The sequence below is a fragment of the Crinia signifera genome, chromosome 4 (genome assembly GCF_055691185.1).
Source record: "Crinia signifera chromosome 4, ASM5569118v1, whole genome shotgun sequence".
NCBI lineage: Eukaryota > Metazoa > Chordata > Amphibia > Anura > Myobatrachidae > Crinia > Crinia signifera.
Window position 1 is genome coordinate 243,344,189 of NC_139220.1, and position 144,179 is coordinate 243,488,367.

Sequence of the window (144,179 nt, forward strand, 5' to 3'; positions counted from 1 at the left end):
GTGGGGGCACTGGTCTGAAATTGATCACACCTTTGATTAAACAATTTGGTGTGGGTGGAGTGTTAGAGGGTGGGGATCACTAGGATCTGTACTCAGGGCCGGATTAACAATGGGCCTGATGGAGCTATAGCTCCAGGCCCACTCTCCAAATAGGCCCATTTTGTAGCTAAGGGCCAGGGCTTTCCAATGAGCCCCGCCTCGCTAGCCCCCCCGGGAACAGGAGCTACAGCCAGGCAAAGCTGGAAAGTTTTCCCCTTAGGATAACATGGGATCCGCTAATTCCGACCCCCACCCAGTTCCAACAGCTGCCAGTCCCCTCTCCGGCATCACAGAAGCTGGACGTTGATCTCAGTAGAACCCAAATCACTGGGCCTTCAATCTGATACCAGGTTGGTCCGTATGGGTTCATTGGTTTTAGAGATATTAGGGGTAAACCACATTTTTTCATTTCTGAAATGTAATTTCATGGCTGTTCATGTTGTTTGAGGGCAGATTTCTCTGAAACCAAATGGCCCAGTTTCACGGGACCAAAATCTTTCAAAGCTCAGATGTAAATGGGTCAGTTGGTTCCGAAGATATAGCTGTTTGTTTAAGGGGGGGTTCTCTCCCCCTCACACCAGAAAATGCAGGGACTAGGCTGGTGTAAATGGTGTGAATGTCCCTGCATGATCCTGGGACCATATTCCTGGGTAAGTCCCTGCATTTTCTGGTGTGAAAGGGGTATTATTTTACATAGCTGGAACCTGCAGTGCTCTGAATAATACAGCCCATTGGCAGCCCCCTGCGTTCTGCCTGGCTGTCAATGGCTGTCATTTCTGACCCGCGGTGGCTGTCCCCCAGTTACCCCCTTGGCAATGAGCATGTAATCCCAAATGGCAATGAGCATGGTACCCCTGGCAATGAGCATGTAGGTAAGCAGCACTTATAGAGCATAATTTTTAATAGGCATTATGATTTTTGGCAGAATACGTAATGGACATTATGGTGTAAATTTCTGTGCATTATTGCTCAATCTGTCCGGTATGGGATGCGGTCATCTATTAGAATGAACTTAGGTCTACAGTCATTAGGTCGACCCCACTAGGTCGACTGGCAGGAAGGTCGACCTGACTTAAGGTCGACATGGGCCAAGGTCGACATGACTTAAGGTCGAATTTGCATAAAGGTCGACATGAGGAAGGTCGACTGGTCATAAGGTCGACATGGGTTTTTCACTGTTCTTTGAGCCGACATGTGCCGACAGGCGGTATTTCATGCCCTACCATCCACTAGGGCGTGGTGGGAGAATAAAATAGTGTGCCGAGCGTAGCGAGGCACCATGCCCGAAGCATCGCGAGCGAAGCGAGGGTCCGATTCTCATTGCCAACTGTGTCCATGTCGACTGTGTCGACATTCGGATCAAAAAACAGTGAAAAACCCATGTCGACCTTATGACCAGTCGACCTTCCTCATGTCGACCTTTATGCAAATTCGACCTTAAGTCATGTCGACCTTGGCCCATGTCGACCTTAAGTCAGGTCGACCTTCCTGCCAGTCGACCTAGTGGGGTCGACCTAATGACTGTAGACCTAAATGCAGTCTGACGAATGATCCCATTCCGTTTGGTATAGTGTATATTTTGGCTCAATACGTGTGGCAAAATGTGAATTTAGGTGACCACATAAAAGGTGCTGAAATGTTGTCTACCAAGTTTCGCTTTCAGTATTCTATTTAAGACTGGAGTGCCGCCTCACCCCTCAAGTATCTTAGGACATCGGCATCCTGCGGGTGCACCTTTGGAGGGCACTCGCCAATATATCTCCCTGCATTTTTCCTATTCCCGCCCCCTGCCTGTTCCAGGCATATATAATTAGTTAGAAAGTATTTACACAAATAGAGACACACCCATGAGCAGACCACCCAACCCGAACACTGGTCACGCCTCCCACATTATTAGGTGCGGGCCACAACCCCTATTATTGCGCATAATAGGCCCTTGATAATTTTCAGCTCCAGGCCCATTTAGACCTTAATCTGGCACTGTCTGTACTGCTACGTAAGCAATATATTTTAGGCTGTGAATCCTTCTTGCTGTGTAGTCTTATAGCTGTGAAGTATTATAGTGTAAAGTATGCAAACTGTATTTATATAACATCGGAGATATACAGGAGATGAATAAGAGGGAAACAGGAGGACAGAGACGACTTCATCCTCCACTGAAACTCCAGCAACCAACATACTGCAGTGAGTTGCCTGGCCCAGCATCCCCTACAGTCTGCACAACCTGGACAATGTACTCTATGCTGAACTAAATGCTGTCACGCACTGCTTCTGTCTCCCTTATACACTAACTATACTTCCTGTAGGCTCTCAAAGCTTCCAGTACATCACCTTCTTGCTGCTCATTCTAGGCCACACCAATTCCATTCTATATCTCTACTTTGAACAACTTTTATACTGAATTATGGCTCCTCAATCTGGTCCCATACCAGTCCTTACTGTCAGGTCTCACCCCTCTCAACTTCCACACCTCTCATACACACCCACAACCCACACAGCCTAATTCCTATCTCACCTGTCCCCTCCCTTCCTTTCTCCTGTGCTCTCTGGAATGCTAGATCAATCTGCAACAAGCTCCCAACTATCCACAACCTCTTTATCTCCCACTTTTTTAACCTTCTTGCCATCACTGAAACCTGGCTCTCTGCCTCTGACACTACCTCCCCTGCTGCCCTCTCTTATGGAGGCCTCTCCTTCACACACTCGTTCAGACCTGATAGCCGCCAGGGTGGAGGAGTGGGCATCCTCCTCTCCCCCAACTGCACCTTCTGCGTCATTCCACCTGAGCCCTCGCTCACATTCTCCACCTTTGAGGTACACACTATCCGCCTCTTCTACCCCATTCACCTCCTTGTGGCTGTAATCTACCGCCCCCCTGGCCCCTGCTCCTCTTTTCTTGATAACTTTGCTGCGTGGCTTCCACACTTTCTTGCCTCTGACCTCCCCTCTATCATCCTTGGTGACATTAACATTCCTATTGACATCAATAATGCTGCCTCCTCCAATCTTCTTTTTTTTTTAATTTAAACTTTATTTATTCAATATTGTACTTAATTTTCTCAAAAATAGGAAAAAAGGGAAAAAAAAAAAAAAAAAACAGTTGCAGGAAGATACAATACATACATTACCAGGGAATGGGCAATGTTACCAGGGATACAGAAAAAAGAAAGTGGAGATGGGGCACATATGGGACATTCATTACTTTTTTCATATAACAAAGTACATAACATGATGAAGAAGAAAAAATTCCGCCGTATATTTCAAGTAAGAAAAAAAATTAGCCGTCTACCCCACTTTATGTACAATTATAATAAAATACACTAGGACCAAATCGCTAAGCGGGGTACAAGAATCTCAAAATAGTTATAGTTATTATTATAAGACCTTCAAAAGGAAATACTACAACATGTGAAATAAGTATAAAAAAAAACAAAAAAACACGTGACCATTACCATAAACGTGAAAAGGGGCATCCGTAAAGACACTTTAGAAACAGCTTTCAGTGATTAAGTCCCCCTTTATCCGTCCCCCTCCCTCCCCCCCCCACCCCGGGATCCGTTAGATTCGTAATCAAGATAAAACAGAAATACATTAAATTGGACAGTGTTTCTATTTATATTACCCGCCAGCTATGCCAAATTTTTTCAAAAGTGCCTATCGATCCCCTAGATAGATAAACAAATTTTTCATGAGATTTGGTAGATCTGACCAGGGCCTTCCACTCTACTAACGTAGGTCCTTCAATGGCAAACCATTTCCTAGCTATACAAACTTTGGCTAAGGTGAATAAAATAATCAATAGTCTTCTCTGAGATTTACCTGGCACTACTCTTTTATCAAAAATAGACAAAATAGCAGAGTTTGCCTGGCACACTTCCCTCTGAAAGCCCTGTTTCTGAACTACTCAATCCAATCTTCTTGACCATTCCACCTCCTTTGGACTTTCTCAATGGACCTCCACCCCCACTCATATCTCGGACACACCCTTGACCTAGTCTTCACCCACCATTGTAATCTCTCTGATCTCTCTAATTCTTCCTTCCCACTCTCTGACCACAATCTGCTCTCTTTCACCCTCTCATCCTCCCCTCTCCCCTCATTGCCCAGACCCACAGTCACCAAACGCAACCTTGGGTCTCTTGATCCTACTGTCCTGTCTTCCCTGGAGACTTTCCTCTCTCCTCTTTCCACCATGACCTGCCCCAACCAGGCTGCCTCTTTCTATTACTCATATCTCACCTCTGCTCTCGACTCTGTAGCCCCCCTCCACATTCCCCCTCTGATGCTGTAAACCTGGCACAACAAACTAACATGATTCTTGCAAAAATTAGCACTCTCTGCTGAACACCTCTCTAGGGAGGAAATCTCACTCTCTGGCAGACTTCCTCCATTTCTTATTTATTCTCTCCTCCTACAGCGCTGCTCTCTCCTCTGACAAACAATCTTTTTTCAAATCTCTCATCTCTTCTCATTCCTCCAATCCCCGCTGTCTCTTTAAAACTTTCAGCACTCTACTTCGCCCTGCACTACCCCTCCTCCCTTCATCCCTCACTGCCACTGACTTTGCCTCCTTCCTAAAATTGAGATAATCCAACATGATATCTCCTGCCATACCCCCTCTGCTGCCCAACCACCCCAATCATCCTCCCCCCCCAACTACCCAACTCTGTCATCCTTCTCCCTTACTATAGTTGAGGAAGTCCGCTCCCTCATCTCATCCTCTCCCCCCTCTACCTGTCCCTTGGACCCACTCCCCTCCCGTCTTCTCAGTTCCCTCTCCCCCACTGGCTGCTCCCACCTTGCTCACCTCTTTAACCTATCCCTTTCACTGGCATCTTTCCCTCACCCTTCAAACATGCTCTGGTCTCACCTATTCTTAAAAAACAAACCTGGACCCTTTATCACCAACAAGCTACAGCCCTATCTCTCTTCTCCCATTTGCCTCTAAAATACTTGAATGGCTGGTTTACAGGCATCTCACCAGCTACCTGTCTGACCACTCCATCCTTGATCTCCTTCAATCTGGCTTTCACCCACTTCACTCCACTGAGACTGCCCTAGTGAAAGTCACCAATGACCTGCTGTCAGCCAAATCCAGGGGTTACTTCTCCCTGCTTATCCTTTTGGACCTCTCTGCTGCCTTTGACACTGTGGATCACCCTCTCCTCCTCCACACACTCCAAAACATTGGCCTCTCTGGCATGGTCTTCAACTGGTTTTCCTCTTACCTCTCCAACCGTTCCTTCTTAGTCTCTGCCTCTGGCTCCACCTCACCACCTTCCATCCTTCCTGTCGGGGTCCCTCAGGGTTCCATCCTTGGTCCCCTTCTGTTCTCCCTGTACACCTCTTCTCTGGGTGCACTCATTAACTCCTTTGGCTTCCAATATCACCTCTATGCTGATGACACCAAATCTACCTCTCCTCTCCTGATCTTTCCCCCAGTGTTCTCTCTCAGGTTTCCAACTGTCTCTCTGCCATCTCCTCCTGGATGTCTGAGTGATTTCTGAAGCTAATATGGACAAAACCGAACTTATTATCTTTCCCCCACCCAGAGCTATGCCCCCTACTAATATCTCTATCACTGTTAACAACACAATCATCTCCCCAGTTCCCCAACTCCGCTGCCTGGGTGTCATTCTCGACTCCTCCCTCTCCTTTGCACCCCATATCAAAGCCCTGGCCCATTCTTGCCAGTTCCAGTTACACAACTTTGCTCACATCCGGCCTTTTCTCTCACAGAGTGCAACTAAGCTTATCATCCACTCACTGGTGATCTTACGGCTCGACTACTGCAATGCTCTCCTCACCTGCCTCGCTCGATCCCAACTGGCTCCTCTCCAATCTGTCCTCAACTCTGCAGCCAGGCTTATCTTCCTCTCCTGCCGCTCTAATTCTGACACTCCCCTTCAAAAAAATCTGCACTGGCTCCCATTCCCCTACAGAATCCTCTTTAAACACCTCACACTCACATACAGGGCCATCTCTAATTCCATTGCTCCATATACCTCTAACCTCGTCTCCATTCATATACCCTCCCGGCCTCTACGGTCGGCCGACGACTGTCATCTCTCCTCCACCCTGATCACTGCTTCCAATGCTAGAGTACAGGACTTTGCCCATGCTGCACCCCTTCAGTGGAACACACTTCCTTTGCTCCATAAGACTCTCCTCAACCTTGCAAAGCTTCAAACGGGCACTCAAAACTCACCTATTCATCAAAGTGTACCCTTCCACTGCATTAACTAGTCCTGTATAAACTAGCTGGTTCTCCGACCCCTTGCCTGTTTACATCCTGCTATCTAGCCACCACCCACTTGCATGCACCTCTTGTAATCTGTCTGTCTCCCCTTCCTACTAGATTGTAAGCTCCTCTGAGGAGGGCCCTCTTCCCTCCTGTTGTCAATGCCCTCTTCTCTTCACATTTCACTCACAGCTCTCCTATACTCAAATACTCTGTGACCTTCTTTGTCCGCATACTCATCTCCATCATTGGCCTCAAGCCTCTAGTTGTATGTTAATTGAGTCCTCACTACTTATATTTAAGCTGTAATGTATATTGAACTGTGGCGCTCTTAATTTGTACTCTATTTTTGTTATTTATTCAATGTAATGCCAAGTTTTGTCTCCCTTTACTGTACCTTTGTACGGCGCTGCGAAACACTTGTGGCGCCTTATAAATAAAATTATAATAATAATAATAATGGGGACATACCAGATGACTTACTGACCAAAGTTTAATAGCTCGAGGTCTGTAACCCAGGAACGAGTATACTGTAAAATATATGCTGGAGAAAGCTTTTGTAGTAAATACACTTCTACTTTCCATCTATTAAAAGCAATTTCTCTCTTCCCAAAAAATATTTTTGGGTATACACATCTAACTAATGGACTAACTGGAACTTGGCCGCACATTCTACCAAACACTGTTATGCCAACTCCCCTTGCACTTGATAAAGCACTTGTTCATTGGAAGAGGGATATCCCTAACTTGCATGGTGAGATGGCTGAGGTGATAGTCTTTAGCCAGTCATAGAGACCACTTGGTATAAGTACATGGCTTCATAGAATTTACTATGCAGTAACATAAATGGAGCAATATTTACAGATATATCATTGTGGTTAATGCCTAATACAAATTGTGTGAAAGTTTATGGTTTTTCGTTTACGAATGATGGATTCCCAGGATAATGTCTCCAGAGAACTGTTTGTTAGGGGTTCTCGCATACGGAATTGGCCTAAATATGAAATAATTCTCATCCAACGTTTGTAGGTTTATGCCAGAAAGAACATCTTGTTACCTAGGGTGTCCCGATATAGCTGTCTGAAAACACTTCTTAATAATTTCTTAATATTCTAGATCAGTGGTTCCCAACCCTGGTCCTCAAGTACCCCCAACAGTGCACGTTTTCCAGGTCACCCAGCAGGAGCACTCATTATTCAGACACATTTTGAAAGAGCTACAGGTGGAGCTAATTATGTCACCTGTGATTCTGTGTGGAGACCTAGAAAAAGTGCACTATTGGGGGTACTTGAGGACCAGAGTTGGGAACCACTGTTCTAGATGTAACTATATTATCACATAATGCAATATAACATGTGAGATTTTTTTCTGTTTATAGATCGTTTGACAGTATTCATTCTCTTCAATACATGCGTGTTGAAACCACTTGTGTGATTTCTTTAAAGCAAGTTAAGACAATACAAGACGCCAGGTAGAACAGTGATGCTACATGAAACCTATGTCTATCAATTGCAGGAGCACGTACATCATGCCTGTCTAAGCACTTCTACATTCAGGTAAATTTCATCCACTCTCCCCAGCAGGCCTGATTGACTGATTTAAAAGAAGGGAAGTAGAAAGAGGTATTAAGACACATACATATCAAGCTCAGTCTACTGTCCAGATTTTTATGTTATCATGTGTCAAGAATGCTTGACAAGTGCAGTTTGACATTTCTTCTCATTGTAACAATCTGTCTTCTCTGAGATACTTTGTGTAGACATCCGATTTGGGAGCTGCCTGCGAAACAGCCCTGTTACTTTGAAATGATTATGTAGGATATGACTCTAATGCTAACGGATAATCACAAAGGACTTTTAATCCCTAACGTCCAATAGATCAGTTGCTAATCCAGCAAGCCATGAACAGTGTTGATCTGTTTAACCACCCACTATTGTATTTGATGGTTAAATGGCCAAATAAATGACCCCTGGGTCACAAGGGATACATGTACCATTTAACCTTTGTGACCTTGCATCGATCTGAAGTCAAGTATCAGATGTACAAAATCCATCAGCTCTCTATGGGGTTGTGTCACATGTGGTTAGCTCTTTATGTTCTATCACTGTCAGTTAATGTAGAAGCTTAATAGTCCCACAGTGTTTATAGAGTTAATTTTAAATTGAGGAAGTACACTAGATTATCTTTACGTACACAGCCTGTAATGTGTACAGTATTATATGTTACTTTGTATTTTCTCGTATTTGTAACTAAATACATATAATTTGGCTTTGCTTACCATGACTTTAAGAACTTTGCTTACAGCCTTTGCGAAATCACAAACTTCCGCTTGTAAAATTCATTATTTTAAAATGATTGGAATTGCCGCAGTAATCTCTCCTTAGATGTGTGATTCTATTGTAAGCTATATTTACATCTAAAATAGATTCAGGAATAATTATCAGAGATGCTGTCTGAGTGCTTTCAGAAAAATAAAAAAAAACATGATTAGAGTAAAAAATATTATGTTATTTTGCTTTTATTGTCACGAAACTCATTCACCGTGATTTATTTAACACCATGCTATAATATGATCAAATATTTTATTTCTGTATAATTAAAAATTAGCTTTATTCAGATAACTTTACAACAATGGTAAAATTAATGAGCCATTAACATCACTAGAATAGATGAAGCCCAATCTGCCCCAAGGCACTGGGCGCTTATTTATTTTAATTTTGTATTGATACACCTATTTTTAAGTACCTCTACAAATATCTAACTCACTGGAACCTGTATCCCTATTTAAAAAAATAAATAAAATAAATTTATTATCAATAAAACTTTAATGTGGGGGGCAAAGGTACAGTATATCCAATATGGGGAGGCAAAACTCATATGGCACAGAGTGGGGCTCTACTAGTATCAATGATGCCTTCCAGTTTGTTATAACAACAGGGAGGTTATATTTATCTTCATTTTTTCAATAGATTTTCTTATAGAATGTTTTCAATATTCATAACAAATCTAAGGGGCAAATTTGATAGAGTCCGAGTTGCCGGACAGCTCGACAGCCATGACCTGGTCTCATTCTGGGCCGGCTCGACTGCAGCTCGGCAGGTGGGATTTAATGTCCTGCATGCCAAGTGCTGAAAAGGGGGCATGGCCACGAGATATGACCATAAATCGTTGAGCTGCTGACGGGAGCTTGACAATTCCTGGGCCGTTCTATGGCCTCCAGCAGAAAATAGACCTCCAGCAACTTGGACGCTATTACATTTACCCCCAAGTCTTTCCTCTTGACTGAAATTCTTCAAATGGTCCCTGAGAACTCACTTTGCCAAGAAAGCTTATTAAGTCCCCAAATTACCCTCCTAACCTCCGTACCCTCAGCTATTCAATTCCTGTCATTCTACACAAAACTAATGTGTTCTATACTATATCAAATACATTTCTGCCTGAAGACCAGCATTGTCATGTGACGGAAACAAATTTTGATCTTTAAATCGACTGAACCAATATGCCAGGGGTTCCCAAACTTTTTTGAATCACGGCGCCCTAGAGCATCAAAATGTTTTCAAGGCACCCCTAGGCCAAATGTTTCTTATTGAGAAATTCAGTAATAAATATAAAAGTAAGTATATTGTGTTTATATGTTACAGTTATGTGGTGAGGGGCAGGATTTGCTCCTGTTTGTCCACATACAGTATGTTATGATTGGCAGCCACTAGCACTGCTTTTGCCTGTTACATTGCACATAACTAATATGAATTGATCCTGGTCCACCAACCCAAGGCACCCCTGCAAGTGTCCTGAGGGAGCCTAGGCACACAGTCTGGGAACCACTGCAATATGCAATATGTGACATTAACCTCTGCACCACTATTCTATTGCATGATGGATATGCAGAATACTATTACCTCTATGTTATTACCCAATCTTGTTTTACTACAGTGTTGGTACCAAGTTGTAAAACACAACTGTATTAATGTAAGCTCTCACGAGCAGGGACCTCTTACCTCATGTGTTTATCCTTTCTCACTTCAGCAGTCTTCCACTGCACCAAAGCACGCTGTTTGCTGCCACTTGGATACTTACTTTGCAGTAATTGGCTTATATACCTATAATCATTTACCCTGTATTTGTCCTGTATTGTCTTCAACTGTAAGTTACTGTTTTATTTTTTTTATTTTTTTTTTCCTGTTTGCAACTGGGCGCTGCAGAACCCTTGTGGCGCCATATAAAAAAAGGATAATAATAATAAGTGTTAAAAAAATCAACTCATACAATTGTAAATTGTTGGTTTTTCTGTTATCATCTGCAAAAAGTGTGGATGTGCAAAATTACTTTATGTGCACTAGAACATCTACTTGTTTGTCTAGTGCAACTAAAGGCACTCACTCACTACATAGACTTTGGAGCTATTTAATAAGGTATTATGGATTATCATGTTCTAAATACAGTGTACATGTCTCCCCTGACTATTCCAGCTAGATGTCTGAAGATATCCAACTGGTAGATATACGCTGGTGGATCTGTGTTAGAACTGCTGGCCCCAGTGATGAGGTTATGGGTTACTTTGGGGTGTTTCAGCCACATAACCTATTCTATACATATAGATTAGATCTACAGATGACACATTGTTATTTCCAGACAAAACTAAATAATAAACTACTAATAAACAGTTTTTGTTACTACACATTGGATGTTTTCTCTGTTTTCTTTGCATTTACTCCATCGTTGAAATTCAATCAGTGACTTAACAAATGCAAGAAGGATCAATGGATTGTAAAGAAACCATTATATGAAGTTACATCACCATCCCTGTGTGAGTTTTTGGTACGCCTACTAGTGTGGATTTGTGTAAACCTGTTATACCTTCATTCAATCTGGAGGACCGGAAAAGACCAGGATTCATAAAGAAACCTTTATATGAATGTACAACAATTACTTCTTGTGAGTTGGGGTACGGCCAGCTTTACACATTGGCAACAGCTTTTCTTCTTAATTTCACATAATCCAGAGCACTTTCCATACATACCATGGACACCCTTTTATTCACCAGAAAGAATACTAAAGAAGACATCGAAAGAAACCTTCAAACACCATATAAAGGGACGTTGAAAGAAACCTTTACACGTTTGAAATCGTTGGGTATGCCCATCATACCCACTTCACTTTGATACATGATTTTTTTGTAATATTTGTACCGTATTTGGTTTTTTTGTGTTTTATTTATAAATACATCATCCACAGGATATTCCATTTATAGAAAAGTCTTTCATTAATACGAAATGTTTGTATGAACTAATACATTTAGGAATTTATATATGCACCCCCTGAACTGTCACTTCCAACCACCTTTTTTTTTTCTTCTAAAACCACCACTTGGATGTGGTGATAGGAATAAGAAGACCATTGGCATGCCTTGGCATAAGGCCAAAAATCTGCCTCTTTTCATGTAGAATATTTTTTGCCCAAATCCTGACCACATTTGTGTAGGCATCTATACTATTTATGAGACCAAAGCAAGTAGAGGGAGGCACATTAACCATCTAGGCACCTACACCCTGTTCATCATTTGAAGCAAGTTTATGAAAATTATTTCTCAAAATATGAAAAATCATGAAAAAAATATAACAAACAATACAGCATAGATAGATCCTTTCACATGAAACTCCACCATCAACATCGTTATCATTAGGAAGGCCAATCCCGGGATCAACGGGATCCTGGGATTTTGGCCTAAAGCTTCACATCCCGGGATTCGGGAATTAGTACCCCCATGCCTAAATTAACTTTTTGTTTAAAGCCAGGCAGCACTAAGCACTTTAGAATATGGCTCAGACGCTGCTGACGGACTGCTACTTACCCCCGGCACCTCTGTGTCGGAGGGGGGACAGTGTGCTGTACTGACAGGCCCAGCCAGGCTGTGCAATGTGACCCCTGACAATACGTCACGCTGCGCAGCCTGGTCGCCGCTATGTCTGTCAGCACAGCACGCTGTCACGTAAGCAGACAGCTGCCCGCTATGCCGCCCCCAGCCGCCCGCCAGAGATAGGCAGCAGGACGTGAAAGGGCAGGTTAGGGCAGGTTAGGTCAGAGGGGTTGGGGAGGATTGGCAGAGGGGTAGGTTTAGAAATCCTTTGGGGGAGGGGCCATTTTTTTTAATTAGGGAGGTCAATCCCGGGATCCCGGGATTGAGCATTTTTCCATCCCGAATCCCGGGATTGAAAAAATGCCCCGGGATTGGCATCCCTAGTTCTCATGAATATCCTCATTATAGGCTTGCACAGCACATTTTATTAGGGGGTGCACCGTCAACGGGGTGTGTCTAGCACCACTTATTGGGTGTGTCTAACACCTCCCATTGGCTGTGTCTAACACTGCCAATCAAGCGTGTCTGCCATCATCTATTGGCACTCACTACAATATAAAACATCTCTCAGCCAGACCATAGTCTCCTGCCTATTTCAGTTTTAATATTCTAATTACTCTGTGTAACCAATGTTCCCTCTAATTTTACAAAGGCTGTGTGCGGCTAAAGATTTTGGCTGTGCAACTTTGGAAGGAAATTTTAATTTTTGTGCGTCACTTATATATAACTAGGAAACGACGTTCAGCATTTGTGTTAACTTTACTTTAAAATGATATAAAAAATTTAAACATTCAAAACACAACACACAATGTAGTTAATGGGCGAAATACACCTGAATTGAGTCCACAACTGCAAAAAGGGACCACTGCTGCTTTGTGCGCTCTGTTGAAATGTCTGTGCGCACGCTCGTCGAGGTGTGTGCGCGCGCACAGCTTAGAGGGAACACTGTGTGTAACACTAACAGTACATGCTAATAAAGTCCTAAACGTGCACAGGTGATGCAGGTATGTAGTGATATGACAATGGTCTAGTACAAATAATAATTGTACACACAATTGATTGATGGGTGCTTCTTTTAATGGATTACAGTTCTAAAAAGAAAAAAGTCTTTGGTAAAAGGTATTGCTAGCGGCAGGGAGGTGTTCATAAGGGTATGCACAGCATAAGGGTGTGCCTGTGCATACCTAACACCCAATGTGCACAAGCGCATGATCATAATTAATGATCCAAGGCAGTCCGACTGCATCCCGTTTGCAAAGGCTGACATTTCTCATATCCAGGCTTCCCCCAGAAAAATCCTTGCCTGCTAGGCCTGCTGATGCTGAGGATTCATCTTCACCTCAGAAGGGGACTAAGAAAACCCATATTGAAATGCAGGGAAGGTTTCTAGTTGCCAGAAAACCTCCCTTCCTCTCAGAATGTGGCTCAAACTATGACAATGGCATATAAATCATATACCAGAGTTGCCTTTACGTCATGCAGTGTAAGGTAGAGACAGGAGCTGCTGCACATGACAAGTGGTAGCAGTGGGTGCCGGATGACTTACTAACAGTCAGGATTCTGAAGGTCATTTTGCTGACATTGCAATCCCAACTGTCAGGAGCCCGACAGTCGGAATCCTGACTTGTGGGGATCCACGACCCCCATAGCCTGAGAATAAAATAGGTGGTGAGCTGCAAACCCGTAGTGTTGCACTTGTCCACCTGTCGGGCTCCTGATAGTCGGGATTCCAATGTCGGAGAAGTGGCCACCAGAATTCCGACCCCCAGAAAATTATACCATACCCGTAGCAGCTGTGTCTACCAAGTTTGCTGTGTGTGAGGAGCTGAGTCCTCAATCAGTGCACTGCACCAGAGAGTACGTGACAGAAAGAAGAGAAAGGACCTTACCTTGAATCAGCTTAAAAAGTGCAGTACTGGTTCTATTCAGGGCCATCTTAACAGCAGTGTGGGCCCCTGGGCAAAGCATTGCACTGGGGCCCTTACCCATTCTCCCCTCCTAGGGGTGGGGCATGCTATCAGCAGCAGCTTTGATGTCCCACGGGTGGCAGGGGGTGCTCTATCTTCCACTCAACATGTAGGACCTGGAGCAGTAACTTCTGCTAATTACTCCTTTACTGCGCAGGTGGTAGGAGGGAGAACACTACCGTGTGGAAGGGGGCACTGAGCTGAATGAAGGGTCCCTTGTAAATGACTTCCAGGGAGGTAGGGGGTGTTTTATACACAGGGGAGGGTTGGATAATGGAGTGGGCTTAATATTCGTCATTTTCTGGTGGAAGGGCAGCTTGTTTGACTGCAGATATCGCCATTATCTGGAAACAGATTTCTTAGCCTTCAATAGTATAAAAACCTAGAGTCCCAACTTTCAGGAGGTGCTGGGGACTTGGGGATCAGAGATCAGGAGCCAGAGCAATCCATTGACAAAAATATAAAACTGTACACCAGATGTTTGGAGCTGGAGCAGGGACTGGCTGCTGGAAGGCTGATATCTCTGGTTCTAGGCATGATAGAGACAAGCCGCTAGTGTCGATAGAAAGGGGAGAGTCTCAACTTTTGGAATATACTCTCAGGAAAACTCTAAGTCTGAGAGAACCTGAGAAATATGACTGGAAATTGCAATTAACAGGCCGGATGTGAACTGCTGCTTTGAAGTTGCATATCTCCAGTTCCACAGGGCTGATTTTCAAATTTCTGGTATCCCTGGAAAAAGGGGATCCTCAGCTATCAGCATAGGGCCCTTATACACCTGGGGCCCCTGAGCAAGTGCCCATTAAGCCCATACGAAAAGACGGCCCTGGTTCTATTATATACTTAGTATGAGTGGCGCCACCTGTGCATAAATAATAATTAAAAGAGTAGTATTCCCTTACTCGTGAAGGGTGTCAGCCAATCTTTAAGAAAAAGTAATGGTATGTTACTTGGAAAATGTAAACAGGTGTATAAAGAGAACGGCGACTATTTACTGTGCGTTTAAGAAATTAAATTAATTACAAAGAATACATTTATATAGATGACAATTAAAAGGTATGAATGGACATATAATAAAAAGCACATATAATAAAAAAAGAGGATATATAAGTAAAAAAAATAAAAAAAGAAAACACGTTGCAAAAAAGTTCAACAAAGTGCTTATCTTATGTGATGGAAGGAGGTTAGGTCACCCAAGTGGGCCAGGCGGAAGTAATTCTATTAGTGCGCCAGTAGGTTGTGCCACACATGGAGGTGGTCCGGAGTGATGATGAAGGGTTACCGCAAACCGCTGCCTAGCTAAAGAGGAAGATGGGCTCTGTTGGTCTCATCACAGAGGCATGTTGAGCAGTGAGACTGCGGTGCGGGCAGCGGGAGTGACTGGAGCAGGTTGCCGCTGGGAGGAGCACACTGAGCGGAGAGGGGGGTTACAGTGAAGGAGTTGGCCATGTGTAGTGCGCCAGGAGGGGTAGTGCACCATGGTTAACTCCTCCCTGCGTGACCGCCTTCTCCTTCTTTTACAATCCATACCTGAAGCCAGGGTGACTGGACTCTGCGGCCCCCTCACTGCCCTCAGGCAGGTTGATTGGGTCATATTGGTTGGGTATATATATAGATAGATAGATAGATACAGGGCACAGCATTGATCCTCAATGGGGCACAGAATTCTTAAATATATTTCAATTAAAAGGTTACACAAAATGTTTAAATATAAATATGGGAGAAGTGGGAAGGAGTATTTAGGGTGGTGCTTTGTGCTTTGATTTATTTTCCTGATTAATTCCTCCACACATGCTAATATACTGTATATACAGTATATTGTGCTGCTTTAGGCCCTCATTCAGATGTAGTTGGAGGTGCAGCGTCCATTGTAAAGTACTGATTATTGTTACTTTGCAAATGTGCAAGACCCATTCCACACATACAGGGATGGGTCCTACAATGACTGACGCAGATCAGCATCAGACTATCAGTGATTGATAGTGTGATGGGGGCAAGTATAGGCTGCAATAGCCTCCATGTTTCTAAACTGCATTGTTGCATGCTGCAGTAGGCTATGAAAATCGGGGGGGGGGGGGGGACGGGGGGGGGGGGACAGGACTTTGAAGACTTTGCTATGGGGCCCTCAAAGTTCTAGTTACGCCCCTGGTTCTTCTAACACTCGCCCAGACTCCTGCAGTTGCTCCAATGTTTTGTAGGGTAAGAGATTGTGAACTTTGGAACTTTGGAATAAATATATTACTGATTTCAATTATGATTAGTTTTATACAATTTACATTGAAACCCCAATATTTTAAAATATTCTGCTGACCTTGAAGATGGACAATCGGACAATCACTGTAAAATCAAAAGCCAGTACCCTAATTTCATCTTCCCCGGTTTAATGAGCACAACCCCTAATTCTCTATGGAAGAATTGTAATTACTGATATAGTATGCCATGACATTGTTGGCACTATAATGTAGGTGCCAACATTTATAACAGCAAATCAAATATTTAGCTAATTTACAAAAACAGAAACAATCTTTGCTCTTACTTCTATGCACTAGGGTTACTAGATACATCCGTCAATGATCGTCCTGAAATCTCACTTGAAGACCTCTGTGTCTTTATTTAAAAAAAATGATAAAATGTCCTTTTAATGTAGTCTTTCCATATTTCATGACTCAATGATTCAATGACTCATAAAATTGGAATCACAGAACTGTGATGTATGTGGCTTTCCCAGTATGCGTTTGTTAAAAAGAGCAATGTAAGACGATAGGTGTCTTCGATCAGATTTAAATGACAATATGTAGATGAAGTGCGTAACACGGTCTCATGCTATATAAAGGAAGAAGGACAGACCATTCTTTATCCCCTTTTTTTCTCTTCTTTAATCAAAGGACAAATCTGTGTAGTACTGTGGCGTCGTGATCTGTCATCTTTCAAGGCGGTATGTAACAATGGTCATCTGAAACAAGAGGTGTTACCACATTATAAACAGCATCTGCCTGCATGTAGGTTTTACCTCCTGCAGTGTTTTATGCTGATTTGTTAGGAAGCGATATTGCTGCGCATACAGATTAAAGAGCCCGTCAGACAAAATTCTGAGTTGTTGTCTGGATCCCGCACAATGAATGGTCTCTTCCCAAACTTTATGAGAAAGGGGGCTGCAGTTTTATTGTGTCTGAGAGTCACACGATAAAAAAAACCCACACAAGTCGAAGTAATATCAGGGCTGGGTCCCCTTCCCGTTCTCATTGGCCTCATCCAAGTGCTGAATAGCCCGTTGTGAGAGAGAACATGGGATCAGCTGTCCGAGGTTCTTTTAATTTTCACTAAATAAAGCCACACATGTAAATTAATTGAATATCAGAATGTCAGTTATTGGGGTTAAATTTGAATAGAAATGTTTCCTTTTAAACAATAAGAGAATGTGAATAAATGAATATATTCTGCATCATGGGATTAATGGATTAGATATATGAATGACTGCACATTGTTATGGACATCACTTATTACTACTACATAGCCTCCTCATTTTCTCTTATCATCATGCATGTGGTCTGTCAATTATAAGCACACATTCAAGATGCTGACTGCGACACCCATAGCTCTGTTTTGAATTAGCAAAATCATATATATTATTTCTAGAAGGTGCTTTTTGGTGGTGTTCCCTTTTTCTCCCTTACTTAACCAAAATTGGGAAATGAGGTACCATTTTAAAAATTAAGTTCTCCGCTTCTGACAAATGTAATTTACAATTGCACATTGTATTGTTTGTTTAAAAATCAAAGTTAAAAATTTACTTTTGGCCCAAGAGTTCTTTCCCTGGATGTGTCAAGCGGCTAAGAGAGTGTTTTTCAACCTCTGTGCCGAGGCACGCTAGTGTGCCTTGAGCTGTTCTCAAGTGTGCCCCCAGATCTAGAGATGCCCAAACTAGTTTACAGCCACCACCAGTTCAACTGTTATTTACTGGTCTCTTCTTTTCATGTAAAGGGCCAATGTATTTTATTTGTGTTACCTGTGGGGACCAGTGTGATTGTTTTTGATATGGGGGCCAATAGGTTTGTTTTTTTCCTGTGGGGGCCAATGTGTTTTGCCCTGTGAGGATCTCATGGTGTGCCTTGGCAATTTTAAAATCTTATTTAGTGTGCCGCAAAGTAAAAAGGTTGAAAATCACTGGGTTAAGAGGATCAGTTTTGGTCGGCTACTCAAAATGGCTGCAAACAAACTGATTTTTATTTCCTCCTACAACAAACCACCAAACTTGCTATAAAATTAATTGTATTTTATTCAAATGCAAAATTTTCACACAGGGCCCCTAGTAATACTTTATTGTGGTAGGATTTTTTTTTCTTTATAAAAAAAAAGGTACTTGTTTCCTATCTGGGCGCCCGCTAAGTTAATTGCACACCATGCTATTCTCCGTAGAGAAATCTGATCGCATCGCATCGTACACATACACGATATTGAACGATGCGATGCGATGCGATCCGATTCGATTTCCAATAGGAAACAATGTGAAATGGCTCAATTTAGCCAAATTATCATAGGAACAATAGTAAATGGGCCAAAAACACCCCTGAACATTGAAATGTCCCCCCAAAAGTAGTTGACGCCGACCCGCCATCAACGTGAACCCGAAGCGTGGCGAGCGCAGCGAGCCCGCGAGGGGCGGCGGTACGCGTCCTCCGACCTTTTCATGCCCTACTATCCACTAGGGCGTGGAGTGAGAATAGAATAGTGTGGCGAGCGCAGCGAGCCACCGAGCCCGAAGCGTGGCGAGCGCAGCGAGCCCCGCGGATACCTTCACAGGTAAACGCGTCCCTTCGCGGGCTTCCCAGGTGTCCGCGTCGCCATGGACACCTGGGAAGCCCGCGAGGGGACGCGTATAACTGTGAAGGTATCCGCGTGCGCTCGCCTCGCTTCGGGCTCGGTGGCTCGCTGCGCTCGCCACACTATTCTATTCTCACTCCACGCCCTAGTGGATAGTAGGGCATGAAAAGGTCGGAGACATTTAACTTAAGTTTTGGTTAAGCGTTAGCTTACATCACCACTTCGGTGTGACATCTCAGCAACTTGGTAGTTGGTTGGTGACAACACATGTCATATGGAAAATGAATGGTTGTATAATACAAAGATAGTGATTATTCCCCAGTGGGCGAAGGTGTGATATCATTCTGTGTCTGGGAGGGGCCAGATCCTTGTTGGTGTGTAGAATATTGGTTATTATGTGATATAAGGAAGTAAGGAGTGATCCCATGCTCCTCGAACAGTCAGTGTTAATAAAGTTTTGGGCCATCACAACTTTCATGTACTGCACAATGCAGCTTGGTGTAGTTTCTGAAATTGTCTAAATGGATGCAATGTATCATCAGCCCACCACAAGAAATGTACTTAGTTAACGTTCTGTTGATAGATGTTTAAAGTTTTATCTCAGTAACACCCAGGGACGGCATTTTGAGCACACAGGCTAACTTGTAGGAGGTGGGACCCTTGCGTGGCGAAAAGGGGACATGGCCTCATGGAAAGAAGGTGTGACATCAGAAAAAGGAGGCGTTACCCATTACACATTATGGAACACACCATTATGCCCATTACAGAATATGACACAATCCATTATGCCCATTACACATCATGGCATTTGCACACACCATAATGCCCATTACATATTATGGAACACACCATACTGCCCATTACAGAATATTACGCAATCACACAATCCATTCTGCCCAATACACATTATGGAACACACCTAATAATAGCCATGAAAGTGAGTGCTTTATACCTAGCAAATGCAGCAGCCCAGTCACAGGACACTATGCAAGGTGTGCTGTTACAGTATCTTACTCATACACATGAATATGTAAAGTGACCTGGTGCATGGTGCACTAGAACAGCATGGCAGCATCAGTGATTGCTATAGCAGCAGCGGCTCAATTCTTCTATCCTCAATGTGACAACATAGCTTTATAAGGGGGCATGGAGCAATTCCGAACTGCTCACTGTCAGGAGCTAACACTCACCTGTCCCGGTAGCCGCACGTCACCTGGTCTCTGGGAATGTCAGAACAAGCGTGCTGAGCCGCACCACTACCTCCTGCAGTCCCGGCTAGATGCCGCACCGACCGCACATGCACCTGCTGGTCATGAGGCCGGGCCCTGTCTATCCACACCATGTCCTACATCGTGATGTCGGGCTGGACACGTCCTGCGTCGTGACGTGGACATGCTGCTTAGAATGGAGGGGGGTGATCAGATGTGCGGCGGTCGTGTCATGAGGGCAATATGCAAATGACACGGCCGCCCGGCGCAATGCACAAGATCGGCCCACAAGGCCCTATGCCCTTCTGGAATTTGCGAGAAGGGCCAGATGGCCAGTCCGGTCCCGGTAACACCTAGGTTGAGATCTGATGTACAACATGGTTATGGCTGAGTAACCATTCTTTCCTAAGAGGAAGTATTGCCACTATAAATGAGGCAAAATGGTCCAGCATACCACAGGACATGATATTTACTTATTTCTTTTGTAATCTTGGGATGTTCCATCTCATTTATAGAAATGCTTCACTATAAGGCAAAGATTATCACATTGACTTTAAACTTGCCTTCCAAGTAATGAATGGACCTACAGTATATCATTGCAAGTACTATAACTATACCTTGTCATGTTTTCACAGGAGCCTTTCTATATCAAGCACAGTCACTAGAGCCTGTATTTGCACCATACTGTACATGTACCTTGTTTATTTGATGAATTTATTCCTCTGCTTACTTATACTAGTATTTGTGTTATCAAAAATCCAAAAAAGATCTGCCCACATTTATGGGGAGTCCTTCTTTGAAGTTTTCAATATCTAAATAACTAAAATTTTAAGGAACAGTCCCCTGTAATCTGATGTTTGTCTTTTTTGTACTGCTTTTCCTGAATAAGTGAGTTTCATACCCTCCAACTGTACCTTCTTGTCCGGTACATTACAGTTTTTATGGCCTCTACCAGCCAAAAGTGCTTTGTGCCGGTTGTGTCTCCAATTCTTCATTGAAAATATAGGGAAGGGGGTGGGTCCACACCCCCTTTACCCGTGACCATGCCCCATTTGCGAATTTATAACAGTTTCTGCCCTTCAGTTGTTGGAGTGTCTGGAGTTTTAAGTATCATAAATGGTTTGTGTCTTAGGATCAGTCTCTACTCTAAACTTCTCAACAACAATATTTATCAATATTTTCAGTTACTGCTGAATAAAGATTTTGGAAGAGTTTTCAAATTTTTTGGGGATACGGTCGAATTGTCGACCCCAACAAGGTCGACAGTCATTAGGTCGACACCGTTGGGTCGACATACAGCAAGGTCGACAGGGGTCTAAGTCGACATGGGTCAAGGTTGACAGGGCTCTAGGTTGACACGGAACTAGGTCGACATGTTTTTTGAGCCGACATGTGCCGACAGGTGGTATTTAATTCCCTATCATCAACTAGGGCGTGGTGGGAGAATAAAATATTGTGCCCGATGCGAGGGGATGCGGTGAACATTAAATAGTGTCCATGTCGACTGTGTCCACATTCGGGGGAAAAAACAGTGAAAAAACCCATGTCAACCTTTTGACTGTTGACCTAACCTGTGTTGACCTAACGCATGTGTCGAACTAGACCCCTATCGACCTTGACCCATGTCGACCTAGACCCCTGTCGACCTTGATGTATGTCGACCCAACGGTGTTGTCCTAATGACTGTTGACCTAGTTGGGGTCGACTTAATGATCCCAACCCATTTTTTTAAACTGGGAATAACCAGGTTGATTTTGCCTGTAAGTGATTGCTGCTATAAAAAAATGTGAATAATCTCCCAAAATCTCTCACTTTCTGATTCTCGCACCCTATTACATTTGGGCGCTTTTCTTTATTTCATATATGGACCACTATACTTTCTTATAGTTGCAGTGGCATAGATATATAAAAGTGTCCTCCTGTGCCACGTACCCTACATTACAGGTTAGCATCACAGGTAACATGTATCACAAATTGTCCCAGCACTCGATATATTAAAATGGGATTTCAGCTGCAGGTGACTTTTTACCTTATTAACCTGTAGTGTAGACAAACCTTCTACAACAGTAATTGAATAGAGCTATCTGTGTTTTTAGTCATGCATTTATATAATTCACAGAGTTATATATAATTGCAGCTATGGGATATTTAATTAATAACTGTGTTCATGGAAGGAACTTTGATTTGTATGCAAACACAACAAAAATAAAACCATTGGAAAACACAGAGGGAGGCCAGAATAATTAAGCAATTTATTCAGTACAAGTTGTAGTAGATCTTGTACAAATGGGTGGACCTTCGTTTAGATGACTCGCAAAGCAGCGAATGGTTTACAAACCAACCTGAATGACCCCCTTTGATTCATCTAATCATCACACTTTGGCCCTTATTCTAGTCCATTTACATGGACCAGAATCATCGCAAGGGCATTGATGGTTGCGTATGTGCATGCACAAGGTCATTTCTGCACATGTGCATATGCCGGGCACGTTCGGGCCAGCTCATTTGCATATGGGAACGCCCAGCGTTTCATGGGTGTTCCCATGGTAATGGGCTGATGACGCAGGTACGGGGGGTGGGCAGCTAACATCTCTGGATGTAATCTTCCCGCCCCTTCCTCCCGAGAATTCACGCATATATAAGTGACTTGAGAGTCACTGTTATATGCGTGCGCCTTCGCCATCATTCAATGGTCGCCAACCATCAAATGATGTGGGAGGATCCCCCAAGGTTGCTATGTAACATCCATTTGCAGGCCCTGTGAGCGAATCACCCTTGCGAATGGGTGGTGGCCGGGCCACCATTCAAAAGACAGGGTTTGGTGGATTCGCAAGGCTGCAAATTCACAGCCTTGCAAATCAAGCAGAATATCCCCCTTTGTACTGACTAGCATTGAAATAGTCTCAGTTTTGCCAACACTGTTTGCATTAGCGATTTCCAGATTCTCATTTGTATGCTACTATAAAATACCTGTTCCTTGAACGCATGTTCACATAATTGCCTTCGTACCGGCACAAATGAAGGAGCAATAATATCCATATAATATATAGAATTGCAAATATAATACTACATTTTATCCTTTCAATGTTGAATAACTCCTCTCCTATTGGGCGTATTTATAATTATATCTACAAATTCTGACATTGTAGCTTCAGAGAGTGTTTATACCTAGTTGTCATGTCTGAATGTATTGAGGCAGATTCAAATAAATGTAACAACCGACTGTTTGTCTTGTTGCTGTTGTTTACTGGACTAGAAAGTGACATGACAAGTTAATAGAAGGACAGCAGTTACAGAGTGGGAAGATCCCAGCCCTCTTTAAATGTCACGTAAGAGACTGTGATCATTATAAGACATGAAGGGAAATTGAAGAGTACAAGCCACGAGTGGATATAGCACAATAGGAGATGAGAACATAAATAGGAAGAGTGGTTTATTTAGTCAATTACCGCCTACAGAAGTCTGTTATTATTAGGATCTAATCATCTTTAACTAACTGCACAGAATAGGGTCTCATCGACGTTTCCCCCACATGCTATAGCTACAAGCTACCTGAGTATGTAGTCTGGATTCATACCATGGTTGGTGAATCTGTGACACGGTATTGTAGATGATCGCTTAATAGACATTGATTATTTTGCAATCCTCTATGTTATTTGATTAGGTTTATTTAATAAAACCGTTACAAACAAAACAAACAGGGCACCCGTGCAGTTGATTGCTTTAATTAGTATTGCTGATTGATTATTGGTTGCTGTTTGGCTACAGCAGTTGGCATGTGGACATTACTTAGAGATGACTGCACTTTGACTCATCCCGGTACGCTGCCTCCCACATAATCACCTTCTTACAGATATAAAGCAGTTCAATATTTTCCTAGGCAGTGGGAAATTACAGTACTGCACTCTGGAGTGCCATCATGCTAAGGACACAATTATTACACAGATCTACATTATACTCTCTCAGCTCGGCTGCGGAATAATGTGAGTTCAACGGTCATTGCTATTGCCTTCCTCATTTCGGCATCTCTGTACCCTCTTTCAACAATGGGGCTGTTTCAGACTTGTTTGAACGGGTCGGAATAGTTGCTCATGCCCATGTGCAATCCCCCCGAGCGAACACCTTCAATGAGTTTTTTACTAGCGGGGGCATTCGCAAAATGATTGGCAGCCAGGGGTGGCCCCTTGGTTCCACCCAGCGTTTCATGGACATGCCCACAAAAATGGTGTGCGTATCCATAGAAACGCTGGGAGTACCTCTGTGAATGTAGGCGTGCCCATGCCTGCTCCGGACGGGCCGCTGACGTCACATGATTCAGCGCCCACCCCCAATTCAGTCATCAGCGTGCAGTATAAAAGTAAGTCCACGCTTTCTTTTATCTGCAAAGGGAGGAAAAATCATTCAATGTTGAGTCATAATCAAATGATTTTTCCTCTGTGTGGGCGCATGCGAGCGGATGTGTAAGAATCATGTCACAGGGATTCAGTCGGGAGGGGGGGAATTGCATTTGGTGGCGTGGCGTTTACTTGCTTGCTAGGCAGATAATATACACAAACTGGGGATGACCACAAGAGTTCCCAAGCAGCGCGATTGGTGGAAGCCTTCTCTACAACCAGAAGAGAAAGGAAGTTCCGTTCACAGGTATACGTGTCCCCTCGCGGGGCACGCTGCGCTCGCCACGTTTCGGGCTCGGTGGCTCGCTGCGCTCGCCACACTATATAAGATCAACTCCACGCCGACGTGGATAGTGGGGGTATGAAAAGGTCGTAGGACGCGTACTGCCGCCGCTCGCCACGCTTCGGGTTCACGTTTATAGTAGGGGGTGGCGTGGGGGTGCATTTTACATTGTAAGCACCCATTAGGGTTCTTAAAACCACCCATTAGGGTGCTTGTACAATTTTTAATCGAATAGTGGTGTAAAATCGCGTTGCATCGCATCGCATGCCATCGGGTGTATGGCATGCGATGCGATAAAAACATTGCACGACCAACATCGGGGGCGCTGCTATAATACACAAGTACCCATTTACATAACATTTATCTGGCATTCAGGCTTTTTCCTGGTAAGTGCACTATTGCTAATGTTGCAATCTGTCCATTCTACTACAAGTACTGTCAGGGCCACCACTAGGAATCGTAGGGCCTGGGATTGAACTTCAGTCCCCCCCCCCCCCCCCAGTACCATTATGGCCACCACCCCTTACCTAGCTGCGGTGGTGCATTTCCTCGGCAGCGCATCTCCTCGGGAGTATTGTGAGTGCCTGGCTGGGGGGCCGCCGGGCGGGGGAGTCAGTGTGCAGCCACGGGGGTGGGGGTGGTGGAGCAGGGGGTGACACCGTGCCACTGTCGCTGTGGGCAGCTGCCCGGGCCCCTCCAGAGGCCAGGGCCCGGGACAGCTGTACTTACAGCACCCCCCTGTCGGCGGCCCTGAGTACTGTACCCATCTATTGGAAAAATATTTTATTACAGAAATACTAGAAATGTTATAAATATTGCTAATAATAAATATAGAATCAGGCAAAATATATTTATTTTGCAATACCGATACTAAAACATCTGTAATCATCATTAGTAATTGGGAAAGCAGACGTGTATACCACATATCTGTAGATTCTTTCCAAATACAATGAGACCTTTCGATGCCGACTTTTCGTTTCATGCAATCCCACGCTGTTTCCACATGGTGTGCAGGGAAACTGAGTGTATTGAAGACTAAACTTGTGCTGATACCCAGCTAGTGCAGTCATGGGGAAAGTAGGGAATCCAGCTGTATTCGGCCAGATCCTGGCAAAATAATAAATTATTACACATATACAGATACACTTGAAATTGGTGTGATATCGGCGGGAAACATTGTATGTACAATTTAACAATAGAATAGAAAGTCATCCTTTAAAGCGCAGGGTTATTTCAGAGAGGGATGCAGTGAACGGACCATTCCATCTTGTGCTTGCTGAAAATCTACATTCTAGAGCTCCTTAAGGAATTAGACATCTGACAATATATTTGCATAATCTCAAAGAAAATTGACCTACTGCAAAGCAATAAAACAAAGTCACAATTCCTTTAAGGAGGTTAATAAATCAAGCTGAATAATTGAAAATCTTTAGAGGAGAGAAACATTATGGCGGGGCCTTCCTCTTTCTCACAGCGTGAGAATAGATGAGCTTCTCCGTCATTTCAAAGAAGCACCTGCAGTCAATGGCCAGCAGTATGCAGCTCGCTGATAGTCAATGCCAACAAGAAGAAGCTGAGAGATTCAAGCAGGACTTTAGCCTGTTATGTGTCAATCGGACATGGAAAATAAAAAAATCCTTGCCAAAACAAGATGTCTGCTGTGAATGTATAGATCCCTTCACGCCCCAGCACTGTGCCAAACTAAAGCCCTGCGTGCAATCTGTAGCTTTAATACCTTGCTTTGCAACATGACAATCCTGTCACAACCATGAAAGAGAGGCTTTCTACTTGTCTGCAACCGATTCATCACTTGAGGCTGCAAATGGCCTCTTCTTTCTAACGCCTGTCGACAGCAAGAAGAAAGCAACGTACTCTGCTAATAAAATCACGCTTAATCTCTTATTCTTTGCCAATCGAACTGAATTGGGAGAGGACTGGAAGATATTCACAGGGGAACTCCCAAGTATCTTTGTGTTTTCCCTAGCAGTACGCAATATGCTCATCATTAGACGCACGTTATCCCTATTTAATAACACATTTTTGTATTGTTTTTATTCATTCTGAAATATGCTTTTACTATTTATGTTGGTTTGGCAGAATGTCAGGATTTAATTATTATATCAAGATGAACAAAATGTTCCTGCATATGAAAGAAAGAATCTCTGCCAAAAACAATAAAGTAACAAAAAAGACCCTATGGAACAGGACCGCAATAGTCTTCCTAAATGAAGTTTGCGCGTCCGTTTAATTTTGACCTTGACAATGGGGGAAATGCTTATTTTACTCAGAAATTCAAATGCAAAACAACAGGGCCTGTTATGTGACATGGAAAATCACCTTTATTGTTATTATACTGCAGTTAAGGGGGAATTCAATTACCCGTGAAAAAAGGAGCTAGCCAACACTTTATATTCAATTGCAGTCCGTTTTTCACCTAAAAGCCTTATTAACACCCATTAAGTAATGTGTTAACATGCATTGACACAGGTTAAAAAGGTTAATGGATTAGCGTGTTTGAAACAGAGATCCAGCTAAACTAGTATATACACTCAAAATCAATTAAAAGACAAAAAGTTAGTTGAATTATGAGCGAATTTGTTCTGGTGTGTACATAGCTTTATTTTATGATTGGATACAGTTACCAAGAACAAGTGATGCAAGTTATGCCAGACCAAGCAGCCAATGGTTTCAGGCTAAGTATGCATCCTAGTGGAACTGCGTATTTGTTCCAATGGTTATCACACAAAGATACAGATTGAAATTGCATGCATGTGGGTACTTCTGGATGGTAACTGGGGAGGTAGTTAGCCATACATGGGCGTGTCATGGTCATATTATGGCAATGCTCATGGCTGCAACTGCATCCACATCTGAATTAAGCATATTTTAAATCATCAAGTTTTGTTTGTTGTATGTTTGATCAATGTATTATGAAAATAATTATCTTAGAGCCACGTCTTCTTGGACATAAATATGTATAATGTGATTTTAGCAAGGACATTCGGTGAGGTAAATGGATAGGGAGGCATTGGTTAGTAAAACAGAGACAGATTTACACACAATGGGGCAGATGTATTAAGCTTTAACAAGAGATAAATGCAAGAGTGATAAGGAGCCAATCACCTGCTAACTGCCATGTTACAGGCTGTGTTTGAAAAAAGTCAGGAAGGAGCTGATTGGCTGGACGTTTATCTCTCTTTATCACCCTTGCATTTATCTCTTGTTAAGGCTTAATACATCTGCCCCAATATTTGAGCCTATGGAATCAACTGATTATTATACACAGGTGCAGCTGTATATACTGGTAAAAATGTGGCGCAATTTGATCAGAGATGTGCGGAAAAGATAGATAGGTGAGGCCCTCAATCACCTATATCACTTTTTACTCCGGAGTTTTGACTAAAAAAAGATTATCCCAATGCAAAGAAGATATTTATAATATTCTAGTAAGCCTGCTTGAAGCAAATGCTTCGAAAGCTAGTAGATGTAGTTTCACTTGCTACCAACAGATGGCAGTGTTTCAGAGTCTCACGGACACTATACACATATATAGTCGATTCTTTGTATATATATATATATTTTTTATGTAGTCAAAATTCTGGCTTATACTGGAGTATGACAGGAAATGCTCTTCTTCACAGCATGTCACTGGATCTTAAGTACCTTCTCAGTAAAATACTATGACTTGGAAATATTTTTAAATATAGCTAAAAGTCTGACAACTGAAGACCACAAGATGTAGTGTGTGTCAGTGACGTGTTTAGAATTACGCAGCCCATTTCAACAAGTTTTTCTGATTTAAATGCATTGCATAGAATAAATGGTGCCCCAGCCAATCAGCACCCAACTGTCATTTTTCAAGCACATCAAATCTAAAAGCTAATTGGGTGGAGTGTCACTTATCATACGCAATATATTTTAAATAGTTAAAACTCATTGATAAATAGGCCCTTATATTTTCATGAATAATTTCAGTCTTAAAGTCGTAACCTCTAGTACTACGGCTGGCATGTAGTAGCTCAGACAAGTCCTTTATTGTCCAATAAATTACACATTTTACAAGATTTTAATGTGATTTAAGGATCTTTATTGCCCTCTACTGGTTTAATCAGTTCATGTCATTATTAGGTACTCAACTGCATACTCGAGGAACTTCTTATAATGATCATAAATGTTAATTAGTTATTTTAATAAAGTATTTAAACATTAGAAAGCATATGCTGAACTTTCTGTAAAGCTTTTTTCTTTTTAAATTGTAGGCAAACGAAACTGTAACAGATAAGTATTATAAAAAGTAAAGAAATAAAGGTTTCTGCAGTATTTTCTCCAATATCTGTACTAAACATGACATCATTCTCTAAACCCTCATGGAGTAAGAGGGAACAAAAGTACTTTTAATTACATGAATTCAGAAAATTTGGATTAATGTTTACAAAAATTGTAAAATGTTTAAGACAAACTTCTGATTTAAATGCTATGTATCTCACAACAGTCCTCGTTTCAACTAAAGTTCCTGACTCATACTTTCATGATAAAACGCTTTGAATACGTGTTGGGATATGTAGGACTGGATTTAATTAGATTTAATTAGGTTTTATGATGCTGGGAAAATGCTATCTTGGCCTGTCACTCACTCTAGAAAACATATGCTCTTGCCTCAATCAATTGCAGCAGTACATAGTATTTTAATCCTGTGGTCTTTTTTGTTCTTCTGAAATAAAGGGCTGTCTACTACATTTTCTCTTCCCTCCTGTCACTAGACCTCTCCCCTGCCCTCTGTGACCTCTGATGGTACAACTGGTGGGTTTGCAATGTAAAGAATTTCAAAGCAGACTGAGATGCACAAAGCATGTAAGAGGTATTCCCTGCCCACACGCCATATTGTAGGCTAGGGATGATTTCCTCTCCCCCTAAACTCAGTGGCATCAAAATGAAAAGAGAAAGTAGTAGAAAGCAGTGGAAATAAACCAAAATAATACAAAACATCAACAAAGTAAAAACTTCATTAAGTAAATGTTTTGCAAACTCACTATCGCCTAAAAAAGAGCTATATATTAAAAAAATATATTATTATTTTATTGTTATTATTATTATTATTATTATTATTAGAAGTAGAATGAGTAATAGTAGCATCGTTCTGAATATTATGAACTAAAGATTACAAAAGAAAGCCTATTTCTTACAATTCAGAACAGGGTTTAGTACTGCAAGTAGGACTTTCAAAAATTGGGTTTCGATTTAAAATTATTAAAAACAACTCAGTATTTTTATTTCATCTTTTTGAAATGTAAGGTCCAATCAAAACTTCTGAATAAAGGACACTAAAAAATTTTCATTGCATATCCGCCAATAGATTTTCATCACAATTGCCGTGCAAATCATCAATATCCTCATCATCATCATTGTCATCATCATCATTTCTTTCTTTCTTTCTTTCTTTCTTTCTTTCTTTCTTTCTTTATTTATTTATTAAGTGACTCAAAGTCTGCAGTGCTGCACAACTGATAAAACATTAATGCAGTCAATAATATATGAATAGAATTAGCATAATAATATCATTATTATTATTATTAATATTAATAATACGAATACAAGAAGGTATAAGAACAAAAGCAGGAACACAATATTATAGATGTGTGGAACAGAAGTAAGATGGACAGTCAGTAACGCACTCACATGTCAGTTCAGGGCAAGATATACTGTAATAGGAGCTTAAGAGGTAAGCAGGCAGACATGAGACATAAAGTAATGAGGAACTGACTCTTGTGAACAAAAATTTTACAGGAGGGGGAAGTGAGAGGCAGTGGGAGCAGATGGGGACAAATGACCTTGGAGGGTGAAAAAAGGAGTGAGTGAATTTGAATGTTTAGTAGGGGGAAGGGTATGTAATTATGAATGATCTGTTTTGCCAAAGTCATCTGAAGGATTTTAAACGGAATTCACAAAAAATAAAAGGAAAAAACACAGCAGTGAGCCCCCTGATAATTACGCCATCCTGAGATAGCGTCATCACAGAGCTCAATTTGACATTCCTTACCCTGGTGTATGCAGGAACCCAGCTATGTGTGTCCGATGGTAACAAAATTTGATCATTAGGAAAAGAATAAAACAAATTAAAACAAAATATACTCACCTACTCACAGGGACTGATAGGACTCCAGTGAAGGCTACTGGTCAGTGGGTCCTCTTGCAGTACTGGGGGTCACGTAGCAGACATCAGTCCCTGGCTTTATGTGAGAATAATCGGTGGTGGAATGGATTGTGGTGTGGAGGGTAGTTGCATTAGGGAGGGGGTTGGCCGGCAGCGGCAGTATTGGCGCAGATGTCGGTGGAGGTGGCACATGTATGTGCAGCACATTCTTGGGCTATTTTTCAACCTCCAACCAGGTCCTTTCTGTTTCTCTAGCAAGACCCCTTCTGTCTCTCCAGCCAGACCCCTTATTTCTATCTAGTCTACTTCTATTTCTTCAGCCAATGCCCCTTCTGTTTTATCAACTAGCCCCCTTTTTTCTATCCATCCAGCACCCCCTTCCTTTCTCACCACCCTTCATCTAAATAACCAGCCAGCCCACTTTCTATCTACAACACCTCTTTCTTACTTTCCAGCCAATCCCCCATTCTGTTTCTCCAGCTAGGTTATTTCTGTCTCTCCAGCCAGCCATTCAGCGGTCTCTGCAGCCAATCTACATTCTGCCTCCCTAGCCAGTTTTCCCTTCAGTCTCTCCTGCAAGCATCTTTCTATCTTTCTAGTCTCTTTCTGGCTCACCATGCAGCCCTTCTTTCTGTCTGTCCAGGCAGCATCTCTACTGTCTCTCCAGCCAGCACCATTTTCCATCTCTCCAGCCTCTCTGCTGTCTCCTGGCTGGCTCGCCCCCATTCTGTCTCTCCAGCCCCCATAGCCCACTTACCTTTTCCTGTGTGCTCTGTCTGCATCTGTTCCTTTTGGGCTGTGGCTAGCTCTGCAGTGTGTCTATTGTCAAGATGTCCCATAAGCCTTGTCACCACTGAAAGAAACCCTCCAAAGCTTTAATCACTGGTCGCTGGTCGCTTTGGGCAACTACTCATCTTTACTAGCCTCCGAGGCTGGCTGTCATGCAATCGGCTTTGAGTCCCTGTTAAGGCAGAAGGTGCTGTTGTGTCATTAGTTGGCATGCTCCTGCTGGTCAAAAGCAGAAAGGATGAACATGCTGTGTTAATCTAGTATCTGTGTTGGCATTTCAATTGAAGTCAGAAATGCATAACTGCCACCATGTTGGATTGATCAACTTTAGGTTTGTCCAATTGACAAGGAGATGATTCCCATATGACTCGAGCCACCATTGTCTGATCAGAGTTCCATATTTAAACCCCTCATTGGCACCTGCTCAATGTCAGTACAAATTGGACTTTACCTATTCCTGTCTCACTTGCTATGCACATTCCGTTGTGCACAGAGATCTCTGGTTCCCATTGATGTGTTCCAGCTTCTAGTTGCTGATTGCATTCTGCACTGTGTTCATTGCTATTCCTTCCAGCACCTGCACTTATTACTACTCAGCATGCAGAGTGTATTTCCAATACCAGCATGCAGTTTCAATTACAACCTGCGGAGTCCACATACATTCTAATGTGAACTAATATTCCCACCACATCATCTATAGCAGGGATATAAGGAACCTTTGGCCCTCCAGCTGCTGTTGAACTACACATTCCAGCATGCCTTGCTACAGTTTTGCTATTTGCCCATGCTAAAACTGTTGCAGGGTATGCTGGGATGTGTAGTTCAACAACATTAGAGGGCCAAAGGTTCCCCGTCCCTGGTCTACATTGAGAACTTTTTCTTATAGCTCTGTTCAAGACATAAGCTAGTTTTGGCTACCATTGCCCAGTAGCATTTCAGTCAATTAACCTAGTAACTTATTTTATCACTTCTCCCTCCTGCTCAGTAACTATCCAGGTAGCACTGAATGAGAAATGAATTACAAGGCCTAACTTCATTCATTCCAGTTCAACTTCTAAGTTCTAACCAGTCCTCTTCAGTGGTCCCAATCAAGAGCCCGTATCAAACTCCAAATATAACACTTGATACATCTTTCCAATTATGAGAGAGCTTTAGAAAGAGCAAAAGAAACCTTGAATGACACAGTGTTGAACACTGTGGGAAGTATGACAGACCTTTGCAGCGAGCTCAGCAGTGGGAGCGATCAGCTGGTGAAGAAAGATAGATACTGACGGAAGCAGCAAAGAGAATTTTACAAACTCCCCTTTAGATCCAAGTGTGCTACTAGTATGAGTATTGGAGATACAGTACTTGCGATAAGTAGCCTGATTAGCAGTCACATACTGCGCTATATTTTCTGATGGACTGAGATTTGCTATTTAGGTTGAAGAACTAGGTAGAGAGGTGGAATAGTCCTGCACATTTGTATGAGTGCACTTAAATACATTGCGACTGAATATTTTGCCACTAGGGTGAAGGATTTCAGGTTTAATTTGGTGAGTTTAGGTCAGGTGGGGTTTACACAATTACACTTTAATAATACATTGTAAGCAACTGGCTAATGGAAGACTTCAAGTCAAAGGTTGCCATGCTAACTTGGATGATTCTAGGAGCAGAGTTGAGACTGTGGGGGCCCCTATGCTGAAAATGTGCGGTGGCTATCGAGATCGGTTCCAACAAGCATTATCTGGTTGCATAACTAGGACTTAAATAGGCCAATTCATTACGCATTGGGAATATATGGGCCCATGCTTCCATACTCTACTTAATGTCCCTCTGTTTAACTTATGGTAGTGCCTCCACCTGAATGTGTACAGCACGCAGAGGTAATAGGCAGACCTTCCGTGTGCCACCACAACTATCCTTTTGTACTGAACCAGTATAAACAAATGCAAATATTGTCACACTACACAATTACTTGAAATCATAAGTAAACAATAGAAACAAAGGTACAGTACTGTAAGATTATATCAGCAATAAATATTACATAGAAGAGAAAGAAAATGAAAAACCGGTAATGATTGATGTAGAGAAATTTGCGAACCAATATCAAATGATGGTTATCAGTAATAAGTTCAAAACAAACATAATTTATTTCATAAATCTTCACAATATAACATTCATGTCAAGCATAGGATCTTGAGCAATAACAATAATATATGAGGTCAAAGATAGGATAGAAGAGAATAAGATAAAGAATCCAAATAAAAAAAAATAGCACCCATGGGAGGGTATCCTATTACCCACATTAAAACATTGGGAGCAGAATTTTTTTTCACAACTTTTCACAGATTTCTTTTATTGGATTATACTTTAGGATTGCCCTATAAAAAGTGCCGCTTCACACAAAATCACATAGGTTCAGTGAAACTTGTATGTTGTCACCCAGCCACAGCCACATTTTCCATGAAAATGGGTCTGCTTTCGGGGATTATGGTTCAGCTGCTTGAGGCAAGCAAAAAAAAATCCATGATAAATCACGGCTCATGATGGATTATCAGGACTAGTTAGTTAGCGATCACATACAACAGGAATTCGAAATAACCCTGGAAATACTGTAATCAATACACAATTCACTTTAATCATTCCTTTGACCAGTACTATTTTTCTGGAAAAATAGGTTCAGGAACTCCAGGTCTGGGGGTGGATCAATTAAATAATAAAAAAAAAAAACATATATAATAGAGAGAGGGAGGGAGACATAGATGTATATATTGTATTTAGAAACAAAGGCACTCACAGGTGACTTTAAAATAAAACTTATTTTATGAAAAGTAAATTTTCAGGTCCTGATGATGTCATATTTAATTAGAGGTTCAGAAACTGAGTTCCTGCTGGTTCCTGCTGAAAAATAGCACTGCCTTTGATGCAATATGATCCATATGGAACTAGAAATATAGTAATGAAACCTCTAGTAACTCTTTTTCACTTTTCCCCAATACATTTTCTTATATTCAAAATGTCTCTGCTGAACAATAATCACAGCCACACACATTATTTAATTGTAAAATATGCAGCATAGGTTAACAAAACACAATCATGTTGTTGTCAGCTTGATCTGTTGGCAGATACCGTAGGGTCTGGCGCACATGCAATGTCAATATACAGTTGTAGATATTACAAACAATAAGTGTGATGCAGAGTTGGATGCAGTCCTGAAATCTACTATGGTGAATGGATTTTCCTGATTGTATGCATCAATTGCGTACAGGATCACTGGGATTAGGAATAGAGAGGTAAAATAATGGGCATACCTGAGCGGGGGCCTTAACATGGTGGCCTGAACATAAAAAAAGTCTTACGGTCATGTTCATTTGAAGCGGCTGCATTCTCAGATGCAGTACTAAAGCCGTAGCTAAGAAGGAGACATTGGTCCTGCCATATCCTATACTTAAGCAAGTGTCAGTGGTGAGAGCATCGATGCTGGATTATTTACAACCACCAGTGGATTTGCACAATCCATGGCCATTGAAGGAGGGCATCTCAGGGCTTCCACATTCCATAGTACACAATTACATAAGGTGAAGACAAACTAGCATGTGCATATTACGGAAGGGGGAGGGTTTGGGGGTGATCGCACAAGACACAGATATAAGGAGGACCCCAATGTAGCAATAATGGATACGTATTTTTAGGGGTGTGCTACCTCAGGACAAGATTTATAGACATGTAAGGAAAGAGAAGAATGTCCTTTTGTTAGGTGCACCTCAAAGAATAAGACTCTAAAATATAACTTTTAATAGTTTTATTAGTAAAAGGCTGCGAAAATTTAAAACCATATGACAGACAGGGGTGGGTACATACACATATAAAAAATGGGGTGGCAGGCAGGTGTTAGCTGACAGTACACGTTAGTTAGTATTCTGTGAGATAGCAGTGTTTAAGGCTAACATGATAAGACCAGTATAACCCTGTTAGGCGGAAACAAGTGTTAATCCGCTGACAGGGTCTGGGTAGGTGCCTTTCTCATAGGTGACTCACTCTACTTTATACATATTACGGTGTGCTTCATGTAATATAGACCTGCTGCATATGCTGTGTTTATACTGATCACAGACAATGCTGCAGCTATAATAACAAAGATTCATCCAGTGTGCCTACTCCGTACAAAATGCCGGAGAGACCTCAACACCGGTGAAACAATGTAAATCAGCAGGTATTACAGAAGATGGTATCACTAGGGTTAATTATACACCCAGTATGTGCTGTAGGGGCATGTAAGCCTCCAAACAGATACCACTCTATATAGAGAAATAGAGACCCAATAGTGGGCGTCTCTACTAATAGCACATCAGTGGGTAGGAGCCCTAATAAGGGCTATAGAGTCACCACACCGCTATGACATCAATCAAAATACATTAATATGAAAAATAATAAATCAGCTAAACAGGACTGCCTGCGCACCGCTAGCCGGCACGCGCTTCGCAGTTAAGCTAGCGGTGTGGTGCCTCTATAGCCCTTATTAGGGCTCCTACCCACTGATGTGCTATTAGTAGAGACGCCCACTATTGGGTCTCTATTTCTCTATATAGAGTGGTATCTGTTTGGAGGCTTACATGCCCCTACAGCACATACTGGGTGTATAATGAAACCCTAGTGATACCATCTTCTGTAATACCTGCTGATTTACATTGTTTCACCGGTGTTGAGGTCTCTCCGGCATTTATACGGAGTAGGCACACTGGATGAATCTATGTTATTATAGCTGCAGCATTGTCTGTGATCAGTATAAACACAGCATATGCAGCAGGTCTATATTACATGAAGCACACCGTAATATGTATAAAGTAGAGTGAGTCACCTATGAGAAAGGCACTTACCCAGACCCTGTCAGCGGATTAACACTTGTTTCCGCCTAACAGGGTTATACTGGTCTTATCATGTTAGCCTTAAACACTGCTATCTCACAGAACACTAACTAACGTGTACTGTCAGCTAACACCTGCCTGCCACCCCATTTTTTATATGTGTATGTACCCACCCCTGTCTGTCATATGGTTTTAAATTTTCGCAGCCTTTTACTAATAAAACTATTAAAAGTTATATTTTAGAGTCTTATTCTTTGAGGTGCACCTAACAAAAGGACATTCTTCTCTTTCCTTACACATGTGCATATTACAGCTGTAGTGAAAAGTTTCAATAGTGGATGCAACTGCGCCCACCTCTGAATCAGGCACAGTGTCTATTATAACTGTTTGCACTTTGGGCCAAATGCACTTAGCTTTAAAAGTGATAACATGGAGAGTGATAAACAGCCAGCCAATCAGCTCCTGCCTGACATTTTTCAAACACAGTCTGTGACGTGGCAGGTAGGAGCTGATTGGCTGACTGTTTATCACTCTCCATTTTATCACTTTGAAGCTTAGTACATCTGGCCCATTATCTGATAATCAACTGATCTGCACTGAGTAATATTATACCGAAGCATGTCTGACTCTTCGGGAATGTAGGGTCAATAATCTCTTGCATTAATGGTCACAGCTACCAATGATGACTATCAGTGGATATAGTCACTTATCTGTAGAGGAATTACATATACTGTAGTCAGTCACTGCTTTCTTGCTTGAATAAAACTCTCTGCAACATTTACATAGAACCAACGTCTCCCTGTCAGTCCAGGGACTAACTTCAAATGGCCAGACCTACTGTCTGCAGCTTTTTCAAGGTGTCAATATCAGCTTCACATTACTCTCTACAATTCCAAATTGTGTTCTGTCATCAACTACAGCCATGCATCACTGGTACTAGTGATGGGGTATGGTATACCGCAAAGGGGTATGGCTTCACATGCACCCCCAAGGAGATGGGAATGGTTTAGTTGGGAATGGGCATGGCTCCAGAGTAGCTCCCCATTCAATCTTTGAGACGTGGTCACTGCCCAGTATTCCTGAAGATGCTGAGTCCCCCAAGAGATGGGGCTTTCTGTAGTGCCGGCTCTTCCTTTGTGACAGAAGACAGGTGCTGCAGGAGAATATCACACTGCAGCACCCAGCTCTTGTCACTACTAAGGATAGGACATTTTGTTGTCACCTGTGCTGGGGTTCTGAGTCCTGTGCCAGCTTCAGAGTTTCTGCAGTGCTTATGTACTGTATACTGCACTACAACATCCATGGCTACAGCAATGTGCAATGGTTTAGTACCCTATGCTACCTGCCCAGGACTGAGGGCTCAAACTTCCTAATTCCGCAACCATGGCATCTTCTGCTTGCAGTTGAAATAAAAAACAAATGCCTTAAATTACTCCACAAACAGCGCTTGTGTGTTGTCTTCTTTGGTGCACTGACCCTGACAGGAAGATATCATCTATATAACGTAACAAAACAAACAACATAAAAAAAAGTAGACAAACTACAGCACATGTCTAATAATATTTTTAACATTTTATTAATAACTTAAATAAAATCCAGTGGCATATTTATAATGGGTGCAGTGTACATGGTGCAAATGGGCCCCTGAGCCCCAGGGGGGCCCACACCGCGCACGCTGCACCCATATTTTTAGAAATTTAATCCTTGGGAGTCCAGCGATGGAGGCAATTGTCGACAGAAAAATGGCGCTGCACCATTTTTCTGGTGATCTGTGCATGAGCAATGAAGCCTGAGAGCTCTAGTGCTCAGACTCCAAACTGCTGCTGGTGTGGAAATTTTCAGAAAAATTGCCCTACGCCATTTTCCCAGAGATCTGCGCATGCGTAGTAGGGTCTGAGCGCTCTAGTGCTCAATCCCTGCTACTTCCGGCAGAGAGGAGGGGACCCAGCCGGAGGAGGCTGCACACGGGCCTCCTCCTGTCTTAAAACGCCCCTGATGAAATCATTAAAGTGGATCCAGCTCAGCAACATTTACTCTGAAACAAGACAACTTTTTGACTATCGTTTGCACAATTCAGTTAGCTATGCATTTTTATGGAGTGAAGCTGTTAAATTTAGGAGAACAGAGAGGAGTTATCCCTTGATGGTTACCCAACTCCTACAGTGCATTCTCTTTTCAAAGTGATAAAAGAGTTAATTAAACCAATGTTTTGTATTGTTTTCTATTGATCTATTGGTTTAAGGTCCCACATTATCACATGAATGGGGACAGAGCTGTACTACTGAGCTCGTCAAACTGTCCACTAAAGCATACAATTTGGCTAGCAAATTGACATTATTGGGAGGAACAGAAAGCTGACTTCCCATCTCCCCTTCCCCTACATGTCCAATTTGTCTACTAAGGTTTCTATCCAACCCCTGCTAAGTTTTAGACCGTTTGTGAACTTCAATGCCTGGTACTGATTGGAAACCCTATGTCCTTTGCAAAGGCTGTGATTGATTGGCTTCCTTAATCTGATTAGAATGTACAGAGGCTGGTTCAAAAGGAGCCTTCAAGCATACAAACGTACACACATACACACACACATGCTAACTTTGCTTGCACTCAAAGCGTAAAAATTCTTGTTTTAACTAAAGAGCAAGTGATCTGAGTAGGCCTTCTCAGTATAGGTTGCTGGTCAATTGGCCTTTCAATAGATGGAGTATGATCTAATCCCACCTGTATTATTATTATTATTAATACGGGTAAGGTGATGCAGCGTGCGGGCAATTCTCCACGGGGGGGGGGGGGTTGGAGCTGCACTCACCTCCATTCAGCACACCCGATGACGGTCCCCCTCGCTGCCCCGACCCCCCCTAATTCTGCCCATCTCCCTGAAGCGGAGATGGGCAGGGACCCGCTGCGCCGCCGTTGAGAGACATGTGCAGCCCAGTCAGATGGAGCGCATCTCTGGCGGCGATCGCCAGCGGGGACATTCTGGCGATCCCCGGCACTGAAAGAGAGGCGATCAATCTGTATGCAAAGAATTTTATATTATATTCCATTCCCACTGTAAGAGAAATTTCTTCAGCTGCAGGCAGTGTTAGATGCATTCTGCTATAGATCATAACTAACCAATAAAAAAAAAAAGTTGGACAGTGCTTTAATTTAATAAATGTATCTTTTTTGAACAGTTAGTGGAAAAAATGGTCCCCAAAATTGTAATTATCATTTACAGTTTTATTTTTCAGATGTAACAGTGTTCAGTCAGCCACATGTACACTTGAAATTAGAAATCCGCTAACATTGTAAGAGTTCAAATTTACAAATCACATGTTTCACAATTTGGATTAGTCAAATACATGTATTAATTGGCAATTGATCTTTACATTAAACAAACAAACAAACAAACAAACAAACCCTCACTTCCTCGTCCAGATATAATAGCCTCCAATTTCGGCAGCTCATGCAGTATGCTGGCTAAACTCTGAGGTTATTTTAAAGGGGCAATCATTTATAAGGCATGGTTTTGGCTTTTAAATGATTGCCCCTTTAAAAAAAAAAACCTCAGATTTTGTTTGGCATCCCGCCCAGCCCCCAAACTCTGAGACTATTACATTTGGCCGCAGATCTACCATAGTGACTGGCAAGAGGACATAGGAAGCCGGTGGCTGTTTTAAGACATTGGTAGTCGTTGTAACCTAAAAAGGCCATTTATGTGTATTATATATGGAAAAGGAGGGTGTTGATTTTTTGATCTAATGTAACTTTGCCACAGAAATATAATACAAACAATTTCTGTATGTCATGACAAATCTATATGTGGCTGGTAAAACATGTGAAATTCAATTTGTTAAGTTAATCCTTTATTACTTTACAGAGCAGTATAGTTTCCCCTAATAATTATTGTAATGCACACTGATTAGGAATCTAGAGTCTGTGAAATAACAATTATTTGTTTATGTCAATTGAGGAGTTTACTGGTGATCATTAGAAAAATAATAAGCAGCACATAGGTTTCATGAACGTTAGTAGGTTTCTGTCTTGTACAGATAAAACTTTTCCATAATGAGTTTTAGACTACCATTGTGAGGAAGGGGAACAAAGCGAAAGAGACAAAATTAATAGAGATTTTGGGTTCTATGTATTAAGCCTTGGAGACAGACAAAGAGGACGAAGATAAAGTACCAACCAATCAGCTCTCAACTGCCATTCTTCAAACACAGCCTGTAACATGAAAGTTAGGAGTATTTTGGCTGCTACTTTATCTCCATCCATTTTTTTTATCTCTCCAAGGATTAGTACATCTGTTTTAAAGTACCAACCAATCAGCTTCTGACTGTCACTTTACAGGAGCTGATTTGTTAATTCATTCTCTCTCTGATGCAAGCTGATCACTACCACTATGGGGCTTTGTGCTACATATTGCTGATTCCCATTTCTCCAACTACTTTAAGCTCCTTGATAAAGGTCCATACTTTAAGGACCGAAACATCGGGGCAATGGTTGGAAATAACCGAGTTCTCTGGAATGACCCATATGTTAATGTTGGAAATAAAAATGAATATCTGATTTTACAACACTTGTGGACTAATGTTGTAAAGGCGAGTGCCTCACATCGCTCACCGCAAGGTCAGGAACAGACCATATTCGGGTATATTTTACCTTTAGTCAGGCACCCCACTGTTGTGGATAAAAGTGAGAGTGCGGTCTACCCACTGGAATATATATATATATATATATATATATATATATATATATACACACACATATACATATATATATATTCACATACTGACTGGCAGCACTAAAAAAAGTTGTATTCCACATGTAGAAAAGGGGGTATTTACCAAGTAAATGAACCGGGCGCTGATGTGAGGTGTTTTTTATTTATCAATGTAAAAGAAAGCAGCTGCCAGTTAGTGGTTAATAGTGAACCACTGAAATGGAATGCACAACAACAAGAACAGATGGCAGCACTAAATGTAATTAAACATATGGGATTGCCTGTATTTTCATATTTTTTAATAATAATAAAAGGTAATAGTTACACATTTTATGCACAATAAATATACTTAAAATAAATTGCAATGTACTCTCCCCTATGGCTGGTGTGTTTGTTTGGGGCAGTCCTCCTTGGATGAAAAAAACAATGAGGGCAATGTCAATTTATGAGAATGAGTGAATTGGATCTCACCACTTGGAATGTGGGATTTTTCCGGGCTTGGGTCCGTGGTCCTCACTATTTTTGCGGAACTTGTAAATGGATGGATATTGTAGCCGCTGGAGGATGGTCAAGTATCTTGCGGAGATTTCCCAGTTCGTGTTTAATTGTTTAATTACATTTAGTGCTGCCATTTGTTCTTGTTGTTGTGTATCCTACATGTGCCTATATAGTTATTTGTATATATGTATGTTGAGAATGTGCCTATAGATATCAGATTACTGGGCTCCAAGTTTTCTGTTGCCAATTCCTTGGAACCACTGTGCAGTTCTAGTGGTGACAAGGTCCCACATAGTAAGATGATGGCTCCATACTTGTAACTCTTCAGTGCTGGTGTCACTCCCATCATCGTGGACAGTTCCTGACCTCCATGAGATGTTCAGTATGAGTGTGGTTGCCGCACTTGCGTCCTAAGAAACAGAGGCTGCAGCATAGCACTGTGAAGCAGACTGGCAACCTGAAGGATTGGCAGGTGGTGCCCTGCTTCAATCAGTGCCCTGGTTACAGCCCTGCCAATATGCTATGCAAATATAAATATTATGTACCCATTATATAATACATTTTTACTGTACCTCTCATCTCTCAAAAGATCTTTGCTACTGCACTACTGTTTTGTGGACTTTACAAAGATGCACATTAGTTACATTTCATGTATTGTATTTCACATAACTAATACAGTTGATCCATTGTTTATGGAAGACAATACATATTTTAAAGGTAACACAATAATAAAAAAAACATTGCCAATTACAGTAAAATGACGATGCACTCGTGAGCCACACTTCTCATATTCAATGACCTAGTCTTTGTGACATTATATATTCTTATCCGTTTCCTTCATTTGTTCAGGTATATGTGCGACGTACTGTTTGCCAACCTCCACACCGACTGGATCTTCTTCTGGAACCTAAAGATGAACAGAGAGGGATCAATCCCCAGATACTATAATGAATCATGTCTCTTCCGTATTGATGAAGAATAGAGGACCTTACATAAACAAGGATTTAAGGAGCTCATCATAAGAGAAATACACTTATGTTACTCGTTAGTGAGCGCGTTATATGGGCGCAATCTGAATGGATGCACTGTAGTCTAAAGCTGGGTGCACACCTAAACAATGTTTAGCAATGTGACAATGCGATATACATATTTCATGTAATATCACAGAGTTCTCCGTGGAATTTTTCCCATTGGCTGTTCAGGACATCCAATGGGATGATGCAATAAATGATGGGTTAAAATGATTAATTGGTTGGCCACACTATACAATAATCAAGCAGATTGGTTGAAAGTACCAAAATTGCACAATGTATTGTATAGTGTGTAACCTACAGTACTTAAGGCTACATCTATAATTTTGCATGGAGAAGGACTGTGGCAATGTTATATAGTCACTATTATTTTCCCTGGCTCTGTGTGCATGCATAAAAAAAAGCATCAGAGCAGACATAGCCTAAAGATTACAAGAATGAGCTCATGGTCAAGCATGGTAGCGGTTAACTCAGTGACTTCTACATATTGTTAAATCAGAAGCACGTGTGACTTCATGCCGTAATTGCTGATTACTCTTTGAGAAGGACAAATTGAAAAAACTGGGCCAAGCACAACAGGATACCATTAAATTAAATGTAGAGACTATGGGGGTTATTCAGACCTGAACACACAGCTGTGAATTTACAGGCCGAGCGATAATCGAACAACTGCAAATGCATACGGCTCATTGTACACATGTGTGAGGCCACCCTGAAATAAAATCCTGCAACTTTTTTTTATCGTTGGCCTATGCAAGTTGATTGGGAAGAAGCTGGGGTTTGTGGGTGGTACCTGGATGCACTGGGAAATCATTATATGGCGGGTGAGTTGCGAATGGATGTGCATCTAACCAACATCATTTTTGCAAGCCTGCTAAGTGATTCGCAGGCTTACACAGGGCAGGATTTATTTCTGGCTGGGCCATGATTACCTGATCGCAGAGCTCTGCAAATTATAGTACTGTCATTGTTCTTTTATATGGAAACATTTAAATTGGCCATTTTAAAAAAATGTATTGGAATTTTTTTGTTTGTTTGTTAGGTGATTTGAGACGTCTTTCAAATAAGTTTGAAAATGGGCTGTTACATGTGTCTATCTTCTACCCTGTAATACAATATGACAGTGGCTAGTACAAGTATTTCCTTCATACTTTTTAGATTGGGTTAGGATCATTTGGTCTACAACAACTAGGTCGACAAGCATTGGGTCGACACCACTAGGTTGACATGCAGCAAGGTCGACATGGGTCAAGGTCGACATAGAACTAGGTCTACATGGGTCTAGGTCGACATGACATTAGGTCGACACAAGCATTAGGTCGACATGGGCTAGGTTGACAGTCAAAAGGTCGACATGGAGGTTTTCACTGTTTTTTTTTTACCCGAATGTCGACACAGTCAACATGGACACAGTTTAAAGTGCACCGCATCCCCTCGCATCTCTCGCTTCGCTCGCAATGCTTCGGGCACACTATTTTATTCATCCACCATGCCCTAGTGGATGGTAGGGCATGAAATACCGCCCGCCAGCACATGTCGGCTCCAAAAACAGTGAAAAACCCCATGTAGACCGTAAAACATGTCTACCGTGCTGCATGTCGACCTAGTGGTGTCGACCCAATGCTTGTCATCCTAATTGTTGTAGACCTAATGACTGTATCCCTTTAGATTGTAAGCTCCTCAGAGCAGGGCCCTCTTGTTGTCAAAGCCCTCTTCTCTTCATATTTCACTCACAGCCAGGGCTGCCACTAGATATTGTGGGGCCCGGGACGGCCCAGATAGACCGGGCCCCTCCCCTTCCCTGGGGGAAGCGGCAGGGGGGTGCTGCGGGCCCTCCCCTCCTGTCAGAGCGGCCGGGCCCAGGACACTTGTCGCCATAGACCCCCCTGTTGGCGGCCCTGCTCACACCACTCCTATACTCAAACACTCAGGGAGCATCTTCATCCACATACCAGCCCCTAGTAGCACATCATTTAAGCTGTAGTGTGTATTGAATTGTGGAGCTTTTTACCTGTACTGTATATATGTTATTAATTTACTGTAATGCTAAGTTTTGTCTCCCTGTACTGTTCCTTTGTACGGTGCTGTGAAACACTTGTGGCACATATATAAGATATAATAATAATAATAATAATAATAATAATAATAATAATAATAATAATAATAATACTTTGTTGCTATTGTCTGCCCAACAACCATTGTTGCTACAGAGTAAATGATGATTCAGATTTAACATAGAACTAAATAACAATGTGCACAAAGCATCATAATAAATGTTACAAAAGAATAAAAAAGATCTAGGGGAATATTTGTTATGAAAACGACAAGAGTTTTAGCAGCCAGTCACAGTGCTAGTAGCATCTACCCATACTCACAGTAACGCTCTGCTATCATGAGGAATATTTTACTATTCAAGGGAACAACTTTGACCCTCTACATATTGGCATAGCACAATTGTCCAAATGAGTGACTGGTGTAATAAGCATTACATTTTGGCAGATCAGTATGACCTCTGGCTTGTATATTCCTGCTAGAAGCAATTATTTATATCTATCTAATGCTACATCCAAGAAAATACCTATTTCCTTTGCATCAATTCAAAATCTAAATGGTTTGGAATGTGCTTCCATGCCTCCATGGTACATCACTATAACCAAATGAATAGTTTATTCTGTCTAATGGGGTGTACACACATTGAGATTTTGGCAGGAAATGTTGACTAGATAGTCAATATCTCCTAGAAGGTTAGCCAAAATCTCCCAGTTATTATCCTGCTTAGTCAACATTGTCTAGCATAGATAGCTTAGCATAGATTGGCTATGCAGACAAGGACATTTTGACTAGAGCATAGACTATCATTACTTAGACAAAATCAGTTAGTTAAAATCTCCAGTGCATCTAGTCAAAATTGCTTAGTAAAAATTGCTTAATCAAAATGACTATTGTAAAGCGCAACGGAATCTGCTGCGCTATATAAGAAACTGTAAATAAATAAATAATTGTCCATTAGCCAATATCTCACCATGTGTACAGCATTTAAGAGCCTGATTAATTGATAGCAATATTCATTGTATGTTTTATGCTTTATTGCCCTCTAGTGGTGAAAATTAAAACTTACATTTTTGATCGCAAAGGGAAATACGTAAATGCGTAAATACATTCCTATTTTAATTGAACATAGTAAAACAATAATATTAAAAACAAAGCCAGCAAAAAAAGTCAGACCAAAATGTTCTGTAACCAAGCCTGCTATATCTGCTGTAGTAGGACAAAGCATATGTAATCCTTGTATCTTAATTTTGAGCTGAAAGCAGGTCAGTTTTAGCTGCTTTCAGCTCAAAAGCCGCTTAGTGTGTATGGCCCAGCAGTAAGTGCTGATGCGTGCTCCCGCAGCATCGCTGGCTGCCGCCGCTCATCTGCTGGTATTACCAACAGATAAACCATGGTTGACTACTTTCTGGCTGCCCTGTCTGGGAGAAGGCAGTCAGTTCAGTGAGGAAGGGGGGCGGGGCCACTGATGGGGCAGGACGGGGCGGCCAATGGGTTATCAGATGGTGGGGCGTGCCAGTGCAATCACATCCTCATGGCCACACCCCCAGCTGTGCAATGCTGGAATTTCAGGCATTGCACAATGGGTGGCAGGGCTACTATGATGTAATTTGCGCAATTTGCTCCCATGGACCCCCCCTTGCTGGAGACTGCCTGCATTACGGGAGGCTTGCCCCCCTTTTCTGGGGGGCTGGGAGGGGGACCCGATTTCCGGAACTTTCCCGGCCATTCTGGGAGAGGCATCCCTGAGATGAGCGATGAGTGTCCTGTTATGGAAAGTCGTTCACCCTCTGTAAAAATCTCTGGCAAGGGGGGAAATTGTTCAGTGTGTATTTACAGCCATTATGAAGACATTAAACCTTGGGATGTTGAACACTGATGGTGCAATGTGCACACAGACAGACTGCACAAACATTTAGAATTTTGGGGGTTATGCAGTAAGGATTTCAAAAGCAAATTCTTTCTCTTATGGGCAATACCATGCTGCACTGCATGGAGCAATGTAACATGTGCAGAGCGACAAGGCGTGTACACCTTGGATTTGGGTCAGATGTATCTAAATTGCAGTGTAAAAAAATAAGCAGCCAGTATCATTGTACCAAGATTTGGACCTGAAGTTCCTTTGAAAATAAATGTGATGTTACAGGTTAACATGACAAATGCTATTTTTTTTTAAAAATAATGCAAACTAAGATACTGTCAATTAAATGAATCTCACCTCCCAATACACTTCATCTTCAAAGCAGTTTTCATCTGATGGATCGCCCCAAAATGGCAGTTTTAGAAAAAATCCTTAGATAGCAGAAAAAGTAAATAGTTGTGTGAGATCAACCACAGTCCATATGTTTTCATCCACTCTTACATTACATTACATTAGCTGTGGTGCACTGCTCTTCCCAACACTGCCCTTCCCAGATCTATACATGATCAACCTGTGGTTTTCCATCTGTTCTAAAACTCCACATCCCAGCATGCAATGCCACAGTTTTAGCATTCTCTAATAGCTAAACTGTGACGTGGAATGTTAAGACTTGTACTTTAACAGGGGAGCCACAGGTTGGCCTGGCCTGCTGTAAGCAATAGGCGGACATTAGGCCTGATTATAGTTTACATGAAATGGCACAGTGTCAGGAAGGCAGTTGCACAATTCTGTCTAAATAAGATTTTAATGCAGCAGGAGGTATCTGTAAGCGATGCCTCCTGTTCACACTATCAAGGATTCAAGAGCTGCATCTGAGGATACAGTAGGGTGACCAACTCATCCCTTTAATCCGGGACACATATCAATTACACAGGTTCTGTGGCAGTTTAAAACCAGGTGAAATGGAGTCTTGAGGTGTGGCAGTTTAAAACCAGGTGAAAGCCAGCCACAGAACCTGTGTGATTAATATGTGTCCCGGATTAAAGGGATGAGTTGGTCACCCTAGGATACAGCCTTGGATCATCATTGAGATCCAAGGCTATATCCTTGGATCTCAAATATAAGATTGCAAATATAAAATTTTATTGTGGCACACACTTTTCATTATTAAATTCCAATACAGTAGGTTCATTTTTTTTGTTTAAAAAATGAAACAATAAGAACATTATTTAAAGGTACACCTAATAAAAACAATGGCTCAGATGTATTAACCAGCATTAAGTGCATTTCTGCACTTAACGCTGGTTAAGTGCGGGGTTAAGTTTTAATGTAACATAAAGTTTTAATGCACCTAACATTTGCTAGGGACAGCCTGCCGAGTAACGGACATGCTGTCCGTTACTCGGCAGGCTGTCCCTAGCAAATGTTAGGTGCATTAAAACTTGGCTGTCCCCTTTAATCCCCCTTAGTATTTAACGCCCAGGCGATGTATTAACAGCCGCCTAGGCGTTAAATTGCCCTGGCCACAAGGCCAGCTCAGGGGCAGCGTTGTCCTATCCCTATGGGCATAACGGCTCTCCTTTTCGGCTCGGGGAAAATTAATACATTTGGCCGCCACGGGTGCCCGCTCATCCACATTATGCAGGAGAAGCGGGCCCTGCTATTTTATAAGCGTTAAGGGGAGGGTTAATACATCTGCCCAGGTGGCGGTTTTCCAGTCCAGCCAGAACAAACCAGGATGAATAGCCTATGATGCTGAAAGGTGTTCCATGGCACAGTAAAATAAAACGGTGAGGCCAACACAGAGGTGAATCTATCTCTAGATTCAAATATTGGCAGTTCTAGACAGATAAAACTGGATAAAACATGAGGCGCGCATCCAAAATTTCGGTTTAATTAGCATGGGAGCACTTTACAGTACATGGAATTCTCAGAGGCTTATAGTTTCCTTACCTACTGCAGTACCTCCTACTAAGGCAAAAGCCAGGGACACGAATATACCAGCAGCTTGGTATCCTCCTTGTTGGCTGGTAGTTCTGTTTGCATATTCACCAGTGAATCCGAATGCAGCGATTAATCTGGGGTAAGGGAGAGATACCTGATCATTACAGGTAAACTATACATAAAGCATCCGTAATCAAACCAGTAGGACATAAGAACTTCGAAGACATTATGGGTGACATTTAATGGGATGAGAGTTTTAGTCACTTTCCAAAATCGCCCATTATCGCACTTTTCTAAATCGCATTTTTTGCCGTAAATTTGCATATTTAATGAGCTGCGTGTTCCGGGCAAAAAAGTGTGATAAAGTGCGATAATGTGCGATTTTTAGTCATGAAAATGTGCGTTTTTAGTCATGAAAATGTGCGAATTTGAGGAAATGTGTGAATTTGTGTAAAAAAAAGAAAAAAATGGCGTGAGGTCCCCCCTCCTGAGCATAACCAGCCCCGGGCTCATTGAGCTGGTTCCAAAAATACAGGGGACAAAAAGCGCAGGTAGCCCCCGGACGCCCTTTTTTTTTTTTTTAATTAACTTTTACACATTTTTTTAAGACATCTAAATGATCTGTGCATGGTTTTGGCAAAATCGCCTGTCAGAACCTGGGCTGCATATGTGGTGATTTTTAGTAACATTTTCCCATTTTCGCATCTCATACTTTATAATGGAAAAACATCTGGATGCGAGTTCCGGCGTTACTAAAAATCGCACCTTCAGAATGTGCGATTTTGCGGCAAAATCCACATTTTTTTGGTGTCTTTCGCATCTCATTAAATATGCGATTTCGGAAAACCGTGCGATTTCGGACGTTTTTGGTGAAAATATATCGCACAAATCACATTTTCGCATCTCATTAAATGTCACTCATTATGTCTTGCCATAAAATAGTTTTTTTATGCATGAAAATCTACTTTCAAATCTCAGAATGTTATTTCCTGAACAAATAGGCAAATTTCGTTTTTTCTTACCGTATATCATTTTTTATGTTGTTAAAACACTGCAGTAGATGCATTAATATTGAAATTAAATGTCAATGTACATTTTTCAATTTTTACAGGCATTTTCTCAAGGGTCCTGATTTGAGTAATTTTTTTTCCAGTTTTCCTGACATTTGTTTTTGTGGTAGCGCATGAGGTAGCTGTTTTCTGGTTCATAAGAAGGGGACATGGACACGTTATTGGGGCATGGTCAAGTGCCACAGGGGCATGCTTGGCACTTTCAAAGTGTGCTCCCAATGTCTTGAACAGTGAGTGGACTTACTGATCAGGGCATGTAGTCCTAATCAAGAAGCTGAGAAAGAGCTAACAAATCAGTAGTGCCTTGGTGTGTATGTGTATGTGTGTATGTGTGTGTGTGTGTGTGTGTTATCACCATTTTTTTTATTTTAACCATTTGCAATCATTTTATACTTAGGGGAGTATCCTATTTCCCGCATAAAAATTATCACACAGCAAATATTGGCTTTTAACATGATTTTAGCCTGATAGTCGTCATCAGGCTATCCAATTAGAGAAACAGCGGACCTGCTGTATGTGTTTTGGTGGCAGTGATCGCAGCTTTGAAGAACGCTTATATGGGATTTGTCTTCGCCTGCATGAGCCAGGCTGAATTAAACCCCTGGTAAGTGCTGGCAGTTGGAGCTAATAGGATAGCCCTGGGCGAGTTAATTAGCTATGTTAAATTACCACAGCTAATAGATAGCACCCTAAAACTTCATAAGAGATATAAGTAATTTTACAGTTTTAATGCATTAAGTGTAAATGTACTACTGCAATGGCGTGTGAATCATTCCTGTATCATACAGTTTATTTTACATCCCCATAGGTGATTTCAAGTCTAGTGTCCGTGAGTCTCTGAAACACTGCCATCTGGTGGCAGAGAGTGAAACTACACCTCTTTCTCACACATGCACAAACACAGAAGGTAGCAGACTAGCTTTCAAAGCTTTTGCTTAGAGCGGGCCTACTAGTGAATAATGTTAGGTATGTACAGGAGAAGAGCATTTACCAGAATATGCTATTTTACTTTGCATGCAATTTAATGACCCCCTATAGACCCATACACATGGGGCGATACATCGCTTAGAAATTAAGCATTAATTGTTCCGAGTGTATGCCCCCCGAGTGACGGCGATGCACTGTAATGTGCGTCACCATCACCTAACTAGATTTTGACTGTATGCAGTCAAAATCTAGTCAGATCGTCCGTGTTCTCACCGGAGAACACTGGTCAGCACAGACTGCTCAGCACACATTGTTGGTGCATAGCATGTGTGTTAGAGATGTGTGCCGAACGATCTTTGCTAAACTACAACGCTCAGCACACGGCTGAAGTTGCGCTGTGTGTATGGGCCTTTAGTCTTGTTAAATAATAAAGCAATAATTATATGTGGCCATTTTCTGAGTGTTTTATTTTCTAATTCTATCAAACTAGAAAGAACTGCAAGAAATAATCCTGAATGTACAATACAGTAGCTTGCAATCTTCCAGTTACCCAGTAGGTGATGCTGATACACTACAGTTTTCTTTGTCAGAACAAATAATAATGACAGCACTTTCTTACTAATATAATCAGATCAAAAAAGGGCTGCATTTACGCAATGAATTACACTTATAACAATGGCCGCCAGCTACATTGAACATTTAGAGAATCAAAAACTGAAAATAAATCTGATCATTTATGTTTAACCCCTAATACAAACACTGGACTTAGTATGGTTTATTAGTTTCCCTTTCATATATCTTACCCCTCATCTGTGTAAACACCAGCAGTGGCCGCTGCTGCGGTTACTGCTCCGACAATCCCTCCAATTATACCTGGCATTCCATGGAGATTGTTGATCCCACAGGTATCAAGGAGGTTTAGTTTGTTGGTCAAAATAGGCTGCAATGTATGATTACAAAAGCTATATTATACCAGGAATAGGAATAGTACAATAATAAATGAAAATGAAAAATGAATTACAGAAATGCTTGAGTAAACAGGAAAGTCTTGAGTCTGTTTTTAAAGGATTCTAGAGCGGGGGTCTCTCGAACTGTGTGGGGAAGTGAGTTCCATAGAGTCGGAGCCGCATGGCTAAAAGCTCGATCTAGAGACTGTTGAGATGTCTGCTCACTGAAATGAATTTGTCAGGAATCTAATGATGTTAAACCTGCTGATATATTAGCAGGGGCGTAGGGAGGGTGGAGCTGGCAGAGCACAAGCTCTGGGCGCTGAAGGATCCCAGGGCGCCGGAGCCATGCACCGCAAACTGTGCCGCCGACTCCCCCACCTTGCTTGCTTGCTCCCCTGTCTGTTCACTCCCACACCCGCTCCCCACTGTGCCTGGCTGTTAAATAGGTGGTGCTGCTGCTGTACATCATCTATTGTCTCTGACAGCAGTGCAGAACCACCTCTGCTGTGCAGGGTTGACAGTCTGCTGTCAGTTGGAAATCAGCTGATGCAGCAGTTTTGTGTGGGGAGCCAGCTGTAATGTCTCCCTCCCCAAATTTCTGGAGACAGCACTAACAGTGCTTCTGAGAGGAGCAGGGGCACTGCAGGGAACAGGGCTGGTCTGGCGTACCAGAAACGGGATTGGACATTTTATTTACATCATTCCCAGCAGCCGGCAACATCATCAGCAGGGTGCAGAACTTTCATTTGTATTAGACTGTCAGTGCCTGTGTGCCGGGCTGGCTGCTGGATTAGTCACACATGGGCGGCTGCTTCATCCCTGCTCATCTCTTAGGAGAAGGTGCTCAACTGAATGAACTATGCATTGGCAGAATGCGGTGCCGCCCTCCAGTGGCCGATGCCCCTAGGCAAATGCCTAAAGTTGCCTAGTGGCGCGGCCCTGGCTGGACCGCTAGCCAATAGGTGCTTGCAGTCCAGCAGCCGATCAGAAGCAGCATTGGTGGCTGCTGGACTGCGAGCTCCTATTGGCTAGCAATGAGCATCTAGCTATGTGGCACTTATGTGTCAAATGTTTAATGGGCATTACGGTTTGTTATATAGTATGTAATGGGCATCATATATTGGCATTACGGCATGTGGCTTTATGTGTAATGGGTATTACAAAGTTCGCTGAAATGTGCAATGGGCATTACGGTGTGTGGTATAATGTTAGGCAGTGCCCCCTTTTTGCCGCGCAAGAGTCTACAAATTGGAGGGGGGAGGCGCGAAACATGCCCTTGCTCCGGGCACCATGGCAACTAGCTACACCACTGTATATTAGGGATGATTTGTTCAGTCCAAGTATAACCACAGCATTGTGAGGAGGGGACCATCTATTAAACAGTGTACTGTAAAAGAAAAACACTACACTGCATGCTATACAGAACCTGCCGCACTTCTGATACAGATCCCACAGTGAATGGCAACAAGTATCAACATATCAGTATACAAAGTATCAGTTTCATACTAATCATCTCTAGTCTGTATGCCAAAAAGTACTGCATTAAACTCCAGACACACACACATACAAGAATAAATTATGATGATCCTCACATGTGTGTCATTGGGTGTGGATCATATTGTCGACAGCACTTAGGTCGACAGTCATTAGGTCGATGCCATTGGGTCGACAGGTGGCTAGGTCAACAGGTGGCTAGGTCGACATAGGTGAAGGTCGACAGGTGTCAAGGTCGACATGGGATAAGGTTGACATGGTTTTAGGTCGACACATCATTAGGTCGACATGGGTTAGGTCGACAGGTCGGAACGTCGACATGTTTTTTTTACAGTTTTTTTTACCCGAATGTCGACACAGTCGACATGGACACAGTTTGAAGTGCACCGCATCCCCTCGCATCGCTCGCTTCACTCGCAATGCTTCGGGCACGGTGCCTTGCTACACTCGGCAAACTATTTTATTCTCCCACCACGCCCTATTGGATGGTAGGGCATGAAATACAGTCTGTCGGCACATGTCGGCTCAAAAAACTGTGAAAAAACCATGTCAATCTTCCAACCTGTTGACCCAACCCGTGTCGACCTAATGCTGTGTCGACCTAAAACCATGTCAACCTTGTCCCATGTCGACCTTGACATCTGTGGACCTTCAACCCCCATGTCGACCTAGACACCTGTTGACCCAACGGTGTCGACCTAATGACTGTCGACAATACGACCGTATCCCGTGTTATTGAAGTTGTATACTGATTATATCTTGTCAGATTATATACTGTCTTTAACAGGGTATGCTACTTGCTATCCTCTTCACAACCCCTCCCCCCCCCCCGCCCTCCAATAGCTGTGCTGCACATGCTGACATGTACTAAAGCTTCTATAAATGAAAGTGGCGATGTTGCTTATAGCAACCAATCAGACACTATCTATCATTTTCCAGGATGCAATAAGAAAATTATAGAATTTGATTGGTTGCTATGGGCAACATCACCTCTATTCATTTTTAAAAGCTTTAGTAAATTCACTAATTAGAGTTGCATGCATGTTTGTGCATTACAGCAGTGTGTGTTTAACCCTTCGAGTGCCAACGTCGCTGTGAGAGATGTGCTAAATAGCCGCTAAAAATGCCAGGGCCATATTCAGGGTCGGATTAAGGTTTGTGGGGGCCCTGGACAACACAAGGTTTGTGCCCCCCCCCCTCCCCTCCACACACACACTCCACTCCACCACCAACCCCCCCCCCCCCCCCGGCCCGGCCAGTTGGTCGGTCAGAGGCACAGTCCACACACACAGACCCCCCCCCGAACGGTACCTTGCGGGGATGGGTGCTGCGCTGGGTCCCTACTAGTCCCTACTAGTTCCCATCCACCGCTGGGACCCCGCGGCGGACCTTGCATACACCGCAGGGACACGCTGCCCGCCCTGCTGCCTGGCACCCATCCACTGCCCGCCCCACTGCCTGGCACCCACCCCGGGTGTGGGGGCGCTAGAATGTGTGGGGGCCCCGGGACGACCGCCCCTGTCGCTCTGTGGGTAATCCGCCAATGGCCATAGTCGAGGAATAAGAATCACTTTAGTTTTTGTCGACAAATGATCTGAAGTCAATTAATTGAAGCTTAGTTTAGTATTGCGCCCCTCAAAAAACTGTGAGCGAGGTTGGCATTTTAGTGGATATTTTCTATATCTCTCACAGCAACATTGGCACCCAAAGGGAAAACAATGGGGGTATAGTGTGCACAGGTATCATCACTACTATTACACACATGGGGCCAGATGTATCAAACTTCAAAAGGTGATAACGGGGAGAGTGGTAAACAACCAGCCAATCATCTCCTGCCTGTCATGATACAAGCTCGGTTTGAAAAATAACAATTGGGAGCTGATTGGCTCGTTGTTGATCACTCTCCATTTTATAACTTTTTGAAGCTTGATACATACATAAAAGTTTGTTGGGCCATAGTATTTGTCATATACTCTTAATCAGTGGCGTAACTTCAAAAATTGCGCCCCCTCGCCAAAGGTGATGATGCGCCCGCCACCCGCCACATATACATCCATAAATACTACATGTATACTTACTCAGGAGTCCGGCTGCGATGCGGGTTGGGGTCCGGTTGTCATCGGCGCGGGCGGGAGCTGGGATGCCTGTCAGCGCTGCAGTGGTCCCGTCTCCCGTCCTGGCTTCATTCTGATATGAAGAACGGACCATCACAAAATGTCCGCCCCCATACAGCAGACAGTTTCAGAGAACTGTCTGCTATATGGGGGCGGACATTTTATGATGGTCCGTTCTTCATGAAGCCAGGACGGGAGCCGGGACCACTGCAGCGCTGACAAGCATCCCAGCTCCCACCCGCACCGTACCGCTATTACAATAGCACCGCAGCCCCCCGGTGCCCACACTTACACTGCGCCTCCCCGCGACCGCGGGGGCTGCGGTGCTATTGTTACGCCACTGCTCTTAATTAACACTTTTATTTTGCCCATGCCACTGTACTAAACATTAGAAAGACTCAAAATAACAATGCTGCTTACCGAAAGGTAGGCAAATCCAAGAGAAGAAACAATTCCACATATAAATCCAACTATCAGAGATCCATATGCGGTGAGCATCATTTCTGCAGCCGTCCCAACAGCTACCCCTCCAGCTAAGGTCGCATTCTGAATGTAGACCTGCAAGGAAAGCCGGGACAAAAGAATTTACTGTGGCAGCTTTGGTATCCAGTACAGTGCAGCAACAGGAGGAATGGAAAGTAAAGAAGGGTTGAGATCATTTGGTCTACAGAGTTATAGTCGACACCATTAGGTTAACATGGGAAAATGTCGACATGGTTCTAGGTCGAAAGGTCATTAGTTCGACAGTGTCTAGGTCGACAGTGAAAAGGTCGACATAGGGGTTTTCACAGTTTTTTTACCCAAATGTCAACACAGTCCACATGGACACAGTTTGAAGTACCTTGCATCGCTCGCTGCGCTCACCACGCCCTAGTGGATGGTAGAGCATGAAATAACTGTCGGCTGAAAAAACTGTGAAAAATCCCATGTCGACCTTTTGACTATCGACCTAGACACTGTCAAACTAATGACCTTTCGACCTACAACCATGTCGACATTTTCCCACGTCGACCTAGACTCATGTCAACATTTTCCCATGTAGACCGAATGGTGTCGACCTAATGACTGTTGACTGTAGACCAAATGACCGCCGCATCCCGTAAGGAATGAACATGTCTTCTGGTAACAATTTAAGTGGGACTTAAAGTGGCCATCCTTGGAGATAAAAAATACATATTATACAGGGTTTCCCTAAAGTCTGGACACATAATGAAATCTCATTATCTATGCTTGTTTTACCTCCACAGATTAAATATGGCTTTGTTGAAGAAGAAATCAATCGAAGATGTTATCTGTTAATATTCCAATTTAATAAAATGTTGTTGAAAATATGCATTTATGCCTATGTGTCCACACTTAACGGACCATTTGGCCAGTTTTAACAGTTTTCCATTAAATATAAGGCACTCTACTTTTCTCCAATATATTTATTGTCTATGCATAACCCAATTAAGGGCTCCTGGTCAATTAAATTAGGAACGAGTTGGGCTTTGAGCAGTGGATTCAGCTCCAAACTTATACCCCTTTCAGTCCGCAAATGCCGGGTCGCACCCAGGAGCAACCCAGTAAACTTCCCGTCTTACCCAGCTTATTGCCGGGTCACTGACATCATACAGGGGTGGGGTGGTGGCGCATCATCGGAGGCCGGGGGAGGAGGCGGCGCTTGGAGCTGACAGCGCTGCCTCCTCCATAGTATGAACAAGACTGGGGTCGCTTGTCCCGGGTTACCCATTCACACTGCACCTCGACCCGGGTCAGAGCTGTGTTCAACCCTGGTTGTGACCAGGGTTTAAATCCCAGGTTGCCCGACGCGGGGGGGGGTACTTTGTCCCAACACTTTGACTCGGGTTGATTACGTAACGACCCGGCAATAGCCCAGGTCGAGAGTGCGGTCTGAAAGGGGTATAACATTGCATTTTCCAGCAGGTGAAAAGGTAGGGGATATCTCTCCCAATGAATGATCAGGCACTTGGAGTGGTTTAAATAGTATCATTTTGCCAAAAAAGACATGTAAGTTTTTAGGTGAATTTCTCTAAAGATCACAATAATGATAGGGATTTTAGAGCTAGCAGATGTAAGCCAAGGGCCTGATTCATAGTTGATCACAGAAGCAAAATATTTTCTCAAATGGACAAAACCATGTGCACTGCAGGTGGGGCAGATGTAACACATGCAGACAGAATTAGATTTGAGTGGAGTGTGTTCAAACTGAAATCTAAATTGCAGTGTAAAAAAAAAACAGCCAGTATTTACCCTGCACATATACAAAATAACTCACCCAAATCTAACTCTTGCATTTGCCCACCCTGCAGTGCACATGGTTTTGTCCATTAGTGAAAGGTTTTGTATTTGAGATGAACTCAGGTTTTGTATTTGAGATGGGAATCAGGCCCGTATTGGTAAGTAACACACTGCAGATGTATGGAAAAAAAAGAACATTCCTTTTGTAATGCTGGGTGTAACATAGTAATGGACACAATGTAACTACATTGCTAATGTGATGGCTTGTTAGTTATTACTGTAAACTGGATTTGCTAAAGTGATAATATCATATGCATAAAGTTAATTACAGTAATATTCTCATTTTAAGGGCCCTTGGCAATTGAAGGGACGGGTTGGGATCATTTGGTCTACAGCAAGTTGGTCGACAAGCATTAGGTCAACGGTGTCTAGGTCGACATTCAAAAGGTCAACATGGGGCTTTTCACTGTTTTTTGACCCCCGAATATCGACACAGTCGACATGGGCACAGTTTCCAGTGCAATGCATCGCTCGCCATGCTTCGGGCACGGTACATCGCTGCGCTCGGCACACTATTTTATTCTGCCACCACGCTCTAGTGCAGGCATGTCCAACGTTGGCCCTCCAGATGTTTTGAAACTACACATCCCAGCATGCTTTGCAATAGTTTTAGCATTCTCTAATAGCAAAACTGTGTAGTTTCAAAACATCTGCAGGGCCAACGTTGGACATGCCTGCTCTAGTGGATGGTAGGGCATGAAATACCGCCCGTCAGCACATGTCGGCTCAAAAAACAGTGAAATACCCCATGTCGACCTTTTGACTGTCGACCTAATGCTTGTGTCGACCTAAATCCATGTTGACCTAGACCCATGTCGACCTACAACCATGTTGACCTACCCCCATGTCGACCTAACGTTTTTGACCCAATGCTTGTATCCCGAAGGGACAAGGACCAGACAGAACACCTACCATTTCCAGTTTCCCCTTTCTATTCACAATGGCGGATACGGCGAACGTGGTCACAACGCAGGAGGCCAGAGAACAGTATGTGTTGATGGCAGCTCTGTGCTGAGCATCTCCGGGGTTAGAAAGTGCAGAATTAAAGCTGGGCCAAAACATCCAAAGAAACAGTGTTCCTGCATTCACAGAAAGGGAAGCTGTCAGCACAAGTCACTGGGATCCGATAAGTCAACACTGTATGATCGACATGCCTTAGGTTAACAGGTACAAAAGGTCAACATGTTCAAACGGTCGACGTGGCAATCTTAGGTGCACAAACGGTCGACACCTTTCATCTTTTGACCTTTTTAAAATGTGGACCTATTACATGTCGACCATATGCCGTTGACCTATTTTTTACCTGTCTACCTAGACTCCACACCCAAATAATACCCCACACCCCATAACACCTGTACCATGATAATACTGGCACTGGCTCCATCTTCCTAAAGAAATCATCCAGACGGTAGAGCCCCAGGAGTAACTATAACAACAGCGCCTCCCCGTCATAAATTTCTGCGGTGCCCGCCCCCCCAGTAAAATTAAGCCCCCTACTCCACCACTTACAAGTGCCCACACCTGTTCCAATGTAAGCTCATTTTGGCATTCCGTGTTTAAATTCTGTTTCATATAACTGTATGTAGAGTGGAGGGAAATAAAGTACCAGCAAATCTGTTCCTAACTGCCATGTTACAGACAGGGGGGGGGGCAGATTTATTAAGCTTGGTGAATTGATAAAGTGGCTGGTACTTTATCACCAACCATTCCACCTCTAACTGTCATGTTACAGACTGGGTTTAAAAATGACAGTTGGGGGCTGATTGGAAGGAAATAAAGTACCAGCCACTTTATCACTTGTATCGAGCTTAATAAATCTACCCCTGTTTTTCAAACATGACAGCTTGGAGCTGATTGGCTGATACTATCTTTCTCTACTTTATCACTCTTTAAGGCTTAAGGAGTTATTCAGACCTGAATAACCCCCTAAGCCTGGTAATTCGTAGACTGTGCATGCATACGGATCGTAACGTACATGCGATGTGCCCACATGCATCACAGATGCAGCATACTAGTTACTGATACTGCACAGAGGCTGCATTCACTGTCCAGCTAACCCGCCAATGTTGCAGATGTGCCCATGACACGAGGACTTCAATCATTATTAATCTAATAGCCAATCAACCACGAATATGGAACAAATAAATAATTGGAAATATGAGACAAAGTAACTCACCAATCATGGAGAACAGATCAGAGGTAGACGATGACACATCCTTGTTGTTATATTGTTTCAAATGTGGACGATTTAAGATCCAAGAAACCGTCAACCCAAAGTATGCCCCAAATGTGTGGATGATCATAGAGCCGCCAGCATCAACAACCTGTAGTCAGAAATGGTGTCTCACAGTTAGGACATTAACATTACACATTGTACATAATAGTGTGAGATTACATCCCCTGTCTAGTGATCATAGGCATCCCCAAATTGAGTGGAACACCCTAATACCAATCCCACACTTATAAACATCTCCCTGCCACTAGCCATACCAGCAATACCTTATACCAAAGACTTTTACGTTTTAGAACTGTATTCCATTAAAGAAGCGCCCATCAATCAATTATGTGTGTTTGCATTAATTGTACTAGACCATTGGGTACTTGTGTATTATCTGGGTGCCCGATTTTCTTCATCGCACCTAACAATCGCGTTGTATCGCATCGCATACAATCATATTGCATACAATAGCAAACCATACAATAGCATACAATGCGACGCAATCTTGACTTCAAGGGAATTTCAAGGGAAATCGCGTCAAATCGCGTCCTTTAGGTACAGGCATACAATTTCAACATCGGGCGCCCAGATAATACACAAGTACCGACCATTGTCATATCACTACATACCTGCGTCATCCATTTAACATTATTAGCATGTATTGTTACACAGAGTACCGTAATTAGAAGATTAAAACTGAAATAGACAGAAGATTATGGTGTGGCTGAGACATTTGATATTGTAGCGAGTGCCAATTGATGATGGTAGACGCGACTGATTGGCGGTGTAATGCTGTGTACACACGGTGAGATTTGACATAAAATTTTGACTATATAGTCAAAATTGCATGCAGATTGTATGCAGATTGTATGCAGATCGCACGTGGATTTGCACTCCTGATTTGCGCTCCCGTGACTGCATAAATCGAAACCCAGATAGACAGGGCAGCAATGGCTATATTGTGCAAATCGAATGCAGATTGTATGTGAATAGTACAGAGTTATGCCTGGTACACACCAGGACGACTAGGGCCCGATCCCCTCAATCTAGATCCAATTCCGACCAATTGGATGTAGATTGTGTGGTGATTGGGCCCTTTTCTGTCCTGGTGTGGACCGATACCGATCCGATGCGCGGTCCCGCGGGTCAGTCGGTCGTTATTCAGATCCTACCTGCTGCAGGTAGGATCTGAATAACGACCATACTGCCGGGTGCGGGTCGCCATTGGATCGGACCCGCTCACGGTGCACATCGTGAGCGGGTCATGCTCCCCGCATCATCGTGAGCGGGTCTGAAGAAACACTGACGACCCGCTCACAATGTGCATCGTGAGCGGGTCGTCGTGGTGTGTACCCTACATTAGCAAAGATTGCATAGCAATCGAATCTTGAGTCGAATAGCAAGAGAATCTCACCATGTGTACACAGCATTAGACACAGCCAATGGGTGGTGGTAGACACACCCCTTTGATGTTGCACCCCCTAATAAAACGTGCTGCGCACACCTATGCTAGTGATACCTCTGCTATATTACCCAGAACGCTGAATTACCTCTTTGCCCTGTATTTCTGTTGGAGTGTTTAGCAGTAGAAAATGCAAATGCATCCTAGTTTTTGTTGAAGGCCTGCTATCCTCTTATTAAAGTCTCGAAGGTGCATAGACTTATTATGTACAGTGTTTTCTGAGGTTGCATATTTCTCATATAAGTATGTGTTCACCGTGGTCAGTGGCAGAACTTGAGGGTTGTGGGCCCAGGTGCAACAAATATAATTTGGGCCCCCTTCCTCCCCCCCAACCCAAGTTCATAGTACTATACCAATCTCTTGATTAATTTAATCAACAGTCAAAAGAGTGCCCCAACACAAAGAGAGTCCTTTTTCTCTCTTCCCTTCTCCAAGTTCGTAGTATGTAACACAGCAGTTGGTGACAGGGCTAGCAGTGGTCCTTAGGGGCCCCAGTGCACTGCACCTGCTGCACCAATGGTAGTTCCGCCTCTGACTGTGGTTCTAGAACAACCGTCTGCCACTTCAGTGCTTTCCTCTTGTCTATTTTGTCTGATATCCGTTGTTTTTCCTTATCCAATACGACATTCATCTGATATGATTTCATGATTTATTTGTTAATATTATTTCTGCTATGATATTATTTGTGATGATTTCAATAATTATATTAAATGAGAATGAAATTGCACTAACAAATGATCAGCAATTATGAAGTAACCACTCCCAAAGTACTAAAAAGTTGACACTTGGGGCGAAATGTAATAGGGTGCGTTTTTTTAGACTAAAAAAAAATCGCACCAAATCGCACCTTTAAAAATCGCGTTTTTTGCCGCAAATTCGCATATGTAATGAGATGCGAATTAGCGGCAAAAAATGCGATTTGCCGCGATTTGCCGCGATTTTTAGTCATGAAAATGTGCGCATTTTCAGTCATGAAAATGTGCGCATTTTCATAAATGCGATTTTGTGCTAAAAAAAAAAAGTAAAAAAAAAAATGGCGTGGGGTCCCCCCTCCTAAGCATAACCAGCCCCGGGCTCATTGAGCCGGACCTGGTTCCAAAAATACGGGGGGACAAAAAGCATAGGGGTCCCCCGTATTTCTGAAACCAGCCCCGGACTCTTGGACCGGTCCTGGTTCCAAAAATACGGGGGACAAAAAATCTGGGGGTCCCCCGTATTTTGAAACCAGCACCGGGCTCCAACAGCTCGCGGTGTCATGCCACAGCCGGGGGACACTTTTTATACAAGGTCCCCCGGCCAAAACATGAGCACCGTGGCTGGTCAGCCTTGGACGGGGTACCTGGAGGAGTGGGGACCCCCCCAATAAAGGGGTCCCCCCCCCCCAGGCTTCACCCGTCCAGGGCTGAAGCCCGGGGCTGTCACCGGCGTCCGTGGCCAGTGGACGCCGGCCTGATAGGGTTAAATCCATCATACATATCATTACATTGCTTTTTACCGGCAAACTACAAGTGCCAGCAGACCTCCCCCGCATGCTGGGACTTGGAGAACCACAAGTCCCAGCATGCAGGGCATTAATGGGCCCGCTGGGACTTGTAGTCCACCTGTAAAAAGAATGTTTATAAAAAACACACACACAGAGAAGTACAAGTTTATTACACACACACACCTCAATTTTACACCAGCGTAACTTACCATTCCTGGATCCAGCGCTGGTCTGGCTGCTTTACAGCCGGCTCCCCCCGCACTGACAGGCAGCGGGGAGAACCGCTTTCTCCGTTGCCTGTCACCGGCTTTCTCCGTAGCTTCTGTAGCTCTGTCCCAGTGCTACAGAGGCTGAGAGCGTGATTGGCTGAGCTACAGTATGCGTCTCCATGGAGACGCATAGCTCAGTCCTGATTGGCTGAGCTATGCGTCTCCATGGAGACGCATACTGTAGCTCAGCCAATCCCGCTCTCAGCCTCTGTAGCACTGGGACAGAGCTACAGAAGCTACGGAGAAAGCCGGTGACAGGCAACGGAGAAAGCGGTTCTCCCCGCTGCCTGTCAGTGCGGGGGGAGCCGGCTGTAAAGCAGCCAGACCAGCGCTGGATCCAGGAATGGTAAGTTACGCTGGTGTAAAATTGAGGTGTGTGTGTGTAATAAACTTGTACTTCTCTGTGTGTGTGTTTTTTATAAACATTCTTTTTACAGGTGGACTACAAGTCCCAGCGGGCCCATTAATGCCCTGCATGCTGGGACTTGTGGTTCTCCAAGTCCCAGCATGCGGGGGAGGTCTGCTGGCACTTGTAGTTCGCCGGTAAAAAGCAATGTAATGATATGTATGATGGATTTAACCCTATCAGGCCGGCGTCCACTGGCCACGGACGCCGGTGACAGCCCCGGGCTTCAGCCCTGGACGGGTGAAGCCTGGGGGGGGGGACCCCTTTATTGGGGGGGTCCCCACTCCTCCAGGTACCCCGTCCAAGGCTGACCAGCCACGGTGCTCATGTTTTGGCCGGGGGACCTTGTATAAAAAGTGTCCCCCGGCTGTGGCATGACACCGCGGGCTGTTGGAGCCCGGTGCTGGTTTCAAAATACGGGGGACCCCCAGATTTTTTGTCCCCCGTATTTTTGGAACCAGGACCGGTCCAAGAGTCCGGGGCTGGTTTCAGAAATACGGGGGACCCCTATGCTTTTTGTCCCCCCGTATTTTTGGAACCAGGTCCGGCTCAATGAGCCCGGGGCTGGTTATGCTTAGGAGGGGGGACCCCACGCCGTTTTTTTTTTTATAAAAACACTTTTACACATTTTTATTAACAGAACCATGCACAGATCTCAATGATCTGTGCATGGTTCTGTCAAATTCGCCTGTCAGAACCTGGTCTATTTTTTTTGCGATTTTTGGTAACATTGACCAAAAATCGCACCCTATTACATTTGCGAGTTGTATACTTTATAATGGGAAAACATCTGGATGCGAATTGAAATGTGACTAAAAATCGCACTTCTAAAAGTGCGATTTCGCGGTAAAAAGTGCGATTTTTTACCGCGATTTTCAACCTATTAAATGTGCGATTTTCGGAAAATGTGCGATTTCGGCCGTTTTGGACCAAAAATCGCACATGTCTAAAAAATCGCACCCTATTACATTTCGCCCCTTGTTTTATTAAAGTTTAGAATAATTAGACAGAAGGTGAACAACACCTAACATAAACCACATTTATGGCCATTTCTTAATATGGTAATATGGTAGTATCCGTATCTGGTGTCAACCAAGGTTAATCGGCTAATATGGAATAAAAAATACATGTAAGTTGATAGAATAATCATTAATGTCAGGCTTTTAGGTTTTAAATCTTCTATTGTTCTGATTGAAATATTCATTGCAGCTAACAGATTCCGAGATCACGTCCTGCCTTTCACGAGTGTGTAAATATTCTGTGTAAATCGCGCATACTATGTGTACACTGCATAAATAACTGTCAGTAAATACATAATTACAGTGTATGAAAGAATTTTACAACCAGCTTAAAAGATTCAACACATTTCCTTCCTTGCAATATATATGTATATTGGTTTGTTTGTCCTTGATTTATCTTGCGTTGACTTATAAAGATGTAACCACACTTACCTATACCGCGGTACAGCCGCATGGGCACAAATGCTGCACTGGGCTATGGGTGAGACTTAACATGCCAGTCATAGCTCTCACTCAAGTCACACCAGCTTTGCCGAAATTAGGGCGCACAGCGGCAACGCTAAGCACGGCTATATCAGTATATGAAAGTTATACATTGGGCCTAATTCAGACCTGATAGCAGGACAAATTTGTTTTCGAAATGGGCAAAACCATGTGCAATGTAGGTGGGGCAGATGTAACATGTGCAAAGAGAGTTAGAATTGGGTGAGGTATTTTGTTTCTGTGCAGGGTAAATACTGGCTGCTTTATTTTTATACTGCAATTTAGATTTCAATTTGAACACACCCCACCCAAATCTAACTCTCTCTGCACAGGTTACATTTGCCCCACCTGCGGTGCCATGGTTTTGCCCATTTTGAGAACAAATCTGTCCTGCGATCAAGTCTGAATTAGGCCTATTGTTTTGTTTATAGTATCCACTATATAGATTTAATATAAGGATTATAGCGGAAGAGAAGAGGCAGTTGTTGGCCTCACATACTATGGATCAGCTTATGACTTTTTAATTTTTAGTGGACGTGCATCTCCTTTTTAATGCAGAAAGGTTGGTTTAGGTTAATGGATAGCAGACGTTTCTGGTGCCTCCCATAAAGTGTGCGCATTGCAACCAAAAATTGTAAAAATGGACCAAAAATCTCCGGCCCATAAAGTTTTTCCCCCTTTTTCCCATTGTGGTTGCTTTAACTGGGTGAGATTCTAAGTCCTTGCTCTTCTGTTGGTGTGCTCCGAGACTAAACATGGTTCATGCACATTTCTTCCTAAGGGTAGTTGTGAATATCACCCTTTAGGTGTTTTTGGAACACCAATTTTTTGGGGGTCCCATAGAGAAGGTAAAGCTGCAAGGAAGTGGTTATCTTGTTTGTAGTACAGTATTGACTTTGACCCTTGACTTTGAAAGATCTAGTACAGATCAGTACTAGATAGTCAAAATCGAATGGGTACGATGGGGCAGATGTGTTAAGCTTTAACAAGAGATAAATGCAAGGGTGATAAGGAGAGATAAACGTCCAGCCAATCACCTGCTAACTGCCATGTTACAGGCTGTGTTTGAAAAAAGTCAGTAAGGAGCTGATTGGCTGGACGTTTATCTCTCCTTATCACCCTTGTATTTATCTCTTGTTACGGCTTAATACATCTGCCCCACTGTACCATGTGATTCGATCCCAATCAAACCGGGATTGAATAGAAAAGGAATTGTACTGTGTGTACACCCCTGAAGTTTACCCCCTCCTGTCTCAGTAATGCCATTTGTGTTAGTGAATATATAGTGAACAAATAGGCAGAGTTGTTGTGAATGTTTCTTTGACTCTATATACAGGTTCATATATATAATAAAGAAATGAGAGATATTTCTTACATGAAGCTTATTAAGAAGGACGTATTCATTGACTGCATAGAGGGTGACTTGAAACAGGGTCATCACCATGACTTGTACAGGACTGCATTTGCCCAGTATAGCACCAAAGGCAATACACACGGATCCCACGCAAAAATCAGCATTGATGAGGCTGAAAAAGAACAAAGACATTATTATGTTCAATAATTTATGGAATACCTGTCTTTCAACTCTAAACTGTGCAAGACAAAGACATAATATTACAGGTAAAGTGCAAAACAATAGAATGCTATAAAAATATGCTGCTGGTGTTCTCACGCAAGTATAATGCAACAAAAACATGTTTTTTTCTTCAACCTTGAATTGTATACTTTAGAATGGGAAAACATCTGGATGCGAATTGAAGTGTGAAAAAAAACAGACAAGTCAAACTGTGGGTGAGATTTAATAGGATGAGAGATTCAGAAAGTGAGAGATTTGGTAAGAAATCTCCAGTTTTTTTAAAGCGGAAATCACTTACACTGCAAAATCACAATGGTTTTGCAGTGTAAATGATTGCCGTTTTAAAAAAACTGGAGATTTCTTACCAAATCTCTCACTTTCTGAATCTATCATCCTATTAAATCTCACCCTGTGTATCCTATTACATGTGCAAATTACACAAAACAGGCAAATTCGGCTGTTTTTTTACTAAAAGTTTAAAACGTCTAAAAATCTCATCCTATAACATGTCACAGACTTTGAGTTCTATCAGGAGAAAATTTTATATATTACATATTATTATTATATTTTATTACATTCATAATAAGCAGCGTTAGTTGCAGTGCCAACCAAGGAATGCAAGGGGGGGGGGGGGGCGGGGAATCTTAGAGCTCATATATACATCAAACCTCCCAACTTTGCGAGCACAGCAGGCGGGATGCTGCTGCTGCTGCGCGCCTGAGGCGCGCCAACATTTTCGGGGGCGTGGCCTAATTCGGGGGCGTGGCCCATACTCGTGCCTCTCCTGCGAGGCCACGCCCCCATTTTGCCGCTATGGGGGCATGACCCAGAGGCTCACAGAGCGTATGCGCACAGCGTTTATTCCCCCCTGCTTAGCAGCTGACAGGGGGGACTCCCAACAGCCACCCCACACCGCGGGACACTGCCACCCGCGGGTGGGACAGCGGGACAGGCCCTGATAATTGGGACTGTCCCGCTAAAATAGGGACTGTTGAGAGGTATGTATACATACATGTTATCATGTATGTATAAATGTGCTGGATGCATCCCCCAAGGATCCTCAGTGCTGACTGCATCTTGCAGCGTGCTGGAATCAGCATAAGCCATTGCTTAGTTAAGCCGGCCGTCTGGTCAATAGAAGTCAGGGGGCAGGAATAACTGTCAGTATTTATACTTATTCCCGGTCACTTCAAGACGCCCAATGCAATCAGCACTGAGGATCCCTGGGAGATCGAGCCAGCACATATATTACATACATACAGGGCCATCGAAGGGGGGGTGGGAGCGACTACTTTTACCCGGGCCTGGGTTTGCTGGAAGTGCCCGGCTCCTGCTCCCACCTCCCCTTTTGTAGGGATCCAGACATTGGGGAGATAGATGACAGGTTGATACCGCAGCAAAGCCTCTCTCCCACATGCTGCTCAGCGCTGTCAGGAACCAGTCTGTTTTTCTGTCAGTTTCTGTTTGGCATTTTGACTCACTGGTGGCCTCCAGTGGCAGGTCTGTTGCCATTACAGCTTTGTGTTCTGGGAGCTTAATTTATTCACTAGGCTGTGAGATAATTAAGCTATATAAGCACTAGTCTGGGAGCTCCCTGAATCTTCAGGTGTAATTAATCACCTGAGCCCTTTATAGGGCAGGCTCACCTGCAGTACTCTGCCAGTGATAGCTTCCTGTTAACCTATGTTTAGTTCCTGCTTCCTGTGGAGAGAACTCTCTGTCAGCTCTCAGCTTCGCTACCTGGTTCCCTGTTCTGTCTGCTGTTTGGATCTCAGGATTTATCCTCTGCAGCTCATTGCTCACTGTAGCATCAGCCTGTATATCCGGACCCCGGAGCTTTCTGGTTCCTGCTGTTCTCCTTTGGAAATTCCAGTGCTCTCCTGGTTTCCTGCTTCCAAATCTGCTTGGTGTGTCATCCAGTCCTGGGCCAGAGCCTGCGCCTGATCCACTTCCCTCTTCTTCCTGTGTGTCACGTAAGTGCTCCTTTGGAGCCCGGTGGTTCTATCTTTTATTATTCATTTGCCCGCCGTGGCTGTTCCCCGCTGTGGGTCCGTCGTTATTCCTTTGTGTCATTTTTCCAGCTGTTCCTCCTGTTTTGTTATTGTCTGTCACCCTAGCTTCCATCAGGCAGGGGTGTTTCCCTTTCCATCTGCAACCAGTTTTGGGGAATCACTTGCCTTGGTGTGCCCCTGTTCCGAGATTCCCTATTGTATCTCTTGTGTCTGCGACTGGGTCGCAACTACCGTCCTTGGCCTGGTGCCGGTAGTCAGGGGTCTTTTTCCAGCTAGGTCCTTTAGCCAGATCATCCTTTTGAGCTACCCCATGGCGATTGCTCACCCCTTGTCATTACCTAACACCTGGCTGCATCAGGGTCAGAGCCGGCCTAACTGGCTCTGTCGAACGCGGCGGCTACAGGCGAAGCCTAGCACTTGCAGGGGTATTCCATCTGCCCGGGGGACTCAACAGAGTCAGTGTAGGTTTCGCTGTGGCCGTTCAAAACAGCGGTCCCAGCTGCGGGCTCACGCCTGACCTTTTTCCTCCTGCCAGCTGTCGTATCACCTAGAGCCCAGGCGAAAACCATAACAAGCGCTGTGTGGTGAGCTGGGGTGAGAGACAACTGCAGCATCATCTTGTCATTTCTATCCCTCTTGTTAAATTTTTTTTCACTGGGACATGACCACGCCCCTCCGGAGGCCATGCCCCTCCCGGTAGCCACACCCCTAAATTACCTGGGCCTGGCCAAGCTATTGATGCTCCTGCATACATAATAGCATGTGCTCTAAGATCCCCCTGCACTTCTTGGTCGGCGCTGCAGCCATCGCTGATCATAAGTACACATCTGTGCAAATAGATAAACTGATTCTGAATTCAAATTATTTACAGTATGACCAATGTAATAGTCAAATTATGGACAAACAGAAGTGAATCCTGTCCATCACCAAATAACTGAGCGATGAGATATAAAAACAATTTGGCCAAAGTGTGCTGTGAAAAAACTGATACTCAGGGGAGCCATGATTTAAAATGTTAAAATGTTAGCACTTGTCACAGCAGTGCACTTACAACTACTCTACACTAGGTGCACAGGAGGCATCGAACATGGCAAATTGCTACTCTGATTAGATGCTCATAACATGCTCCATGAGAGATTCCTGATATGCGTGAATGCTCTGATGCACATTTAGCTGTTGATGAGAGAAGACTGCGATATGAATGCCTTAGAATTGCTCCTGCGGTGACACTTGCAAGATGCAGCCACATTCAGACTTTTGTCCTACTACGAGGGGGAGTCAGCCACAGAAGCGGTATTGACAGCTTTCTATTAACTGATCCAAACTTGCAGGGGTTGAGAGGTGCCCCCTTGGGCACCAGAGCCTGATGACAGTTGAGGGAAGGCAAGGGAAGAGAAAGAATGGTGTAAGCAAATGTCTACAATATTATTTGTAGACAGAGCCGGATTAAGCCTACGGGGGGCCCAGGGCACTTTAGAAAGTGCCCCAGGCACTGCATGGAAGAATATTACACTGAATATTAAGAATAAGAATATAACACTGTCAAAACACAGAGTAAAATCAGTATGAACTTGGTCAATGGTCAACTGCAGGGGGGTGTTAATATAAACAAATATATATATACCACATGAAAAGCCTGTGTTTGTCCCTCTGTACCTTACCCTGTAGGAGCCCTGACAGGCTCAGCGCTGCCTTTGATTAAAAACCCTCCCATGACGAGGCCGCTGCTGTCCTCCATGGGCCTGAGAACCTCCTGTGCAGTCTTATTGGACTTAGTCAACTCCCAGTAATGCACTGCACACATGAGTTGACTCCTGATGCTCAGCACCATTAATCATTGTTACATTGGCAGATAGGTGAAGCTGCAGCACTACCCCACTGCCATGCACAAAACAATTAGCTTAAAAAAAATGTATATAATTTTTTTTAAATACATGCCAACCACAGGGGGCCCTAGACAGAGGGGGGCCCAGGGGTACTGACCCCCTGTGCCCCCACTATAATCCGGCCCTGTTTGTAGATATGGCTGATAATATATACCTACTCACATAACAAAGTTAATTATTCCTGGCAAAGCAGATGATTTAAGATTTTACAGTCTACAGGGTGTTAACAATGCCTCTCCTATGATCCTATGATTACAGATGGTTAACCTTAAATTAATGTTCTTGATGAACGACAGAGCAACGTTCAAACAGACAGCAAGGGATAGGTCCATACTTCCCTTATGAATAATAATATTCATTATAACTGAAACAGGCCTCCAGGCGTATAGTGAATGTTTGAGCTGAGTAAGAATATAATACTATCTATTGGTATGTGATTTTGCACATTGTGTAAACTCTATTAATCCTATAATGAGTAAAAAGGAAGTGTTTGTACAGTTTGCATCTTCCTTGTTCACTGAGATAATGAATGACGCCATTTTTTAAAAACATACATTTAGAATTATTAACTGGGGAAAAGTATCCAGAAGAACATATCCATCCAATACATTACTGGTGGCATGGGATCAGTTGACCTCAGTTGATAATTTCAGCAATTTATTTGTAATTAACCAATTACAGTAGCTTAACAGCAGCATGGGATAGACAGGCATCCTGGGAGGCTAAGCATTAGTGGTGGAAGGGAGCTCTCACGCGCAGGGCCCTCTTCATTTGTGAGCATTTGATTCCTTCACTTAGGGCCAGACGTAATAAGCTTCAAAAAGATATAAAGAGGATTAAACCACCGGCCAATCAACTCCTACCTGTCATTTTTTAAACACAGCCTGGGACATGGCAACTAGGAGCTGATTAGCTGGTAGTTTATCACTCTCCATTTTATCACTTTTTGAAGCTTAGTACATCTGTTCCTTGCACCATTATTTCTTCTTTGCTGCCTACAACAGCACCCAGCGTGGTCACTAGCTGTGGGTGGGCTGCACCCTACACATCTGGCTAGTGAAACCACTGGGTACAAGGGCCGGATTAAGCCTTCAGGGGGCCCCGGTCACTTTAGACAAGGGAGCCCCCTCCCACTTGTCATTACTGGCCGCAAACTGCACGGGAGAATATTACACTGTCAAAACACAGAGTAAAGGCAGTATAAACTTGGTCAATGGGTAACTACAGGGGGAGATTAATAATATATATATATATATATATATATATATATATATATATATATATATATATACACACACATACATACATACCACATGAAAAGCCTGTGTTTGTCCTGCTGTACCTTACTCTGTAGTACTCTAGAAGACCTCACAGACTCGGCACTGCCTCTGATTAAAAATCATCCCATGATGAGGCTGCTGCTGATGCTGTCCTCCATCGGCCTGAAAAGCATGTAATGAGCTTCACCAATCAGAACTCAGCACAAACCTCTCAGACTCTGCCCTATTGTGCAAAGTGTCATGGGACTTAGTCAACTCCCGGTAATGCACTGCACACTTGTGCAGTCAGTGTGCCTCGGCTCCCAGTGTTCAGCACCATTAATCATTCTCACATTGGCAGATAGGTAAAGCTGCAGTACTACCCCACTCCCATGCACAAAACCTTTAGCTACATTTTTTTTAAATACATGCCAATTACAGGGGGGCCCAAGGTAGAGGGGTGTCCAGGGGTACTGACCCCCTGTGCCCCCCCCTTTATACGGCCCTGCTGGTTACTGTTGGGTGACATCAAAGTGCCATCTCTTCTGCAGTAACAGGAGCTAGTTACTTCAGTGTGATATTCTTCTGCACACTCAGCTCCTGTCAGGGAAAAAGAACCGGCACTGCACGCCCACAGAGTGACAAAGTTGTGGGCCTTTTAATTAGACCATGCCCCTTTTTGGAAGGCCACATCTCCCTATGGCAGGGGGTGTTGATGCAGAGTATGCACCGGGGATCACCCACCCAGTGATGCCTCTGAGAGCAACCAAACCACAAATCTGTTTATTTCAGTGTTATGACCGCAATAATATTTGTATACATGTTATCCACGTCCTGCAATGTTTTGTACTGTAAGTCACTTTTTATTGTACTTTGCAAGTCACTGCAGACCCCTTCTGGAACAGACAAGAGGCACTTCATTATCTTTTGCTTAAAAGTTTCTTAAAAGTTTTTGGTGGTGCAACGCAAGCGAACACCTGGGGCCAAATGTAATAGGGTGTGATTTTTTTTTAAAAGCAGCAATCAATTACCTGTCAAAATCATCCTGGGTTTTCAGTGTAAATGATTTCCACTTTAAAAAAAAATGTCCAAAATCTCTCACTTTCTGATTCTCTCACCCTATTACATCTGGCCCTTGGCTGTAGAGGTAGGAAGGGCCGAAATGAGGGGCAGAAAATTGAAGTGTGAGAATTAAGAGCAGATATGAGGCAAGGTAGCAATACAGACAACTGGATGAGCAGGAGGCAAAAGAGACATGAAGCGAAGAAGGTAACAATGCTGGGCTCCAATATGAGCATGGCAGACCAGCACAGCTGGCATACAAACAATTAAACAAGAAGGCATATGTAGAAAAGGCACAGAGGAGGTTAGAGGAGGCAGATATGAGACAGAGGGCGGAGTATGGTGGTACTGTACAGAAAAATGCTTCCATAATAGAATGAAGAAGGCAGAGTACATACTGTACTGTAGAACTCTGAGCAGCATTGTATAATGGCTGGGGGCAATGTAGTTGTTATACCTGTATATATAGTACTATTGTAAAGTCTATCGAAGTCTATGTGCTTTGTGTGTATTTAGGATTATGTAAAAATTGTCCCTTTGCTTTGGCACTGTTGCTGTGAGACAAGGAGCTCACTGGGTGGGGAGGGAGAGGCAACATTATATTGCGCAGAGAGCAGTACTTTAGCATGGGAGTGGTGATGTATGGTGCAACCATGGGAGCTGTACTCGCTACTGTCAGCTAAGAAATGTTCACAACAACTTAAATATTTCATATGTTTTCATGAAAGCATTACAAAATGCATCCAAAACAATGTGTGTTTTTGTTATGCTTTTATGAACATTATATATGAGATTAGGCAATAAACTGCAGACAGTAAAACAAGACAAGTAAGTTTTATGTTAAATAATCTTTCATCTGTCTTGCATGCAACTAGGAGGACAGATATGATTTTTAGCTAAGATAAGTCAATTCCATACCTCCCAACATGACCCTCTCCAGGAGGGACACATTGCTCTGCTCCTGGACTTCCCTCTTAATGTATGATTGCCGTCACCTGTGTTGAAGCCGTTTTCTCTAGAAATTACCCTGTTCACCAAAAGTGATGGCAATTATACATTTAGAGGAGTGCAGGAGCAGAGCAATGTGTCCCTCCTGGAGAGGGTCATGTTGGGAGGTATGCAATGCTGATTGGCCACTTCTCTGCCTTTTGGCTAAGATCAAGTGTAGTATCTGTTCTTATTAGTGGCAATGGACTGGCCTCTGGCAGAGAATAGAGAAAGGCTTGACTGAGTAGCTGCTCTAATGGGCGGAGGGTTTGGGACCCCTCATGCCTGGGAGTGGTGAAAGTCTGGCTGAGTACCTTCACCTCTGCCAATGGTAGGAGGTGTTGTTTCCGTAAACCCACTGGTAGGAGGGGGGGAGAAACACTGGGCCTAGTAGTTTGGCTCTCTTGATGGGGTTCGTAGCCCCCGAAGGATGAGACAGTGAAAGGCTCAGTCTAGTATCCATTCCCAAGGAGCGGAGAAAGGCTGGGACTGAGTAGATTGCTCTCTGTTCCGGGGGTAGAACCCCTCGGACGGAGAGACTGCGAAAAGCCCAGCTTAGTACCTTAACCTTGGGATCGGAGAAACACTGAGACTGAGTAGATTGCTCTTCCAAGGGGGCCTCAACCTCTAAGGGAGTCATTCGAAAAGCCCAGTGGAATACCCATTCCCATGCCAGGGGCTGGAAAGTGCCTTATAATGGGAGCAGAGAAACACTTGGTCGGACGCTGATCGGTCGGCTGCCTGGAGTCCGAGGCTGCACTGTGCCCCCGGGGAAACTCGGGGGTGCCGAACATGCACGGGTGATCCCAAAATCACCATGCACTAGTAAGCACTAGGTTAGGCTGCACGTCCTTGTGCACGGCTGCACAATTTTTCACACCCCCACCCCGGCCTTCTGGCTGGGGTCCTCTTTATTATTTATTTCTCTTCTTCTCATGTTCGTCACTTTTCACGTTTTCAGTATTCTGTAGTGTGTCACTTGTTTTTTTTGGGTTGTGTGGTTGACCCTTATGGGCCATTCACTCCCAATGTACCGAAGCTCTCATCCTTTTGGGGAGAGCTTAGGTCCCCTCGAGGGCGACCCCGAGCCGCAAGGCAGAGGGAAGCCTAATGCGGGTCACTCCAAACCTTCGGGTGCGGAGGACCCACCGCCCTGACCCTTCCGGGGGTTAAGGAAAGCGGGTCTCTAAGCTTTGGCGAAGAGGACCCACCGATCCCTTTTTTCACCTCTTTGGCCTTATGGCTGAGAGGGGTTAGGGGAGTAATGGGGCCCATCTCCTTTGGGAGAGGGTCCATTCGAACACACAACCCCCTATGCACGTGTTTAGGCACAGTACTGGTGGTGGGAGCACTGATTGGCCACTTGTTTGTGCTTGCTTCTAATGCAGAATGTTACCAGCCCAGTACTGAGCACAGCACTGCAAACACTGCTCCATTGACTTTGGGGCAATGCCAGATAACCCTGCAAAGTAGTGCTACAAATAAACTAATGCTTAAAATAACAGAATAAAGCATAAGGGAACATGCTGTTGTGAGCCTAACAGACACTACACAGTTTATACCATAAATAGATGTATGCATGTGTGTATGTACAGTATGTATGTATGTATGTATGTTATGTACAGTATATTATGTTAAAATAAATAGACTGATGTCTATGGTCCTGCTAGAAAGGGGAGACAAACGAACATTGTGACAACCCCCCCACCCCCCCACCCCCACCCCCTCCATGATGTTCCTCTACAACTGCAGCCTGAGTAATTGTGACTCTGGCTTTCAGTCGCAGGGGGGCTTTTGTGGTCTGGAAAACTGCATTCATGATGCAGTCCTTGTACGCACAGGAAATGGGAGCAACATGCTCCTATTCTCCCAAACGTCAGCCTCCCCCACCCCTCCCTATGAACATCCCTGTCTAATAGCGATGCAATAGCAGGACCCATCCTGCAAATGTGCAGTATAGGTCCCCTCCCAGACATATGCAGGTTGCCGACTATCTGGAAACTACGCAGGGGTTTGCTTACGTGACCTCTGCAGAATGAATGCCTCAGAGCAGATTTAACAGTTTGCAAAAGGCCCCAATTTCAGCAAAAATAAATGTATTAGAGTAGATAGACCATTTCTCCATTTTGTTTTACCCTGTACATAAAAAGGGTGCCTTTCACAAGGAATATAGGCGCAAGGTCTGTTGGTGCAGTCATAGGGGGGGTGTTTGCAGATTTAAATGTTAACTCCTATGTTTATTTTATCAGATTAAAATCTTTACAAGAAAAGGTTTTCTTCTCTCCAATGAATGACATATTGCAGACATTAATGGATATAACAATGAGTGGAAAAATATTTGTCACTGGCAAAGCAATGGCATTTAATATGTGTCCTATACATGAAAGTGGTATATCTTGCACTGAATAGACAAGTTTCATGGTCATAGGAACCTGCTCTGTTTGTGTAGACCTATGTATGGTGTTGAGGGGAGATAGGAAAACAGAGCACCTAATAACCCCCCACCCCCCACCCAGTCATGTTTAAACATTGACTTCTGTGTTTATGACAAAGGATTAAGATCTTTACAAGAAAATGGTTTATTCTCTCAAATAGTGATTTCTTGCAGGGATTAAAGTGCAGGTTTAACAAGGAGAGTAAATAAGATTTTTGACCGGCAAAAATCTAGCTTTTAAAATTTGCTCTATGCACCTAAGGGTTGTCTCTAGTGATAGCACTGCAATTGTCAAGATTTGCCAGTTTACGTGATAATAGATATACGGGTTATTCAGTCCTGGACAATATTTCAGCCATCAGTATTCAGATTTTACTTTTTAACAATTTAAATATGGATTGTTGAATCCGCAGCCGTTTTCGGCAATCAGCAGCCGTTTTTGCTGATTCATGGGCTCAGTAAGTATTTTCTTATCAATATATATTGATATACAGAATGTTATTTTTAGTGTTGTTGTTCTTGCCACGACAGAGGCACGGAGTGTTTAAATAAAAGGGACAGGGCAGTGGGATGAGGAGCGTGGCTTCAGATGGAGGGGGTGTGACTAAGCACCACAGCCCCCATTTTTCATCCTTTTGAGAGCATGGCCAGTGCTCCAGAGCAGCTGGGCAGCTCCCACCCTGCACTGATAGATGTTGTATGCATGTTCTTGGTATCTATTCGGTTATCACCGGCTGCTTTACAGAGCAGTTGTGATTTCTGGCTCCCTCCACTGTCCCGTCCCCCCTGCACACGCTATGGACACTGCGAGCCTCAGGTGGTACAGTGTCCAATTAGCGGGACTGTCCCACTGTAATTGGGACAGTTCGGAGGTATGTGTTGGATTGCTACATTCTTGTCAAACCTGAACGCAGAGTAATGAAAGTGCTGAAAGTGGGCTGTGTGCCAGTCCTCCCTCCTGATGAGTCACCCAGGAGCAGCCGAGATACATAAAGATGGGTACACTAACACCGAGGCTGACACTTTTAGGATGCTTGTTATAGAATGATATTGGGCCTGATTCATAAGTGCACATAATTCCCTTTGCAGCTCTTGCAAAAGTATGCAGCAGCCGCAGGGTATTGTCAGGGCCGGCGCCACCACCAGGCAGCATTAGGCAATTTTTTGCAAAGCAGTATCCCAGCGCAGACTGTAATATTTTGCACCGCAGCTGTTTCAAGGGGGATTACCAAACCCCTACACTTCAACACAGAAAAACAGAAAAATAGAAACAGCGCTTGTGCAGAATACTAATAGTAGTAATTTATTTTAAATATTTTATACACATAAAAAGATATACACTTTAAAAATTATAAGAAAAAAGAAAAAAAATATATATATATGAATAAAAATACATATAGTAAAATTTCAGACAGCAATGAGCCGGTTTAGCAAGCATAAAGCTGGTAATGTCCCCTTTAAATGGCCATAGTAGTTGTTAGCATGCATGCAGTTAGTTCTCAGCAGTAAGCTTACTTGGTTAGTAAGTTAAATGGGTTATTTCAGACATTAGTCCCACCTATGTGCACAAGGTTTTATACTTATGTGAATCTGTGGGCATGGGTTCCGGCCTCCAGACCCCGATGGTGAACTCCGACCGCTGGTTCAATCCTAATTATTGCACCTTCCTCAGGAGGTAGCCGCTGATTACTTTAAAGAGGCGGAGAAACGCGTAGAGGAGTGCAGGGGAACTATCTGGCAGCTACAACCTAGAACCGGTGGAGGGATCTCGGATATGACCGTGCAATAATTAGGATTGAACCAGCGGAGCGAGCGCAGCGAGCCACCGAGCCCGAAGCGTGGCGAGCGCAGCGAGCCCCGCGAGGGGATGCAGATACCTGTGAAGCCCGCAAAGGGCTCGCCACACTATTCTACTCTCAACTCCACGCCGACGTGGATAGTGGGGGTATGAAAAGGTCGTAGGATGCGTACCGCCGCCCCTCGCGGGCTCGCTGCGCTCGCCACGCTTCGGGTTGATGTTGATCGTGGGGTGGCATTAACAATTGTGGGGGCCATTTCACACTTCAGGGTGCCTATTTGGCCTCTGTGGGCCATTTAACATTGTTTCCTATGGAAAAATCGGGTCAATTGAGGCATTGAACAGGAAAATCGGGTCAATTGAGTCATTTAACATTGTTCCCTATGGGAAATCGCGGGCATCGCGTCAGTCGCATCGCACCCGATTTTTAGTGCATTCAATGCACGCGATACCCGCGATTTTTTTACCTGCGATGACCACGATCAAAATCGTGGGCGCCGTGCTAGGTAAAGAGTACCAAATATTTAAAATAAATTACTACTATTAGTATTCTGCACAAGCGCTGTTTCTATTTTTCTGTTTTTCAGCATTAGGCAATTGCCTAGGGTGCCGGCCACTAGAGGGCGGCATGAAGTGAGGTCATCCTCACCAGCACGCCGCCCTGACTGGAACTGGTGCAGGTGAACGGCGGGTCTGCACGCACCCCCCCTCCCCCGGAGCAGCGTGTCTGCCCACCCCCCCCCCCTCGGAGCAGCGGGTCTGCCCGCACCCCGGTCCCCTGCCAGAGCAGCGGGTCCGCCCGCACCCCCCCTCAGAGCAGCGGGTCTGCCCGCACCCCGATCCCCTGCCTGGGGCGGTGAAAGGGCTTGCACCGGCAGTGGGTATTGTACACCCCCAATTGGCATCTAAGTTAGGCATATTACATGTGAAGATGCCACATCAGTAACACAGGTCACACATCGAACCCCTAAGCATCAGACACTAGAACCAGTGAATCTGCGTGAGAAGATAACGTTGCTGACAGATACAAATCCTAAAAATGGTCTTGACACACCTGTGTTTTTGTTGCCATTTCAAGTTATTTCTATGAAACAGCCGCCATATATCATGTCCTAAAACGCACAATAAGACCTATTGGGGGAAATTTACTAAGAATACGAATACAAAAGTTTTAGGCGTATATGCCTTAGTAAATTTTCTCCATTGTCTCCAGCTTATCAAATTCCAGAACCACCTAAATTACCTTCATAAACCTTTCCTGCCCAATTTCATCCCCACTGTACAGATCCAACATAGCATCATTTATTTTCACTCTCACCTTTCTGTCACCCTCTTCTTGTTACCCACTGTTTTTCTCTTTCACCCTGTTCCTCTCCCTGTCACTCTCTGTCTCCCCCTGCCTCTCCGTCACATCTGCCTCTCCCCATCACCCACTGCTGTGTTGCATATTGTGAACTTGGGTTGGGGTGGAGGAGGAGGGTCCAAATTATATTTTGCACCTGGACTCACCACACACAAATTCCACCACTATATACCTACATACAGGCAATAGCAGCAAAATGCTGGTATGCAGCAAATTGAGGCAATATTTACTGCAATCTATCTGCGATACTTGATACATCACATCCTGGGAGTGAACGTTGCTGAAGTGGTTGGGAACGTATATAACATTGGAGGCCATTCTGCACCTAGTGGGCGAGAGATTTTCTAAGCAGGGAAAGTGATAAAATGGAGTGTGATAAACCACCAACCAATTTATTAATTCCTAAGTGTCATTTTTCAAACACAGCCGGTAGCATGGCATTTGGGAGCCGATTGACTGGTACTTTATCACTCATCATTTGATCACTTTTCAAGCTCAGTACATCTGATAGTGGGCACACACGGTGAGATATGCATTATATTTCAATTTGATTTTGCTTATCGAAATCAAATGGGCATCGAATGCTTTACTTAGCATTCAATACAGATTCGATAACAACACGCGCTCCCGTGTAGTGGAAATCAAATAGAAAAAAAGTCTTGGCAGGCAAGACTATCTAGCTCAAATCTAATAGTAGATAGTGCAAATCTAATGTTTTCACTGCTGCATTCGATTTGATCCAGATTCGATTTCAATCTCCTGCCTGAAGGATCAGGAACACACTGATATCAAATAGTAAATCGAATAGTGCAACTCGAATGCACATCGAATTGTAAATCGAATGGAAAAAAGGAGTATAAAAATCTTCAGAACAGGTCGAATAGGACAAATCTAATCAAAATCCAATCGAAAAACGGAATTGATCCGTGTGTAGTATCAGCCCCTATTTCAGTCAAAGTTAAAATCATTGAAGCAGTAGTTATTTTTGTGCCTTCATGTTTTTTTTATCTACAGAATCAGATATGAAACTCCGACTGACAAGACCTTGTGAGTACGTGTTACATTGCACTGTCAACATATGATATAAATCAACATCAAAAGGAGAGCAAATATTTTAATATGAATGGGACTGATGGAAGATTGCCTCTGCCACGGATCAAGAATTCACATGAACTCAGAGTCATATCAGTACATTCTCTGTTATAGCTGTATTATTCTGATGTCCTTGGGCCTAATATGAATTTATTGTCAGTCGATCCCCATGTTTCGATTTTAGCTTTATACATAGGCATGCGCAGACCATTTTAATAGGGGGTGCACCATTGGTGGGGCGTGTCTATCACCACCTACTGATTGTGTCTATCTTGACAAGTTGACATCATTGCAAACTAAATAGGTGGGGACTTATTTATGTATATGGACTTCATAATGAATAATTTCCCCCATATACACAAACTAGAAATAGGCACAGAATTTTTTTCACCGTAATGCCCATTACACAATATGCTACACTCCGTAATGCCCATTAGACATTATACGACATACATTATACCAAACACTGTAATGCCCATTAGACATTATACGACATACGTAATGACTATTACATTAGTTTCCACATAAGTGCTGCTTTACCTACATGCTTATTGTCAGCACGTGTTTATGTGCAGCACATACTTTTTGTACTGTATGATGGGATGCACGCAAGAGTGCATATCGCATCACACGGTAAAACAGCACCATGTATGGGCACCAAGCAGTTTTTGTTACAATATATTCCCCCTTAGCCCTCTCTACCCTAACAGATGCCTGCAGCAGACACTCATACCTCCCAACATGACCCTCTCCAGGAGGGACAGAATGCTCTGTGTCTGGATTTTCCTCTTAATTTATGGATTACCATCACCTGTGGTGAAACACCTTTCTTATCAATTACCCTGTTGAAAACAGGTGCTGGCAATCATACATTAAGATGGAAGTCCAGAAACAGAGCATTCTATCCAGGGGCTGGCTGGCAACTTTCAGCCTGGGGGGCAAGTCCAGAGCACTGGCCCATAAGTAACAGCGTTAAATTGAGGTTTTTCTTATTAATAAAAAAAGATTAGGCCTGGAGCTGATTATACCAACTGGAGTATAATACCATGACACCAGAGGCTTATCCCCCTGTATAACACCACCACAGGCTGCTCCCCTTGTATAATAATAACAACAGCAAAAAATCACAAGCTGCTCGCCCTGTATAATACCATGACACCACAGGCTGCTCCCCTGTATAACAACACCACAAACCTGTTCCCCTTGTATAATAATAACAACAACAACAAATCACAGGCTGCTCCCCCTGTATAATAACAGGACACCACAGGCTGCTCCCCTGTATAATAACCGGAAGGGGATGTATTAAAGGGAATGACAGTCTGGTCTGCTAACAAGGAATGCCCATTGACTATAATGGGAGAGGATTTCATTTATATGTATATTTCTGAAATTATTACGCCTATGAACTATATTTTTGGTACACATCTTGCTAAGACCATTACACATATGTTACATGCAGAATGACGGCTGCCTCCTATGGAATGACGGCTGTTTAATTCGCCATCCCTAAGCAAAAATAGCATTGAAACAGCTCCAGTATGCGAATTAAAGGGCTGTCATTCCATTTCAAGCAGCCGTCATTCCGCATTATTTGTATGTGTAATGGTCTTAGCAAGATGTGTACAAAAAATATAGTTCATAGGTCTAATAATTTCTGAAATATACATATAAATGAAATCTTCTCTCATTATAGTCAATTGGCATTCCATTTTAGCAGACCAGACTGTCATTCCACTGTCTTTCCTTTTAGTTCGTCCCGGTCCTACACCACAGGCCTGTTCCTCCTGCATAATAATAACAGCTAAGCCCCCCTGCATAATAATAACAGCTAAGCACCCCTCATAATAACAGAAGGACACGACAGGCTGCTCCCCCCTGCATAATAACGGAAGGACACCACAGGCTGCTCCTTCTGCATAATAATACAAGGACACCACAGGCCTGCTCCCCTGCATAATACCAGGACACCACAGGCCTGCTCCCCTGCATAATGCCAGGACACAACAGGCCTGCTCCCCTGCATAATAACAGGAGTACTCCCACAGGCTGCTCCCTCTGTATAGTAATAATAATGGCATCACAGGCCTGCTCCTCCTGTATAATATTATTAACACACCACTATATAATAATAGTAACAGGATACCGCAAGCTTCTCTCCCTGTTAAAAAAAAATTATTGCCAGGACACCACAGGCCTGCTCACCCTGCCTGGCTGGCTTGTCATCCTCCGTCCAACTCCTCAGCAGTCTGCCCTCCGCCTTCCGCCCGCCAGCTCTTCCTACACAGATATACAGGTGGGTGGCGTCGGCGTCGTGACGTCACCCCCGCTGGCCGCTGCATCTGTCACTGCCAGGAGGAACCGAATGCACAGCCGTACCCCCTGGACATGTCATCAATGCAGGCGGCCATGTTACTGTAGCCGAGGCCATATTCTGTAAGCCCCGGCTACAGCAGAATTAGGTAAACAAGCAGGCGGCCCGCAGCATCACTTGGTAGAGCGGCCCGGGGGCCACATGGCATCCTGCCCCCCGGCCCAGCCCGCCACTGATTCTATCCCTCCTGGAGAGGGTCATGTTGGGAGGTATGGACACTTAGTAACTGCTGCAGCAGCTCCTACCCACCACAGCAGTATCAGTCAGTACTTTCACATTACAAGTTAATTCCTATTTTTTTTTCCTCCCCAAGAAAATAATAAATACCTAACCTAGCTTGCTTCCTCCTTTGAGGAACACTGGCTGCCTGTAGCTCACGCGTCGCTGACTTCTGCTCAGCGTGGATATCACTGCCTGACTGTGTGTGGTCAGGTGCATGTGCTGCCGGCTCTAAGGCAGCAGGAGGACAGGAGCGCGGGCGGGAGGACGGGTGCTTGCTGTGACGTCCCCGCGTTGTGCGCGCTGTGACGTCTATAGAGGTGGGGCCAAGGGCTGAGGAATGGAGCCCACAGCCCAGCCAGCGCTTCAGGTTCATCCCCGAGGGCGCAGTGGTACCAACCGGCCGCTGTGCTATGGTTGGACTGCAGGCTGGAAACCGGCGGCGGCAGGCAAGTAATGCAGTCCTGACCGCCGCCGGCCACCGGGTGCTGGTGCAAATTTTGCGTGCAATCGCGTGGGGGGTGCCGGCGGGCATTAGGAGGTGCCTGTGCACCCCTGGCACCCCCCGTGCGCACGCCTATGGCTTTATATTAATTTCATGTTTTGCTTTTGCCTAAACCGACCTCAAGTATTTTGCTTTTGGTTTTGAATCTATATTTGTCCCAAAAATTGCAAAAATAGCTATGCCTATTCTCAGTACCCAATCTGGACTTCCCTCTCCTTCCTTAAACAATGACTGACACTTTGTAACCATCTAAAGCCCTGAACAATCAGCCTTTATGTTGAGTCTAAACCTGGAGGGGGTTACACTGCAGGACACAGTGGGCCTTATTCTGGTTGGTGCAGTCGGACCTCCGTGCATACGGATCCACCGTACAAATCCCGTATTCCTTCGGCTAGCGTGATTCCGCCCACAGAACATCCGCACACGGACGGTGCGAACATCCGACAGTGAGGAGTAGCGTGCATATGAGCGTACGCTCCCGTGCATGGACGGTTCTTAGCCTTAGCAATCGGAGACATCGCGCTGCTCCGATCATAGGTGGCAGCGTACGTCCGAGCACGGTTGCGTACACGTCACTTGTATGGAGCACCAATTAATCTTATAATTTGAAATTTGCTAGAAGGCAACTTCAAAGGGAATTCCCTTTGAAGTTGGCTTCTAACAATTTCCCAATTATCCTAAGTGTATGTTTGTGTTGCATTGAGAAAGTTGACACATGTCGACTCCTATGAATTGTGTATCCTATTGTCCTAACATGACAGGCACACTTGCATTAAGGGTGTAGATGGTTAAAAGAAACCTAATTCCACATATTCCAACATGTGTACTTGGGGGATGCGGTTAATTTCCCGGCGGTCGGGATCCCGGCGGTCGGAATCCCGACACTGGAATCCCGACCGCCGAAATCCCGAAACTTTCTCCCTCCGTGGGTGTCCACGACACCCATAGAGGGAGAATAAAATAGCGTGCCGAGCGTAGCGAGGCACCGGGCCCGCTGCGCGGCGAGCGCAGCGAGCCCGCAAGGGGGGGCGATCCATGTCCCCCCCTTGTCGGGATTTCGGCGGTCGGGATTCCAGTGTCGGGATTCCGACCGCCGGGATCCCGACCGCCGGGAAATCATATCGGATCCGTACTTGGAGTAATAAAACATAAAAAGAATCCTACCTTGAAATGGTGACAAGTGTAGAAAGAGAACCTTCCAATGTATTTCAGGGTTGTATATAGCTCAAATGAGCTATTTTCCTAAATAGCCTGCAGCATTTGTTAATATTGGGGTCAGGTGTATGTAATTTAGGTGTGTTTCGCGTTAATTAGCAGACCCATTGCGGGCGTACTCAGGCGGAGTGGTATGGAGCACTCTTTGGCGTCCGACTGTTTTTTGCCAAAAATGTCCTGTGCGCTCTCCGAGCGAGGCGGATATACCTCCGTGCAGTTTGAGTACACCCCCCCCCCTGTACGCCCAGGTATACGCCCAGTTTTGCCCACTTTTCTGGCCTTTCCCCTAAAAGATCCCACATTACGCCCACTCTGACCGTGGGTACAGGAGTTTTTGTCCGGAAAGGTTCGTTCGCAAGCGGAGTGCTGTCGTCGCACATGCGCATAGCGAACGGTACGCATGCACAGAAGAAAAAAAACAGTGTACCGTCCGAATGCGGACAGGAATGCACCAACCAGAATAAGGCCCACAGTGAGGATCGGATATAGGCCCTTATTCTAGTTGATTCAGGTGGATGCGTATTTCGGACAGGAACCGAGTCTTCTTAGCCCCCCCCTACTGTACGGATCTCTCACACTGCCCACATGCGGTAAGACACGAGCATACGGATTGCGAGTGGATGTTTCATGTGAACGGAGGGCCATCTGTGGGAACCTCCCCCATCCTCCGATGGTCGCCGACCATTGAATGATGGACCGAGCGGTCAGGCAGCACTGAGTGCTCCAGACCACTCTGACATTTTTCCGTCTAAAAGCAGGGATATGGGCGGCCAGCTGACATTCGGCTATGTCAGTTGCCCGCCCCCCACACGTGCGTCACGGTCGCATTACCATACGCCCAGCAATTTCATGGGAACGCCCATTAAACGCAGGGCATACGCATATGGTAATGAGCCCAAACAGCCCTTCATGCCCCTCTCCACCCCCTGCTTGGATGGTTCAGTACGATCGTTTTCTGCACGGACCGCACTCCGTGGTAAGACGTGCGAGGCGTTCGCACATGCGCAGATATGCCTCTGCACATGTGCAAATACTAAACATCAGCCGTCCGACCGCACACGGAGCCGTCCGACTCAATCAGAATAAGGGCCACTGATACAGTGTAGGTCACAGTGTGAGACACACTGCGACTCGGATGCAGTGCAGGTCAGATATAGTGCAGTATACAGGGCCTGATTGAAAAGTTGATCGCTAATCAGAGAATTCACAAATCGAGCAACTATCGAACAACTACACATGCATACCGTACACATCGCACATGTCAATTAGCAACAGAAAATGCAATGATCGTAAATGTTATCCTCTTTGTAAATCAGCTATTAGGTCTGTACCAGGCCCACAGTGTGATTTCCAGGAAAGGTAGGATACCATATAGTTACAGTGTAAGTTGGACATAGTGTGGCTTACAGTGCAGGTTGGATTATTATGGTATAGCAGATCGATGCTGTCTAGATCAACCATGTTAATATGGTGGACCACCCTTAGTCGAACCCATGTAGTTAAATGCCTAAACATAATCAACCACGTCTAGATCAACAGTAGCAGAAGTTAGGTACAAGCATTAGATTGACGGGAATGTGGTCGCCGTTCACATAATCGACATAGGCGCGCGCAGCCCATTTTCTTAGGGGGTGCACCATTGGAGGGTCATGTCTATCACTGTCTACTGGGCATGTCCATCAGTGCATCAATGCAAACTTAATAAACGGGGACTTATTTATGTATATGCAATTCAGAATTAATTATTTCCCCCCACACATATCAGAATGAGGGACAGTGCGCGCTGAAGGTGCACGCCAAAAATGTATACCATAATGCCTCACACTATGATGCCCATTACACATTGCGCCACACACTGTGAAGCCCATTACACATTATGCCTCATACCGTGATGCCCATTACACATTATGCCACAAACTGTGATGCTCATTACACATTGTGCCTCACAATTGTGATGCCCATTACACCCATTACACATTATGCCACATACTGTGATGCCCATTACACACTATGCCACACACATAATGCCCTTTACATGTAATGCCTCCAGTAATGACCCTTACACATAATTCCCCCAGTAGTGCCCCTTACAGATTTCACATATTAGTGCAGGAGAGGAGGGTGTTCGGTCATCTCCTGTGCTGCTAACCGTCTCATACCAGCACTGACAGATATTTGAAATATGGTGCTGGCTCATGAGCCAATCAGAGCTTGCTGTCTGGCAGCCAATTGCTAATTCTGGCTGGTGATCCTTGAGCTCTGACAGGCTGGCAGAGAGGCGCCATATATCAAATGTTTATCAGTGCCAGTGTGGGCAGCTTAGCGGGCAAGGAGCTGAGCAGGCCCAGGTGGTGGGTGGAGAGTAGCCAAATGCTGCTCCCTCCCAGGACCCAGCGTTTTAGGCTGTATCCTGCTCAAACTGTTGATTTATAAGGCACCTCCCTGTAGTTTTATTAGTATTCAACAATCATCTCCTTGTAGTTCTGTTATTAAAATGTTGGCAGCCCCTCCCAATTCTGGCAGCCCCCCTCTCTCGTAGATAATTTAGTTCTTCTGTTATATTATATGGTCTGGTATTTCTGCACAACCCTCCCACCCCTAACCCCCTACCCTTAAAATAGTTTACTGTACCTATGTCACTGGCTTGGACTTGCTGCACCGGCGTCATTCATGCCTTGTGCCTGAGCAGTGTCTTCTGGCCTGCCCCCCATTCAGCAACAGGCAGCCTTGCGATTGGCTGCCTGTTGCTATGCCGACTAAGAGGCGGAATATCCCACCCGCAGGTAGTCCATCTATGTTGCTATGCCGACTAAGAGGAGGAACATACCACCCGCATCATGCTGTGTACCCGCGCACCCACACTGGCCCCGCACTTAAGAAAAAATGCTTGAAACTATGGTGCACTGTCTGCACATGCGGTTGTTCCACAACACTGGTCAGCAGCCAGCCCGGCCAAGCTGCATCCTCCTTGCTGCTGATGGTCAAGACTCGTGCGGGGGGTGCCTATCATTAGGAGGTCCCTGTGCACCCCTGGCACCCCCTGTGCACACGCCTATGATGAGCAACATGCGTTTTTTAGGTTTTTTTGGTACCGAATGAACACTGTATATTTGCTTCAGGCTCGCTATGCTCGGCACACTATTATAATCTCACTCTATGTCCACTTGGATAGTAAATTATGAACCAAGTCAACCTGTGACATTTGGTACCAAAAAAAAAACCTGATAAACTCATGTCAACAACGCTCCCATCGCTCTAATGCTGGCATCTAACTTACGTTACTGTCTCTCTAGACATTGGCCCTTATTCAGTTCTGATTGCAGTACAAATTTGTTCTCAAAATGGGCAAAACCATGTGCACTGCAGGTGGGGCAGATGTAACATGTGCAGAGAGAGTTACATTTGGGTGGGGTGTGTGGAAACTAAAATCTAAATTGCAATGTAAGAATAATGCAGCCAGTATTTACCCTGCACAGAAACAAAATAACTCACATAAATCGAACTCTCTCTATACATGTTACATCTGCCCCACCTTCAGTGCACATGGTTTTGCCCATTTTGAGAACAAATTTGTACTGCAATCAGATCTGAATAAGGGCCATAGTCCACTATCTTTAGGCATCTAACTAGACGGGTTTGGCTAAGCGTGGTCGGCCATTTTATTCCTCTGATGATGCATATAGTGAGTAGTAATGACAAGAGTGAGGGAACGGGACTAGGCCGGTGACTGGTAAATGCAGTAACATACCAATTAAGATATATCACAACAAAATAAATTAGGACCTACTGTAGTTTACAAAACCCCATTCCAAATTCCATAGAAGATCCTGCTTTTAGATGAATATTACACTTCAATGTAAACCTCACTGTTTCCATGTTAACCATATCGATATTTGGGACAAAAAAAGTAAAAAATTCAAGTTGACCTTCCCATTGTCGACCTAATGCTTGTGTCGAACCTAATCCCTGTCAACCTTAATTGACCCATACCCATTTTTAAAATTCACAAGTTGGAAGGTAGGGTATGTTATGTTATATAGATACTCTGTGCAATAGATATGACTAGTCAATGTGGGGGTGTCCAGGGCACCATATGTACTGCCCTGCACATTTAGGTAATACAAATCCTCCTCTCTGTCGGGAGCCTTGCAGAGCTATAGAGTCTTAGCAGGTGTGAAGGCCATTTTTTCCGGGTGATTTCCACAGTGCTTCTACGGTTGTCGTAGGACAGGATGGGTAAGTATTTAAAAAATGTGAATGGAGGGAGTTTACTAGTTGCTTACAGTGTATAGCAATATGTTCTATAAAGTAAAGAAAGGCGTAATCATGTGCCCGGGTGCCTGCAGATGCAGATGCCACAGCAGGAAACATATTATACTACCCCATTATTGTGTTGTTACCCATCTCTCTAAGGGCCTTATTCTAGTTCACTCTTTCTGACAAAATCCTTCTTAGATAGACAAAACCATGTGCACTGCAGGTGGGGCAGATGTTACTTGTGCAGAGAGAATTCGATTTGGATGGGGGTTTACTTCAAAGTGATATCTATATTGCAGTGTAAAAATAAAGCAGCCAGTATTTTCCCTGCACAGGAACAAAATGACTCACCCAAATCTAATTCTCTCTGCACATTTTACATCTGCCCCCCTGCAGTGCACATGGTTTTGTCCATCTAAGAAGGATTTTGTCAGAAAGAGTGAACTAGAATAAGGCCCTAAATGTCAGCGTACACTGTATAAATCCATTCTATTTCATGGCATGCTGCCCAACACCCAGGCAGTGTGCCAGCTCTCACCTGGGCACAGAGCAGTAACCGCTGAGACATTTTTTTATTTAGTAAATCTGGTAGTAGGTCATTTTAAACAGAAATCACAGTCACCCCCAGTATTACTAAAGGTGTATTATTTCGTAGGCCCCCTGAAACCAGAACATGAAGTATTCTCAGGGCTAAACATGAAAACTCAAAATATAATTGTCCATTCTGAAAGTACAATGATACCACATAAATACACTGTTATTTTTATTGTCAATACTTAATGTCAAATCAAAACTAACATGAGGCAACTTGTTCTTGGCAAAACACCTGTGAAAGGATAGTCCATCTATGTTGCAAGGAAAGCTGAGAGTACGAATATCACCTGTGGGGCAGGAGGGCAGAGCACCGATTATCATTAATCATATGTCACTGCCAGAACATCAGCACAGACAGAAGATGTTATCTGACTGTTCTAATACACGTAGTTTTGTATACTTATACACAGATATGAAACTCCAAGACCTTGAGTACGTGTTATATTGCACTGTCAACATACGATATCCATCAACCTCATTAAGAGATCAAATATTTTAATATGAATGGGACTGACTGGATATTGCTTCTGCCACAGATAAAGAATTCACATGAACTCGGTCGTATTAGTAAATTCCTTGTTACCGCTATTTGAACCTGCTGTTCTTGTGCCTGATATTTAGAAAAAGCAGCAGGTAGCTCCAATGTACATAGCAAAAACGTAGGCGCGGCTGTACATGAATAAAGAGGATGCCGTTAGCATTACGACAGTAATAAGGTCGACAGTCAATAGATTGACCACTATTGGTTGAAAGGCCATAGGTCTATACATGAAAAAGGCCGACATACCTTAAGTCGACATGTTAAAAAAGGTTGTCACGAGCAATATGTTGACATGCTTTTTTGTATAAAAGGTAGTTTTTCACACTTTACCATCCAAGTGGACATACAGTTAGATAATAGTTTGTTGATCATAGCAAGGCACCGTGGCCGAAGCATGGCGAGCAAAGTGAGCCATGCATGGGGACGGGGTATGCTTATACGTGGCCCATGTCGACAAAACCACCAAAATTTAGAAAAACTGATGTTGATCTTTTTCTTCTTGAACTATTGCTTGAGTTGACCTTTTGACCCAAGGTATTCGGACATTTTCCATGTGTTGACCTATAGGCTCAATCCTATGACCCATATCTGAATAAAGGGCCTTATTCAGACCTGTTTGCTAGACTGCGTATTCATGCAGACTAGTGAACAGGTCAGCGCCGCCCTACAGAATGGCGCCCCACCCTGCTGCCCACGCCGCCCGCATGCCCTCGCATGTTTACAAGAATACAGCCCCTCGCATGCTGCCGAAGCGGACAGAAATCATTTCATGGTCGCCAACCATCGAATGATGTTTCTCCCCTTCGTAAAAAGTCTAAACTGATTTTATTTCCGCCGCTGATTGCCGAAGACGGGGCGGGTGCTGACGTCATTTGACATCACCCGCCCACCCTGAGCAGGAAATTAAAGGCTTATCATAAAATGCTGGGCATTCACGATTCCCGCCCCCCCCCCCTCCTCTGCGAAGGCCTTGGCACAGGGGGTCGGCACATGCGAATATACGCCCATGCGTATGCACAGACCACCCACCATTGAAAACTAGGCTGAATTCAGACTGGTCCTGAATCGGCCCCAAACTATATTTCAGATGTAATTGTAAAGGAGAGCTGTAAATTTCAAATCACATAAACTAAACAGCATCTGCTGAAGGTTCGACAACGCACTGACCATCAATCCGGCAATATAATGGTTATAGGCCAGGATTCAGGATGAGTTGTAATTGTGCAAAGTTTCACAAAATTAAAACTACCAGCGGAAGGCTGCAGGAGGCCGCCCAGCACAGGGCTATGAAAACTGTGCATTCAGCAACATTTTGTAAGTGCATCTTTATTGTGCAAGTGCTTCACTATGCAGTGAAGCTCTCTCGCATTACTGGGTGCTCCCTTGCTGCACAGCCTAGCTGCAAGTAAGATACAGGCCGGCCATGTTTGGGGTCACAACAGCTGCATTGTCTGGACAGTGCCCTGAGAATGCAACACCACCCCTACAGCAGTCAGTCGCCATCCCTGTCACATTTTCACCACCCCCATTGCTACTTAAAGTTTAAGGGCATGTGCACATGCTCAGTTTCCAAAAAATTGCGATCTGTGATTTTCGGGGAACTGCAGGATTTGTTGAATTAGCCCCATAGTGGAATAAAACCTAATGGGTGACTTGAAAGGTCTGGTAATGCATATATAGGAAATGTATATTATGAGGGATGTGGTACTAAGACAGTCATGTGACAGTCATGTGCTGATGTGATGTGACATCATCCACCCACACCGAGAAGGCTGGGGGATGCCTGCATTCCATGTGACACGCCATGCATTTCCTTTTTTGGGGGCACGGCCATGAAACGCAGAGTTTCCATCCCGGAACGCCCATTGGCTGCCAATCAATGTGCGAATGCCCCAGTGAGTGAAAATCTTGTCAAAGAAATTTACAGTGGGGTCTGCACATGTGCACTAGCACCTATGCACACTGCAGACCCCCACCATCAACAGAGGGGGCAAAATTGCTACTCAACCAGCAGGTATGAATAGGCCCCAATATGTTTTGTCCGGCACATTGGTGATGCAAATCCTGCCCGATACTCAGAACAGCATTATCCTTCTATCATAGGTCAGGGAGAGTAATATTGTACCCAAAGACTGTGCTAATACAAGACATATCCTGCGCACTCCTGATACTTCAGCCTGTGTAAAATCAATTATAGATCAGAATGTACCGTAAACGTAGCTGGAAAGCAATGTCAGAACGTCAGGTAATATTATCTTATATAGTTATGTGTCTGTGGAACAAGCAGGGTTACGCTAAGAACACTTGTTAAAGTTATTGATTAAACTGAGCGACCCCTACAAAGGGATCACTGTGTTTTTGTATTACACATTGTGCAATTCCGTCAAACTTTAACAGCCGAGCCTCTTTGTTTACAGTAATTAGGAACAAATGCGTAATTAAACAGTGATTGTAATGAATGAAACTCTTGTGGAAAAAATGTGAGACTCATTTATGAAACAGGTATTTTTTTGTGGGTTAAAAGTCTTGTTTTAGCTCTACAGCCTATACTAGCAGGATATCACCAGCAGTAACAACACCATGATAAGTGTCCATATACAGTATGCTGTATGTATATTGGGCCTAATGCAGGCCTTATCGTATGGCTGTGAATTTGCACGCCCAGTTATTATTGATAGACCGCAAATGCGTATGGGCCACAGTACGCATGAGTGGGGTTGTCCTACGATAAAAAAATTGCTACTTATTTCAATTGCTGGCAGTTCACACGACGATATACAGAAAGACAGCAGTCCATTTTGGAAAACGCAGGCGTGCCCAGGAGTTTGAGGGGAAGGCATGTGATGTGAGGACCGGCCCTGAACAGCCTGTTTCTATTGCAAACATCAAGCAAGTCCTGCGCTATGTACAGACTGCACGTATTGAAAATTAGCAGCCATGCGATCCGATCTGAATCAGCCCTATAGTTTACTAACACCTGTGTGTTTTGCCCGGGTGAGCCTATTACATGCGATCAGTGATATTGGCCCAAGTCACTTTTCAGTTAAGAAAAAAGAAATATGGAGCAGCGCTGTACTGAATAATAGAAAATTATTTTATTTTAAAATATAAAATATAACAATAATATGGCCAACAATAGACAAACAAGACTCACAACATATAATTGGTTAGTCCATTCCCATCCCTTAGGACCAGTTAGTGGTTAATAGCATGCATGAATGGTCATTATTAGTAGGAATACTCAAGTATCAGTCCTATCACTTGCTGTGCACATACAAGATTTTTTAAGGCTTTATACTTATGATTTTCCAGCTTGTGAGCAGTAATGGGGTTGGACAGGCTGTAGATACCGCGATGTTCTCCGACCGATGTTATCCTCCAATTAGGCGGTCATATCTGAGATTATCGTTGGTGGTGTCTAGTGGTAGCCAAACAGGTCCCCCTTCGTTCCTCTACGCGTTTCTCCGCCTCACAATGGTTGTCAGCGGCTTCCTCAGGAGTGGAGAACCACTCCTGAGGAAGCCGCTGACAACCATTGTGAGGCGGAGAAACGCGTAGAGGAACGAAGGGGGACCTGTTTGGCTACCACTAGACACCACCAACGATAATCTCAGATATGACCGCCTAATTGGAGGATAACATCGGTCGGAGAACATCGCGGTATCTACAGCCTGTCCAACCCCATTACTGCTCACAAGCTGGAAAATCATAAGTATAAAGCCTTAAAAAATCTTGTATGTGCACAGCAAGTGATAGGACTGATACTTGAGTATTCCTACTAATAATGACCATTCATGCATGCTATTAACCACTAACTGGTCCTAAGGGATGGGAATGGACTAACCAATTATATGTTGTGAGTCTTGTTTGTCTATTGTTGGCCATATTATTGTTATATTTTATATTTTAAAATAAAATAATTTTCTATTATTCAGTACAGCGCTGCTCCATATTTCTTTTTTCTTGTCTGTTGGATCCTACTAAAGTGGTTTAGGTAATCCCACTTTTTGGTGCAGCTGCAGTACAGAATAAAACTAATCGGCGCTCAATATCACTTTGTTCTACAAACTTTTCAGTTAAGATAAGCTGGCCATATATGAAGATATACAATTCCATGCCTGAACGCAGGATTTTGACAGGTTGTGCGATGCATTGTGTGTTTTTTGTTTGTTTGTGCACATAGTGACGTGTTTAGTACGAGGCACGATCCTGCGGGTCGTGAACTCGAACCTCTGATCTTACCTGCTACACAAAAGATCTGAAAATGGTGCTAAAGACCAGTATGGTGGAGTTGCAGATCATACGATAGATCTTATGTGATATTACCCACATACAGGAAGATATATCGTGTGTCTGGGAAGTTGCCGGGGAAACTGTGAGACGACTCGGATCTGACGCTGGTCGTCCTGACGTATGGCCAGCTTTATAATGTTACAAAAAAAATAATAAAGAATAGCCAAGCCAGTGGTCGAAGTGGGGCGGTATACGGGGGTATGCCATACCGCCACTTTAATCTGAAGATAAAAAAAAAACTTTTTTTCCCCCTCAGGATGCTCTCTGATCACTCAGCAGCGCATATTGTGCTTTTGTAATACCCCTGTACAACGGGGCAGTCTGGCAGGGGACGTTGATGGACAGGGGGGTGTCCGAAGGTGCGCACTATATTCACTCTTTACTTTTCCATACCCCCACTTCAAAATTTCCATACCCCCACTTTAAAATTTCCACTTCGACCACTGAGCCAAGCTAAATGTAAACAAAAATACATAAAGAAAAGAGGATAGGTACTTCTATGCATGCAGACAAAAAAGGTGAGAGTTGGTCAACACGATCTTCAAAAACTATCACCATTGTGGCCAATAGCTTTAAACACATTAACCACGATGGAGTACTTTCAATTGCCTGTTTGATATGAAAACACTACTGGTATCTCAATTTGGATTTGATCAAAACCTTTTCTTGTACACTGCCGGAATACCTGGATGAACCCTCCTTGATCATACTGAATTAAGGTTTGAAGGACTTTGTTCAATCAGAGGGCAATAACTGTAGCATGCAGTTTATAATATTATTTAGGAGATATATGGGTCTATAACTTGAACAACTATGTGAGTCTTCACCTCTCTTTGTGTACAATTAGTATATGGACTTTAGGCATATCAATAGATAACAATTCCTTCTGGGGAATGTCATAAAACATAGAATGTGCAGGTAAGACAACAATATTTTGTAACCCTGATCATAGGTGGCTGGGTCTGGGGAGGTAACTTATTTGTGTCCTTTGATGTTGTGCAAAATTCCTTCTATAGTAAAGTCCCTACTATTAATTATTACACATGGCGCGCGATAGCTGGGAAAGCCTAGAGTCAGATAGAATTTTTTAAATTAATTCCTTAAGGAACCAATGGCAGATTTGGGTTTTGGTAACTTGTCTTGATTATTGTTGTATTACTGAAATTTAGCTTGAATATATTTAGATTGGCCTATTGAAGGTTTTTTAGACTAGTGATAATCTGGCTCTGTCTGGTTTGTAAGAATCTTTAGCCGCTATCTCATAAAAAATGTGTTTTTGCCATAAAATATTTCAGTAGCTTTGATCATAAAAAGTAATATTCTGTTCATCTCAAATCCCTGTAAACTCTTAAATAAAGTTGCAGGGATGGTCAGTGCTCTAAAATATAGGCATAGATAAAAGCCAGTGTACTGCGGGCAAAATCCATATAGGTTTCTCACTAATATCTGTCATCATACATAGGGGTACATTTACTAATATAGGCGTTCTGTTGAAGAACCAATCAGATTTTACTTCTTATTTATTTAGCAACTTCTAGAAAATAATAGATAGGATCTGTTTGGTTTCTATGGGCAACATCCCATCTTCAATAGAACTCCAATCTTAGTAAATGTACCCCATAGATTTCCTAGTGACTGCTAGATCTTTTTGGAAATAAGATAGTGGCCATTAGTGTTCCCCCAGAGCCAAAAGATAATATGGGGCAGTAGACGTGCAATAGTTTTTGGAGCTTGGATGTAGAGGACAGGGCCATCTTCATAAGGTGTTGCCCAATAGAAGCCCATGGGTTTCTATGGCACTGCCTTTCCGAGAGGGATATAGGGCAGGATGCACTAACGCAAAAACACAGTAAAAACTCTGATATTGGGGATTTTGATGCATTTTCGTATGCACTGAAGCCCGCATGCCGGGGAACCGCTGCGGGGAGTATCACTAGAAAAGGATGGTGATACCCTGTAAAAGCCTATGGTCTTCTCTCCCCAGTGCTGTGTATCATGGATCCCTCCCAGCATGCCCTGCAGCCTACGCATGCACAGAGGGACTCCCGGGGCTCAGGCAAAGGACAGTTCTTTTTGCAATAAGATATAATATTTGCATATTTTAGTGCATATACAATTATTATGGAGTGGGACCGCAGATATTTGAGCATCTCGCCCTTAATATGATCCATCCCAGCAGCCCCTGCGGTGTGTGCATTACTCAAATTGTGTACAGATAGGACTCTGGGTGAGTGGTGTAATGCATCACATTCAAAATGTAATGCTTGATGCATGCTGCCTCAGAAGAGATACGACTTGAGCAAGTTCCAAACATAAGGATTGATGTATCGAGCAGTGAAAGGGGTGGAAAAGTTGAACATAGCAATCAATAAGCTATAAAGTAGCAGTTATCAATTACAGTCTATAAAATGATAGGTAGAGGCTGATTGGTTGCTAAGGGTAACTTCTCCAATGGTCCATTTCTCCATGCTTTTCACTGCTTGATCCATCAACATTGCCAAAGAGGGAGAGTGCATATCGGAGAAGTGTGAAGGCATATGGGATAGTGCACGGTCAAGGACATCTAATGGGCATGGGATTAGGTTTAATTGGCACTCAGGTAAGGGACATGGAGAATGTTAAGGGGAATGTGGGAAGCACTAAAAGACACATAGGGAAGTCTGTGGGCACGGGGGAAGACAGAGGGCATATGAGGATAAATCATGGCTATGTAAGGGACATTTTGGGAGGTATTATGACATATGGGTTTGTCTGAGGGGCATTATTCTTTCCAGTAGCTATAGATGGCTACAGCAGTGGTTCCCAAACTGTGTGCCTAGGCACCCTGGGGTGCCTCGAGACACTTGCAGTGGTGCCTTGGATTGGTGGTCTAGGACAAATTCAATAGGCAAAACCAGAGTTTGTGGCTGCCAATCATGAAATATGTGGCAAGCAAAAGCGAATATTGTTCCTCACTACATAATTGATCCTAAGGTTGATATATAAACACAATTTACTTCATTTAATATTTTTTCTAAATTTAGCAACAAGAAACTTTTGACCTAGGGGTGCCTTGAAAAATATTCTGATAGTCTAGGGTGCCGTGGTTCAAAAAAGTTTGGGAACCACTGGGCTACAGTATAGATTTATTTGGCTATTAGTCTCCAATTAGTAGGCCATGCTTGTCCTATGTTGTGTAGCCAATAAACTTCGAACATGGTTAAACCTGTTCCCTGCATTTTACTGACAACAAAATTCTTATTCCCCCTGAAACAGTTTGGTATGATCATGGTACATAGATACAGTATATCAGTTATATAGTTATGATGAACAATGCATGACATTAACTTAATTGACATATCTTTCTCACCTTACTACACTGATATGGATCTTGCCACCTTCGAATGAATGGAACCATCCCTGCATTAGTAGTGCCCACTGTATTCCAAATGCTGCAAGCAAGAAGTTGAATCCAACGGCGCTAAAACCATAGAACTTTAGGAAGGTCATCAGGAAGCCAAAACCAACAAAGATCATGACGTGGACGTCTTGAAAACCTGTAAGGAAAAAAGATTTTTTTACATTTATAGATTTTATCCCCTACAGCCAACATTCCCTCAATAATTAATATGCAAACTGTCTTCTATATATGTTTTATTAAATAGCTACATATAAGAAAAGGTCCATTGGGGTTTATTTACAAAACGTGGGGTTGTAAAACCTGGCACATCTGATTGCGTTTATGCCCAATAGAAGGTACCTTGGATTGTGCACACTGCAGCCGCAATGCATGCGCAATCTGCTGATAATCGCTCAGTTGAGACAACATTAAAGTAGTGAGAGCATAGAAATCAGGCCCCATATGCATACCTCTTTTAGACCCTGTAAGTCGGGGACCTGCTGCACCGATGGCACGGCCAGCCCAAAATAGGGGCGGGCTTCAATTCAAGTGGGTGGGGATTTATGCAGAGGGGTGTGGCCTAGTGCAGTGATCCCCCAATTTCGTCAATTTCTAACACTTCTCCTCCTGGACTCCGTCTTGGACTTTCAAATATTTCACCAAGGCCAGATAGGAAAATTTGGATAATCAGTAGCTACATGGGCAGATTTAATTACACATGGAACTTACAACATGGCTGCAGCTCTGGGTATAATGCCAACCCAATTTCCATGTGTGGTAAGCCTATGGCTAATCAATCAGTCAAATTAATCAAATAATTGATTGCCACTACAACACTAGAAGAAAATGTATTAGTGAAATAAAATTAACCGAGAGCTCCTGGATCTATGACATTACCCTGCACGGAAAACCCCAGAGTGTGAATATCACAAAGATTTTCCTTGTGGTTCCTGAGGCCGTGAGGAACGAGAAACATCTGGAGCTTAGCAACTAGTTAGCTGCAGTAATTGAATAGCTCATGGCAGAGCTATAGCCTTGTGGTAAGCACCACGGATAACTGAATCTGTCCACTAGAGTGGTAGTAGGCTGGACCAGAAAGTGACATTTATTATGTTTTCACCAATCAGTTCCAATTAGACTCTCAGGGGTAAAATTACTAAGATGGGAGTTTCATTGAAGATGGGATGTTGCCCATAGCAACCAATCAGATTCAATAGAACTCCCATCTTAGTAAATTTACCCCTCAATCATTAAAATCCGGGTTCTTTTAAGGGGCAGAAGTAAAACTTTATATATGTATTTAGAAATATATGTGTATAGTGGACTAATGATTACATATATGTTTTATTATTTTCATTTTTCATATATTACCTTTCTTATACAAATAATACTAATAGTTATGACTTTAATAGTTATCCATTATATACAGTAGTTATATAGAGAGTTCAGATAATTTTTTTTTTTTTTTTACCAGTTTAAATGAATGTCTTGTACTTAGAACATGAAAACCTTCAGAATTACTCAAGCTAGGTATTACCTGGAAGGTGACCTGAAGGTGACCACGGACCTTAATGTATTTAGCTCTTAGTTCTGATAATAATCAAGCATATTTGGGTTAAGCATAACAATCAGCAGTTAGATATTAAGCCGTTAAACCCAATTCAATTAAATGGTAACCCTGTCTAAGGGTAACAGATCAGTAATGTAACTTAATGGATAATGATGTTAAATGCAAAAAAGAACAAAACACTATATATATATATATATATATATATATATATATATATATATATATATATATATATATATATATTTATTTAAAAAAAATATTTGTTATTTTTTGGGTGTGCATAGAGCTACTAGTGCTGCAAAGTTTTTCATTATATTGATATTCATTGCATAAAACAAGGTCATATTAATGAACACTAATTTAAAATGCATTCAAAAGACAGTATCTAGGTCGACAGTCTACACCAGGCATGTCCAAACTGTGGCCCTCTAGCTGTAGTGAAACTACACATCTCAGCATGCTTTGCAATAGATTTAACATTCCCTAATAGCAAAACTGTGGCAAGGCATGATGGGACCTGTAGTTTCACAACAGCTGGAGGGCCATAGTTTGGACATGCCTGGTCTACACTATATGGTCAACATACATATAGTCAACATGGTCAAAAGGTCTCACAAGCAAAAAGTTGATGTTGTTATGGTCGACAAATGAAAAGGTCAACAAGATTTGGGGGGGATTTTCTTCATTTTTTTGTTAATTTTTCGGTACTTATGTAGTATCTGGGCTGCCGATTTTGTGATTGTATGCCTTACCTTAAGGCATACAATCAGATGCGATGCGATGCGATTCGATGCGATTCGATGCGATTTTGCCTAGGATTCAATGTTAAGAAGGTCCTGTTCATTTCCCCACTATCCATGTGGGCATAGAGTTGATTTTATATAGCGTGGCGAGCGCAGCGAGCCACCGAGCCCGAAGCGTGGCGAGCGAAGCGAGCCCCGCGAGGGGACGCATATTTCTTAAAAAGTATTCTGTGTCCCCTCGCGGGGCTCGCTACGCTCGCCACGCTTCGGGCTCGGTGGCTCGCTACGCTCGCCACAGGTTTATATCCAACTCCATGCCCACTTGGATAGTGGGGAAAGGAAAAGGACCCCTTTTTCCCATTGAATTCTATGTTAAAATGGACTCAGACCATTTTAACATTGAATCCTATGGAAAAATCTTGACCATCGCATCGCATACGATTTGGTCGCATGCGATGCGATACGATGCGATGCGATCCGATCCGATTTCTAAATCGGAAGCCCAGATACTACATAAGTACCAATTTTTCAAACTGTGCAATCTGCGATGACCCCAATAAGAAAGGTGCCAAGAACAATGGTAGTGGAGAAGGCACCTTGCCAGAGGGGGAAAAAAAACATGTGAGGGGTTGCAGTGCACTAATTGGGGGCCCACCCATTCAGGTGTCAACATGTTTGTTACCCATGAATTTATGACTGTTTTATAATCCCTATTTAGGATGATGTCAGGATCCCATCACTAGAATCCCAATGCTACTAATTCTGACAGTCCAAGGTGAGTATTATAGGTAATTTTAGGGAAGATTAGGGTTAGAAACTAGAGGGAGGCTGTGGGAGAGGATGTTAGGGTTAGGCTGCTGGAGGGTGGGTTAGGAGAAAATGGTTAGGGTTAGGCTGTGGGAGGGTGGGTCATACTTGCCTACCTGACCCTCTCCATGAGGGAGAAAATGCTCTGTTCCTGGGCTTCCCTGGTAATGTATGATTACCATCATCTGTGGTGAAACACCTTCCTTATCAATTAACTAGCTCACCACAGGTGATGGCAATCATACATTACCAGGGAAGTCCAGGAACAGAGCATTTTCTCCCTCATGGAGAGGTTAGGTAGGCAAGTATGGGGTGCGTTAGGCTGCAGGAGGGGACGGTTAGGGTGGGTTAGGCTTTGGTAAGGGAGGGTTATAGTTTTATAGTTAGGGGTAGGGCTCAAATTAAAAAAAACTTACTGGGATCCATATGACCATCTGTATACTAACTGGCAGTTTTTTAATACCAACCTACCTTATTCAAGCTGCTCACTGTCTTTGTCCATGCCACAGTATTTCTAGATTCCAAGTAACTGACATAAGGACCTAAACAGAACTGCCCTAGAAGTATTGTGTTATCACTATTATTCTAATTGCAGTAACATTTTATAACACGAAAGCACACTATACCAGTCAAATATACTGCTACTTCCCCCAATATTAGTAACATTCTAACTGGGGACTGATGCAGATACAAAGTACAAGCAAAAGTCAGGAAAGGCATGGTGATGTTGGTCCAACCTCTGAAACACCCCCCACCGTCAGTAAGATGAGCAGGTTTAGTGCTTCTGCCAAGCATGCCTTGGACCAGAACATATGCAGTAAACTCCTGACTGGGACTTCACTGCACATGTATGCCAGACGCTCCTAGACGTGACCCCCTTTAATATCAATGTGGACATAGAGGCTTGGCTCTGCCTAATTCTACCAACATCCTGGGTCCTATTGCAGCCTTGTTGCAGGTTGTAATTCCGTCACTTTTTACATTGTCAGATAAAAGAGTGCACAAGGCAGGTGGCTAATGACATTTTATGATACTATAGTTTGGGGGAGGGGTTTCTTTTATTTTGGTTCACTTTTACTCATTTTGCTTTCATGCAATAGGCATAAAATGAATGAAAGATAGTATTTGATCAGCACTAACTAAATTCCTATAATGTTATAGTATTTATCATTCAGAGCCAGCAAAAGATTCCTTCAACCAGCGCAGCCTTCCTCCTGGGAAATAAAACTTAGGGAACACCATGCACTGCCCTGATATTCTGGAGGCACCTAGTAGTGCTGATGCCACCATCAATATTCTGCAGATCACTTTGGCTTTATCTTCTTTACACCTCTCTTTCCTTGGCATACCTAACTTCAATGGTATGGTATAAAGAGTCGACAGGGTTTAGGTTGACCCCAATTGTAGACAAAAGGTCAGCACATGAAAAGGACGACATGAGTTTTAGATTTTGTTTGGGTAGATTTCAGCACATGGACACCAAGTACTGTACCCCATGCACATGGACCCCAAACACTATAATGGCCAAAAAAGTACAGTTGGAGGGTATGCTCGCTGAGAGATAATAGAAGTCATTAGCCAGATGTTTAGTAACAGGGAGCCACAACCCCATGCGGACATGGAGGGGACCTGGGGCGTCCCCATGTCCGCATGTCCTGCAGCTCAGTTCAAAATTCCAATAGGGGAGCCACACCAACCTCCAATGAGTCAGATTGAAAAGGCAGTCAATGATGTGCCTGGGTAAGGGTCATTGGGCGACCAAATTAAGGTTGACTTAGGCATTGGGCCTTAGGTCGACATATGATAAAGGTCGATATGGCTAAGGTCGACAGGGTCAAAAGGTAGACACAAGCATTAGGTTAACAATAGGAAGTTCAGAAGCCAAAAGGTCGACATGAGTTTTTCACAAGTGTCTGGGGGCAGCTCCGCATCCCAGGGGACACCTCCAGAGGGATGTATCTAAGGAGCTTCTCCCTAGTCTGTTCCGTCACCATGACAGCAGAGGGGGGCCTCCTATGAGGCCATGACCTATCTCCGAGGCCACACCCATATTCATTTGCAACTGCCTTTGGCACATGAGGGGGTAATATTTTCCACAAAAGGTGCCACCAACTTGGATGCTGACTCTGGGGCCTACTTACAAAATGTATTAACTCCTTAAATCCTGTAACAAGCAATGTTTTGCATATTGAAAGCGTTGGTACTATTAAACACATGACTGAGGATGACATTAGCATCTCTATCCTATGGAAAAGCATCACCATCCGAAAATAGTCTTTGGATCACTCCCTGGCAGGCTGGACTTTAATTGTGCAACTGATGGTTCCAAATATGTATTAAGAAAAATGGGTCAGATCCTGGAAGCAAGCCACAAAAGAACTGTAAGCAAAAGTCACCATTGGGACAGTCCATTATTGGATGCACTCTACTGGTGGGTCTTTCATGATAAACTGGCACATTACTTCAACTCTTATGTGTTATGCTGTTGTTACTCCTGGAGTAAACCAAATGCATGTTACTTTGGGCCTTATTCTAGTTCACTCTTTCTGACAAAATCCTTCTTAGATGGACAAAACCATGTGCACTGCAGGGGGGCAGATGTAAAATGTGCAGAGAGATTTAGATTTGGGTGAGTTATTTAGTTTCTGTGCAGGGTAAATACTGGCTGCTTTATTTTTACACTGCCATATAGATCTCACTTTGAAGTAAAACCCCACCCAAATCTAATTCTCTCTGCACAAGAACATCTGCCCCACCTGCAGTGCACATGGTTTTGTCCATCTAAGAAGGATTTTGTCAGAAAGAGTGAACTAGAATAAGGCCCTTTGTTTCCCAGTGCGCACCTGGTGTAAATGATACTGTTGCATGGAGAGATGTATTTTGCCTAGTATATAGATGGAACTGCACAATTTTTTGGTCATGTTTCATGTAAAATATGTTTACAGGAGAGATATTGTAAGCACGACCTGAGAACACTATTGCACATTAAGATGACAAAGCGTATTACATAATGATGCTTATTTCCTCATCTCTCAATGCTCACTGAGCTGGCAGGGCTTGATGAATAATTAGAGAGACTCCTAAGAATGTCAGCACAAGCAAAATGCAATGCTCAGTGTTAAGCTAGCTACACACTATGCAATATTTCTATCAAATTGACAAATGGCAGGATCTGCCACTAAATGGTCCCGATGTCGGCACTGCAAACTTAACTGCTTTTATTATAATTTTTGTTAAATCTGATTTTCTGCAACGCCACTGAATTTGCATATGTCCTCCCTCAACAAAGGATTATGTAGTCATGAAAAATCATAAGAAAAAAAATCATATGTGTTGACCTTTTGGTCAATATCTTTTGGAAAGTTTAAACAATACAGTATGATAATAGAAACTGAGCAGTGGCATAATCCCAAAGACATTGGAGGCAGTGGCTGCTGGGCTCAAGCTGTCAACGGGGCCCAAGAAAGGGTGCTGCTGAAGTAGGACAGATCTTACCCCACTTATTTTATAGAGATTTTCTCCAGTCACAGTCTCAGAATGTGAGGTAACATATGAAACTATTTATATAGTGAGCTACTGGTCTGTTGCTGTGTTCTAAAGAAAGTAGGAATAGTTTTAAAGGAAATGCAATTAATGATAAACCTTGGGGGGGGGGGGGGGTTGTCAAAGCTTTGTGAGGGATACAATTGTGAGAGATACTCATCATGCCTACACACTACAGAAAAAAAAAACAGTCCGATGACCGGATTATTTGTAAAGCGCTCCTATTATTGTATAATGTGTTCCTAGCTCTATGCTGACTTTTAATACGCCCCCCAAATCTTTAGAACAGCGTCCTCATAGGAAGTTATATCGTCCAAAAAGCTGACATTAGTCATTTCACTTGCTGTAACATCAATAGCTCTGCCTCTATGTATTACTCCACCAATCCACACAGTGCACCTTAGCACAGCAATTCTACGAAGCAGTCACTTCAACTCTGCCTGATAACAGAAGCCCCTTCCAACTAAGATGACAACCAGTTGCAGGGGAATAAAAGAGAACATGGCTGACATGTTTAGTCAACAACAAATTAATGTTCTCTTTCTGCTTACAGTTTAAAGTAAAGCAAAGAAACAGGCAACTTTGCACCTAGCATAAACATCATAGTTGCCTACCCTCCTGCATTCTGCAGGAGACTACCTGAAATAGCAGCAATCTCCCTCTCTCCCTCATTAGTCTAGCAATCTCCCTCATTTCACCTGGCCCACATTACACTGTTACATTTTTTAGGAAAAAAGGAATGAGAGATAGATACAGTTACATTGAATCATCAGCACCATTTCCCAGCACTTTAACAAGTATAGTATCTCTTACTAACTGCTCTGGGGCTCGTCTACATTTGTATATAAGTCATTTTAAAAGATTCCTCTCAGATGTAGCAGTACACACCCATGCTTCTAGGTGCCACATTCACAATCTCTTTTCACAATCTCTCCTTATATGGAACTAGACCCACCAATTGGGAGGAGCATGTCACACCCCCTCAATGGGGCGCTGTGTAAAATTCTACTACCAACTATAATCTCCCTGAAACTAGTTTTCAAAAGTAGGCAAGTATGATAAACATGTATCCTGCATTCAGGGCAGATGCATGTGTTATTACTTACAGAAAAATTCAACAACTTAAAAGGAATCATTAATTGCAATGCTACATCATATATGTGGTCTTGTATAGCCATGGTACTGGCCAAATCGCTACAATACTGCATATGCATAGTAAGTAACAATTTACCCAGCAATGTGTTTGCAAGTGCAAGTGCTACTAACATTTGTAAATAATATTCACCTTCCCATGGTGTTTAAATAATATTATCAGGATAGAACCATTATCAGAATTGCAACTCTTAATTGTCATTTAATTATATATTTTTATTCTGCCAGTAGAAAAGGTATATTCTCTTCCACATAGCTGCACTGCCCCAGCACAAATTTATACGATTTGTAATCAACTTGAATCGTTTTAAAAATAAAAGATCAATATGCCAAAAATATACTTACTCGAGTACCTGTAGTAAAACTCATTTTCAATGTCACTTTTGATGTTATTGAGTGTCTTGTATTCCCTCCAGTAGGGGTCAGCTTGAATATCATAACGGACAAACACGCCAAACAGAACTATTAAAATAACTTGGAAGGCCAAGCAGATTATTGGTAGTTTCCATCGCATGAAGGTATTTTTCATCATATTTAAGCCTGTGTATTAAAGTGTCAGCAGGCTGTGATACTTCTATGTGAATAAAGCATTAATCTGTCTGCTTTCGCCATATATACAGTTTGGTTCCAAAGGTGTGGCTGCTCAGAATCTTCGTAGTGTACTATAGTTTACACACCTCTTTTAGGTGAAGGGAGGTGAAATGAACGTGCATGATGGCTTTGGTAGGATACATAGATATTTGACAAGTCAATTAAATATAATAAGGGAGTTGACTGTTCAAAGATGCGCCAAGATAATTGTAATCTAAAGTAAATTATTATGGATGCCAAAAATGCATAAATTGTATATGCAATTAAAATTCTGTTAGAGATGAGAGGTGTCCGGAGGAATGAACGAGGGTGGTTGTCTGACTGCTTTTGTTACAGTATCTATTAATTAAAGATAATTTATTTTATTGCAGAATGCACCTGTTCATCTGCATAGCACATTGTGGGATCCCCCTTTTAGTTTTGGGAATTGCCCCAAGAAAACCAAACTGTGCGGCTTATGGGGGAAATTTGGTGGTTGGCGAAATAGCAGAGGTTATCTCCAGTTTATCACCGGGATTGCATCCCATAGATTTACTAAAATGCAACCTGCTGCAAGGCTGCTGAGAAACCCCACGTTGAAATGGAATAGGAACATCAAATGAACGTCTATGATTTTATCATTACAAATATAGAATGTACTAAGTCAGGCATGTCCAACCTGCGGCCCTCCAGATGTTGTGAAACTACACATCCCAGCATGCCTTGCCATAGTATTGCTATTAGGGAATGCTAAAACTATTGCAAGGCATGCTGGGATGTGTAGTTTCACAACATCTGGAGGGCCGCAGGTTGGACATGCCTGTACTAAGTGTTACGTTTAGATCAGAAACCCCTTCAAACCAGACAACAAACCTGACCAAAAAATTGAGGTGGTGGTGACAGGCCTTCTGCTAATCACAAGGAGAGGGTCACAATATGGTTATAGGAGGGTAATCAATATGTACTGAATTAGAAGGCAGATATTGTTTCATTTTACTCAGAGACAAACGTTATATAAAGGTTATATTGGCACCTAACTTGGCATTGCCCACCTTGATGTTTATTTCCGCAGTTGCAGAAATGATATGATATACCACGTACCTGTCGTACATTGTTTTGTACTGCAAAGCTAGATACACACTAGTCAATAATATGAACAATTTTGCCAATTCTGAAAAGTCGGAATGCAAAAAATGTTCATATCGTCTGGTGTGTGCACATTATGCGTTCTCCCACCCTTGCCATCTGTACATGCTACAGGATAGAAGACAACGCACTGTGAAATGAAGCATGACCCCGCTCCATCACTGCTGGCATTGGCAAGTGTATATGCTTTTGCCAATGCCACCCCTGCAGCATCGCTGGGTATACACAGTGCATAGTGTGTACCCAACATTTGTCCCTGTTTTTCTCATTTTTCTCATTTGTGAACTTTGTAAGGTGCTGCAGAACCCTTGTGGTGCATATAAATAAAGGATTCTAAAATAATAATAGTTGTTGGTACTTATGTATTATCTGGGCTCCCATGTTCCAACTACGCATGGAGTTGATTTTATATAGTGTGGTGAGCGCAACGAGCCACCGTGCCTGAAGCGTGGCGAGCGCAGCGTGCCCCGCCAGGGGACGCGGTCTCATAAGAAAAACGGGAGCCCAGATATTACATAAGTACCTAGTTGTTATTCTAGGGCCAATAATATTTGTTAATTGGTTTTTAATCCTTTAGGTGCCAAGTGAATTTGTCACAAAAAGGTGTAAAAATTGCCAAGCAATAATTTTTATTCATCATAATGACCTGTAATGTTAACCTTATATATGAAATATAGGGTGACATTTAATAGGATGAGAGATTCATAAAGTGAGAGATTTGGTAAGAAATCGCCAGTTTTTTTAATGCAGCAATCATTTACACTGCAAATTTGTTTTGCAGTGTAAATGATTGCCACTTTTAAAAAACTGGAGATTTCTTACCAAATCTCCCACTTTCTGAATCTCTCATCCTATTAAATGTCACCCATAATCTTTTTTTACACAACATTTATCGAACAAATGTCAGCAACGCTGGAATTTTTAGAGGATATTTTGAACATCTCTCACAGAGATGTTGGCACTCGAAGGGTTAAACATGTTTTATGGGGGAGGGGGGAACTCCTCATGCGCCCACTGATCCTATTGATTTAATTTTTTTTTTCCAGACTGCATCAAACACAGAGTTAGGTGTGGGGATGGGTCCACAGGTCACCAGGAGCTGCTGTCTGACTGCCAGAGTGGAAATGCATGGTTGTCCCAGTAGAGGGTAGGATCCAGGGAGGCCTGCCTGACCTAGTCAGTACGCACAGCACAGCACAGCAGTCATCCAGAAGCACCATGCTTTGGGCGGTAATGCAGCTAGTGCATTGGTTGGCATTCAGCAGCAGGAGATGGAGTAGTGCTTAGGAGGGCAGGGGCCTCTGGAAGGTCTCCACAATGACTGCTGGGAGATCACAGACATAGGGTATGGTGAGGGGATCTATTTCTACAGTGCTTGAGAAATCCTGGAGGCCAAGTCACCATAGCGACCAAATTCTACTTCCTGGCGACCAGATTTTGCAGAGAAGGAAGAAGCAGATCTTGTTTCTGACTGGACAGAGTGGTGTGTATGTGATAATCGCAACAGCTGGGCAGAGAGGTGGACAACCCACCTGGCAGTATCAGAGAAGGTCCGCTGCTATTTCAAAACTTTAGCCGGCTCGTGAGCCAATCGAAGCTCGCAGTTCACAGCCCATCAGCAGCAGCAGTGGTAGCTTCTGATTGGCTGTCGGACACATTATGGAGTAGAAGGCAATATACTGTATGTGTAACTGCCATGCAGGGTCAGAGAGAGGGGGAGGAGACAGCATCAGAGATATGGGGAGGAGACAGAATCAGAGAGCGGGAAGAGACAGCCTCAGAGAGGGCGGGGGAGGAGACAGCAAAAGAGAGAGTGGAGGAGAAAGCAACAGCAAGAGGGAGGAGACAGCATTAGAGAGAGGGGTAGGAGACAGAGCCAGAGAGAGGGAGAAGAGACAGCACCAGAGAGAGGGGGAGGAGACAGGATCAGGGAGAGGGGGAGAAGGCAGCATAAGAGAGAGGGGGAGGAGACAGCATCAAAGAGAGGTGGGAGGAGACAGCATCAGAGACAGAGGCCCCACCCCCTAAATGTCTGCAAATCTGCAGGAAGCTGGCCAAGATGGTGAGTGGGTTAGGGGAGTGCAGCTTTCTCCTCTGTTGGGAGCTTTGGGCCCTAGAAACAGCTTGGGGCCCATAGCAGCTGCACCATCAGTAGTTACTCCACTGGCTCTGACTCTCTCCAATTTATTTCTTTACACGACTTAGTAAATAGCCCTTATATATTTATTATTACATTTCTCTTTTGTGCTTTTCAATGGTTTTTGTTACATCAGCTGAGAGTACATTCCAGTATAAACTGTGTGATTGAAAAATGCAAAAGATGCCATATTAAAATATGGATAAACTTTTATTTTTTATCAACTTAAAGAAAACGTGGAATGCTATAAACAGCAAATGTTGATTCTCCCACCCATGAATAACATTGAAATAATTTCATCCTTCAAAATTACATTTTAAAACGCAAATCATTCCTCCACCTAACCAGCAAGGGAGTCACCAATCCACCCAACTCTTACAACAGCTGAGTCATTATTTTTCTATGATGAGGTAGAAGGTTGCTTTTCACAAACATATATGTAATAGTTCCATACCATACTATTGTGTAGTTATCAATAATTCTGCACATTTATTCATAGGGAGTGTAGCTTAGTACAGTATGTCTAACTGTTCTCATTGTTTTAGCTGTTTACATGCCGACCAGAACAACCTGTCCTACACTAAGAAGGCTAGCCTGAGAAGCAAGAACACAGCACTGATGGTATATCCCAGGGTTGCCTACCTGACCCTCTCCTTCAGGGAGAAAATGCTCTGTTCCTGCACTTCCCTGGTAATGTATGATTGCCATCACCTGTGGTGAGCTAGGTAATTGATAAGAAAGGTGTTTCACCACAGGTGATGGCAATCATACATTACCAGGGAAGTCCAGGTACAGAGCATTTTCTCCCTGAAGGAGAGGGTCAGGTAGGCAAACCTGGGATATCCCTATATTACAAATCAGAAAATCGTAATACTTTAGTTCACTGCTTGTCAAATCCAGCCCTCAGTACACATGTTTACCATGATTTCTTGCTGGTACACAGATTTAGTCATTACTTAGTGACCCATTTTACAGGATAAAAAAGCCACAGGTAGTGCTAATTACAGTAGTTCACCTGCAAATCTGTGAGGATCCCTGGCAAACATGAACTGTAGGACTTTCCTTCAACCAATGTTGATTAGTTTTATCATCGATGCTGGAGAGCTGAATAGCTTACCACTATCGATGTTAGCCATGGGCCCAAATGGTTTAAGGCCCCCCCCCCCCCCCGCTTTCTTACCCATTAACCTGTTTAAAAGAAGTGATGCATACTTGCCTACCTGACCCTCTCCATGAGGGAGAAAATGCTTTGTTCCTGGACTTCCCTGGTAATGTATGATTGCCATCACCTGTGGGGAGCTAGGTAATTGATAAGAAAGGTGGGTACTTGTGTATTAGCACGGCGCCCGATTTTACTATGTACGCAAATGTAGTAAAATTGCATCGCATGCCGTTATGGTATGGCATGCGATTTTGACGCTTATAATGGCATTTAATGTACTATACCATTAAATGACATATAATGTCATTTATTAAGGCCCCCCCCCAATATTGACGTGATCCAGAAGTGTGGCGAGCGCATCAGTACGCGTCCGTCTGACCTTTTCATACCCCCACTATACATGTTGGCGTGAAGTTGAGCGCAGCGAGCCACCGAGCCCGAAGCGTGGCGAGCGCACGCGTATTATGTTACATGTATTACGCGTCCCCTCGCTCGCCACACTTCGGGATGACGTGTATAGTGAGGGGGGGGCAAAATAAATGAAATGATATGTCATTTAATGGTATAGGACATTAAATGGCATTATTATAGGTTCCATCAGAACCGATATCTCATCGCATCGCATGCCATACAATAATGGCATGCGATGCGATGGGATGCAATTTTTTGTCGCACACCATCGCATCGCATGCCAAACAATAATGGCATGCGATGCGATTTTTTATCGCACCCTATCTTTTTAATGGATTCACTGACACAGAGCAGTGAATACATTATATAGGAAAATCGCATCGCATGCCATACAATATGGCATGCGATGCGATTTCACTACCGTGAATAGCCCTCTACGCAAACGGTGTAGTGGGGGCCGTGATAATACACAAGTACCGAAAGGTGTTTCACCACAGGTGATGGCAATCATACATTGCCAGGGAAGTCCAGGAACAGAGCATTTTCTCCCTCATGGAGAGGGTCAGGTAGGCATGTATGAAGTGATGGCAATCACACAATTAGAGGGAAGTCCAGGAACAGAGCTTTGTGTCCCTGCTGGAGTGGATCATGCTGGGAAGTATGCTTACACAGTGGTGCCCTGTGTGTAATAGCCGGAAGCAGTGCAGCTGTTCGACACAGGTGTGGATCGTTTTGTTGACAGTAATTAGGTCGACAGTCAATAGATCAATTACCATTGGTCAACAGGCCACAGGTTGACACTTGAAAAGGTGAACATGGAAAAAGGTCTACGTTAGTTTTTTTTTAAATGGCTCTCTACTGTATGTCGACAGACACCATATTAGTGTACCACTGCGCTCGGCACACTATTATATTCTCCCACTAGAATGGTAAAGTATGAACAAGTCAGTTTTTGAAAAAAATCACAAAAATCTCATGTCAACCTTTCCCCATGATGACATTTTGGTTGCGTAGACCTTTTAAACACGTTGACAAAAACCATGTTGACCTTTTTCATGTGTCAACTTTTGGCCTGTTGACCAAAAGTGATTGACCTATTCACTGCCGACCTTTTTACTCTTGATCTATTGACCGCATAACATTTGACACACATACAGTGTGCCAGGACACCAATGGACCATATCGCTCTACAGCTCACTTGACAAGCTTAGCTGTCCGTCAGCAGCCCAGCACTGCCCCCGGCTCTTAAGGTGCCCATAGACGGTCCGTTCATCGGATAAGGTCGGCACTTATATAGTGCACATCGCATTGCATGCCTTGTGCATGCATTGTGCATGCGATGCGATGAACAGCTAGTACAAAAAGTATGTGCAGCACATGCTTTTTGTACCGTACGATGAGATGCGCAGGAGCGCGCATCTCATAGTACAGAACGGACGGTCCGGGAACGGACCATCTATGGGCACCTTAACACATACATAGTGTGGCTGGTTGCTCCTCCCCCACCCTGCCCCCAGCAATGGATCTGGACAACTGCCTGTGCAGGTGTATATATACACCTATCAATAAAACAGCCTATGGTGCATGTAATGTACCATCGTTGGTTTCAAACTATGTTATAATTTATAGCATAGTTTGTTGCTATTGGTGGTTCATTACATCTTTGATGGTAACGGGCAGGGGTGGATTTAGGGCTTAAGATGCCCCTAGGCACAACTGTATGGGCCACCCACGTTGTCCAATGTTATTATTTTCAATGTTTGATTATAAGCCCTCATTTTGGCGATTGGTAGCTTAGTATAATATAACCTGTTACTATTGGTGGTTCATTACAACTTTGATGGTAATGGGCAGGGGTGGATTTAGGGTTTAAGATGCCCCTAGGCACAACTGTATGGGTCACCCACACTGTCCAATGTTATTATTTTCAATGTTTGATTATAAGCCCTCATTTTGGTGATTGGTAGCTTAGTATAATATAAGCTATTGATGAAACAAGCCATGTGCTATGAGATAACATTTATTATTAATGATGTATACATATTTACTAAGTAGGACTGCTAATGGGGCGGCCTGTTTGCACTCCATGCAAGATTGTGTACAGGATGTTAGAGTGAAAATAGTTTGTACTTACTGACAATTTTGGGACAACGGTAACGAAACATGCATCCAAGTGCCACCCCTTAACAAGTGCTGCCCCTAGGATCATGCTCCGTGTGCCTAATAGGAAATTCACCAGTGATGGTAACCATTGTCTGATGCCCATCCCTAATGAACTGTGAATGTGGATTCAGTGATTGAAATGAAATGGAAAAGCACTTCATTAGGTAATAAGTCTCAAGGTGCAGAATTATTATCAGCTTCAATGGTGCAGCCAATGCCCCTGAGCGTGAAAGGGGCAGGATTTTTTAGTGTAGGGTAGGCACAAATAATTGCCCTTTTTTCCATAATCTGGGGTCATTCAATTTATACTTGAGCACCGGCTGCTTTTAATTGGTTGGTGGGAGTCATATTAGATCTAGGCCCTTATTCTGATCGGTGCGGATTTCTCCGCATGCGGACGTCCCGCCGATGGTGATCGTCTGCGCATGTGCAGAGGTCACTCTGCGCATGTGCAGGCGATTTCGCCGCACGTATTCTTGACACGCCGCACAGGGGGCGTAGAGGGGCGTGAGGGGCTACTTAGCCTCATTACCCTATGCATGCGCCCCGCGTTTCATGGGCGTTCCCATACAAACGCGGGGCGTATGCATGGTAATGAGGCCATGACGCGTGTGTAGGGGGCGGGCATCTGACATCGCCGGATGTCAGCTGCCCGCCCCCATACATGATTTCACACGGACAAGTGTCCGTGTGGTCTTGTTTGGCGGGACCTGGTGGAGCGTGCGGCCCTGCATTCGATGTTCGGCGACCATCGAATGCAGGGGCTGCTCCCAAGACGGAGGAGGCGTATCCCCGTCCAATTTCATGCGGATCGCCACATATCCGCGTACGGACGGAGGTGGCGATCCGTATGGAAGGCGGGGATTCGCCTGCACGGTCGCGGCCGCATATTCCTGATCGGGCCGCACCGATCAGAATAAGGCCCCTAGTGACTGCCTTTACAAATACTGAAGGTGTTGCATTGGTTGGAGAGAATAGGATACAACATGTATGATGGTATCATGGGCAAAACCAGCTTTTGACATGGGGTGAGTGAGGCCAAGGTGTTTCAAAATTCTAATGTCAACATCTACCATGGTGTGCAAATGATCAGACTCAGACATGGAATTCACATTTTCATAGTTTTCTTGGCCTTGTACTAGCCACAAACAGACCATAACACTGTTTTGCAATGCAATGAGGTTTTCTCATGTGTTACCTAAGATTCTAGGTCCTACGCTTAAAAAAAGAACTATTTGGTAGGGAAATTTCACTTTTGTTTGTTGAAGGTGGCAACCTTGTTTATTTAGATGTTCTTCTCTGCCAGGTAACAGCCCAGATGCAAATCCAATTGAGAATCTTTGGGAAATACCAAAGGCATCAAGGGAAACTGTGAAACTGCCAAGAACAGCAAACCGTATCAACATGATTATGAACAACAAAGACTACGATATAAAGTATTAATAGCTGTAAATAGTGTGGCAATAAAAGATGTTTATAGAAATTTGTAACTTTGTTTAAATTCCTCAATTTGCTCACCTTTATACATAATATAATTTGGGCTTTTTCTGTAATCATATTGTCTCAATGATAAATCAGTATTTAAATAATATACACTACTACCCCTTTTATACCAGAGGTTGGACCCAGGATATTGCCTCTCCAGTACGGGGCGGGGTGTGGTGTAAATGGGCTGAAAAAAAATAACGCGGGTACTGGGCTTATCTGGGGCTCAGGGTGGTGTAAATGGTCATTATCCGGGTTATTTGGCAGGGAAAAGTCCGCGAAGAGCTGATTGGTGCTTCTGCGGCTCTGACAGATTATGTAATCTGCCGGAGACCCGCACATGGAGCAGCGTTACCATGCTGTTTGCAGCCTGTACCCTACACTACAGCAACAGTCTGTGCTGGAAGCACTCTCCCAAGTGAGTTTACAGCCTCATCTGCAGCAACACATGCTGGCTGTCACACAGTGTGTCCCAGTGTGTTACACGTTTGTATTCATATGCATCTTTATCTTTTTTTATGAGAATGCGAGATGTATAGAGGCCCATTTCCAGCAAACATCACTGCAGTGTTCTAATGGTACATTGTTGGTGCTAATCGTGTTAGAGGACTAATGGACGATTAGAATGTGCAATTATGTTAGCAAAGCTGAAATGGGTTTGCTCATTAGAAAAGCTATAAAACTGACCATTCTTTGAGCTAATTGAGTATCTGGCGCATCAAATTTTTGGGTTCGATTATACTTGAAAAATGGCCATAAAAAACTAATAAATAATAAACTTTTATGTGAAGACAAGTATAGTGTTTGAGAAATACATGCCTCAACTGGCAGCTTAATTAAATGGTACCTGCAAAATGCCAGTGTCAATGTGTACAGTGAAGAGTCAACTCCAGGATGGTGGCCTTCTCAGCAGTGGTGAAGAAAAGCTATAGCTGAGACTTTCCAATAAATGGAAAAGATGAATATGGGCAAAAGAACACAGACATTGGACAGAGGGAGATTGCAAAAAAGTGTTATGGACAAACAAATCGAAGTTGGAGGTGTTTGGAACACACAGAAAGAACATTTGTGAGATGCAGAACAAGTGAAAAGATGCTGAAAGAGTGCCTGACGCCATCTGTCAATGGCGAAGGTAATGTGATGGACTGGGGCTGCTTTGGTGCTGGTAAAGTGGGAGATTTGTAGAAGGTAAAATATATTTTGAATAAGGAAGGCTATCACTCCATTTTGCAACGCCATACCCTGTGGACAGTGCTTGATTGGAGCCAATTTTTTCCTCCAACAGGACAATGACCCAAAGTACATCTCCAAAATATGCAAGAACTATATAGGGAAGAAGCAGGCAGCTGGTATACTGTCTAGAATGGAGTGTCCAGTGAAGTCACCAGATCTCATCCCCATTGAGCTGTTGAGGGAGCAGCTTCACCATATGGTACGCAAGAAGTGCCCAACAAGCCAATCCAACTTGTGGGAGGTTCTCCAGGAAGCGTGGGGTGAAATATCTTCCGATTACCTCAACAAATGAACAGCTAGAATGCCAAAGGTCTGCAATGCCGTAATTGCTGCAAAAGGAGCATTCTTTGAACAAAGCAAAGTGTGAAGGACAAAATTATTATTTCAAATAAAAATCATTATTTCTAACCTATGCCTTGACTATATGTTCTATTAATTTTGCAACTCATTTGATAAGTAAAAGTCAGTTTTCATGTAAAACACGAAATTGTCTGGGTGACCTCAAACTTTTGAGCGGTAGTGTAAATATATAAAAAACAAATTTATGCGCAAACCATAAAGATTTTCATGAAAATCATCAATTGCAGACAACCGGGGTAATTAGTCTTCATGTAGTATGCAGACTCTTTCTATCTGTGTTAGATCCACCCAAGATCCAATTTAGTAACACTATTAGGTAGAAACACACAGTAGGTGTACCAAATGAGTAAAATCAAAGTGTATATATAAAAGCAGAAACATATGCTCACATACTTGTACGATGAAGATTTTCAGCTTGCCAGCATATAATAAGAGACAGGACCATCATGGGTGTAATACACGTCCCGAAGGCTCAGAGGGTAATAGTCGATTTCAGTCCTTAACATGAGGGGAGATGCACAGCATGGAGCAGTAGGAGCGGTGATCTTCTGGAGCAGCGATCGATGTCAGCTGGATGTCGGTGAAGCTTCTCTTGTGTCACCATGTTAAGCCATGCCCAACGCATCTCATCAAAGTGTAGACCACTGGTCAGAGACTATTCTACTTATCCACTAACTTTTCTGCGAAGTCCTTTTACCTTAAATTTTCCCTGAACCTGCCTTTCTCCATTTTTAGTGCATGTTCTTGAGTTCTAATACTTCTCTTCCTTTGAACAATGTTTTCCTTTTATATCTTGTTTATACCCTTGGTATACATGAAAGTTTCTGTCAGCTCCAAACTATATATATGTTAAGATCTTTCTTTTCAGGTAAGTTTTGTGATATAGGCCATTTACCATTTTAATTGACCTTCTTTGTACCATCTCTAATGTATTTATATTCTTTTGGAGATATGGCCTCCAGAACTGGACACAGTATAGCTGTACCAATGACCTATACAGTTGTTACTTTTTCCTGATACGGATTCCTCTGCCTACAGTATGCAATTAAGCATCTGACTTGCCTTCCTTATTGCTTTGTTGCATTTCTTTGCTGCCTTTAAGTCACTTGAAACAGTCCTAAATCTCTTTCTTCCTAAGTATTTTTCATTATAGTACTCTTAATATTATGTTTAGCCTTTGGGTTTTTTAGAACCAAGTGCATGGTTTCCAATAAATCTGTAACTGGCCCATTCTTAACTATTCCTGTAGTCTACATACTGTAGAGCCTCAATTATTTGTAGTTGCCACCCCCCCCTCCTTAGTGTGTCTACCCTGTTGCATATCTTTCTATGGGATGCAGTTTAAATCCCGGCGGCCGGGATCCCGGCGTTCAGAATCCCGACGCTGGAATCCCGACCGCCGAAATCCCGACACTTTCTCCCTCCGTGGGTGTCACCCCCTGGAGGGAGAATAAATTAGCGTGCCGAGAGTAGCGAGGCACCGGGCCCGCTGCGTGGCGAGCGCAGCGAGCCCGCAAGGTGGGGCGATCCACGTCCCCCCCTTGTCGGGATTTCGATGGTCGGGATTCCGGCGTCGGGATTTTGAACGCTGGATTCCCAACCGCCGGGATTTCATACTGAATCCCTTTCTATTATCTGCAAAAATACACATTTTCCCTTCAATACCACTTGCAATGTCAACAACAATGATATTAAAGAGCACTGGCCCAAGTAAAGATCCCCACGGTACTCCACTGGTAAAACTTCGCTCCATAGAATGCACTCCATTTAATACAAATGTTTATTTTCTATCCTGCAAATAGTTGTAGTATATGCAGTCTATGGGGGTCATTGTAATCTGTTGTGTTCGGCTTTGGTGACTTTCATAGGCGTTCCCATGGAAATGCGGGCAGGCGGGCGGATGTGTGCCAGGGGCAGACAGCTAATGTCACATGATGTCAGCCGCTTGCCCTGTCTTCGTCCCGGCACCCACAAAAATAAGTCAGTCTCCAATGACTTATATTTGCGAGCCCAGGAGAAATCATTTGATAGTTGCCGACCATCGAATGATTTCTCCTGCTGCGGGCACATGCGAGGGATGTGTTTTCATAACACATCTTCTCACATGGTTGCAAGGGGATACGGCGGTGGGGGGGGGAGGCTTGGGGGTTGTTTACCGGGGCAGGAAGGCGGGCACTCTGGGACTCGGTAAGCTGCAATCTTGGAGCAGAATCAGTACCTATATATATTACCAAAAAAACTGTGGTAGTTTATTTTATTTTTCCTTTACTCACAGATTATTTGCCAAGCCAGACAATCAAGAGCTCTAAAACTTTCCAAATGTAAGTGGATTGACAGAAGATTGGAACTTTAGAGAAAGTATTGATAAATACTTCTGACATTTTGCTACATTGTACTGTGACTTTATTCAATGTTACCGAGAATGGATAGATCAATGGCAAAATATAAAGAAGAGCTAAAGGCCCATACACACTGTGCGACTTTGAGCTGAAAGTCACTCAAAACAGCCTGTTTGAGCGGCTTTCAGCTCAAAGCCACCCAGTGTGTATGCCCCAGCGATGAGCGGTGAGCACTGCTGCGCACACCCGCAACATCGCCGGGAAAGCCAATCATCTGCTGTTTATACCAGCAGATGAGCGGCATTGAGGTTGGCTTTGCATAGCTCTGCGCTATACAACGCCGTCTTCCCCCCTCCATTGGCTCAGGGCAGGGGGAAAGCCGCTCAGTGTGCATGCACTGAGTGGCTTTCCCCGCAGCGGTGATTGACATCATCGCTGTCCATACACGCTGGGCATAGTCGCCCAGTGTGTATGGACCTTAAAGTCTCCTCTCTTCCACTAAATATGCTCATGAATACCAGACTACTCCAGGTGATGTTGGTGAATTCTGGTCATTAGTCATTTTTGGTTGCTATTGTAGCACTGTGGACTGAAATGAAATGAGCAGATGTATTACTTTTAGTGGTTTTAATGAATCAATCTATTAGTGCAGGTAGGGATCACCTTTGACATTGCACTGTTTGAAAGGTTTTAATGGTTGTTTTAGTATACCCCATACAAATCAAGACCATAATACTACTAATAATAATAATATTTTCTTTAATAGTACTGAAGGTGCTTAACATGTAGAAATGTCATGGTGCAGTGGTTTACATTTTCAAAATAACACAAAAAATAACATAATATAACAAAGAACATTTTGGGTCATTAGTGATCCTATCAAAGGATCCAAGTGAGGAAGCCATTTTATGCGCACTGCATAAGATTTCAGTGAGCAGAATTACTGCGGGCAGCAATATTTGGAAGTATAACAATGAGTGGGGAATTACAGAGATAAGGCCCATACACACTGGGCGTCTTTGAGCTGAAAGCCACTCAAAACAGCCTGTTTGAGCGGCTTTCAGGTCAAAGACGCCCAGTGTGTATGCCCCAGCAATGAGCGGTGAGCGCTGCTGCGCACTCCCGCATCATCGCTGGGAAAGCCGCTCATTAAAGCTCTGCGCTATGCAACGCCGTCCTCCCCCTCAGTCGTTGCCGGGCAGTGGGAAAGCTGCTCAGTGTGTATGCACTGAGCGGCTTTCCCTGCAGCACTGATTGACATCATCGCTGTCCATACACGCTGGGCATAGTCGATCAGTGTGTATGGACCTATAGGAAAAGAACAGTTGAGGTGGAGACTATGATACTGCAGTAAGTTGAGATGAGTGCAATGATAAAAACAAATATCCTCTTAGCAGACATAAGGAACAGACAATTAGGCTTTAACCCTTTCAAGTCCAACATCTAGTAAGGCTCAACAACCCAAGCACTAGTAGCAAATCCAGTGGTGAGTCACTTTAAAATAAGAACTTTGACATCGTTCAGCATTCAATGTAGAGAAACCATTTATGAATAAAAAATAAAATAAAATGTATTAAAAAAAAAAAATGTTGGACTGCAAAGGGTTAATTGCCCCTTGCTGTGTGGATGAACACCATACAGCTCATCTTTCATTTCCTGCCACTGTGTCTGTGCAGGGAAGCTGTGCAGGAAGAAAGAGGCTCCTACAATTGTGTGTGAGCGGGAGACACATCCCATTCTCTCCCAGCAGTGTTTGACAGCATGGTTTGAGTGCAGGGAAGGTGAGCCCTGGAAACCGCTATGGTAAGTAAGTAAGTAAGTTTTATTTATATAGCGCACTTTCTCCAACAGGACTCAAGGCGCTTTACAGACATTAAAAATAATAATGCACATACTGCAATACAAAGGGTTATCGGTACAAAGAACAGGCAACAATGGTAGTACAGACGTACATCACACATACAGATATGCACAAGACGCATTCTAATAAGGGACACGAACATTGGGAACATATTTACCAAGCTGTGCAGTACCCAGGCAGCCATTCAGCGGCGCCACATGGTGGTTGCACAGCAAGTAACAGTACTGATATATATATATATATATATATATATATATATATATATATATATACTAGATGTACTCTAATGAGGGACACAGACATGGGGAACATATAATTACTGATCTGTGCAGCACCCAGGCAGCCAATCAGCGGCGCCACATGGTGATTGCACCAGCCAGTACTGTACATATAGAACACAAAAGAACAGTACAGGGTACACAGAACTAGACATAACATAATTATAGCACAATTCTTAGTACATAATACAGCTGAGATATGAGGTAGTGAATGAGAATAGATGCAGGTATAGATTGTAGATGAGTAAGAGAGCTGTAGTTGAAATACAAGAAGAGTGCTGTGAGAACAGGAGGGAGGAGGGCCCTGCTCTAATGAGCTTACAATCTAGAGGGAGGGGGAGACAGACAGGTGACATGAGGTGCAGGTAAGGAGACCTGAGGCAAGAAGTAAGCATGGCAGGGATGGTCAGGACATGAGGCAGCAGGTAGAGAGAATGGGCAAAGTAGTCCTCTCTCTCCTCCTATCCTCCTCTTCCCCTATGGTCCCCATAGCAATTATTATTATTATTATTATAATTTTATTTATAAGGCGCCACAAGTGTTTCGCAGCGCCATACAAAGGAACAATACAGGGAGACAAAACTTGGCATAACATTGAATAAATAACAAAAATACAGTACAAATAAAGAGCGCCACAGTTCAATACACATTACAGCTTAAATGTAATCACACACCTTGGCACCCACTGTAGTTACACCCCTGGTTATGAGGGTTGGAGCACCACTCCAGCTACCTCCTCAGACAGCAGCTAGACACACCCTATATTATGGATTCCTTAGATGCATGTAGTGTCATAAATACCTACTAGGTAAAGGCCATCTTCCCTTCTGTTGTCAAAGCCCTCTTCTCTTCACATTTCACTCACAGCTTTCCATTACTCAAACACTCAGCGGCCATCTTCATCCGCATACTCATCTCCATCATTGGCCACAAGCCTCTTATAGTATGTTGGTTTGTACGGCGCTGCGAAACACTTGTGGTGCCTTATAAATAAAATAATAATAATACTAGCCCTGATAAAACAGTGCTACAATAAAAGTGTGCACTGCATGTACATGGGCAGACTAATGGAGAAAATGGTTGATATCTGCTGCCAAAATTTTAAGCATACTGTGCTAATTTAATAACGGAGATGCAATGAATAACTATCTTAATGCCATTACATGGGGGTTATCAGTTTTGCTTTGGCATACTGTATGTCAGCACGGGTTATAAGATTAGGTTGCACTGGGGTAGATATATAAAGCAGTGATAAGGGAGGAGAAGTGAGCCAGAGGAGAAGTGGCCCATGGCAACCAATCAGCTGCTCTGTATTATTTGATATTATGCAAATTATAGATGTTACTTCAGTTCTGATTGGTTGCCATGGGCCACTTCTCCTCTGGCTCACTTCCCCTCCCTTATCACTGCTTCATTCATCTACCCCTGAATCCTTCCTATTATATTCGCTGCTTGTTCTCTTACAAGGAGTCACCTGACTGTTCTGCACCTGATCTAATAAATCGTATCCCGCTTAATACACGCACAAAAGTGTAAAAGTAGCACAAGTTTTGTACATGTATGTATAATTCCTTAAGCACCTTGGTTACACAGTTATATTTATAACAAACAACCCTATTTGTGAGGCATGTTTACTCAAAGTACAGATATTTTTCCGTCTCCGCTGCACACATCTACGGCTTCAGCTGACTCTCTCCTCCCCTAGTTCAGGAATGATGGCTTTACCCTTTCTTGCAAGAAAGCAAACATTAAATCACAAACATTTGCAATGCTATTGGTGGCTGGAAATGTACAGTCAACAGATGGCAATCTGAGTCCTTATGCATGCACGCTGGCTAATGAATGAGATAGCTCTGGCTACAGGCTTCGGAGAACTTGGAAAACTGCTGCTATTTCATAAGGTACAAAGGGTCATACATCAACATCAGCCTCGGGTGTGAAAGTGCTCTGTTTGTTATGGAAGAAAATCTCTTAAATGACAACATTATTTTTGACATTTGAGTACTTAGCAAATAAACATTTTTCTTTCTTCTTCTGCCAGAGCAGCACTGAGCACTAAAGTAACCGTAGACTGTACTGTAGGTGCTTACACAAAGATGTAACTTTTTCTGCAAGGTGTTTTACAGTACTGCTGGATTCTACTGAATCTATTCATCTAGCCTCAGATTTTATCTCCCTAAATAATGCAATTGGATATTTTGTAAGACAGACAACTGTACCTATGGAATATCAGCAGTGTATAACTGGATAGCAGCAGCCACCTCACAGGGCCACCTGGAACTCCTAGGCGCTACACTGACTCAGTGCAGTCATAAGGAGAGAGGCAGAAGACCAGGCAATTCCTAAAGGGTATGTTTCATAGAGGTCATTTAATATAGATTTTAAAAATGAAATGAGGTGATGGGGCCCATAGTATCCAATCCGATTATGTATATTATTGTTTAAGGTTGAAATAGAGAAATAATAGACAGAATCTGATTGGTTGCTATGGGAAACATCACCTCTTTTCATTTTTAATAGCTTAAGAAAATGTACCTCATAGTCTCCAAAAAGATAAGCGTTGAAAGTGGAATGTCCATAAGTGAAGAAGATGGTATTGTTGGTGTGGGGATATTAATGGGTAAAATATAATTCTTAATTTTGCAATTGTACTTTTGACCCGTTATAATATAATCTTAATAAATTCAATCAAATTAAAATCAAATGTATTCAGCAAACATATGATATCAGAGTGAGGAAAAAAGCTTCTGTTATGCTGCTTTCAGACCGCAAAACTGGCTTTGATCAGGTATTTTAAAACGTTTCTAAAAACAGGTCTGCCAGCTAAACCCCTTTCACACCGCAAGTCTTTAAACGGTATTTCAGTGCAGTTTTTGTCCTTAAACGGTATTTCAATACAGTTTTTATTCCTTCACAATACTGAACCCGTTTTAACCCATAGAAAACAGTGGATGAAAAAAAAAGGGTCTGAAACGGGTAGGACCCTGCTTTATTACCGTTTAGGAATACCAGTTCAATAGAACTGGTAAATTCACTCTGCACCTTTCAGACTGCACAAATTACCGTTTTAAAACGGTAAAAAAACAGCAAAATAATGGGTAAAAAGTGCTGTCTGAAAGGGGCATTAGAGAAATAATAAAATAGATTATGTATACACATTACCTATACTTTTTTTTACAAGTCGGTTATAATGTTCATAACATTATAGCCAACATAACAGTCATAACTCTACCAAAGATGGTAGAAAAATTATTGTATATAGTAAATCAATTGACATATAAAATGACTAGCTTCTTAGGGAAATATCACCAGCATTTGGAAATATGACGGTGCAATAATGTGCTTTTCTTTATAATCACAGATTATACATGAATGCCTTTTCAAATATTTTGTTATTATATTTTGTGATTCTACTGCTATATAATTGAATAAACTTTAATACACCTGATATAATCTAGTTTCCAGTCTTTTCTGACCACTATATCATTTACTGACCTCTTTTCTTATATATAAGTAATAAGATAAGGTAGAATGTTCTATGTATACTTACTTGGGTACCTGTAGTAGAAAACATTTTCAATATTACTGTTGAGATTGTGTTGGACCATATATTGCGGCCATAGTGGGCTAGCTTGATCATCGTAGCGGACAAAGACTCCAAACAGGACTATCATACAAATCTCAAAGGTCAGACAAATCAATGGCAGTTTCCATCGCAAATAGGTATTCTTGGCCATTCTGAGAAAGTGGGGTATTATAGTAACAGAATGCCAAATCAGTGATTTTTCCTGACAGCTGTGTTCACATCAACATACAAAATACACTAATCCCAATAAAGTCCCAATGAAAGTTTCTGCATTCTATATAGCAGAATTTAGGGGTGTGATATTATTTTCTCTTCACCACCAGTCATATGTTATGAGACAAGGGAGGAGCTATGTTAATGTTCGTATGTCTCAGTTTATTGGCTAGTTTACAGGATGAGTGCTGGAGTGGAACAATTGAACAGGTAGAGTTATTTATTGCCCTGTTAAAGGAAACCTTACAGCTTCAGTACAAATTGCTTGTTTCAGATTCACACATGAATAGAACATATTTACTGAACAAAAGGTCAGAGCTAGGCTTTGCTTTCTAGTACTGCAGCAGGGATGCATATTTAATGAGCGGCTCACCACCCGTGAATATGTAATGAGCGTGGACACGCTCCGGGTCATTCAGTATGCAGTGCACTGCGCTGGGGGAGCAGAGAACAGCCAGCAGTACTACAGGCACTGACTGCTTTCTGACAGCTGTTTCACCAACAGCACCGCAGTGCCGTGCTAAGCTGCCAGCGGCGCCCAATGGGATGCTCAGGGACTCACTGTGCACAGGCTGCAGTGAAGTAGTACAGTAGGTTGAAGGAATGCACAGTGTTCGGACACCGAAAGCTGCTTCCTATTATATTAATCCATCAGCTTGTGTACTCTCCTCAGCACAGGCTGAGCCCACGCTTAGTATTCAGGGACTACATCTCCCACAACCCCTTGTCCTGCACTGTCCCAGGCATTTTAAGAGAATGCATTAATATGCATACCTATTGGCTGTATACACAGAGTAGACGTGTCCCGTGCTGCTTCCTGCTGTAGCCGAGGGAATTTTAAATAGGGATGGCCATCGTTGCCATTGCCATCAATGGTTGCCATTGATGGCAATTCTACAACTGGCCATCGATAGTGCTGAACTATGCAATGGATGACCATCAATATTTTTACATATTGATGGTCATCCATTGTGTTTGATTGATTGGCCTGTGGGCCAATCAAAACATGGGGAGGGGCTTCACGGGTGTCGGGGGCGGAGCTTTGCTCCGTGTCCCGGCACTTTGAAAAAAAAAAAAGGCAAAACATTGTTTTGCTATTCCATCGGTCGAGGGAAACCATCTGGTTCTCCCCCATCGATGGCAAAAGTATTCGACATTGGCCATGAACCATCGATGATTTCGAATCATTGATGGTAGATGGCCATCCCTAATTTTAAAGCTGCTGTCAAGTGACCTCAGGCTCTGACAGCGCCAACAAAAATCTTACCTAGGGCATCAAATTGGATAAATCCGGCTCTGAGGCCGAGTGAGCAACCACTATTATTTAAAATAAATTTGATATTTAAATAAACCTGATATATAGTTCTCAAAACTTCACAAAACCACCACTAAACAATGCACAGAATGTGAAGCTTAAATCCACCTGGTGCTGCTTGTCTTGGGATTTTTCATATGATATATATATATATATATATATATATATATATATATATATATATATAAGTGCCATTTTTTATAAAAAAAATTCCTTGTTCACTAAGGTTATTTTGCAATATGTCATAGTTTTTTTTTTACTTCCCACATATGATTCTATCATGTGAGTTGGGACGTGAGGCATTGTTTGCAGAATCAGCTGTAAGGAATCCATTGGATTGTTCACCAAAGTGAACACCAGCTACTGTATCTAATATTTGTTCCTCTGCTACATCCTTGGAACTCATATGGACTGCAAAATATATGGTGATTTCTTATTTTGTTGTATGTACAACACATGGGCGGAGATTCAGACCAGCTTTTTGCTGGTCGAATTCGGTACCCCGTCTCTTCCTCTCCGGTCACTAGGTCAACATGCATTCGGTCGACCACTGAAGGTTGACATGCATCAAAGTCGACATGCCTGAAGGTCGACATGAGCTAGGTGGAAAGTCAAAAGGTAGACATGGGCTTTATCACACTTTTTTATCCCGAATGTCGACACAGTCAACATGGACACTAAAAAACTGCACAAGGTCCCCTCTCATGGCTTGCTGCACTCACCATGATTCGGGCACGGTGCCTCGCTATGCTCGGCACACTATCCTAATATCCCACCATGCCCTAGTGGATGGTAGGGCATGAAATACCGCCTGTCGGCACATGTCGTGGAAAAAAAAGTGAAAAACCTCACGTCGACCTTTTGACTGGCGACCTAGCCCATGTCGACATAATGCATGTATTGATCCATGTCGACCTTCATTAGTTGACCCAATGTATGTCAACCTAGTGACCGGAGGGGAAGAGTAAATTTTTACAACAGTTTATTTTACATATTTTCTTTTTTTTCCCCGCTCATTATTAAAGTGTCGAAGTGAACATTTTCTGTATGTGGTTCTTTTTAATATTATTTACGGGTTTTTAACTTTAATGAAATTTCAATATGTGTTGTTCGTTTTTTTGGAATAAAAAAATCCCTAAACATTGTTTTTTTTTATTTTTCTCCGAATCTCTCACATACAGTACATCCTGCCTATTAAAACCTGATGTACCTTTTGGCAATTTTTTAGTCATGTTTTGTGTGTGATTTTAAAATCGCACCCTATTACATTTGTGATGTCTATAGTTATCAAAGTGAAAACATCTGGATGCAATCTTATACATGCTATATTTTAGTAAAGGTAAAATGCACAATTAATTTTTAGACTACCCGCACACTATTACATGTGAGATTTGAGCTAAATGTGTGATTTTTAGTGATTTTGACCAAAACAAATCACACATTGCAAAAAATCGCACCCTATTGCATTTGGCCAAGGGTTTAAATGTTACCCATTTAAATCCTTTCTACTAGTCAAGCATATCTTTTGGGGGATGTATTTAACATTTTCCATATAATCTACAGTGATCTCCTGGATGTAGATGCACCGAGTACCTGTCCTATTTAATGTACTGTATCATGACCAACTGTTTGTAGGTTCTAAACAACAGACTCGGGCAGATTTATTAAGCTTGGAGAAGAGATTAACTGGAGATAAACTGGAGAAAAGGTAAAAGGAGATAATGCACCAGCCAATCAACTCCCAACTGTCTTTTTCAAACACAGCTGATTGGCTGTGCTATATCTCCTTTTACCTTTTCTCCGCTTTATCTCCAGTTTATCTCTTCTCCAAGCTTAATAAATCTGCCCCTGTGATGGCAAAATTTACTAAGAAGGCCAATCACGAGTGAGCCACAGTACCACTCAGCAAAATTACTATGCTGACTCAGTACTCAGGATTCAAATTTTCTGATGGTAAAGTCATACAGATTTGGCGGCTGAGATTCCTAGCAGCAAATTACAGACAACCAACAATGGAGATGTGGAACAGTCTATTAGGTGAGGGGTATTGGTTCTGTTGTGGTATTACAAGTCCCATCGGTTCCATTAATGCCCCGCATGCTGGGCTTGTGGTTCTTCATGTCGCTACATGTGGGAGATGCTTGCTAGGGCTTGTTGTTTTATAACAAAACCCAATACTTTATTTTTATTACTATAATTTAAACACTTTAACTATCAACCCGGCACACACCACCCAGGGGTGCCAGGGATAGTCCCGGGTTTGTATAAAAAGTGTCCCCTGACTGATTAATTTTGTCCCCTGTACTTCTAGAACCAGGACCAGCTCAAAGAGCCTGGGGCTGATTTTGCTTGTTGCATGCTTCAACAAAATGTGGATGAAAAATGTGGTCCATTTTCCATTCGTATTTTGAGCTGAATTCACAGACAAATTCAGCCATACGGATTATTGTACAGTAAAATATGCTGATCTGCCATCTGAGTTCTATCGATAGTGTAATCATTCCTTCAGCCTAATTAGGCTGAGCTTACCATTTGTAAAAATAGCAAATTAGACAAATTTAGTTGTTTGTAAATTTGCCGGACAGGGGTTCCTTGTCATAATTAAGATCGAATGGTAAGAATGGGTACATTCTTACCCATTTGATCTTAGTAAATTTCCCCAAGATTGCTGACTTCTCCAGGTGCTGCAGGTTTCATACAGTATAGTATTTGGGTATTTATGATTTAACTTTAATATCATACCTCCCAACATTTTGGTTTGCAGTAGCAGGACTTCCCACTAGGGTGTCTCCCCCCAAATTTTTTTTCAATAAACTCTTGCTCCCCAGTGTTTTTGCCTTTCATCTTGTTCCTAAAAGTACGAAATTTGAGCTTTGTAGGTGCAGGGAAAAGTTTGCCCATGGGGACCAAACCTTTTGAAAATTCAGCTACTTTCCAGTATTTCCTCCCTATCTTGAATTTTTTTGGGGAGAAATTTTGGTAAGCTCATAATAATAATAATAATAATAAATCTTCATACATTGATAACTGTACTCTAAAAGTAAAAACTGCCATTTCCACCTTCCTTGATGATCCAAAACGCACCCCAAATTTATTCCGAAACAGTAAAAACAAGCTAATTTGAAAGAAAAGTTCAAAAAAAGTTTGCAATATCCAAACATCAGATTTTCTCAAACTTTTTCTACTGATTTATAATTTTTTTAATACTGATTTCTTGAAACATGGCATTTTCTTTCGATTTTCTTCTACCAAATGAAGTAAGTTCTGCCATTGCTCCTCATTCTTTGTAATTCTTCCAAATAGATCTAACATCAGTTTGCTGAGCTAGTGGTTGTAAGATGGATCCACATGCGGAGATAATTGGCCTTCCTAGGGGGTTCACTGGCATTTTGTGGATCTTTGGTAGGGTGTAGATTAGTGGGCATCTTGGGAATTCCAATACCAAAAATTCAAACAGCTGTTCATCAATCCAACCCATATTCAGTGCTGATCTTAACGCCTTATCAACCTCTTTTTTATGTGAGGTATGGAGTTGTACTCAATCTTTAGGTAGGTGTTAGCATCTCCCAACTCAATCAATCTCTTTGTCATATTGCAGTTCTCAAAGTTTTGAAGCACTATTGCACCCCCCTTATTGGCGCTTCTAATTACCACCAACCTATCACCCTTTAATTCTTCCAATGCCAGTCTCTCTGCACATGTCAAGTTGTCAAATGTGCGCTGACCCTTTACCTCTGTTTTTACCAGTGACGTGCGGTGAGGTTAGGGTCAGGTGAGGCAGGCGCTATTTGGGACATTGACCGTGGCAGCAAGAAAGTAACATTGGGGGATGGGGAGAGTGACAGTGGGGGATGGGAGGGGATTGATACAAGGGAGAGTGACAGTGGGGGATGGTAGGAGTGACATTTGGGAAAGTGACAGCAGGAAATGGGGGAGAGTGGCAGTGGGGGATGGGGGAGAGTGATAGCCAGGAGAGTGACAGTGGGGGAGGGGGAGAGTGACAGTAGGAAAAGTGACAGATGGGTATGGGGGAGAATGACAGTGGGGAGAGTGGCAGTGGGGGTCATATGGCTGAAGCATTACTTACAGTACTTTTGAAGCCTACCTGGGCTCCAGCAGCATTGGTGGAGGGAGGTCAGCCGTGCCACCCGATGGAGGGGCTGCAGCGGCAGGAGGTGGGAGGGAAGCCAAGCCTCCCGGCGGGGTCCAGTGATACAGCCGCCGCAGCATGAGCATGAAGAGAGCTGGCTGCGGCAGCTGGAGGAGAGAGGCCCAGGATACGCGACTACGCACCGCAGTGTGATAAGAGCCTTGGCTGTGGGAGGAGGAGGGAGGTGAACCAGGTCACCCCTACATACCCGCTCCTCCTGCTCTCGGCGACACTGCAGGCAACACAGCTCCTCCTGGAGCGTGTCCTGCAGAAGTTCCCTGGCGTCCTCTGCTCCCAGCACTGCAGGCATTGGTGAGCGTCCAGGCTATGCTGCTTCTGCCCCAGCAGCAACTCGCTCTCCCGGGCTAGCTTGGACTGCCATTAGTGGGTCCAGCAGCCTCTGTCCCTGTCCTGTGTGACAGTGGATCAGTCTGTCAGTGTGTGTCAGCTGTCCTATCACAGCTGTCTCAGTGGCAGGGGCGTGCTTTGATGTGGGTTGAAGGCGCGTCCCTGTCACTGATGCAGAAGTCTAGGTGCCGCTTCCCTGTTGATTTTTAATGGGCTTTTCAGCCTCCTCTGGTGTCCACAACTTATACCCGCCCCCGCTGCTGACAGTTTTCAACTGTCAGTGGGAGGCACAGCTCCCGCTGCCTCTCACACCAAAAATTATATAAAAAAAAAATATAAAGAAGATATTTATAACACAGTATATGTGTTATAAATATCATCTTTGTATTCATTTATTTTTTGTGATTTGTGACAGGTGAGGCTCTACCTCCCCTGCCTCCCCTGACTGCATGTCCCTGGTTTTTACATCCTGGTCTACCATGTGCAGGAATGTTTTTAGACTGCCATTGGAAGAAGGGGGATCAAAAGTGCTTGGCCTTTTTAAATTAAACACCCCTACACTCTTTTGTGTACTTTGTTTCTCCAAAAAGAACTCCTTTAGCCTTAATTTACGGCCCATTGTGTACTTATTAATGGTCCACCCCATCTTGTTGAAACTACATGTTGGTCAGGTCCCGTGGGGGGCAAGCCATTAGATGTATCAGAGTCGGCAGAAGAATCAGAGTATTGAGAGTGATTTACAAGATCCTGACCCCTTCTATAATTTTGTGTTCTTTGTCTGAACCGATTACTGTACCTTGAGTTTCACCACTTAACCACCTATAAACAGTATGACGTTGGTAGTCAGATTCTACTGTTTCACACTTTTTCCGCTTGAAAGCGATCAAATCTGTCCTAAATCTGTTTTTCAACCAACGTTTGAATTGTGTTCATCCAATCATCAGTTTTATCCTTGGTTAAAGTGGTTTTGTACTTTTCTCAATTTTTTTAATCTCAGCTCTGACTTTTTTCAATTCACAACCCACTTCTTCAATCACTAAAATCAACAAATCTGCAGAACACTTATTTAGTATTCCACACCATTTGATGCAGAAGGCAGAATTCTTGCGCCCTATTGTGGGTGTATTACTGACTCTGAAACCCCTCGGGATCCTCTTTTTTCTATAATATTCTGATAGAAATTGACTGTGGAGGATTAAATCCACTTCACGTTTCTTTAAACGTGTCAATTTGTGATGTAGATCCAAAGGGGTCTCAGCCGGCAATTTATCAAAATCCACCTGATCAAACACCTTGTCTACCTCGTTTTGCAAAATGTGGACTCCAGGGAAATGTCGCAATTAGCAGGTTTCTTGGTGAAAATTCTTTGAATGAGGCAGAAAGGATATTCATCAGTTTGACTGATGATGAGGTAGACAAGGTGTTTGATCAGGTGGATTTTGATAAATTGCCGGCTGAGACCCCTTTGGATCTACATCACAAATGGACTCGTTTAAAGAAACGTGAAGTGGATTTAATCCTCCGCAGTCAATTTCTATCAGAATATTATAGGAAAAAGAGGATCCCGAGGGGTTTCACAGTCATAACATGCCCACGATAGGGCGCAAGAATTCTGCCTTCGGCATCAAATGGTGTGGAATACTAAATAAGTGTTCTGCAGATTTGTCGATTTTAGTGATTGAAGAAGTGGGTTGTGAATTGAAAAAAGTCAGAGCTGAGATTAAAAAAACTGAGAAAAAGTACAAAACCACTTTAACCAAGGATAAAACTGATGATTGGATGAACAAAATTCAAACGTTGGTTGAAAAATATAGTACAGATTTGATCGCTTTCAAGCGGAAAAAGTGGGCAACAGTAGAATCTGACTACCAATGTCATACTGTTTATCGGTGGTTAAGTGGTGAAACTCAAGGTAATCGGTTCAGACGAAGAACACAAAATTATAGAAGGGTTCAGGATCTTGTAAATCGCTCTCAATACTCTGATTCTTCTGACGACTCTGATACATCTAGTGGCTTGCCCCCTGGGGACCTGACTCTGCGTCAGGGTCTTTTTTAGGCCCAGATATCAGACCCAAAACAGGAGGCAAGTCAGGTAGCAGAGACTGCACCCGAGGAGGGGGAGGTACAGGAAACAAAGGGAGAGGGAGGTAGAACAGCTGATTTTTAACCTATCTGACTATACACTGTCCTCGGCTGAGGAAACCTTATTGAAAAAGGAATTCAACTTTATACCAACTTGTAGTTTCAACAAAATGGAGTGGACCATTAATCAGTACAAAATGGGCCATAAATTAAGGCTCAAGGAGTTCTTTTCAGAGAAACAAAGTACACAAAAGAGTGAAGGGGTGTTTAATTTAAAAAGGCCAAGCACTTTTGATCCCCCTTCTTCCAATGCCAGTCTAAAAATATTCAGTTAATCTTTTTATTTTTCTGCTTTTGCTTTAAATAATGTGGGTGATAGTCATAAGCAGTTTCAAAGGACACTTAACATACTTAAATACTTTTTATATGAGAACCTTTCTACGAAATTACCCTGTCATGTGCTTTTATTGCAATTTTAAAATCCTGATTTCATAAGCTAATTCTCCTAAAATGCCATTCATAGACAACACTAGTGTTGAAGAAGAAAAGTTACTGGTAACGCTAGATGCTCTGAAATAAAGACAAAGTGTAATGGCGGAAAAAAATAGCACACATACAGTAGCGTTCACTGGTTGGACTTCCTCCAGAGTGTATAATAACATTAAGGGACTAATACTGAATGTATACTGAACAGAAACCTCCACCTAAACATTTCTTGGACTAAGAGGTTCGCCAGATAAGCCTTTTACTGTTTTATTTGATGTTCAAGCATTTATATATATTCTTTTGTGTGAATTAATGTTAAAACTGTATTAGTTTGTGCATGCCTTTTCTTCTCTCTTTATATACACTATCTTATCGCGAGGATAAACTTGAGAGATTGCCATGAGTGTCCAGGGGACTGCCTTATAATTTGTGCAGTAGATTTGATTAAGCAAGTGGTTTTGTTCCACCTGAAACGATATACGTCCGTTTTCTAAAGTGTGACTGACTGGTGATGGAATCTTTTTTGATGAAGTTACTACACTAGAGGGCGCTTTTGTCACCTCAAATTACACACATATCTATACAGTTTATATAGAAGTTGTCAAATAAGCACTCCACAGACTTGAAGCAAAGTATAAAAAAGGGTACTCTTTACCTAGAAGGGCGCCCATCGCGGCCATCGCATGTACCAAAAAAATCGCATGCGATGCAACCGACGCGATTACCGCGATTTCCCATAGGGAACAATGTTAAATGTCCCAATTGACCCGATTTTCCATAGGGAACAATGTTAAAAGGCCCACAGAGGCCAAATAGGCACCCTGAAGTGTGAAATGGCCCCCCCAATTGTTAACACCACCCCACGAGCAACGTCAACCCAAAGCGTGGTGAGCGCAGCGAGCCCTCGAGGGGCGGCGGTACGCGTCCTCCGACCTTTTTATACCCCCACTATCCACGTCAGCGTGGAGTTGAGAATAGAAAGTGTGGCGAGCGCAGCGAGCCACCGAGCCCGAAGCGTGGCGAGCGCAGCGAGCCCCGAGAGGGGATGCGGACACCTGTGAAGCCCGCGAGGGGACTCGTATACCTGTGCGCTCGCCACGCTTCGGGTTGACGTTGATCGTGGGGTGGTGTTAACAATTGGGGGGCCCATTTCACACTTCAGGGTGCCTATTTGGCCTCTGTGGTCCATTTAACATTGTTCCCTATGGAAAATCGGGTCAATTGGGACATTTAACATTGTTCCCTATGGGAAATTGCGGTCGCATGCTATGCGACCGACGTGATTTTTTTTTCCTTACGATGCCCACGATCAAAATCGTGGGCACCCTTCTAGGTAAAGAGTACCAAAAAAAGTACTTTATTCTCCTACGTTTCGGAGATCAAAGCCTTTTAATCTACCTATATAAGAACAACAAGAAAATCGTGTGTCCCGCAATTAGCAGCAGCTTGCACCGTGTAGTCACTCCCCTAACAAAACATGATATGAAAAATAAAAAATATATAATAAGATGAAAAAGATTTTTCTCTGGAGCTGTATTTGTTATAGATGTATAAAAGGTCACACAATTCCAACTGGGTATATCGTTGAATATTTATATTACCAATCCACTATAGTAGGTATAGGCTGATGGACTCAATCCATGATGGTAAGTTTGTTAAGCTGAAGGAGATGGGAAATGGAGAAACGGGGGTACTAATGATGCCTAGAACACAACTGTTGCACCTAAAAAGAAACAACCTAAGGCCGTTATCCCATGGAGCTCAAGGTACAACACTGCCTGCACTGTTCTACCAAGAGCCTGTAGAGCTCTATGGCCAATAATATCGACTGATACAAATTTACACTGCTTTAAGGAGGTAAAACCAATGCTACAGTAGAGGTAAGAACCTAAAAGACCATCTGGTCCACACAGATATCTCCAACTTTAGTGCCCAACTAGCCTCCAATTTCCCTACACGCCGGCCCAGGTGTTACAGATTCCTTAAGTGCACAACTTGCAGGCACATGATAACGGGCAATACATTTCAAAATGCATCGGGCAACAAGACATTTTCCATCAGACATACACTTAATTGCTTATCGCCATACATAGTGTATATAATAATATAGTATACCCATGCCAGTTGATGTACATAGGCAAAACAACCACATCAATGCGCAAAAGAATAGCATTGCATCGTTCAGCCATAAAAAAGCCATCGAGGGTAAGAGGAGGAGACAGGGATGGAACACTGTTAAAATGTGAAGCTAAATGGATATTCAACCTAAACACGTGCAAACCCCATGGAATTAACAACAGGCTGTCGTACAACATCTTTCCATAATACTGTCCATTCGGAACTTCATCGAATAAACCTGTAGTATAAAAGATGGGGACTCTGAAGATCCAGCATTTAATTGAATCTAATATACACTAATATTAACTACTGCAGCATGGTGATGAGTCAATATGAAACTTTACATTACCAACATTACCACTATCACTAGTGGTAATATTATCCATTTAACTGTATTATACAGTTATATGTCTGTAGTATAAATATATGTAGAGGAAGCCCGGTATATTTATTTGCCCACTGGGATAGATATTATTTTATAAGATACTTTACAAGTTATGTATGTTTTTTCATCACTATTGTGTATATTTCCTTATATGTAAAGTACGTTCGGTACTCTTTACCTAGAACGGCGCCAGCGATTGAAATCGCGGTCGTCGTGGGTAAAAATCGCGGTGATCGCGGTCATCGCGGGCATCGCGGGTAAATCGGGATGGCCGCGATGCCCGCGATGACCGCGATCACCGTGATTTTCCCATAGGGAACAATGTTAAAACGGCAGATTGACCGCGATTTTACTGTTAAATGCCTCAATGGACCCGATTTGGGGCCAAATAGGCCAAATTAACCCTTAAATGTCCCCCCAAATTTTTAACGCCACCCCACGATCCACGCCAACCCGAAGCGTGGCGAGGGGCGGCGGTACGCGTCCTCCGACCTTTTCATGCCCTACTATCCACTAGGGCGTGGTGTTAGAATATAATAGTGTGGCGAGCGCAGCGAGCCACCGAGCCCGAAGCGTGGCGAGCGCAGCGAGCCCCGCGAGGGGACGCGGATACCTTCACAGGTAGACGCGTCCCCTCGCGGGCTTCACAGGTGTCCGCCTCGCCACGGACACCTGTGAAGCCCGCGAGGGGACGCGCATAACTGTGAAGGTATCCGCGTCCCCTCGCGGGGCTCGCTGCGCTCGCCACGCTTCGGGCTCGGTGGCTCGCTGCGCTCGCCACACTATTATATTCTCACACCACGCCCTAGTGGATAGTAGGGCATGAAAAGGTCGGAGGACGCGTACCGCCGCCCCTCGCGGGCTCGCTGCGCTCGCCACGCTTCGGGTTGGCGTGGATCGTGGGGTGGCGTTAAAAATTTGGGGGGACATTTAAGGGTTAATGGGCTCTGTGGCCCATTTAACATTGATTCCTATGGCCAAATCGGGTGGATTGAGCCATTTAACAGTAAAATCGGGTCCATCGCGCCTTTTAACATTGATTCCTATGGGAAATCGGGAGCATCGCGTCGCGGGCATCGCGGGTACATTTATGGCCGGCCGCGACGCGACCGACACGATTTCCATGTTTAACATTGGTTTCAATAGGAAATCGCGGGCATCGCGTCGGTCGCGTCGCGGCCATACATAAATGTACCCGCGATGCCCGCGACGGGCGCCGTTCTAGGTAAAGAGTACCGTACGTTCATGCCACTTATATATTTTGCACATGTATTCCAGATCACGCAGCAGCATAGCGTCTCTCTGAGGCTGAAGCAATAATGGTTGCCTAGCAACATAGACACTATTGGCAAATCTACTAGTGGGGAAGACTCCCAGGGCAGAAGTCTCAGCGGTTGCCCAGCAACCCAGACGATGCAGGCAAATCACGCAGCGGGGAAGGGCTCCCACAGCAGAAGTCACGCCAGACGCTGGGTGCCTGCTCCGTGAATGGACCTAAACACTTTGTTCTTTGTACACCGTGGCAAATATTGTCAATATATACAGTTGTGCACATAAGTTTACATACCCTAGCAGAATTTGTGATTTTCGGGCCATTTGTCAGAGAATATGAAAGATAACTCACAAAACTTTTTCACTCATGGTTAGTGGTTGGGTGAAGCTATTTATTGTCAAACAACTGTGTTTACTGTTTTTAAATCATAACGATAACAGAAACTGCCTAAATGACCCACATCAAAAGTTTACATACACCAGTTCTTAATACAGTGTATCTTTGTAGTTAGCAGCACTTATCTATTCCTTTAATATTTAGCCAACAGTTCTACATCATTCTGGATTTATTACTAGACTATAAATTCCACTAAATGCAAATGTATAAATATTGTTTAGGACAAATTCCACAGAATAGTGAAGCAAATATAACAGGATTTACCTTTTTGTTGTATTTCACTCATTCCTTATGCTGCCATTCATAAACTGAATCAACAATAAATTGACTCAAATTCTAGGCATGCAAGTTCCCAAGAACATACTGTACTGTAAGAACATATTTAAAATGTATTGCATCATGAAAGTTGTCAAATCATAATAGATCAAAGTAGATTCCATAGTGTACGATGCGAAGCAAAAATATACCAGATTAAAATTTAAAAGTTAACAAAAAAGGCATGGTAAATGCTATTCACAATTCCAATGGAATGTGGCTGAAAATGACGACATTGAATATGGTTTGTGCCGAAATTTTCACTATCCGAAATTTTGGCACACATTGAATACTGCGCATAGCCTTCACTTCATTATTGGTGAGTGGCCGATGTTTGTAGACCTTAGCTTTCAGATGGCCATGTTGGCTGTGTAGAGGCCTTTAATGAAGCTGATGAGAATTGTTTTTTGACCAGTTGCAAAAATTATGCTGGATGAATAAATGAAAGGGAGCTTTGTTAGAAATTGCAGGGATAATGTCAGAATGGCAAAACTTCAGAAATCGACTACAAATGTCTATCATGAATGAAGGCTACCATCTGATATCTTATTAAAAAACCAATTGAAAATAAATTGTATTCACTTTTAGATTTTACAGACAGAAATCATGTATGCAAAAAGTAGGAAATGAGAGGGCACTCAAAAGGCTTGAGAGACTATTAACACTATTGTATAACCAGGTTGCCAAATTACAAGTGTTCCTGAACTGTAGGATACATTGGGGGAGAAGTATCAAACCTTTGAGGTGTAGAAAGTATCATCCAGTTTGAAACTGTCATTTTCTACATACATGAATAAAAAAGACCAGAAAGATGATTGGTGCACTCTTAATAAAAATAAAAGGGAGTTTATAAGCCAATAGTACAAAACATAAATCAGCTGTGTCTTGCGCTACCACCCAAGGAATACACACCCTACTAAACATATAACCCCTATAAGACAGACAGCAGAAGCCTTCACAGCACATGATACTGGAACAAAAGGTGCAGAATCTACAGAAGACAAAATAAATACACATACAGTACACAGATGGTAATAAAAATAAATACTAGAGACACGATACTAGGCATAAAAGAGATTAAAACGTTTCAATACAGTGTGTTCTGCACCAAGAGGAAAGAATTCTTGGAAGTAGAGACATGCCGGTATTTAATTACCCCCGATCTATAATCTGGGTTAATTGTCTCGGGATACGGTCATTAGGTTTAGGTCGACAGTCAAAAGGTTGACGTGGGGTTTTTCACTGTTTTTTGAGCCGACATGTGCCGACAGGCGGTATTTCATGCCCTACCATCCACTAGGGCAGGGATGGGGAACCTTCGGCCCTCCAGCTGTTGTTGAACTGCACATCCCAGCATGCCTTGCAACAGTTCTAGCATGGTCAAATAACAAAAATGAAACAAGGCATGCTGGGATGTGTAGTTCAACAACAGCTGGAGGGCCGAAGGTTCCCCATCCCTGCACTAGGGCGTGGTGGGAGAATAAAATAGTGTGCCGAGTGTAGCGAGGCATCGTGCCCGAAGCATTGCGTACAAAACAAGCGATGCAAGGCGATGCGGTGCACTTCAAACTGTGTCCATGTCGACATTCGGGTAAAAAAGGTGAAAAACCACATGTCGACCTTTTGGCTGTCGACCTACCCCATGTCGACCTAATGTTTGTGTCGATCTAATGTCATGTCGACCTAGCTCCATGTCAACATAGTTCCATGTCGACCTTGACCCATGTTGACCTTGCTGCCTGTCGACCTAGTGGTGTCGACCCAATGCTTGTCAACCTAGTTGTTGTAGACCAAACGATCCACACCCATTGCCTCACCGTGAGGCTTTTCATTTAGCCCTGATCAGCCAGCAAAATCCCCCCAACAGCTCCTTTTTCAAATTAAAACACACAGGTTTCACTGAAACAGCATGGCAAAATTGCTGTTTTTCACAGTCCATGATTTTACTACTATGATTGACATTTGGCAACCTGCCACAGTATTCACTTCAGCTGATACACAATAAGATCATATGAGGAACAAAGAGCAAAGGATCTGCAGTCAGGGCCGGTGCTAGGGTGTCTGGCGCCTCCCTGCAAACTGAAATTTTGCACCTTCCCTTCCATAGCCCATAAGAAAAAAAAAATTCAGCCGCTGTCCTGACCCCCGACACCCGCTAGCGCTACTTCACAGCGCTACGCTACTCTGCCAGCAAACAGGGAAGAGGTACACTAACAAAACCTTTTTTTGTAGCATAAGCTGTCCCAGTGCCGGTGAGACATCGCGTGTCAGAGAAACCGGCGCATGCACAGAACACACGGCCGGGGAGGAGCGCACATCCGTTATGGGAGACAGCGTATCGAGTGGGGATAACGCACTTCCATAACGAAAACGTAAGGTATGATACATTTGGGCGAACTGGGGGTCCGCTTCACCACGAAAAAGTGGTGAAGCGAGACTAACAGCATAACGAACGTTAGGGACATGATAATAAATCTACCCCAGAGAGAGAGAGAAAGAGTGAGTCACACAGACAGGTATAGACAGGGAGAGAGAGGCAGGCAGACAGATAGATAGAGAGAGAGAGAGAGAGAGAGAGAGAGAGAGAGAGAGAGAGAGATACAGAGAGGGGGAGAGAGAGAGAGAGAGAGAGAGAGAGAGAGAGAGAAAGCCACACAGAGACAGGTATAGACAGAGATAGACAGAGAGAAAGAGGGAGAGAGAGAGAAAGTCACACACAGACAGGTATAGACAGGGAGAGAGAGAGGCAGGCAGACAGATAGAGAGTCACACAGAGACAGGTATAGACAGAGAGAGAGAGAGAGAGAGAGAGAGAGAAAGTCACACAGAGACAGGTATAGACTAGAGAGAGAGAGAGAAAGAGAGAGGGGGAGAGAGAGAGAAAGTCACACAGAGACAGGTATAGACAGAGAGAGAGAGAGGCAGGAAGGCAGAGATAGATATAGACAGAAAGAGAGATTGATAGATATAGACAGACAGACAGACAGACATAAAAACAAACTCAGGCAGGCAGGCAGGCAGGCAGCTCCTCCTGGTCAAGGGCCATCTCTCTCACCACCACTGATAAGGCCACAGCTTCACACAGTGGGATCACATGGGGGCATCTAGTGGCTCCTAGCAGTACTGCAGAGTCTTCCTTTGCAGATCACATTAATCTACTCTGACCCTCGTGCATGACATCATCGGCGCGGGTGAGAGCATCATGTTACCGGCTACTCTATCTGTCTTGCCGTGTGACAGGCAGTGGCAGCTGGCAGGAGCAGCAGGGTGCAGAGCAGGAAAATCGCCTCTACTGGTCGGCGCCTACCTGCTTTGCATCCCTCGCTGAGTGGGTTGCGCCGGCCCTGTCTGCAGTCAATTGGAACCAAATAAAAAATAATGGTTAAAAATAGTGGCAGATACAGGGGACTCATTCGGCCTGTGCCGCCCCCCCCCCCCCCCCCACACCCTGCTATCATGTATGTAACATGTCTGCTGGATCAAATTACCCAGGGATCGCCATTATTGAGTTCATAAACTTCAGCATAAACCTTTATGCATGTCTAACTTTTGGTGTTGACCTATTGACTGTATGACAAGACATTGTGGGGGATATTCAATCTCCGGCGAGCACCTCCCGTTGGGCAGATGCCCGCCGGGCCCTATTCAGTGCTGTCTTCCCCGACAGCATTGAGCAGGGTATCTCGGCAGAACGAGCCCGACAGCACTAGCTGCCGGCTGCAGCTCGCCTCTTCCCGGCCGCAACTTGTGGCCACGCCCCCTTCTCGCTCCCCGGCAGGCAGCTGACCGAGAACGGGACTGGGTTCACGGCGGTTGAGCAAGCTCGACTGCCGTAACCCTCATATTGAATACCCCCCCTTAGTGTGAGGGCATATGGTCATTAGGTCGACCATATGAAGGTCGACAGCTCCTAATCACTACATTGACACACTTTAAAGGTCAACGTAGGGTTAGATCGACAGGGTCAATAGATCGACACAAGCATTATGTCGACATGGAGAATGTCGATAGTCAAAAGGTTGACATAGGGGTTTTCACATTTTTTTGAGCTTACATGTGCCGACAGGCGGTATTTCATGCCCTACCATCCACTATGGCATGGAGGGAGAATAAAATAGTATGCCAAGCATAGTGAGGCGCCGTGCCTGAAGCATGGCAAGCCATGCATGGGGATACGGTGCACCGATACAGTGTCCATGTCAACTGTGTCAACATCTGGCCAAAAAAGGTGAAAAACCCCATGTCGACATAATGCTTGTGTCAACCTAATGACCATATCGACCTAACCCCATGTCAACCTTTAAAGTGTGTCAACCTATGGCCTTTCAACCTAGTGGTGTCGCTCTAATGACTGTTGACCTTCATGTGGTCAACCACACCCATCTGTGAGCTATACCACACCCAATGGTTTATGCTGATTCTCATGTGCCCGATTTACTCAGCACTGGCGATCCAGTACATGTATTACATACAGGATAACATGTATGTATACTGTATATGCCTAGTGATTCCCCCTCCACTACTTGGTTGGTTCTGCAGCCTCCTGCTGTCGTCTCTGTCATGTGACCCACCATGGCACCAACAGGCCATCCACACATTCTGGGAGCAGAAACAGTGCCGTAAGTAGGGTAAGTAGAGCTGTATAAACGGCCGCAGAACAGATCGCGACAGCAGGCTGCCATGTGAGATCGATTACTGGCTTTGTTGATGGTGGGAGGAGGGGGCACCCCCCACTTTCTGGGGCACACCAGAAAGTGGGGGGTCTGAGAAGCAGGGCACACCAGAAAAGGGGGGGGGGGTCTGAGATGCAGCGCACACCAGAAAGAAGGGGGGGGGGATCTAAGATGCTCTGCACACAATGGGAGCGATTTGGGGAGGAGTGCACACCAGGAAGGACATTTTGAACTGTGCTGCAGGCTTCAATAAGTTACCCCAAAGTACCAACCATAACCTAACTGTCATTTTACAGGCTGTGCTTGGAACATTACAGAATATGACTTGTTTCTTTATTTCTCTACAAGATTTGATAAATCTCACCTATTGTATGTTACAGAAAGAAGCACCCTAAGTGAAGCAGCTGACTTCCCAGGCAACATAATCCTATTACTGTAGCTCATTTTTTGCACTAAAACTGTATAGGGGTCGTAGACACACTGCATCGTGTGGAAAGAGGAACTAACTTTAAAAGAAACTATTTATATTTCAGACAACTCCAAACCATTTTGTAATTTACTTAATTGATTTTCATATTGATAATCAGGAGCACTTTGTCTCCCACTATAATTGGGAATACAACTGGCTTTCAGACTTACCATTGTTCACGCATTTTCTCATTACACAACAGTCATCGCCTGCTTAAACCCACATACTGTACAGTACATCTATACTTACCCAAGGTGCAGCGCTCATAACAACAGTTTAACCTATTGACCAAAAAAATGTTATGTTACACCACATCTGTCACTTATTTCAGTCATCCATTACTTTTAATGCTAAAGCAAACAGCATTCACATATTTCTCTTTCTGGAGTTTAGTTAAGCTATAGCTCAAGCAATAGAAAAAAGAAATCCAGATTTGCACCCATCCTAAAAGTTCACCCTATCAATGGACACTGTTTTAATAGTTTCAATGAATAGGAAAAAAAATTCCACTCCACTTCCATGGTCACATAAAGCTAGAGGCTATACACATGATGCCACAAACCGTAATGCCCATTAATTACACATGACGTCACACACCGTAATGCCCATTACATATGATGCCACACACCGTAATGCCCATTACACATGATGTCACACACCGTAATGCCCATTACACATGATGCCACGCACCGTGATGCCCATTACACATGATGCCACATAAGTGCCAATTACCCACATGCTCCTTGCCATGAGTTTCTTTCTCAATGCCAGGTGCTTCATTCTCAAAGCCAGGGGCGGGTGGTTAGACTGCCTTGCCATGAGCACCAGAAACCCTAGGCCGAAGCCTTGGCAAAGGTCACACAATGAAGAGGGTCATTGTTATACAATGGGGAAATGAAGACTACTGTGTGAAGGATTGGATGGTATCGTGTGGTGCACAGGAATAGATGATTGACCAGAAGGTGTGAGTATAAAGCAAGCAGGTTTAATGAAAGAACTCATATATAAATGACATGAACTGGAATCAAATTCTTCTTTAAATACTTAATTTAATTTGACATAATTTCATTTAATACCTTTTTACTAACTATCCCAAAAGTGCTATTTGAATTGTTGTTCTTTCTTTATGTAGTTGAGAAGGACTGAGTATCCCTTATAAAACAGCAGCATATTGGGATAGATTAACAGGTTTGCACTCAGTCGATCCCCTTATATAAGGGTATATAATTGTATTCTGCGCCTATTTTGGTGTGTTATCAGCAGCTTTGTAAATTGTATAAGCAATAGTAAAAATTAATAAAAACTAAATAAAAATAAATATAAAATAAAAATGCAGTACCAAATGTTTACAATTACATTCAGAGTTTTTGTGGGGCTGAAGTTAGTTTTTCCGTAGTGCAGTGGGAAGATGGCAGTTTGCATGCTCCACAGTTAGTTTTTCTGTAGAGCAGTGGGGGAAACTAGCTGCACTATGGAAAAACTAACTCCATCTCTGCAAAAACTCTCAAAAAGAGTTGTAAACATTTGGTATTGCATATTTATTTAATATTTATTTTAAGTGCTTTGTTTTTATTCATTTTTACAATCCCCCTAGATAGTCTTTTATCTAACGGGGGTGTCTATGTTTAATATGATTTAGTGCTTACTATGACATATTCATCTTCAAATTTCATTATCAATT

General features: G+C 43.2%; 1 protein-coding gene and 1 pseudogene across 1 annotated transcript; one reads left to right on the top strand and one right to left on the bottom strand.

Moving 5' to 3' along the window:
• Window positions 1-41,592: 41,592 nt before the first annotated feature.
• On the bottom strand, window positions 41,593-106,074 carry RHCG (Rh family C glycoprotein). The gene is made up of 10 exons (XM_083180227.1): window positions 105,888-106,074; window positions 97,698-97,884; window positions 66,257-66,407; window positions 59,718-59,865; window positions 58,454-58,620; window positions 55,661-55,798; window positions 51,486-51,622; window positions 48,695-48,819; window positions 47,099-47,172; window positions 41,593-42,707 (listed from the first exon to the last, which is right to left on the bottom strand). The coding sequence occupies exons 1-10, from the start codon at window positions 106,072-106,074 to the stop codon at window positions 42,615-42,617; spliced, it is 1,407 nt and encodes a 468-aa protein (XP_083036353.1). The 3' UTR covers window positions 41,593-42,614.
• LOC146076315 (U2 spliceosomal RNA) lies at window positions 73,809-73,944 on the top strand (annotated as a pseudogene).
• Window positions 106,075-144,179: the final 38,105 nt, after the last annotated feature.

Coding starts and splice junctions, on each gene's coding strand:
- RHCG (XM_083180227.1), bottom strand. CDS start 106,074: ATGATGAAAAATACCTTCATGCGATGGAAACTACCAATAATCTGCTTG. Junction 97,885..105,887: donor GTTTTACTACAGGTACTCGA/GTAAGTATATTT, acceptor TTTTCCTTACAG/GTTTTCAAGACGTCCACGTC. Junction 51,623..55,660: donor TTGGATTTGCCTACCTTTCG/GTAAGCAGCATT, acceptor CATACATTGCAG/CCTATTTTGACCAACAAACT.